Source organism: Bacillus rossius, chromosome 1, assembly GCF_032445375.1.
Source record: "Bacillus rossius redtenbacheri isolate Brsri chromosome 1, Brsri_v3, whole genome shotgun sequence".
NCBI lineage: Eukaryota > Metazoa > Arthropoda > Insecta > Phasmatodea > Bacillidae > Bacillus > Bacillus rossius.
This window is the reverse complement of record NC_086330.1, coordinates 210,720,342-210,864,520: the sequence shown is the minus strand read 5'-3', so window position 1 is coordinate 210,864,520 and position 144,179 is coordinate 210,720,342. Positions and strand designations below refer to the sequence as shown.

General features: G+C 39.4%; 4 protein-coding genes across 4 annotated transcripts in view; all 4 read left to right on the top strand.

Annotated features, from left to right (window-relative positions):
• The window catches only part of LOC134529772 (uncharacterized), a 2,461-nt gene extending 1,121 nt beyond the window's left edge, over positions 1–1,340 (top strand). Inside the window, exon 2 of the mRNA XM_063364195.1 lies at positions 1–1,340. This exon is cut by the window's left edge and continues 488 nt beyond it. Coding sequence (XP_063220265.1) covers positions 1–873 — 873 coding nt within the window. The 3' untranslated portion in view covers positions 874–1,340.
• A 56,881-nt stretch (positions 1,341–58,221) lies between these two features.
• LOC134527264 (peptide methionine sulfoxide reductase) lies at positions 58,222–143,841 on the top strand. The gene is made up of 5 exons (XM_063359787.1): positions 58,222–58,485; positions 70,189–70,352; positions 113,081–113,195; positions 117,261–117,397; positions 139,812–143,841. Exons 1-5 carry the CDS (start codon positions 58,402–58,404, stop codon positions 140,047–140,049), a joined length of 738 nt encoding a protein of 245 aa, XP_063215857.1. The 5' UTR covers positions 58,222–58,401; the 3' UTR covers positions 140,050–143,841.
• On the top strand, positions 70,367–89,150 carry LOC134527262 (uncharacterized). Its single transcript, XM_063359785.1, has 2 exons — positions 70,367–80,789; positions 81,903–89,150. Exons 1-2 carry the CDS (start codon positions 78,082–78,084, stop codon positions 82,360–82,362), a joined length of 3,168 nt encoding a protein of 1,055 aa, XP_063215855.1. The 5' UTR covers positions 70,367–78,081; the 3' UTR covers positions 82,363–89,150.
• Positions 118,726–126,484, top strand: LOC134527263 (tigger transposable element-derived protein 6-like). Its single transcript, XM_063359786.1, has one exon. It carries the CDS (start codon positions 119,822–119,824, stop codon positions 121,469–121,471), a length of 1,650 nt encoding a protein of 549 aa, XP_063215856.1. The 5' UTR covers positions 118,726–119,821; the 3' UTR covers positions 121,472–126,484.
• Positions 143,842–144,179: the final 338 nt, after the last annotated feature.

The following is a 144,179-nucleotide window of genomic DNA, read 5'->3' as shown; positions in this document are numbered from 1 at the left end:
GGACAAAATCTACCAATCCCTAAACTTAATGTTACATCCCAATTCTACAAAAGGTTATTGTGGTTGAATGTGTTCAACGTTCACTGCCATAATGATTCAGCCAGTACCTTTTATTGTTTTCCAGAGTGTGACGCAAAGAAAAATGCCAACTCAGTTTGTAGCTTTGTCTACCACTTCACCTGTGAAAAAATGAAATCTTACAAAAATATTAAGAATATAATATTTTTATCGGATGCTGCAGGAGGCCAGAATAAAAATATTACTGTTTTGAGATTTTGTTCTTGGTTGTCCCAAATAACCAAAGTGAAAGTAACTCACATGTTTCCTGTACGCGGACACTCGTATTGCCAGTGCGATCGGAATTTTGGACTTTATGGCACACTTTTAAAGAGACTGGAAAGTATTGAAACAGTAGAGGATTATCTAACGATCATAAAGTCTGCTCGAAATAGCCCGTCACCTTTTCAGGTTCTCATGGCTGCTCATCTTGTTGAAGACTGGTCGACAGCGTTAGAGCCTTTGTTTCACAAAGTTCCGAAATCAAAACGTAGCAAATTTTCAATACAGAAGTATGTGATCCTTACCTTTCCTACTACAGGGGCACTGGCAGTATCGGCTTCCTACAATGCTATTTTTGAGCCGTTCATTTTCTCAGTCGGTTTTGGTATGAAGTCAAAAGAAGAGCTTTACCTCAAAAAACCGGCACGCCCTGGTTTGAAGGAGTCCAAGAAAAATGATGTTCTTTCTCTCTTGAAATTCTTGAAACCAGAAAATGCTGAAAGCCTCAAAGGTCTACTAGAGTACACGACTGTGCCGGAAGAAGACATAGGAAGTGAAAGTGAAAAAAGTGGTGAAAGTGAGAATGATGTTTGACATTCATCACTAATATATAAGAACAGCTAGTTTATATGTTATTTAGCTACGATATATTTAATCAGTGCAAAAACCCAATCTCAAAAATTTTTTTTTTGTTTTTCATTCTAAAACCCATATATTATATCATTTGTATGTTATGGATTTATTACATAAAATATTTATGTAGATGTTACAACTATGTTTATGACCATTTAAATATTAAATGTTCTTATTTTAATTAATTATTAGCAAAATGACACACACATAATGCAAGTATTTAGTGTTATATGCAATAAAGACTTAACTTACCTGTCTTTTATTTAATTATATTAAATTATTACTTAAATTAAAAACTGCAATTATGCTGGAGGGAGATAAGATATAATACCTGGAATGCCCACAAGAATTTGGATGGTTGTAATGTTTGTTTGTTTCATTCTACAATGTTTCAAATCTTTGAGCCTATTTTACTCAAAACTATTATTTCTGACTTGAGCTGTTACTGCACCCAGCGCCTCAATTATAGTCAAAAATTGTTTCACAATTAAATGAATATTACTATGTTTCGATATGAATCATAATTGCTTATCATTTAGAATTAGCACAGATGGATTCAGTAGTCGAGGACTATAAGTTTATTTAGTGATAGTAAAGCGCAGAAAAAAATAGTTTATTATTAAACTAGACAATTTAACCAAACAGTATTTATTTAGAGGTTAAGGAATTAAGTGACACCAAAACCAATGAAAATAATCGAAAATTTCTAAATGCTGACATAACTCATAATCAGCTTTACACAGAAGAGTTTAGTTCAGCGCAATTAATCCACACAAAACAACTGGACAATATGTCGACGCGTATTTTAAGAATATAAGAAGATCCACATCGCAGTATAATTTTTTCTCGTGTCGTGTGGTGCGGGCCCCCATTTGTGGTGCGGGCCCATAGGCTACAGCCTAGATAGCCTGCGCGTAAATACGGCCCTGATAAACCCTTAAATAACATGTTCAGTACTTAACTTCAGAATTAAGAGTACATTAGAACCTCGATTTTACGGAGCCCGGACTCAACGAAGCCGCGTTTTTACGAATACATTTTTCAGGAACCAACTAAAATTCGGAAATTTTGACACCAAAATATATTTAATAAAAATTAAAAAAAAAACACTATGAAAACATATAAAAATATTAATTTTTTATGCACAGCGTAGTCATATTTTAAAGCTAATACAACAGCCATTTACCGTTAGTGAATATTGTATAAGTTATTGCGGCATCAAACTCAAAATCGAAAAGAAAAAATGGACTAGGTACACTTTATTTGTCGCAAAGTTTGAAATTTCTTCGATTGAAAATTATGTCAAGGCCGTAAAAATATATATTTTACCGCAAATGAACTATACTCAACATTACTTACTCATTCCAACATTTCCAGCTCGTGAGCATAGCAACTGAGCTTGAAACCTTGTGAAGCGTGAGAGAAAGAAACGATATTGAGTAGCTACTTCCTCTCCTTTCCGCTAATATCCAACAACCCATGCCATTAGGCATTATCTTGACATGTGTCGCATTCATTACCTTCGCTGCATCGGTTTCCCAGTAAAAAACGCTCAAAAATGGTATAAGTGACAGCAAGTAGACGTGACGAGCGGATTTTCAACTAAGTTTTTTTTAACTTACTATACAAACAAATAATTCCCTGTGGCTATCACAAATTCAAGGGCTTCTCGCACTAAAATGTACTGTGTTTTTAATGAATGTCTGTCGTTACAGAGCAGCGTTTTTCTTCTCCAAATAAGCCTATGATTAGAGACAGTAAAAATTCGCGGATTCCTTTCGAGACAGGCTGGAATCCAAACTCATTTAGCTTAATGCTGCGTCAGTGATTGGACCGCAATTTACCTGAAGGACTCTAGGCCAATGGCAAAGACTCAACTAAAGAAGTATCGAATCATAAGAATCGCAATAAACAGGTGTCCCGAGTCGGTAGCCAATGACCAGGTGATAGTTGCCCGAGTACATAGAGAATCGTGGAGTCTATCCGAGTGGTCATTGAAACCGCGAATTTTTTCAGTCCCTACCTATGATCACTTTTATGAAACAGTACAGGTGTACACTGAACTGTGTGCTTGATCTCCTCGATTATGTTACTAAAAGTGCGTTCATTCATATTTTTCAAGCCTATCTGTTAAAGATTAACTGATAAATATGATAAGGTGAAGTCCATAAAAATGCAAGGCAGGGAATTCTTCCAGCTCATCAACCCAACCCTGGAAAGTCTCGTCTGTTTTCAGTTGTCTCTGGCAAGGAGTGAACAAGTTTGCAAACTCAAATATAAATTTATTTTAGTAGCACGCGTCTTACGAAAAGGAAAGATATCCAAGAAAGGCATGTCGGACAACCTACTGTCACCACACAAAAATTAACATGATGCAATGCGTGGTGCAACTGTGTTTAGTCGCTGTGATGTCACTTTTATATCACTCGTGCAATGAGGCAAGTTGTGGAATGTTAAAAAAAAATAAGGGGAACGCAAGGGAGGGCAGAGGGCAGATGGCAGTCTTGTTTTTACTATTTAATATTATATATATTCCATTCAATAAATTATAACATGTATCTTCACGGGGTGGGGTGTTTAAAATTTTATGAAGATAACGATTTTACGAATGCAATCCAAGCGACCGTGAGCGTACGTAAAATCGAGATTCTAGTGTAAATTGCTTACGAGTCTACTGAAGGTAGCGGAATCCTTATCCCTTTAAACACTTTTGAAGGGAAAAAGTGGTTTTCCTCAAATTCAAAATTCCAACATAAATTTTACGTTGTAGACTTTTCTGGACAATAATTCTTATTTGAGTAACTTTAAAGGTGTTAGCTTACCTTAAAAATTGTGAATAATCTGAACGGATGTGACGAATGAAGTAATCTAAGAAACACTACATAATAACAAAGGTTTTTATCTTTACACTTTCACTGATTTATTTACACTTAAGTTATTTATACTGACTGAATACACTAAACTAAATCTAGACCAGATGCATAAAACTGTAGGTAGACCTAAAGACTATTGAAAAATCTCTGTTTTGAGATGTTATTTGTGAACATACACATTATTATGACGAAAAAGTAGCAAAACATTTCGCCGTCTACAAGCACATGTCAACTGTCGCGTCGTCTAACTCTGTCTGGTCTAAATCTGTTGTGTTGTGTTATCGCGTGAGCTTGGGTAGCATTACGCATTCCTACCCTAGTCTCTGACGGATGCAGACCAGTCCTGTGATCCTCAGAGCCATGCCCAGGCCTAAGCGACCTAGCTTTGAGGCTCGCTACGAGAGCGGAATCAACAAGAGCTACGAGGGCCCGGTGTTCGCTGCGGAATTGCGCAAATTGGGAGCCGTCCCAGCGGACCTAATGGTGCGGTTCGGGGAGCTAGGCGCGCTGTGCGGTGCCTGTTTCCTCTCGCCCTGCCTGGAGGACAAGTCCAGGGAGAGGTTTTGGGTGCGGACCTCGCAGCAGATGCGCAGCATCCGGAGCTTTATTCAAGATAACATGACCATGGTGCAAATCGAAGAGATGGCAGTCCGCATTTGCTCGCGTCCTGCCCAGTATGTCTCGTGGGCTATCTACGAGAAGATGCTGGCAGTTGAGGCGGACACCGGGCTGCTGTCCCCAGGGAGCCCAACACCACCGCAAGAAGCACCACGGCAAACGAGGGATGGCTAGACGCAGTCCTCGACAGCCCCACCTGCCCCAAGGCTGTGTCATAGCAGCACCCAAACAGACCAGCACGCGGGGATACGACACAACTCGTGTCAGACGCCCGCCCCAGCCAAGTGGAAACACTCTGGCACCCAAACCGCCGTTTTTACGGCAGAGAAAGGTACCAGCACTGCAACCACAGCACCAGCACCAGATCAACAACAGCTGCACACGCCTCGTGACCGCCCAGTGACGCCGGCCCCTCCAGCCAAGAAGAGGGAGGCGGCCGCCACTGCGGCGCAAGAACCAAGATCACAACCTGCTGCAGAAAATCGCCAGCAGCCTCCGCAACTGAAGAGAGTGCCCTGGCACTTTGTCGTCCTTCGGGGCGGCGGAGGGGCTGGGGTACCGACCGAAGAAGTGGAGTCTGCACTGCACGAGGCCGGCCACAAACCGACCAAGTGTTGGCGCATACGCAGCAAGGCAACAGGGCGCCCCACCGGCCTTCACCGAGTGGCTTTTGCTACACCTGAAGAAGCCACTCGACTCCTGGAGGCCGGCCTAGCCACCAAGGGCGCCCAGCTCGCAGCTGAACCAGCTCACACCAGACCGCAGCTCCCCAGGGCCTGGGGCCGCACCGAGCTGCAGTCTACTCCGCGCGGCGCAGTGCTGCAGTTGGCAGAAATGTTAACTGCGGTGCTGAGCCGCGCTAGGTACACACCGAGCCAGCCGTGGGCAGAGGGGACTCGTCCCCTCCGCCGGCCTAGCCCCTCTTCCCGTTAAAGGGAGGGGGGCAGCAGCCCACGGTCTAGGAACCTCGCCACACACACAACACACTAGCTAACACAGTAAATCAGTCCAGCCTTTGCCCACACGCAAATAAATAAATCAACACGTTTTTAATAACAACATATAAATCAAAACAAACTGAGCAGCCAAGGCCAACTGCTCAGCTTAAATTAATATTCACCCCCCTTCCCCCCCCTTGAATTTAAATTTTAAACTTAAAGGGAGGGCTGGAAAACACACGAGTTTAAAGTAGAGTCACCACACGAAATTAAAGTAGATTATTACAGGCCATTTACAAAGTAACACAGCTTCGCAGCTTATTTAGAAAGTCATTTACAAAAAGTCAAAACCGAATTCACAGTAGGCAAAACAGGAGGTTATGGGTCGGCAGGAAGCCACCTGGTACTCCTAAAGGGTCGCGGAGTTCGATGCCAAGTTGCGGCATTCGGGCCCCGCGGCCCTCACTGGCGATGATGTTATCCCCTGATCAGTCAGACGAGAGTCTGCTGAGGGGGTGCTTCATTAAGCACTGATACTGAGCTGGGTAGCATTACGAAGGGGAATGACTCGCCACGGGCGTTGCGCTTGAACAGCGTTTTCTCCCTGTACACAACACCTTATATCGCAGCGGCAGAAACTAATGCTTGAACTAACATAAAAAATGAAGCAGACATGTAAAAAACGATATACAATAATATCTTCGTGTTGAACCACTTCTACATAATACTGAATTTAAATAATTTTCTTTAAAGTAAAGCACCTGACTACACTATTTTTTTTCCTTCCCTGAAAACTAGGGGGAGGCCACGGCCCCCCCCCCTGCCCCCGGGTATGGGCGCCCTTGCATGACAGTACGTGACGCGGTGATGACACCCGAGCGAGCGCGCACGGCTGACGCGACGCCCGCCGGCTCCCCGGCCAGCCGGCCGGCAGAGAGAGCGTACAAATAATAATAAAAAAAAGAAGCAAGGCGTACGCACGAGGCATAGTAATTGTCTGTTTTTCAAAAAAAAAAAAAGGTTTCTGAAATCATTACAATTTCCGTCTCGTAATTTTTGAGCGTGTTTATTTTTTCACGACTAAGATTGGTACTGCTTAGATGATGTGTGCGAGTGGAACTGTTTAGATGTCGCGCGTTCGTTAGTTTCTGTATTAATATTTTACAGTCGTGATTATTACAGTTTTTTCTAGTCGAAATTATTAGAGTCATCAGTTGCAGTATATTTCATCTTGTAATAATATTTTTTTCCCTGCTATACATGTTAGTTATTATTCATGCAAGAACGACTTAGCTTGAAACAGGATGGATGCCGTGCACACCCGTGTCCTACCGACGGGAAGCGCGCAGAGCGTCCCCTCCCCCCTCCCTGCTTCACCACTCCACTCGGGGTGCGCGGAGCGCTCCCCTCCCTCCTCATTTCATGGAGTGACTGCCCCCCCTCATCCGCGATGCGTGCGGTCCCTAACCGACCCCCCGACAAGAGTCTAGCGGCAGCAATGCTACCTTCCTGCAACTGGCTGCAAACGCCGATCCTCTCCGAAGTTGGCCGATCGGGAGCGCCTACCCCCTGGATGTTTTTTTTTTATTTTTACGCGCGCGTTTTTTCTCTCCAGTATAAAAATGCCACATAGACTGTTTAGTGGATGGTTGGTTATATTAGGTAAGTATAGCTACATTAAAAATACTGTAAAATCATTTTATGGTTGCTTAGCAAATAACTTTTTTAAATATGTAGCTATCCAGCGCTAGGAAACCGTTTACATGATTTCCAAGTATCTTTAATGTAACTTTCCTAACCAAATCAACCGTCCACAAAGTTTTAAAGTATTTATAATGTAGCTAACCTAACCTAATTGACCATTAGTTATCATGTCCTTACCTGAAAATTACAATTTAATTAATAAATTTACTTTTATTTGCATTCATTATTCAAATATATTTATTACTTTTGAAATTATACGTGCTCGTATTTATTTTTACAAGTACAAAAAAAAATTCGCACCTGGCGGAATTCGAACCGTCAACCTAATGATTATATTATAGCGCCGCTGAGCGCTCAGCCACGAGGCCATATTTGACAATATTGGAAGTTTCAGATGACATATATGATCGTGCCGCCGGCCCCAGAACGAGCCTGAGCGGTGCGGCAGCCGGCCCCGGAACGAGCCTGTTGCCAGTTGCCAGTTGCAGGACGGTAGCATTGCTGCCGCTAGACTCTTCTGACCCCCCGCGCTACCTGGCCATTCCGTGCACGGAGCGCTGTTTCCGCCGCGCCCTGCAGCTTACGTCTGACTAGTTACCACTCACCGCCGCATGGGGCGCCCAAGTCGCCCTGCCTACCCCCTCGCCTGACCCAAAAAAATAAATAACAGATGCACGCGCACTTGCTATCATAATCAAATAGAAAAAATAAATTTGTTTCATAAAATAAATAGAAAAAATTAAAAATTATTAAAAAAAACTAAATACAAAAATATGCGAAAAAACTACGAGTAAATTATTATTGTAGTACATTTTCGTAAAATATTATGTATCTGTTACAGGTATTCAGTGCTTCTCCTTGCATCGAGCTACTCTCCAGTGTGATCCGCTTGGAGAACGTCTGTCTGCCCTCTGGAGTTCCGTGCGGTTCTGCCACGTTTCCGGTCAGTACATAAAACATAAAATTTTGACGTCAGTGTCTTTTGCGCTGTCTTGAAAAAAAATTCGAGTGCTAAGCCAGGCGGTCTCTTTTCTGTGTTACAGGTTCCAGTGTCCTGCACGACGTTCCGGTCCTCCTCGTGCGTGCGTGCAGTGCACTCAGAGTCGTTCCCGTTTTCGTCTGGTCAGTTGATTTTTTTTTTTTAAATTTCTACTTTTGTTTGTATACATGTATGTGTGCTTGTTTCTGACGTTTTGTGTGTGTGTGTGTGTGTGTGAGCACGCGAATGCCTTACGCTTGAAATTGTGTGTGTGTGTGTTGGTGTGTGTATGTGTGTATGTGTGTGCGTGTGATAATTATGTTGTTATTGTAGTACTTAATTGTTTTCGCTCGTGTTACAGACTTTACCATCATGAAGAGAACCGTGTCCGAGGTTCCTGTGGCCGGGGTGTTCGCCATCGGCCAGCCCTCGACTTCGGCGACCAACAGCCCTGCAGCTGCATCACAGGTATGTGCACCACCACCAGCGGGGAATGGGTGTGCTTTCTGTGGCAAAGGTTTTACTGCTAGCCGCAGTGCTAGACGACACGAGCTCATCTGCGAGTCTAATCCTGCTCGCAAAATTACCAACCAATGTCATACTTACGGCAAGATAGTTAGTCGTAAAGACAGTTTGGTCCGCCATATGCGAACATGTGGGGGCACCGTCGAGCAGAGTCTTGGCTCGAGGTGCAAGATTTGCGGACAGCAGTTTCAGCATAGCCATGTCGCCAGACGCCACGAGCAGAGCCAGTGCTCTTTCAATCCTCTCCGCATTACATTTACATACGCAAAGTGCCAGGGAGAATTTATGCGTAAAGATACGCTGTTTGTGAACAGCAAAACGTGCAATGGCCTGGCTCCCAAGAGACGACGCGTATACACGACCTCTGGCCTGCAACAGCCCGACTCCAGCACTCGTCCGCAATATGTGGCGAGTGTGCCCGACCAGGCTCGAGCAGACTTGGAGGCGCAGGCGCCTGACCAGGCACAAGTAGACTTGGAGGTCGGAGGTTCTGGGTTCGTTGAGGCGGAGAGCACATTCCGCAGAAATTTAAATACATTAGTGGCTGTAAACAGTGGTACGACCAAATATATTTGCACGTACCTGGATGGAATGAAAACAAATCTAATCAATCGCATCTCCCAGGAAGTACGTGACAATGGTCCTGTGAAATTCAATGTGTGGCTTGAATGCGATTATGCCAAGCCCGAACCCTTCGATGAAGGCGTCGATAAGAGGGCATTCAAGACCAAGAATATTCCAATTTATGAGGTGAGCGAAATCAAGGAAGCCATTGATGACAGTACAGAGAAAATATGTAGGGAGGAAGATGAATACGTAAGCAAGGGATCCGGGTGGACTCTGTCTGCCGTGAAGCGAATCCAGCTCCGCTTCAACAAGCTGGTCCCACTGCGCATCTCCTCATACATGGACCTGCCTGCCGCCATCAAGAACAGGAAAGCAGTAATCAATCCCATGAACCTGAGTGACAACCAGTGCTTCAAGTGGGCCATACTGGCGCGATATGTGGAGGGGGAACATGTCAACCGAGTCGACCATCGCTACCACGACCTGGAAGGTAAATTTAATTTTTCAGAATTGGAGTTCCCTACACCCCTCCACCAGATAAAGACTTTCGAGAAGAGTAATCCCGATGTTTCTGTCAATGTATACAGCATTGATGAGAACGACATGATTGCGCCAGCGCGTGTGGGGAAGGGCGAAAAACGTAATCATTTCGACCTCCTCATGCTGACGAGCGAAAACAACTCTCATTTCTGCTACATTAAGAACTTTTCACGCCTTGTCAGACCCCAGATCACAGCCCACAAAGAGAAAATATATGTCTGCAAGAGGTGCTTCACGTATTACGATGAGAGGCCTCATTTTTCAGGACTGTCAGGGCAGCAGTGTCTCGACGCGCACAGAAAATTCTGCAACACCCATGCTCCCGTGCGCGTCGAGATGCCGAAGCTTGACAAGAACGGCCAGCCCCAGTCCTGGAGTTCAAAAATCACCACCACATGTCAAAAATGCCAATTGTAGTATACGCAGACTTTGAAGCCCTGCTCGTGCCCATCCAATCATGCCAGCCGGACCCCCAACAATCAGGCACTCAAGCATATCAGAAACATGAAGCCTATAGTTACTGCATATATGTGAAAGTCGACAACGATGTAATCCCAGCAACGCTCACTTCCTCGCTGCTAAAGGAGCCGATATTATACAGGGGTACCGATGCTGAGAAAAACTCTGTGGAGACCATTGTTGACATCGGAAATCAGGTGAAAGATATATATTCGATCAGGGCAGCAACTAGAGGCTCTGGCACCCGGGGCATGAATTGATTCATGCGCCCCTCCCCCCCTCTTTTTTGCACATACCACACTAATAAAGCGGGGAGTCTGAGGACCCTCCCACTGAAAAATGGTGCTATTTAAGCATTTTCGGCACCTACATGTAACAGTTTCTGTGCTACTGTAACTTCCATGCATGAACCCACTAGTAGGAATTACAATGCAAGCGATTTCGGCGCCCCCACAGCTTTGCGACCGGGGCGTATGCCCCGCTTACCCCCCCCCCCCCCCTAGTTGCGGCCCTGTATTCGATTTCTGTGCCCATGAGGCAACTGACGTCACTAGAGTGTGTCAGCTTCCCAACAGCCTCAAAGTGCTGCTACTGCAACAAGGTCTTCACATCCGATAACATCAAGGTCAGAGACCACGACCATTTCGGTGGTAAGTACCTTGGAGCCGCCTGTAACAGCTGCAATCTTCTGCGCAGGCGGCCCAAGAAATTGGTAGTGTACTTCCACAACCTCAGCTACGACGAGAAGTTCATCATAAAACACCTGGGCTACAACAACAAGGAAATCTTCATAATCCCCCACACGCAAGAAAAGATGATCACGTTTTCGAAGAATCTGGGCGACAAATTTTCTGTACAGTTCATCGACACTTTCAGGTTCATGTCTCACAGTTTGGCGTCCCTTGCGTCGTACCTGCCAGCCGACAAGTTTATTGAAACAAAAAAGTATTTCACGACAGAAGAAATGTCCCTCGTCACAAGGAAAGGCGTCTTTCCGTACGATTATGTATCAAGCTGGGAGAGACTGGACGAGCCGCAACTCCTGCCAAAGAGGAATTTTATAATGTATTAAATGATAGTAATGTTAGTGATGCAGATTATTATCATGCAAAAGCGGTATGGGACAAGTTCGGCTGCGTGACCCTGGGCGACTACAGTGATGTGTATCTCAAGACCGATGTGCTGCTTCTTGCCGACGTGTTCGAAAACTTTCGTCGCCTCTGCCTCATCACATACGGGCTTGACTGCAGTCACTACGTCAGCTCCCCAGGGTTCATGTTCGACGCCATGTTGAAACAAACGCAGGTTCGACTAGAGCTTATAACTGACTATGACATGTATATGTTCATCGAGGCTGGGATGAGGGGCGGGGTTGCACAAGTGGTCAAGCGCCACTGCAAGGCAAACAACATCTGCCTTCCCCGCACCTACGATCCTAGCGAGCCATCAAAGCACATACTCTATCTGGACGCCAACAATTTGTATGGATGGGCCATGTCGCTGCCGCTGCCAGTCAGAAGCTTCAAGTGGGTGGGCGCTGATATCGACGTGATGTCGATACCTGACGAGGGACAGACGGGCTACATCCTAGAGGTCGATGTACAGTATCTGTCTGCCCTCCACGAGGGACATAAGGATCTGCCGTTCCTGCCCGTCAGCCAGTGCCCACCCCCACCCGGCTCGCGTCAGGCTAAACTGCTGACGACTCTCGAGCCCAAGAAAAATTACATCATTCATTACAGGAACTTGAAGCAGGCTCTCCAGCACGGGCTGCAAATAAAGAAAATTCATAAAGTACTTCAATTTGAGCAGCGTGCATGGATGAAATCATACATCGAAAAAAATACATTGATGAGACAAAATGCTACTAATGATTTCGAGAAAGAATTCTTCAACCTGGCTAATAATTCGTGCTTTGGTAAGCTCATAGAAAATAAATTCAAGCAGCAGCGTATGGAACTCGTATGAAGCGAGGCGAGGCTCCGAAAAGTGATTTGCAAAGCCAGCATTCCAGGACCGAACCATCTTGGACGAAGACTTGACACTCGTCAAACTCCAACATGAGAAAATTTATCTTGACCGCCCTATATATGCGGGGTTCACGGTCCTGGACTTGTCCAAGACGTTAATTTAAAATTTCCACTATGATGTGATGAAACAGAAATATACGGACAACATTTCGCTGGCTTACATGGACACGGACAGCTTCATCTACGAAATAAAGACGCGCGACTTTTACCAGGACCTGGCCGACGACTCTGCGCTCATGAACGTGTTTGACACGAGCGCGTATCCCATTGGTCACCCCTGCTACTCGCCCACCAATAAAAAGGTGGTGGGCAAGTTCAAGGACGAGTGCAATGGGGTGGCGATGGAGGAGTTTGTCGGCCTCAGAGCAAAGCTATATATATACAGATGCAATAATAATATTATCAAAAGAGCTAAAGGAATACAAAAGTGCGTGGTAAAAAATAAAATTACATTTGAAGATTTTCTCGAGGTCCTGGAAGAACACACAACAAAGCGCGCGCAAGTCCGGTCCATAAGGTCACACCACATGACATTATATACAGAATGCACAAATAAAATATCACTACATGGCACGACGTCAAACGAAAAATTTGTGAAGATGGTATTCACACGGTACCATATGGATATACCGAGTGATTATATACCACGATATTTATGACTGGAATTTGTAAACTTATATTTTTTAGCAAAAAAAAAACATATAACATGAAATGTTGAAACTTGCATCTGTGCTCGTACGTTTCGCACAGGATTCTCTGTCAGGGTCCCAGGCTGCTGCTGTGGTAGCCGAGAAAAAGACCTTGACGGGAATCTGAACCAGAATGTGCGAGCACAGAGCCGGTGTTTGCCACTTGCTAGCCACCCATGTCCCTGTTGATGATGTTGTATATAGCCTTAACCTTTGGATTTTTCATCGTTGGATTCCTGAATCTGCTCGTTGTGATTTTGTTGCACCCACACTGTTTCGTGGTGCTCTTTTTTTTTGTTTCATTTTTTTTTTGCACCTTCACACTGTTTCGTGGTGCGATTTGTTTTGTTCATGCACCCACACTATTTGTGGTGCTTATTTGGTTGGATGGTTGGGATGGAAGTGGTGGTTTATTGCATCCTCGTCTGCTCACTAGCCGACTGACGCCACTAGAATGTATGTCAGCTTCGCTGCGATATAGCATTTGTGGTCGGCGACGACGATTGCATTTTTTGGTTGGTTGGATGGGATGGAGGTGGTGGTTTTATGCACCTACGTTGTTTTGTGGTGCTGCGCTTTCTTGGTTTGTTGGTTGGGATGGAAGTGGTGGTGTTTTGCATACTCATTGTTTGCGATGCTGCGCTCTCTTGGTTGGTTGGTTGGTTGGTATGGAAGTGGTGGTGTTTTGCATCCTCATTGTTTGTGATGCTGCGCTTTCTTGGTTGGTTAGTTGTGATGGAAGTGGTGGTGTTTTGCATCCTCGTTGTTTGTGATGCTACATTTTTTTTGGTTGGTTGGTTGGGATGGAAGTGGTGGTGTTTTGCATCATCGTTTGCGATGCTACGTTTTTTTGGTTGGTTGGTTGGTTGGGATGGAAGTGGTGGTGTTTTGCATCCTCGTTGTTTGTGATGCTGTGCTTTCTTGGTTGGTTGGGATGGAAGTGGTGGTGTTTTGCATCCTCGTTGTTTGCGATGCTGCGCTCTCTTGGTTGGTTGGGATGGAAGTGGTGGTTTTTTGCACCTACGTTGATTTGTGGTGCAATACATATATATTTTAGATACTCATGCGTTTTACACTGATGCGTTTTTATTTTTGCGTATTATGCGTTTATATGCAGTTTTATGTGTTTATATGCGATTTTGTGCGTTTTTGTTGGGTTTTTTATGCGTCGTTGGGCTTCTTCCATCGATGGAGTCATGTCGATGGGCTCCTAACATCGATGGTTTCATGATGATGGGGTCTCTACGATGGAGTCATGATGATGGGGTCACTATGATGGGCTCCTAACATCGATGGAGTCATGACGTTGGGCTCCTTACATCGATGGTGTCATGTCGATGGTGTCAACGCTGGACTGTTACGCCGCTGGGGTCCTCAGTCGTTGGCATGCAAGATTTCGGCGTTGATACATCGTTGTTACTGGACAATTTCAGCGTCTGTATGTGACTTGTGTTAGTTTAAGCACGTGCTTTGTGTCAATGTATCATATGGTAGTTCTGTCTGGTGAGCTTGCATCGTTGTAATGGGCCACTGCTAAATAAAAGACGTTGTTTATAAGTACTTTGTCTACATATGTGGAGTATTCTGCATATTAAGGAAAGGGGCTTGTGCGTGAATAGTCTGTTTAGCGGTGTCGGTCTCCAGCCCGTTAAAAACCGCAGAGAGCAGTGATGCAAGCTTTTTGTTTAAATGACTAATATTCTGTGTAAGTATTTAACAGGTGAGCAGTTGCTGAGATGAAGAGAGATTCGGTGTGAGGCGGAGAGCCGGTGAGATGGAGAGAGAGACGGCGGGGCGAGCATGGTCTGCTGGGAGAGAGAGGAAGATAGAGAGACCTGCGAATCTACACTCTCACACATGGCATAATTGTATATGTTAACGAAAATATATAAGTAGGGAGAGCGTGCCGACTCTGGAACATAGGCGAGGGGGGAGCGGGGTAATCCGGGGATTATCCCATTTTTTATGGATATTATGCATTTTTTTATGGTTTTTTATGTGCAAATCTAGTTTTTTTATGCGCTAATCCAGTGGCTAATCCGCTAATCCGGAGATCCGAAAATCCGCAAATCCGCAAATCGCAAATCCGCAAATCCGCAAATCCGCAAATCGAAAATTCGCAAATCTGCCATTTTGTATAGGCGCCGCCATCTTGGTTCTCAAGTTGGCTGGTAGATGTCGCTAGTATCGCGCGGCAAATTCAAAAATTAGTTGCCAGAGGCGCCGCCATCTTGATTCTCAAGTTGGCTACCAGAGTGTGCCACCGTCGCCATCTTTATTTCATATTTCAGCTGCCAGGGCGCAGCACCATTCGATAGGTCGAATGCTAATCGATATATTTACTTTTATTTCATATTTCAGCTGCCAGGGCGCAGCACCATTCGATAGGTCGAATGCTAATCGATATATTTAGTAACAAGTGTAGCTACCAGAGGGCGCGATATTTAAATTTAAAAAATATTACAACCTTTAAACAATTCTCCGCCATCTTGGATTCAATAGCCCCACCATCTTGGAAGCACATGATACACCCAAGGACTCGTTCCAATACATGCACAGAGTGCACCGAAAAGATTGTTCCCTTACATGCACAGAGTGCACCATATTGAATGATCATGATATGTGTTCCTTTATATGCATCAGAAGCAGGCATAAGAAATTTTTTCTTATAGGCATACTTTAGTGTTAGCTTTCCTGTAATGCATTTAATAATAGTGTAAGCTCATTATTATTATTTAGTGATAGTGAATTTATAACTATGATGTGTAGTCTCATTCTCTTCGTCTCGACGTGGCGGAAGATTCTCTGGAGTGTAAGCTGGAAAAAAAAAAAAAAAAAAAAACTTGTGTTTGAATTTATAGTGGTATGCTGCTTTCCACATCACCTTAGAGACTATGTCTCAGGAGGTACAGCATTAGATGCGTTAACTCCTTTTTTTTATACATGGCGAGTTTCCCCGAGAGGCCTATTTTCCATGTTTAACAAGGGCGCAAGCATTATGCTTCACCGTCACTCTCTCCGAAGCCGCTGTCCACTCCATCATCTGGCTCCACTTGCTCTTGAGCCTCCATTACAGCTTCAAAGCATGCTATAATACCGTTGTACAGGTATGTTAGAAACTCGTATTCCTCTGGAAATGCAGCGAACAAATTGATCGCGGAGACCTCTAGATGGTGTACTATCGCATCTATATTCATGCCGATGCAAGCATGAAGTGCATATTCAATGCAATCGCGCATTTCCTCAAAAGCAGCCATGTTCATTATGGAATTGTCAGAGACAGAATGAAGACTATAGTTGACCTGGTCTTGACGGAAAGATGACATGCAACCCCGATGTCGCGCTACACATTCCAATGAGGCGCCCAGCGCGGGCTGACGTCACAGCTTGTTGATCCCAAGCTGCAGAGTGCTGGGTCGTGTTCAGGAAGTAGTCCACACATTATAAATACATTGCAGGAATAGAATCTCAACAACAGCCCACACAAACGATTCCATAGAATATGCTTCGATTGAGAACAAGCAATAAGGTAAAATAAAATGTGTATATGTAATCTTAAACTCCCATATCCTTTCTCTTTACCCATGTCCTCACGGTATCGGGAAACCCCTTCCAAGACACCTGGAATCTTTCACCACGCTTTCGATGAATTTTATTTACCAAGTATGTATCGGGGTATTTTGTAATTTGGATTTCTGAAGCATAAAAAACACCTTGTATTTCATTTCCATCCATATCACTCAAGTTATACACACGCGCAAAGCAAACTCACTTACATGCTCCATAAGCACAGAAACTAATGTGAAACTGAAAATTTCTGCTAGGTCCTCACTTAACAAAACAGGGATACTTTTGGAGGCGAAGTGGAAGCTATCACTGATGGGCCCCTGCACAGGATCCTCCTTAATAAATACCGCGGCCAATGTAAGATAAATTTTGAATGGGCGGAGAACGCCACCCACTACGTCCAGAAAGGGTTCCCTGCACCTGGAGAGAAATCTATTAATGTTGGGGTCGGGCTGGGGAATATCATTCGCGATTCTGGAATCAACAAGTCGACCCTGGAATGCGGAATCTAAAGTGACGGGCTTCAGGCTAGGCAAAGAGGGAGGTGTCGTGTCTTCGATCTCTAGGTTGGATGAATCATCAGCCGACGATAAAATCACTGACTCAAATGATGATGAAGATGAAATCAGTGAATCAATAGATGATTCATCGAGCTCAGACATCGAAGGCTCGCTTTCCTCAAATCTAGCACGCTTATTAGAGTATGGAGAAGACATTATTATAAAAGGAATTTAAAAAAAATAAAGAAGGATACGCTCAACAAGTTAGAACCTGAAAAATAAATAAAAGATGCTTGCTCTAATATACTGAAACCAACAGCTGTATCATCACTTATTATTTTCCATAATATGTGTAAAAATTTGTATTGAAAAAATAAGTGTAAATATGTAATAATTGTATGTCATGAGAAAACTTCTTGTAATATTTATTTGTGAAGTATTTCAAGTTGTAAATAATGTAGAAATATAAAATGTTTAAGACATGTAAACAATGTGCAAGAAATTAATTATATGTCGGTATATTCTGAGAATGTAAAGAATTATTATTTACATGGAACATACTGTATTGAAAACAAATGTATATCAACTTCATATCACGCTTAATATTGTTTAAAGTTTGACAAAATTTATTTAACTGTTTGCAAGCAAAGAACGAGCTCTGAATGGTTTTTGTTTTTATAAATCGCGCATAGCGTTCAGTAACAGAATGACAGATGTATTAAAGAAATATTAAATACACGCATCCCGTTGTAAAAATAATTATGAAAACAAGTTGATTCTCAATCATTAATAAATAAGCGAAAACAGGAATAATATTCAAAGTGATATAATCGCAACAAAAAAAATAGAGTTTAGTAATTTTTCCGTGATAATACACAATTTAAGTAATATAAATACATGGATTTAGTTATTGCTTATATCGACCGTTTTAACGTGTTTATTTATTTAAAATAGTGGACATATTGTTAAATAAGAACTGTAAACACAGTGCGCGAACATGTTTTAACGAAACGAATGTACTCCATCTCGTGTTGTCAGTCAGAACTGACAGGACACATACCTTATCTGGAGAAGAACGTCTCTCTGCGGAGGAGGTATCGAGGGCTGGCGAGGGCTGGCTGCGATCAAATGACGTTTCCGACCTCTGTGGCAGGTGTATATATATATATAAATCTGCGTCGGGCGATGACCTGAATTCTCGAGGAATCGCCTACTCTGTGTGTCGGCTTTAGATGACAGTTATAAACTGAAAATTATTAATTTAAGAAAGTTGAGTAGATTATATTTGGTAAAATCATTTAATAATATGGTGATCATGGAAAACTAGTTAAACTATATGTTTTTTTGTTTTAGAAAGTAGATTTTCTACCATTCACCTTTTTTCAGAATTAAAATTTAATTAATATTTTTTTATTATAGCTTACTGAAAACATATTTCTGCAATCGTTGTAATGCATTACAACGATTGCAGAAACTGTGAACCAAGTTTGTGACAGCATATAGACACCTCTTAGGTGCGACGACAGTTGTCTGGAAAAACAAATTCCTTTCTCTGAAAATAGAGAGCTTCATCCACGGGCTCGCGCACGTCAACCCGCTGGTCGGCCCAGGAAGGCAGGACGTTTCAATGCTAGCTTTTATTTTATATCAGAGGAATACTTAAATCATAACAATAAATCAGAGGTTACACATTAGTTTTATTGTAGTCAACATACATTTCGTGAACGTGCGGGCGCAGAGACTGATGGATAATTTGAATACATTTTTTTTTAAATTATACTAAACCAGAAAATTATATAACTGAAAAGAGCATTAATAAAAAATACAGTAACCTACACGTTCTTTACTTAAGTTACAAACAGTTTCGGTAATAAGATATGCATTATGCTTTTAACAATTTATTTTCAAACTTTATGCAAAACTGAAATATTACAAGAAAATCACACATAATGTTTGCATACAAACCTGAACATTTACATACAAAGAATATTAAAGTGACGATAAAAAAAGATTTGAATGCTAACTTGAACATTTCCTTACACACAAAGAATATTATATTTACGTATTCAGCTGAAACATTTACATACACAAAGTGACAAAAATTCAATTATACTTTGCTTAATAATTCTAGAAGTAATGAGCGCACTGCTACCCGGGCCATCTCGTCAGTTCTTTGTATGGAAGCACTAGACTCTGTTTGAACTCCGACATCTTGACTCACCGGTCCTAAATGACTGAGATCTCTGGTTCGACTCTTGCGAGAGGCAGCAGGCTTTCGCTGTCGTCTGGTGGACTTCGGTGTCGCCTCGGTGATTGGCTCAGCTACAGGTATGATGGATGTTGGCGAATCAGGGCTGATTTGAATGCATTCAGGGATAACCTGAACCGATTGGGTAGCTGTCTGGTTGAATGCGTGTGCGTAGACGTCTTCACTCGTGGCAGGCAGCACTGTATCGTGTCGAAGCATGTTAACAATACATTGTCCATAACCCGAGCAGTTAATTAATTCAAATGGTATGTCTTGAGGTCCTGGGTCGAGTATTTGTTTCGAGTGAAACATGCCGTCACAGCTTTCCGATATGTGTTTTAAATTGTCTTGACTCCACTCGCTGTAATCAACACTGCCTAGACCAGGATTTACACTCACGTATTTCTTGCTTGAATGAAAGTTAGACATCTTGCTTGGCACAGATCCTCACACCGACACAGTTTCAGCTCGACTGTCGACCCAGGAAGCGGCGATCCTATTAAAAAATATATTGCCCATCCGAATGAATAAATTGATTACGAAATTCCATAGAGTAGAGCATCTCGTAGAACAGTCCATTATCTATATCCCCATAGTTGCTTGCTTAGATGCGTCGACACCGAGAATTTGTTTTCTCGTAATGAACGACCTCTCGACAAGGAACACAAATGAATACTGCAAGGCGTGTCGTGAGGTGGGTTCCACATGCATGTAGCGGGATTATGCCGATAGTGTTTAATTCCGGTACACCATTCGGAGAAAGTACTTTCATAGTCTCTGTCACGGGATGTCTTGAACTCATCAATAGTACAGGGAAACTTTGCCATTGGATGACTAAGATTTATTACACAGTCTTTATGCTGACAGTCGAAAACAGTCAAGAGAGTCACGGACTTGTATGGTCTATCAGCGTGCCACCTCAGTCGGAAATGAGTATTTTCGCGACAAAGTTCGAAATAAACGTATCGAAGACTACTCAATCCAATATCAAATTCATAGAACTCTACATGAAATTCAACACAGTTCAGACTTGCACGTTTGTAAAGATATCTATTTTCGGTATTGTCAAACAAAGTCGAAGGCTTCATTTCTTTAGATCGTGGATCAGGAGGATAATTAAAATATCTTGTCGCTTCATCCCATGTTAAGATGCTCGGTGTCCACAATTCATCTATTACGGCATCTTCTTGGCTTTGAGTTATATCATGGAATCGCGGTGATAACATGACTGACATAGGTATTGTCTTAGCTCTCAAACTTAAGCGAATGGGGTGAATCGATAAAGTTTACACTGAAGGAAACTACATGTCTCGTAGCAAACACTGTTTTCATAAGTTGTGTAGTGAACATAACCGTCACACTGCTCCTCCCAATGCACAACTGTCTCTGGGTTCGTGCTGCGTCTCAAATCACACCTTACTGCAGAATAATCTGGTTCTGAGGTTATAGTTTCAGTAGCGGCTGCTGCCTTAAGTTCTTCTAAGGTAGTAGGAAATTTACTGTCGGGTCTCAAGTAGTGCACAACACAATCTACCTGATTGCAGGGCGTCTCAATAAAGTCCGGAGCCTCCAGATCGCAATCGGTGCTCCAGTGATGATTGAAGTTGCAGACTATGAGGTGGAACTCTCCATCTCCGGTAAGGTATGCCACACGACGAAAGCCGGGTGACACGTCTGCGTAGCGTGCCGATGGATCGAACGTCATTTTTCTTGAATATATAGTGAGTCTACGCCCGCACGACCGCGAACTGTACGCTGACTGTCGTGCCCCGGGACGATGACCTCAATTTATAGCGCCTCCAGTCCAGACATGTTTACCGTTGCTTCGCTTGTTGTTGATTCCATTTCGAGCGCGTCATCCAACATTCCAGGATCGCTGTGTTCTAGCATCCAAGCCCTAAGCAATGCAACGTTACGGCGAGACGATACAGGTCTTATGCTGTCACGATTTTGAGCATACATTATGTCTAATTTTTTGAAAGCCGGGCAGCCATATTCCTGTTGTGCATCCACTATGTGCATGTGTTTGAGACAGTGTTTACCCAACCATCTTTTCTGTTCGCTTCCAGCAACTATTACAGTTCCACTCAAGTGAGTTGTCAAGATGGTGGAAAGACTGTAGTAGGGAAACAATCCGTGTTCCCATTTTAAACTATGGAAATTTTTAGTGAGCCACGCATTACTTCTCCGGTATTTACGACTAATGTCTCTCCACTCAAACCGCGGTTTGAATGTACGCGTAATTATGTTCCCCTCAGAGTCAGCAATGCTAAGTTCCTTGGTAATAAAGCCATACTGAGAGAAAAATCCTTGCAGATTAACATACTTCATGGTGGCTGAGACACGACTGAGCCTCTACTATGCTTAACTCAGTATTTTAACAGCTTTGTCTCGTGGATTATAGGTGACAAGTCTGTCGTGCAATATTATTGCAAATGCTTGTGTTAAGATCGGTAGGTTGGCTGAGCTTGTGATCTCCAACTTGCAATCTATGATATTCGAAAGTATTTTCTCAGCTTGACGGCTTACATCAAACATGAATAACGTAGCCAGTTCCTTAAACTGATGAGGGTCAAGCAAAGGTGCATTCTGCTTTCCATAGTAAGACTCTTGAAAATTTGAATACATATCATATGCGATTAAGTAAAATCCATTGTCGAAGTTTATGTCCAAATCCGTGTACGGATAACTTTCTGAATTCAAGAATAGTTTTATATTCTTTATGTTGCAGTGGTCAAACCTCGATTTATCGGCAGCCATTACATTATGTTTAGCCGATTGAAAGCCGACTATTATGTATCGTGGTTTTTCCATCGAGAAGCTTGTCTTTACTGACCAGCTGACATTTTGTGCTTGTAGCATGCTGGGATATGTTTCAACAGACCAAGATCTAAATGCTATATCTATATTTCTGCCTTTCTCCACAAGCTTAAGCAGTCGCGTGCGTTCCGCTGGAGACACTTGGATGTGTGGTACGGCCCAATCGATAGAGTTTATGGTTAAATTAACTGCTTGAGGCTGCACACTCGCATCTACGATCGAGTTAATGTACGTATTTTCTAAAACTATAATTAACTCTTGTTTGGAGTTTAGAAGTATACGGTGATAATCCTCAGCAAAGCCGAGGAGATGGCTTAGCGGAACACAGATTTCGAAAACACCATCGGCTGTTAGAGGCAAGCTATAGTTTTCCTCGAGACACCATCCCTCCATTTTGCTGATGGCGTATTCATCACGAGTTCGTGAAAGATAATTCTTCACTGTAGATACCACTCCTAGTGATCTGGTCTGGTCTATAAGAACGCCGTTCAGTTCAAATCCTATCCGATTGATCATATGTAATACACCATTGTTTATAATCTTTGCATGGTCCGGTTTCCGTCCGTCTGCCTTTACGAGTTTTCCACGTATACGCAAAAAGGATTTTGAGATGTTTGTGTATGCATCATGATTTTGAATCACTATACGGATTTCAGAGTTGGGGGCATAGGGTCCATTTAAGTATGGTTTGTAAATATGCAGTTCAGTTTTTGAAATAGAATCCTCAAATTGTGGTGCTTGCTCGACTTCAAGAACGGTGTTCTCCATGAGGATAAACTCTAAATCCAAGTTTTTTAAGGAATCTCACGTTAACAGATGTTAGCCGCTTGATGTCTCGTCGTCTACTGGATAAGGACACACCTGAACCGCTCCATTTATGCTTAGAAAAATATTTCACTCCCATTGTTTTTTCAAATGCAGTCTTAGAGTTATTTCTTCCTTTCTTAGGTTAACTAAGCGTCCTTCCTGATCGACTATTTGAATGTCGAGCTCCGATATCGATTGAACGGTAACTGGGACATAAATGAGCGTGGTAGGTCGTTCATTTATCTTATATCCCGGAGGTACTATGGGGGAAAATTCATGAATAGTATTGTTTAATTTACCATTCAAGTATGTGTGTCCCACAGCATTGCTTGTAATTCGTATAACATTCACGGGGAATATATTTACAGGATTTGTCGATTCATGCAGCTCACCTGCTTTGTATACTTGAGAAGAAAATCCAAGCATTTCACCTAATGTATTTTTTCCACTAAAATCCACATGTATATTGTTGCTGAACATTATGCACTGTAAGGTGTTGGGGTTGCCTCGTAATAGAAATGTTGAATCTGCAGGTAGGTTCTGTTTTATGTAAGCTTCCATGTCACTTATTTCATATGCACCTGTTGGTAATTTCATTTCATGATGTTCATTGTTTGCGATGTATCGAAAAACTTGATTATTTTCATCAATGTTCGGTATCGAGTTATATGTTGTCAGATCGATCAATGCCATTGTCCACTCTCCATCCAATTGCAAGGGAGGGAAGAGGTAGGTTCTCATAATCGAGCTCTTCCCAGTTAAAATTAATGTTATTGACATTTTGTCTAGTTTACACTGCGTCTCGCGTTGTGTGTGGTCTCTCTATAAACACTCTGTCGCATATGTGGCTTATGATAACACTAATGCTTCTTATATATTGATACTAAAAATCTTAAGCATAAGTGACCGCAATTCCATGAATGCAACTTTTGTTGCCTGTCATAATTATAGGTTATGTTGCACTTGTTTAAATATCGTATCAGTTCCACTGGTGGAGGCAAGTCTCCAAAGCTATCGTAATATTCAACATTAGGACCGGTCTTGACATAAGCAGTCCAATGCGTTCCCGGTCCTTTGGATGAGTCTAGATTCAAAATAGCACTTTCATTACGCAATGGTTTCTTAGGTAGCGAATCGCGCATGTATATTTGTCTAAAGTATGGTATTTTCAATTCTTTTATCGCCTTCATTAACTCGAGGTTTGTAAGAGCTCGCTTTGGTAAGTTTTTGATTATCGCTTCCTGCTCCCGCGATTTTTCTTTCTTCTTCTTCCTCTTCGCTTTCCCCCACCACCCGACTGTGGGTAGGGGCGTAGATAAAGTCCTGAACCGTTTTTTGCTGCACGTGCTATCGCTTGCATACGTGCCTGACTCCGGACATCGGAAACAGTTTTAGCAACACCCGCAGCTCCACCAATTAAGCTGCCTAATGCAGCGAGTGCTGGAAATATAAATGGTAATAGACCACCCTTCTTCCCCAGGGCTTTCCTGACAGATTTACGGTTTCTCTTCTTTGATGATGATGAAAATCTTAAACCTGCACCAAGCTTACGTTTCACTCTCATAATCTTGTTAACGGTCCACGCGGATACTCTCTGTCCAAATTTAGTTTCGGGAGACTTTCTAATCTTCTCGGCCGTGTCAGCTAATATTTTATCCGCTTTATGTCTTTCAGCCAAGTTATTACTATTCGCATACACAATATCGTGAAGACGACACGCCTCGTCTAGTGCATTCACACCACGATCACCTCTTGCTAGTCTCTCGGCTAGTCTCGTGCCAGGTCCACAGAAATTGTAGCCCGGAAGATGTGCCTCGAATGGTAGCTTATTTATAACAGAATTAACTAAGCCTGAAACTCTCTTCCGTCTCATACAAGACATATCAAGACACTGAGTGGTTTCACTATAAGGATGACTGTTTTATAGTGTTTAGGTTTAGTATTAAGAATGGAGGTTGTTCAACAACAGCTTGCTTTACCAATTTCACTAATTGATGATGATGTGTTTAGTAAAACTGAAGAACGTCATGGATCTCTGTTACCAAATACCATACGGTGTATAGTGTCAGGTCCTTCGAATTCTGGCAAAACTTGTCTTATTCTTTCACTTCTAGAACACCCCAATGGGATACGTTTTGAGAATGTGTATTTATATAGCAAGTCCCTAGAACAACCAAAATATCAACGTTTAGCCCATGTGCTGGAAAATGTCGGGGGAGTGAAATTTTTTAAATTTCGAGAAAATGCTGATGTTTTAGACCCCAGTCAAGCCCTCCCCAACTCTGTGCTAATCTTCGATGATGTTGCTTGTGATAAACAAAGCATTGTTCAAAAGTATTATTCTATGGGGCGACACCACAAGATCGACTGTTTCTACTTGGTACAAACTTATACCCAAACCCGAAAGCAATTAGTGCGAGATAATTGTAATCTAATAATTTTGTTTAAAATGGACGATCTTAATCTAAAACATGTGTTTTCCGACCATGTCGGTACAGATATGAGCTTTGAGAGATTTAAAACTCTTTGCGGTCACTGTTGGAACAGTCCTAATGAGCATGGTTTCATTGTGATAGCTAAAGATTTTCCTCTACATAAAGGGCGTTACAGATGTGGTTTTGATCAGTTTATTGTGATAGGTTCATGAATCATGATGTCAAAGTTCGGTGGTGGTGGACTTAAACGATCGCACGACTCATGCATGACGTTTACTCGTGAAGGGGACTGCGACTTAAGCTGGAAACATTTGAAGAGAGTTGGTGATCCTAAACAAGATGGTGATGCTGCTAATAAGAAGTATGTTGACGCAGTAAGCGGGGCTTTTACACATGCTTTGCATTCGATGACTGATGGTATGACACGACAAGTTACAGATATCAACAGATCACTTACTGTAACAAGAGATGTGCAAGTGGGGATTATGGAGTTCTTGCGCAATATGGAGGCTAAAGAACAGCATTTAATTGCTCAATTAAATGAAAGTCTTTCAGCTGTGTCGACAAAGTTGGGTGATATGTGCACCTCGTTGGAGAGCAGGTTAGATTTATTCGCACAAACATTTATAGAGGAACTAAATGATGCACTAAATGCTAACATGGTTGAGATGGTATTGAAAATTAATGCTGGAATTGTACAACAGCTTTCACAAATGAATCGCACTGTTGGTGTTTTGACGATTACTCCTGATGAATATTCTCGCGGTGTGTTGTCTAAGAAACCTTCACCTCCAAAACCAGCACCTGCAAAAACAGCATCTTCAAAACCAGCACCTCCAAAACCAACACCTCCAAAACCAGCACCTCCAAAACCAGCACCTCCAAAACCAGCACCTCCAAAACCATCAAGCTCTAGACATGCCTAGATCACTCACGTATTGATGCTAGTTGTATATAAAAGGGTGATATGCTATCGCTAACTCTGCAGTCATGGCTCTTGAGGCTAGTAAGTTGGAGCGCGTCATAGAAAATGTTCGTGCAAAGTATCTACTTGACAAACGAGCTCGTTTGGAGAGGGATGCAATTAATGAAGAAATATTCAAGTCTGTTAATTCACGTTTGGATAAACTTGGACCTACTACATCGCTCGCACAGTCTATCGATACTGTGAAGCAGGATTCTGCGGAAGAAGCTACTGTGAAACAATGTTTAGAATCAAGCGACAGTGATGACTCGAACGCTATTCCTTTAAAACATCACGGTGTTCCATATGATGATTCTTTAGGTGGAGTGCAGTCTAATTTGCAGAGCTACAGCCTTCGCTCTGGTGATGGAACCTATGGTGTATCTAAACGACATAACCGCTGGTTTTTAGGGGACACGGAAGTATTTTTTCACGATAACAATATGATTCGCGTTAAAGATGAACTAATACAACCTGCTCCTGGTTTATTTGAACTTTTATTTCGCAGAGAGCCGCATACGTACTCGGAATCGGCCCTTAAAAAATATGGTAATCTACTAGAGCTTACAAATGCTTATTTTAAAAAGAATGATCCTGCAAAAAATCTCTATAAAAGCACGTCACATGCGAAATTTGATATCATTAAGCAACTGTTTCCACATATTGGTTCGCAGCAACGAGGAAGTGGATTGTTACATAAAACATTGGATTTAGGTCGTAAACGAGAGTTCATTTATTGGAATGATCCGAATGAGATAGTAGATCGACTCAGGTTGTTAATGGCCTCGCAGGCTTCTGGCCACACCGGACACAATAACGAAATCCTTTCGATACTTGAAGAGTTACAAGAATCAGGATACATTGCAAAATGAGCGACGCACAGCGTGGGATTGCATACGAGCTTCACCGAGGCAAACGTATTATATTTCCTCGCAGAAAGGTTTTAACATATGGACTCCATGATTTACTACAGATTGATTTGGTAGAAATGATACCATACAGTAAAGTGAACAGTGGTTACAAGTACATCCTGACTGCCATAGATGTGTACAGCAAACTTGCTTATGCAGTTCCAGTTAAACAAAAGACAGGTGTGATGGTTACTGCTGCCATGAGAAGTATTTTGAAAGAAGCAGGAAGTTTTAAAAGTATTCAAAGTGATGCGGGAACAGAATTTTATAACTCAACTTTCAGATCTCTTATGAAAAGAAAAAATATTAATCATTATTCCACTCACAGTGAGATTAAAGCAAGTGTGGTAGAGCGGTTTAATAGATCTCTAAAATCGCTGCTTTTTCGCGAGTTTTCAGCTCAAGGAAATTATAAGTGGCTTAAAATTTTACCACAAGTTCTACGTGTCTACAATAACAGATTCCACCGCACCATTGGCATGGCTCCGAATCAAGTGAAGGATGACTCTTTGCTACAAAGTGTTTACAAATATGTAAAGACAATTGACCCTAGAAAACCTAAGGCTCGTGTGGGGGATCATGTACGCGTGTCACGAAACCAGAAAGTTTTTGAAAAGGGGTTTACACCGAATTGGTCTCACGAAGTGTTTAAAGTAACAGCTATGAGCTCCAGCTTTCCGCGTGTGTATAACTTGAGTGATATGGATGGAAATGAAATACAAGGTGTTTTTTATGCTTCAGAAATTCAAATTACAAAATACCCCGATACTTACTTGGTAAATAAAATTCATCGAAAGTGTGGTGAAAGATTACAGGTGTCTTGGAAGGGGTTTCCCGATACCGTGAGGACATGGGTAAAGAGAAACGATATGGGAGTTTAAGATTACATATACACATTTTATTTTACCTTATTGCTTGTTCTCAATCGAAGCATATTCTATGGAATCGTTTGTATGGGCTGTTGTTGAGATTCTATTCCTGCAATGTATTTATAATGTGTGGACTACTTCCTGAACACGACCCAGCACTCTGAAGCTTGGGATCAACAAGCTGTGACGTCAGCCCGCGCTGGGCGCCTCATTGGAATGTGTAGCGCGACATCGGGGTTGCATGTCATCTTTCCGTCAAGACCCGGTCAACTATAGTCTTCATTCTGTCTCTGACAATTCCATAATGAACATGGCTGCTTTTGAGGAAATGCGCGATTGCATTGAATATGCGCTTCATGCTTGCATCGGCATGAATATAGATGCGATAGTACACCATCTAGAGGTCTCCGCGATCAATTTGTTCGCTGCATTTCCAGAGGAATACGAGTTTCTAACATACCTTTACAACGGTATTATAGCATGCTTTGAAGCTGTAATGGAGGCTCAAGAGCAAGTGGAGCCAGATGATGGAGTGGACAGCGGCTTCGGAGAGAGTGACGGTGAAGCATAATGCTTGCGCCCTTGTTAAACATGGAAAATAGGCCTCTCGGGGAAACTCGCCATGTATAAAAAAAAGGAGTTAACGCATCTAATGCTGTACCTCCTGAGACATAGTCTCTAAGGTGATGTGGAAAGCAGCATACCACTATAAATTCAAACACAAGTTTTTTTTATTTTTTTTTTCAGCTTACACTCCAGAGAATCTTCCGCCACGTCGAGACGAAGAGAATGAGACTACACATCATAGTTATAAATTCACTATCACTAAATAATAATAATGAGCTTACACTATTATTAAATGCATTACAGGAAAGCTAACACTAAAGTATGCCTATAAGAAAAAATTTCTTATGCCTGCTTCTGATGCATATAAAGGAACACATATCATGATCATTCAATATGGTGCACTCTGTGCATGTAAGGGAACAATCTTTTCGGTGCACTCTGTGCATGTATTGGAACGAGTCCTTGGGTGTATCATGTGCTTCCAAGATGGTGGGGCTATTGAATCCAAGATGGCGGAGAATTGTTTAAAGGTTGTAATATTTTTTAAATTTAAATATCGCGCCCTCTGGTAGCAACACTTGTTACTAAATATATCGATTAGCATTCGACCTATCGAATGGTGCTGCGCCCTGGCAGCTGAAATATGAAATAAAAGTAAATATATCGATTAGCATTCGACCTATCGAATGGTGCTGCGCCCTGGCAGCTGAAATATGAAATAAAGATGGCGACGGTGGCACACTCTGGTAGCCAACTTGAGAATCAAGATGGCGGCGCCTCTGGCAACTAATTTTTGAATTTGCCGCGCGATACTAGCGACATCTACCAGCCAACTTGAGAACCAAGATGGCGGCGCCTCTGGCAACTAATTTTTTGAATTTAGCGCCATCTGGTAGTCTGTGCTGGAATTAAAGATGGCGGCTGTATAATAATTTTTAATTTCAAATGTGGCGCCTTAGGTATGCATTAAGGAAGGCAAAAACACCCTCCCCCCATTTATCATAAACTTGCCGTCAGTACATAGCATATATAGATTATTTATTCCACCATATTCCAATTGGTCTCGTGGTCTAGTGGTCAAGGCGTCCGCCTCGTAACCACGACATCTTGGACGTTTTCACGTCCCATGGATCGAATCCCAGCCTCGGCACTGAAAATATTTTAGTTAAAATAAAATAATACCTGCTGCTACCTGGTGGCGACCAACAGAACTATATGACGTCACACAAGATGGCGGCCTCCAGCAGCCGAAACAAGATGGCGACCAGGAAAAATCAAGATGGCGGCCTCCAGCAGACGAAACAAGATGGCGACCAGGAAAAATCAAGATGGCGGCCTCCAGCAGACGACACAGAATCATGACGTCACGATTCGAAGTTGGTGAAAATTTCTAGAAATACAAAATGGCGGATTTGCGGATTTGCGATTTGCGGATTTGCGGATTTGTGAATTTGCGGATTTGTGAATTTGCGGATTTGCGGATCTCCGGATTAGCAGATTTGCGGATTTGCAGATTTGCAGATTTGCAGATTTGTGAATTTGCGGATTTGCGGATTTGCGGATTCGCGGATTCGCGGATTAGCCACTGGATTAGCGGATTAGCCACTGGATTAGCGCATAAAAAAACTAGATTTGCACATAAAAAACCATAAAAAATGCATAAAAAACCATAAAAAATTGGGATAATCCCCGGATTACCCCGCTCCCCCCTCGTCTATGTTCCAGAGTCGGCACGCTCTCCCTACTTATATATCTGTAAATTTTTGAACTTTGAGTTTTATTTCTATAGTACTAATACCCTTGTTTTTTTTATTTGCTGATTTTTTTATAATGTATGGTTGGAATTAAATTGCTGAAAACAGTAAATATGATTATTTAACATTATTATATTTTAATGTTTTTTCGAAAGAGTATAATTATTAGACTTTACTTCACAAAAAAATACAATGAAAAAAGGTGAAAAAAATAACAGACAAATACATTGGGTACATATATTTTATTTACAAAAAAAATTTCGTTACCCCCACATCAGTCGATGACATAGGAAACAATATTTACAATTGCAAAAAGAATAGAAATTTAAACATCACTGTAGTAATAAGGATGCTCATAGAGCCACATCTTCAGTAACTTACTATTACAATGTGCACAGTGGAAACCATTATAAAATTTATCACACTTTTCGATTTGGTTTCCGTACATCTTTAACAGTGTTTTGAAAGAAGGACAGTTTCCTTGTTTACGTAGGTCAATTACTTTGGCACTACACAAATCACTCACAATATGTTTCTGTTCATTACCAAGGACGTAGACTACGTCGTCTTCCGGCTCGATGTCACGTAGCACAGAGTTCACTTGACCATAGTCTAAATCACCTTCATTCCACGAGAGTCCGTTCACTTTATATGTCAGTTTACGATTCTCGCTTTGTGACTTTCTGTCTAGCTTAGTCCAGTCACACGGCGGTTTAAAAATGTATTCGCTAGTCTTGACTTCGTCACCTCCAATGACGGACGTCACGGACAGTTGCTTCACTACGGGACCATTTTGGGACGTAAGACACTGGACGTTGACAAGAAAGAGTGTCATATTGTCAATACTCGCAGTTACACATACGACGAGGCTGTAGTGACGTGACTAAGATGCTGGCTCTGCAAAAATGCTTGAGTGGTAACTAGATGCCGACTGCGGCACGGCGCTCAGGATCTAGGCTGTTACTGCCTGCACGCATCTCGTCGCTTCTTGCACCATGACTTCATGTGCGGTGTGTCGGGGACGCTGGAGCTTCCTCTGTCGCACTCGGTGCATGGCAAACAATCTTGAATGTCTGGATCTAGCTGCAGGTACACCGGTAGGAACTTGTACATGTATCTTATCTCGTGTGGGGCGTAGACCAGGAGAAACACCTTTGGTAGATAAGGTAACTCCGTCTCCTTATCTAGTGCCGCAAGCGTACGCACTTTACCATATGCTAATATGGTCGTCAAGATCTTTGCTCCGCTCGCACAAAACGTAAACATCGTCTTTCCTTCAGGCTGGGAGCTACTGCAAAACTGAAGTCTCCCGGGTCCGGCAGCCGGTATTTATACCCTAAAACAAATAAGGGGTGAAGGGGGTAGGGGTGGGAATGTGGGTAAAGAGAGGCAGGGGAAAAACTAGAGTAGTAGTAGTGGAGGGTGGTTATTACGAAGAAAAATAAAAAATTAATAAATTAAAAAAGGGGTGGTGGGGGAGGGGTAGATCGTAATGTGCGATAAATAATAATTTTTTAGGGGGGGGGGAGTTGTAAGTTTGTATATGCATTGGCACAAGTGGTGGGGGTCAGTCTGCCAGCACCCACTACGGGGGAAGGTTCGGTCACCATTTTTTATTTTTTTGCCTTCACCGGGTTCGAACCGAGGACTCCGAGCTCCGTGTCGAAAAAGTATGTTTTTTAAATATTTTTTATTAAATTTTTATTAATTTATTTTTTTTGTAAATTGTAATTTTTTTTTCATTAAAATCAGATAATAAATAAAAAAGTTAAAGATGGCGGCCGTAACGGTAATTGCATCTATGACATCATACTTCAAAATGGCGTAAAAAACAATGTCGGAATGTTCGAGAAAACAAAATGGCGGATCCAAAATGGCCGTCGGGGTCAAGGTCAAGGTCAAAGGTCAAGGTCACACTCATTCAAGATGGCCGCCGTGACGTCACAATCCAATATGGCGGTCGACACCACAGACACCACACCCAGAAGCTAGGCGCAGGAGCCCCCAAAACATACTACTGATGGGATTGAATAGCATTGAACCTGCAGGCCATTCGAGTCCTTCCATACAATGGCACTGGATATAATGGGCCAGTGTCCATGCACACCCCAGGGCAAATGATTCCTTGTATTGATCACAGACATCTTTACCCGATGGTTTGAAGCATCCTCTGGGTCCAATGTTCAGGCTGGTACAATGGGGGCCCTACTAGAGGGCGAAATATTTCCCTGTTATGGGTTTACCTGGATTTTACTATTGGATAATTGGTGCCAGTTTGGGGAAAGATGTTGGCATGCCGACTGCTATCGATGGAGCATCACCCATGTTACCATTCCCACTTATCACCTGCATTTAAACCCCACAGAGCAGAGAAAATAGTACATAAAAATTAAGTTCCATTTCCATTTACACTAGGACCACTCTAAATGGGTCGTCCACAACCCAAAGCAGCTTTACTGTCGAAGAAGGAACACAAACACCATCACTGGCCATTCACTGGCCATTCACTGGCCAAGTTTTTGCAGAGCCTCAACTTAGCCTTTCAGGGAGAATGCTATGTGATAGTGGCTGTTACTGAAGATGTATATGGGGGAGGAAATGCGGCCTGAACTCTAGACTAAGCGGAAGAAGGCCAGACAGCAACAGGAACAGTTCCTCCAGGCTAGAACACCTCAGACAACCAGTCAAACCAAACCCTTCGAGCCCGGCCAAAGGGTTTATATGTGGCAGCACCACCTTTTGACAAGTGCTAACAACGTTTTTACTGGGATAGCCCCTATATCGTCAGAATCCTCGTAGGTCTTGAGGAAAATGGGGTTCTCTTTTTATGACATATACACATCCATCTGCTGCCCTGTAAATGTGCACAGGGATGATCAGTGCTTGGTGGCCATACATGGGAGAAATACTGGCACTGCAGGCTATAATCTGACATAAGCTGGTACAAACTCCAGCACATCTGCTCCAAATCCTGTGGAGACCACACCCATTAGATCACTGGTAATGGCAATACCCGGGAAACTGACCAGGGCTTGGCTGCCAAGCTCTCAACTCGCCCCACTTGTGGATGCAGAGATGTATGAGTGTGTTTATTATCTCTCCAAATCGATTCTGTCGAACCCCACAGACACTTCACTCACCCCACCTGCCGACACAGAGATGGATGAGAGTAGACACATCCCACCCAAATCGGCACCACTGATCCTACCAATCACCCCAATTAGTCCCTTCCAGAAGACCCTGGAAGGAGGGTCTCTCATTTAGCAGCTAGATGACAAGACTACACCCCAGCCTCACAAGCAGAACAAGCTATGGTGGCTGCTGAACTTTAGTTTACATTTTTCCATGTTTATATGTCAGTAGAGGAACTGGACCTGAAAGGGGAAGGATCAATGACTGAGGGGCGGTACCCCTGCTGCAAGCTCAGGATGTCTACACGGACATGTTGCCAGAGCAACCAGGAGTCAGAAACGACTGGGATAGAGAGGTTGCCAGAGTGCGATAGCCTGAGAGAACCAGTAGCCAGGTCTCCAGCCTAGCCCTACATGCCACCACCCGATGACACGTATACAGAATACACAAGCACTCCTACACCAGTTCAATGGGTCGATGGCTGCCCTGGCAGCTATCGAGTGTTTATGTGTGGATCCGCCACTGGCCTATGTGTATACGTCAGCCGGATGTAGTGTGAAAACTGTACTGTATAATTCTTGAAATGTAGTTATTAATCAAAATAATATTGTCACTTGTCTAACAAATTTAATAAAGACTATTCACTGTACGATAAGGTCACAAAGCTCAAACAGAGTCGTTCCCATGCTCTGTGTACTTCTCACAGGAAACATGGTCTTCAGAGGCATGGAGCTGCCGAAGATTTGCCAGTCGTCGCTTGACCAGCACATGGGTCGGACACACACACTACTGGGTCCTCAATGCTTTGTTTCGTTTCACTGCTTGTATTGTCCATATCGTAGTCTTTCGCAATCCTTTTTCATTGGCCACTTGACTGGCCCCATCTATGGTGTATTTGTAAATAACTATCACATAACTTAAATATAGCATTCGCAGCCATACATTTGCGAGATTTTGCCTTTTTCCTTTGTAGTCGACAGGCTGCATGTGTACCCCATCGTCGGGTTAGGTCTGTGCTTGTGAACATTTTATCTTCGCTTGCAGTGTGCCGTCCAAGGACGAAATGTGGAAATGTTCCACCGAACTTTCTGAGTATTAATTCACTTCCATTGAACTCTGCTGAAACTCTGCATCTACAGACAATAGAAATATGTATATGAGAGCCTTCGCCCATGTTTACAATCAGATACTCGTTATATCCTGTGCAACATCGTCATTGTGGCGATTATTAACGTAACACATGAACTATATTCTTTGTGGGACGCATCATACGTCTAACATTCGTGCACATACTTTGAACCAAATTCATATATGTGTTTATAGTGTTTTATAGTTATGTTAATTCTCATGTGTTTTGTCATACATTGTTTCCCGTGTTCTAAGTCACAGACTTGAAATGTTAAACTGTAACCATGTACCGCCACTTGCGGACCTTCACACTGAACCGTCATTCAACAGTTAAATTTATGTACCGACCCCAGTCGTAACCTTATTGTGCTTGTTCTGTAAGTATGGAGAGCCTTGTTTCGGCACAAAAAACACAACTGGCTGAGGGCTGCGGTAGCAAAGTGGAAGAGTTATTTCTGGCATTAAATTAACATCATGCTGTATTTCATTTATTTCGTCATTGCTGTCTCCACCCAAATGGGCAGGAACCCCTTTTAGTGGGGAGGCAGATGGCCAAAATGACCAATTTGTCTCACCCTGAAACCTAACTAGCAAGCACTATGCTAGATTTTATAATACAGATGTACAGATGATATTTTGACCGGTGGTCACTGTGTACGAGTGGGACCCTCTTTTCTGGATGCCATTTTGAAAAAAGACGAATGCAAATATTTGATTGTTCGTACTTTGGCAACCACTCAACCTAAAAACTTGATGTTGGTGTCAAATTATATGTTTTTGGGGTCAAGGAATTCAAAAAAAGCTTTATTTATTAATACAAAAAACCAATTTCCAATTTTACAAAATGTGGACCAATATAGGGCATTAAATGAACTTTTATTTAATAATTTTTCAACTATTAAAATCTTCCTTTATTAAACATAGACAATGGTATTTCTTCTTTTTAAAACATGAAAAACACAACTAAACATGATATATAATCTTTTTCTCAAACATAAAAACCACAATTCAAAATAAAAATAATTTTTATGCGGGGCCTAACTTCCCTGTGTGATAGAATATAAATTCAAGTGATACACAGTTTCATCATCATCCTGGTTTTAATATAAGTTTTTACACTGCTTAAGATAACACCCACAAACTTTGAGACATGGTAGCCTGTTTACTGTACACACACAATTAGATCGAGCACAATCTGTAGTACATCCGCACTGCACGAGCTGCTTGTATGTGGATGGAAAGGGATCTTTTCCCCATCAATTTAGGTTTTAATTCACCATTATCATCGTACCATCCGCTATCAAGTAAATCAGGCAACAATGGTTTAGCCTTCAGTGCTTTTTTCCACACAAATGCTTGGTAATGTGCACGTTGGATGTGTAGCTTCAATTAATCATATGTAGGAGGAAGCATTTCTGGTGATTTTTTTCCCAAACTGTAATTCCCGAAGTTTATTGATTGATTTCGAAGTTTCTGCATTGTGTAAAGAGCGCGAGTAAATGCTGATTAAAAAAACTTCAGCCGATTGTTTTGTACTTTCCGATAATGTTCCACACCAATTTCTGCAAGCAATTTAGGTTTTTTGAGATATACTTCCCATGCAGTCTTCTTGCCAATGCCATTTGGTTGACTGGTTGTGTCACAGCCAGTTATAGAATGAAAACCAACAATTGATTCTCGCACATCATTTGGTATGCCTGAGAATATTGTATGCACATGGACGAATATTTTCTGTGATGAGATTCCTTTGACCATCCATACTTCGTCTGCTTGAATTTCTTGAAAAATTTTCACTAACATAACTAGCACATCTGTATCTTTACATTGCACAACAATCCGATTGTATCCATTATTAGTTGCATCTTTTTCATGAAGCAAAATCCTCGTATCTGGTTTTTCATGGTTTGCAAATAAGGAATCTAAAAGAAATCCAGATGTGGAAGTAGCCTCATCACGCTGTTCATAACCACCTGCTGTCACTACAACCTGGTTTGGTTTTAATTTCTCAGAGGCGACATCCATCAACTGATTCGAGAGAAAGTTATTTAGAGCTTTTTTATTTTCAAGAAGATTAATAAATCCATTCCAATTGTGTGGCAAGGGAACATTTCTATCGTGTATGTCACATCTTACAAGGGGGGTTCTCTTGATATTGCGTTTGACCCTAGTTGCTGATTTAATAGAATTATTTTTGTAGCTATCAAATACAACATCAATTCTCGTAGTATGTTCAGAAAAATTCTGCAATACTAACTTCACAAATGAGTCAGCTAGATCACCAAAAGTTTTTGCTTTACTTGGTTTTCCGAGTGCTTGCAATACTCCCATAGCATCAATGATGTAGCATGTACTCATACCAGGTTCTTCTACAGGAAGGATATCTACACCCTTGTCCCCTATCAAAATTTTACCTAGCATGGCTTTATTTGTTGGAAGACGAAGACATCAATCATGTTGATTGTGACAGTGGGTCATCATGCAATTCATACTGAAGTAACTGTTTCAAGTCAACATTTCGGCCACTATCGGCAGCAACAACAAGTCTTCGTAATAGTAAAGCATCAGACACAATGCTTTTACATTTTATTTATTTTGCAGGAACAACTTTACCTAAACGTTTGAAGGTTTTTGAATATTTTCTCGATATTGTGTCAAATACTGTTGTATTGGAATCTGGCTGCATTCGATCTTTGGTAGCAACCTTTTCTCTCTCAGATGCTGTAAGTAAATCTTTCTGGATGTCTTCTGAAGCAACTTCCTTGGTTGAAATATTTAGTAAATAAGGAGTCTCAGAAAATAAATCACAGAATTGAAACTGATTCTTAAGAGCCATCACATTACATTCATCATGAGTAATCCTTTTCTTCCCACTTTCAATGTGTGGTTGCTCATCCAAGTCTTCGAGATCTGCCAAACCTACCATACTTCTTGTTCTTCAGAAAGTTTACTATGGCTATTGTAAGTCAAACACCATTCATCATGTGCTGACTCAATTCTTGTTATTGACTAGTCCTACAGATATTTTGCCCCATTTATTAACATGTTCTAAAGCTTGGTCTACAGGTATCTGGTTGAAGTGTGCTGTGGTAGATTTAACAACAAAATCACCAGATTCGAACTCTTCGTACACATCAGGTGCAGTTGTGGAAAGCTGTTTCATATCTGATAGATAAATGGGTCCACATCTAGCATAATTGGTGTGGTCATACATTACCATCCATGGAATCATTTTGCTAAACGAACTCAAGTGTAGTTGCCATATACCTTCTCTTTCTGCTCTTACAAAGTCCAAGAGTGTTTGCACCATATTTTTGTATTCCAACCAGTACTTGGAAGTGGGACTAATTAATGTTTCTTCGAATTCAATGAACATTTTTGTAGTATCTTTGTTTTAGGAAGTAATTTATTTTTCACGGTTTATTGGATTCTGCTGAAATTATTAATTTTGAAATTGCTCTCCATTAAATCACACAATTATTCAAAGTCGCTATCAACAGTCCTATCAGTTTCCTGGACCCACTGTAAAAAATTTGTCCAATAGATTCTCCACAAAGCTAAATATGTGAGAGTGTGTGTATGAAATGATCTGTTCCAGTTCTTTCCATCCAGAATGTTCTGAGACGTAGTTTCAGTAAATACACCAGATTCAGTCCAAATATCTGTGAGTCCACTATCTGAAAATGTTGTCCTATAGCAATTAGAAAGTTCATTGCAATGTGAAAAGACCCAAGACGCAGTACCAAATCTTGACATTCTTCAGGCCGGCACCGCATCAGTTCTTTCACTTTGCTGTACAGAGATTCATCTAATGTAAGAACTGTATGTTTTAAGCCAATTCTTCTTGCAATTTTTCGACAACGGTTTATTACTGTCCATGAAGTGTCATAATCAGTAGCTGGTGCTGGTATGATATGAAGGTATCCAACAGTAGTTACCTGAGTATTCGTTTCAGATAATACTTGGTTAAACCCTCTCCTTGATGGAACATGTTGCTCATCTTCACTATTGTATGTACGGGACAGTAGCCAAGCAATGTCCAAGGCATGTACTTTTTCTTCAACAATTTCATTAGTTTGTAGTAGAACATCTGCATTTTGTGTATTTGAAAATTTTGGAACAGTACATCTGTATTTTGAAGGCAAAATTTTATTCAACTCGGAGGGAATGTCCTTAATAACTCGCTCTTTTCCAATTGTTTCTGGTAGATCGGGTGCATGATTCGGAGCAGGACCTCGCTGAAATGCAACCATTAGTGTTACATGAAATGTTCCCTTCCCATCTAACGTCTCTTCATTTATATCTAAATTATCAGCCGCAAATTGTGCAAAGCGACCAAACAAAAAATTTTCTGGAATAAATATGTTTCCATTTTTTGTAAACGTATGCAGCTGATTTTTATAAATGCTAGAATGAATACGTTGCACTCGTTCATAACTGATGATATGTCAACTAGCATGCAGGAGCTGTAGAAGTTGTTTTGACCGTGTTGCTTGATGCACAGATAATCCTATTCCAATTTGCTTCGGTGTTACATTTCTTCCTATAGATGCTAATGATACTATATCTTGAAAAATGCTTAGTAATTTTACTTCCTCTGTATCGTTTTCTTCGCTAGTTCTGTTGATTAACATCTTGAGAAGAATATACAAACTATCAGGAATGGTCTTTTTGGCATGATCAATATTGAGATTACCATACGATGTATGTCCTTCAGTTGAATTTAAATATGTACGTATCTTGGTTGTTACAAGTTGTAGAGCTTGAAGAAACACACCTTCACTTGGACAGTCAGCAATTGCTAGTTCATCTTCTACATCGATTTCATGAATTTTGTCGGTCTCAAATTTCAGTGCTCGCATTGCTATGGAAACTGGAACATGAGGGAATATTATAATTGATTGAGATCGCTGAAGTGGTTGCACAAAATCCATTCGGTCCGCATAGCATGACTGTAATCTTCCTTTCAGTTTCTGTGTACTATAAGAGCAGTCGGATCCTTGAATTTCAGACACCAATTCACGATAATGTTCAGTAACTTGATCCAAGGAATACACATGACCAGCCTTAAAACCCTTTTCTGATTCCTCTATGAGAATTGTCATCGCAATTTCAAAAGAACTGGTTTTTTGGCTGGATGTATTATTTGTATCAACAGTTTTATTCTGAAATCGATTGGCGTAGCATGATTTGTGATATTTTGCTTCATATGCTATAAGATCTAATCCTGCAGTTCGACAATGTAGCTCTTCATCGCTTGTGGCAATTTCGTAAATACTGTTCTCTCCATTCTCAGTTAATACTTGTGACATTTTGATAGAACCTTTGTTCTTCCTCAGTTGCCAAATTATACAAAAAGACCAGTTGACAGTTGGTATTCGCCCCCTTGTTGCAGGGGCAGATGTGCAGGGTTGTGTGTTATCGTGACGTCGTACCTCCGTGCCTTGGGGTTAAAGCCTAGATCACAGCCCTGTCCGCAGCGCGCCGCGGCTTTGGGAATGATGTTACTTTCGCTCCGTGCGCGCGAGAGCAGTGCACCGGCGTCCTGGTCTCCAGTCCCGTGCGAGCCACCTTCGAGGCTAGACGTGGCCGCGAGATGCTCCATAAACTCGCCACTATTATTGCTTTTGTTTTCTATTCTATAGTGTGTTATAATCTCTTTTATCGTTTTCTTTACCGTGTGTGTGAGTGTTGTTTTTGTATCTAGCCTGCACCACACATTTCTCCAGAGCGCGAGATGTCCCTCATAGCTACATGGGCCGGACGGTCCACCCCTGCCTCCCCGCAGGAGGCTGCTCTACGTGAGAGAGCTGGCGCCGGGCAATACAAGAAAACGGCCGAGAGACGTCCGCCATGTCTTCACGTATTCTACGGAGACAGGTACGCGACATTTGGCGCCCAATGTGGGGCGAACTTCAAGTCCACAAGAGAGCGCATGCAGTGCAGGAAAAGAGTGTACAGTGAGTGATCAGACAGCGTGAAAATCCACCTGGGACAATGGATGGATTCACTTATCCACATAGACAGTACTTCTGATCTCATCAACCCGAGGACGCAACCATTCCTTTCCCACATTTCCAACACATATCAGTTTCACGGTTCAGCTGATAACGCAACGCCGTCTCCCGTCCTGCAACCGGATTATATTTCCCGTCGATTCACCCCCCTCCCCCTTCAACGTGATAACACACCATGGTACCTCCTCCCTTTCCTCCCTTTCGCCGTTCTGCCATCGGTGATCTTCGTGGCGTGCCAGCGGTGTTCGGGCGGGCGCGGTGATAGCCTGCGCGGGCAGGCTGCGCAGACGGAGCGGCCACGTGGCCCCGTGTTTGTAAACAATGCTGCTGCGCCGTTTGATAGTTACGTGCACGACATGTCATCTACCGAAAGGCATGGACCTTGTGACAGGAGAGTGGCAGTGTCGGAACACGTGCACGTGCGCGCCACTGAGGTGCAGTGAGGTGAAAACAGAAACTGCTGAGGGTGTGTTGTTGTGGAACAGGGATACATCATCAGAGCAGAATCATAGGGTAGCCTCGAACACAGCGAGTGCCGTGTACCAGGAGAAAGGGGGATGTGACAAGTGTAGAGGCTGCTCGGGCAACCGCATCGGGTCGATGTTGCCGAACCAGAATCCACTGTTACCGAACATAATTGACTGTGACATGCCTACGAACTCGGCAGTGCCGCCAGTCGCATATGCTGTGCGGGTTGCCACAGGGGCCGGGCGTATAGTGTTGTCGGAGTTTAGCGGGCTCATGCACGAAGACCCATGGGATTTTGTGCGATGGTGTGAGAGGCGTATATTACAGTGCAGTGTGCCAGTAGAGGAGTGGACACAACGCACGAGCGAACAGTTGCGTGGGCGAGCTCGTGAGTGGTGGACTCTATGGGGGCGATACGATATGCAGTGGCGGGAGTTCGCCACGCATCTCATGCAGCGATTTGATGACCACCAGGCAGTCTTGAGCTGCAAGGCCCGTTTCTATGGCAAGGCGCAGAGGGACACAGAATCGGTGGAGAGATTCCTGGCGGGCAAGTTGCAGCTTTATCGTCGCAAAGCCCCAGGGGAAGCGCCGGAGCAAGCGTTGCCGCACATGACCGCGTTAGTGCGGGAAGAATTACAACCCTTCCTCAGGCCGTATTGCAACGGGTCTGTTGAAGAATATGTGCGACAGGCCGTAGCCATGGAGGGCAACCTGCAGTGCCTTCTGGGACACCGGACAATTACGACCACTCCCGGACCAGAGCCCATACACCAGTACAGAGCGCCCGCTCTCCTAGAGGGAGACACACAGCCCGAACGTCCACAGCAGATGGTAGCACCGGCAATCGAAGGCCCACCGAGTGGCAGCCGAAAGACCACAGCACCAGAGTGGCAGAACGCGGGGAATCGGCGGGACGGAGGCCGACCACCCCAGTGTCGCCTTGGATGTCCGCAGGACATGTTCCATTGGCATCTGGACTGCCCAAGACGATGACGACAACAACAACAACAACAACCGGCAGGAAATGGGCAGCGGGGGGTGTAGGACCAACAGTTCTTCCCCCCACACCACCTATCCCCATTCCCGAAGCCACGGCCAAGACACGCATAACACTGGGACAGCTCACCACCCCAGACGACCGGCTGATGCGGATACCCGTCACTCTGAACGGGAGACCGATGGCCGCTCTCGTAGATACAGGTGCGAGCCACGTGTTTGTGGCCCAACACTTGGTACCGCCAGCGGATGTCACACCGAGATGCTGCGAGCTGCGCCTGGCCACGAGCACCGGAGTCGAGACAGCCATCGGGGACACCATCATAACGGTGAGTGTGAGGGAGCTGGTTACACAGACGGCACCAATTGTAGTAGAGGGACTTAAGGAGGACCTAGTGCTCGGACAGCCTTAGTTGGTGGAGCATGACACAGTGATAGCACCGGCCTCTGGGCTAGTGAATGTCGGCAAACATGAGCGCCTGGCAGTGTATGCACTAGGTAGAGCACCACCTCCCCCGAGAGAGCCCACGAAGTTAGATGTGGACAATGATGTACCCCCAGAGTATCAGGATGCATTCAGGCGGCTCATAAGGGAAAGGCAGAACGTCTTCGCCACTGCCGACCCACTCAGGCGCACAGCGGTGACAGAACACCAAATATCCACTATGCACGACCAACCAGTGTATGAGGCCCCCAGGGGATATGGTTTCCACAAGCAACGGGTGATACGTGAGCAAGTGCACGAAATGTTGCGAGATGGTGTCATTGAACCCTCCAACAGCGCCTACAACTCACGCATCGTCCTAGCTGCCAAGAAGGATGGGACCATGTGCTTCTGTGTGGACTTCCATCCCCTGAATAGTGTCACCATCAGTTCTCCACCACTGCAGATCAGTGTGGACGAGGCCTTGGCAGGCCTGGACAATGCACGAGTGTTCACGACCCTTGACTTATGTTCGGGCTATCGGCAGGTGCCAATACACCCAGGTGACAGAGAAAAAAAATGCGTTCACAGTGCCCAATGGCAGAGATTCTTTCATTTCTGTGCCATGCCCTTCAGGCTCAAGTGCGCGCCGGCCACATTTCAAGGTATGATGGCCCGCGTACTGGAAGTGTACATTAGGCAGTTCGTGACAGCCTACCTCGACGACGTGATCGTGTACTCCAAGACCTGGGAGGACCATGTGTGGCACCTGTCCCTGGTCCTGGAGCGGCTCGAGATGCACCACTTGACCTGTGCCACACAGAAGTGTCACATTGAACGGAGAGAGGTGGAGTTTTTGGGGCATGTGGTGGATGCTGAGGGTAATCGTCCGCACCCGATGCACCTGTCGAAAATTGCAGAAGCTGAACCCCCTAGAACTCGCAAGCAGTTGCAAAAGCACTTGGGCCTCGCCAATTGGCTGCGGAACAATATCCCGCAGTTCTCCATGCTCACTGCCCCCTGACAGATCTGTTGTCACCTCTGTTACATACGCTGGGCTGCAGGTAAACACTCAAAAATGAATAATTAAATTAAGGCCTTGGGAGCGTCAGCCCAGAAAACAAAACAACAACAATAATCACAGAGGTACCCAGACGTCGTACAAAAGAATTCTATTTATAACCTCCTATAGGAACTCTAGGAGGCTATGTGGATCGAGGATGAATACTAATGAAATAACAAGACTGTTGGTTTAATTAATATAACTGCCCTTTTACTAAAATAATTTACGTAGTTTTTTTGTATCTTTTAAGTACATTTGTATTAAAATATATTAATCACCCGGGGCAACAAAATGCATATAAAAGTAAAAAAAAATCCTACCTCTTGAACTTAACACTGGTTTTAAGCAATCTCGCAGGCACAAAAAAAAGAAACAATTACATTATGTTATTTAATTTTCTTTTCAAATGAAATTTAATTATATCCTGTGTCCTGGCACCGGAGGTTTCGGTAGATTAAAGTCCAGGAGGAATCATTTTGTGTAGAAGGTTGTATCTCGACCGGAGAAGAGAGAAAACTTCTGACTGCATGAGCCCAATCACAGACTGCTAATTTGGCAGTGAAGTTCCATTCAAATTTGGGGTCTTGAATCTAATCTTGCAGCTAAACTTGCAGCTAGTCTTTGGAGCTAAACTTTGGAGTAAAACTTGGAGCTAAACTTGGAGCTAAACTTGGAGCTAAACTTGGAGATAAACTTTGTAGCTAATTTTAGAGATAAACTTGGAGATAAACTTCGAGCTAAACTTCGACCCCACCTGCAACTAAAGTCCCAAATTACTTAGACTGGTTAACAGGCGGCTAAGCCTGGGCAAGACTATGCCCAGGGAAAGGCAAAAAAAGGGGGGGAGGGGAGGTATGATGACCACTTACCCAAAACAGCGGGGTGAAGTCATGTAAGCTGGCTCCAGTAGAAGATAAGGCAGCTCCCGGCACGGAAGTTCGCGGTAGTCATGATGAGAGATAATGAAATAAATTTAGATTAGCAAAAAACTATTTCGTGCAGCAAAATTTAAAAATAAAAAAATTGAGGACTCTATGCCTTGACGTTGGCGACTACATGATGTAGTGTCGAGTCTTGGTCAAACAACAGAGATTGACTCTCGCGGATCGCGACACGGGGTCTGCACAGACCAGATGCTGCCCGCCGAATATTCGAAAATGGCGTCGGGGCGCCTAATTAAAGGAAGCAACTGCCCCCAACCAAAGAAAGGAGGGGTGATTGCCCGAAGTTGTCCGGAAATGCCCGAAGGGGCGAAGCAGACTGCAAAACGCTCGCCGCGCTCTCACACGAGTCGCAGGCGAACTAAGATCGCAATCGCACTGCGACTGCTGCCAAGGTCGATTACGACAAGCTGTCTCTTATGGGAGGGATGAGTAGTGCACTCTGGCGGCCGAGATGAGAACCTGCCTGAAGGGTCACAGAACCGTCTGCTAGAGAGCACTGAGCGCGCTCGCGACCAGCGCACAGAGCAAGGTTAGGGATTTTTCCCGCCGTTAGACTTCACTGAGGGCTCTGTTTGACAAGGGCGAATGTCCTTGGTGAGACCATGTACCCTGATGGGGTTCACGGGAGGTCGTTGCTCCGGGTTGGAGTTCTCGTGAAGCCACAGGTGGGGTGTTTAAATTTGCTAAGTCACCTGGGAAAGGCATCATGTGGACCCTCCCGAGGCATCGCCGGGGGCTATAATCTAGTCCAGTACGTGCTGGCAAAACTCTTACCTATGCTTGCCTCCAAGGAATGAAAGTTGCTAGCAGTGGGCTTGGGGTAACGTTCGCTAGCACGAAAAGTCATTCTGTTACAGGGAGAAAATGTGTTGCGAACCGCGGCCGAGATGCAGCGATAGCCAATCGTCAGCAAACAGTATCTAATTGAAGCCTGCGAACAAGCGCAGGTGCACTGGGTTGCACAAGATTACGTCGGAGTGTACAGTTATGGAAATAAAATAAAATAAAATTAAAAATGTAAATTTATTATTTGGTTTCCTTCTTTAAAAAGTAAAAATTAAATTTAAAATCGTACATTTATGCCTGAAAGTGGCACTGAAACGGCGCATACTTCCCTCCTGAAAGACGGAGTCAGGGTGGCTAACTTGAGCCACCAAAAACCTAAGTTCTTACCCTGTACCAGGATCTACTGTAGTAAACTACTTACAACCGATAAAAATTCTTACACATTTAAATGAGAGCTAAAACTTACAGATAACTTATTTATTAAATGGCGCCACTTAAAACTAGACATCTTAATATAACACTTCTTAATTTAAATATCTTATGAACTAGTACCATGTTTTTTTTTACTTATAATTAGGACCTAGGAATTTTTCTTGAAATTATCAACACTCTGTGTTGAGTATGGCATGCCGGAATATTAGCGCTGTTCCTTGTGTAAGGAAAGTAGTGAAGAGTGCCCCTACTTCATGTCAGGGTGCACCTTCTTCACTTGGGAGATGTGGGCGCCTGCGCGAAATTCGCCAGAACTCGGATTGGCTAGAGCGACAGTTACTGGCGCGAGGAATCGTTGTATCTGCCAGGGACCATTCCAACGATACGAAAGCTTGGCTGATCGCTTGTCGATAGCCTTGCTTAAGGTGTGTGCCTTGCACAGCACCTAATCACCTAGTCTGTAGGAATTGGGAGAACGTTTTCTGTTATATTTCTGTCTACTTGCCTCATGGGCTAACTGCAGGTTTCTACGAGCTCTACTCCAGACTTCCTTAATGTTCCTCGGGTCGTCTGGTAGTAACTCTTTCAAAGACCATTGATTAGAGAGTGGGGTGTTGGGCTGGTAGGTAAACATGAGTTCAAACGGTGTTGTTTTGTGACCTTCGTGTCTGGCAGAATTGAAAGCCATCTGTAACCACACGAGGTTAGAGTCCTATTTATCCTGCGAGTTCGCATGAAATTCTATGAGAGCAGATCGGAGGTTTCTGTTGAAACGCTCCGCGTGCGAAGGCTAGGGATAGTATGGTGTAGTGGTTACATGCTGTATTCTGTGTGAAAAACATGTTTTTTGAAAAGAGTCTATTTAAAGTTTGTGGCATTATCGGAAACGATGATGGAAGGAACTCCAGAAATTTTGATAATGTTGTTTTGTAGGGCTCGAATGGTAATTTCGGCCGTGGCTCTTCTGACTGGAATTAGCCACACGAATTTTGAAAAGGCGTCTACACATACCAAGAGCATTGTATTTCCGTCCTTTGATCTTGGGAAGGGTCCCACAAAATCTATGAAAAGCCTTTGCATGGGCCTTTTGGCCACGTCAGAACTTAAATAGCCGAACTGGGTCTGCTGCGCAGGTTTACTCAATGCACATAATTTGCATAGTTTTATCCTTTGTGTAATATCCTTGTGTATCCCGTCCCAGATAAAATTCCTGCGAATGTTTTCAATAGTTTTGAAAATTCCTAAATGTGCGCCTAAAGGTGACGAGTGGTAATACTGAAAAACCATGTCCCTGAGATTTTGAGGTAGGGCTATTCTGAAACTTTTTCCGTGTTGTGTCCTATGGTAAAGTATGCCTTTTGAAAGTTTGTAATATTTCGGAGGTGAGCCTGATTTTATTTGGTTCATTATGTCTGACAATTGTGGATGAGAATTTTTATTTGATTGTATGTCGGAAAATGCTAGTGGAAAATCTGTTAACAATGCGTGGCAGGCAATGAGATTTTTTTCCTGAATATCGGAGTTGGAAGGGTTCTCGAACATTCGAGAAAGAGTGTCTGCCACGATGTTTTGTGAACCACGAATATGTTGGATGTTGAATTTGAGGGAAGCAATTTTTACAATCCAGCGAACTAATTTACCTAATTGCTTCGGATGGGCCAAGCAAGGGCCTGGTTGTCTGTTTCTAGTAGAAATTCTTTATGTTCTAGATATGGCTGAAACTTATCTATGCCGTAAACTATGGCAAGGCACTCAAGTTTGTATTCCGAGGAGGCTTTTCTCTCCTGGTGTGTTAGGGTGCGGGATGCAAAAGCTGTAGGTTGCCTGCAACCATCGAACTCTTGGGATAACACTGCACCAATGGCCACACTTGATGCATCGGTTTGCAGAATAAAAGGCTTACTGAAATCAGCCATTCTGAGCACTGGAGGGCTAGCTATTGCCTGTTTTAGGAAATCAAAGGCTTTGTCCTGTTCTGTACCCCAATTGAAAATTGAATTTTTCTTATGTAGAACATTCAGTGGTGCTGCATGCTCAGCAAAATTAGGTATGAATTTAGCGTAGAAATTTGCCATGCCGATAAATCTGGAAATGCCTTTAGCATCTTTAGGGGGTTGGAAATCCTTTATCGCTTGTGTGCGACTTGGGTCTATGGTTACTCCTCTTCTTGAAATCAGGTGTCCGAGGAAAGAAATCTCCTGCACTGCAAATTTTACCTTCTTTGTATTGACAGTTAGGCCGGCTTTACGTAGTCGCTTAAGAACTTCTTGCAAATGAGCAATATGCTCTTCAAAAGTTTCTGAATTAACAACAATGTCATCAAGATAATTAAAAACGAATTTGAATATCAGGTCGCCGAAAATTTAGTCTAGAAGGCGTGTTAACACTTGCGCGCCTGTGGCTAGACCAAAAGGTACTACTTTGTATTGGTAGAGATTCCACGGAATGCAGAAACCTGTGACGGGTTTTGACTCTGGAGTTAGTGGTATTTGATGATAGGCCGAGTTTAGGTCAAACACACTGAAAAATTTGGCTTTACTGAACCAGTGACATGCCGAATTTAGATCTGGTAATGGTGTCAAATCTACTTCAATTTGAAGGTTGACACGGCGAAAATCGACCACCATGCGGTGACCTCGACCTTGATCTTAGGGTACCAAAAATGCCGGGGAGGCGAAATCGGAGGTGGAAGGTTCGACGACATCTTTGTCTAACAAATTCTGTATGTGATCCCGCATTATCTGCATTTTAGGTCCCAATAATTGATAAGGATGACACCTAACTGGGGTTTTGTCCAAAAGCTTAATTTCATGTTGTGTGAGATGAGTGCGTCCTAATTTTTCACTCAAAACGTTGGGAAAGTTTCTGCATAACTTTTCTATTTCTTGTCTATGTTCGGAGTTAAGGTGGGTTAGCGAAATGTTGCTTTCACTTTTAGCATCTGCATGAATGGCATTTACATTGCTCTGACATTTAGCGTCAGACGACGCAAAAGAAACAAAAATTTGGTTGTTAAATTTGAAGGGAAATTTTCGTGCTTTAAAATCAATTATCATACCTGTTTTAACAATGAAATCTGAAGCAAAAATTAAATCTGTGGCTAAATCATCTGCTACTAAAAATGGGAAAGTCCAAGAAAACAAGTTGATTTTTACTTTAACAAGGACAAAGCGATTTACTTTCAAAGGCTGTTCAGCAGCTGTAAAACACTGTATTTATATTGGCTCTACCTTTTGAGTCAAACGGTCCTGTTGTAATTTCCTGAACAGCTGGCCTGACACAAATGATCGCATGGATCCAGTATCAATTAGACTTGGGACTTTTTGTTTTCCAATTGTTGTGTTTGCGTAGGACAAAACTGTGGGTAGATTGGCGAAAATGTTATGACATGTTCGTTTGTCAGTCGTGCGAGGACAGTTACATTTCTTACACCTGAGCGTAACAGTGTTGCTATGATCAGTTTGTTTTCTTTTGTTCATTCTGACTTTCTTGTTTGTTTTGTGTTTTTGTTTTCTTTGTTTTTCCACCGATCTGGGGAAGCTGTGTTTTGTTGTTGTGATTTGTTGCTGTCAGATTTGTTATTTACGTTTGTGTGGGAGCAAATATTTCTTACAGTTGTTTGGTGTGCTGGCTCAGAAAGGATTGTTTCTGGCCAGCGATTTACACGTTTTTTGAATTTTTAGAATCGTGAAAATTTGGCCGATAGTTTGTTGCACGTCACTGTTCGATGTAGTGCCCAGACTTTTTACAGTATCTACAAACTGGTATGCTCTCATCTTTGTACTGGGGCTTAGCAAAGTGTTCAGAGTTGTGCCTTTGTTGGAATTGTTTATTAGAAAATTGCTGTTTATTTTCTGTTCCTGTCCGTGCGTTTTTGTGGGCGTAGGAATTAGCTTCTCGATTTCGCTGGTGGTCAGCGTATTCTACGTTTGTGTTGGAGATACACAGGCGGTCCAGCTCGGCAAAGTTTTGCGGTCGAGACTGGAAAACTGCCCGCGATCTTTCCTGCGGATTAATTCCATCAAGGATGTTTGAATCTATCTCGTTCTCAGACACTTGCAACCGAAGAATTTGCGCAGCTAGTTTGATGTCTGCTATGAAATTTGGTAAGGCTTCCCTTCTTTGTTGTAGCCTGTTGTAGCATTCCAGTCTGATGTTGGTCATCAAACGGGCTGGAATAAAAAAATTTAGTACGTCTTCGTGAAATTGGTCAAATGAATAATTTTGCTCAATGGCGAGCGTAACTCGCTCGCTCAAGGGTGGTTGTGTGAAGGGAAAAATAATTTCCAGCAGTTCCCTGTCTGGAATATTAGCCTTTTGTATGATTCTGAATAAATGCTTGAGTAACTCGATTAGGCTCCTGGGCTCCAATCCTGTGGTTTCCTTGAAATTGGCTAAGAGATTCTCCATGGGATGTGGAATCTTAGCATAGAAATTGCCTCCAGCTGCTTGATTGGAGGTAGAAAATACAGGTACTGGGTTCGGTGCTAGGGTAGAGGATGGTGGCGGGGCTGTTTGAGGTTGAGGTTGATATTGAGGTTGATATACCTGCAGGGCCAATGGCAGGTATGTGGTGGCGGGGCTGATGTATGGAAGTTGCGACTCTACCAGGCCATCGGGTGGCACAGATGCTGCTTGTGGCAGCGTAGCTGCCAGGGCGGAAGGAAAGGCTATAAGTGGCGAAGCTGACCTTTAAATGGCCGAGGAGGTGGGGTGGGCTTCTGGGAAGGTCTGAAGGGATGAAAAGGCGGACCTGAATTCACGATAGGGGTTGAACATGGTGGGTGAGGTGGGGTGTGGGGTACATGGGTTGGGGTTGATGGAATGGGTGAGCGGTGAATGATTGGGTGGGATGAGTGTAAGTGACGTTGGTACTCAGGTGAGTACCTGTCGCCATGACAGTCGCAGATGGGAAATGAAATTGGGTGAATGTCGAGGTAATGACAGGTAATGCCTGGCGGCATGATGTCACGGGTTGTGATGGAGTGGAGGGTAAAGGAGGGGGTAGGGACTGAGCTATCTCCAGTTTGCATTTGTTTTGGGGGTTGCTGTACTTGAGTGTCAGTTACTCCTCCTTCCGCTGCCTCTACAGGTTCAAGTAATCCTTGATCTATTGTGGCTAGTTTGCTCCACAATTGGAAGGTTAGACCCGGGATCTGTTGCCTACATTTGTCGATCTCATTTTAGAAGATCCCATTTAATTTGTTTGCGGCTACTATCTTGAGGTTAGTAAACCTCGTGGCGATATGATTCAAGCGAGTTAGCACGCGTAGAATTTGGCTCATATTTGTTTCGTCTGCTACTGAATTAGTATAGCTGTAGAGATCTTGAGATTGTTACAAACACAACTAAATCCATTCAATGGGTCCACGTGCGCGAGATTAGCTATTTGTGGCTGAATCTCTTCTGCGCACGCCACTCGGAGTCGCTTCCGAAGTGTGGCCACGTTGCCGAGGTCTGATAAGCCTCTAAACTGTAGTTCATACATAATCTCGTCACGGAGGAGACACTCCGGCGTGAGCATTGTGTTCATTTTGTCGTTGGACCTTGGTCCAATATTACAAAGACAAAAAATACACTAAATTTTGACATTGGTTGGTCAAAAAAATACCAACAAAGGACCTTAAACTATTGTTTAAAAGGTACCTTAAATTCTATACATAAGACACTATAAACTTAACTTAGTTTAATAATATCATCTTTACTCCGGCAGGTCGGGAAGTATGTGACCAAAATAACGAAAAATCTGTGTTTATAAACATTAACTTTATACCTAGGATGGGTCAAACACATGAGTCCTAGCCGGGAATGAAATTTAAACTAATTATTACTGCTTGGCTCGTGGAACGAAGGACATTCGTCAAGTTGCGTGCCCAGCAGGCCGCTGTGGCAGTGCAGATGTCGTGTGAAGGTCACCCAGGGCGGTGAACTGAACTCGACGCGACTACGTGCGCCGTGAGTGAAAAGGTGTGGGGGGAGGGGGTGTTGTTTGCACTGGGGGAGCACGTCCTAGAGATAAGACCAACAGCTGGGCGATTAGGCCGGGTGCCCGCCTTGCGCCGCGTGGAGAAAAATATGCGTCGGTCGGTCAAAGGGAAAACAGGATCTTAACTTAAATGAATTTAAGAATAAAGAGGGGGTGCCAGTTTTAGGACTTACAATAATATGTCATACAATCTGAATCTAAATAAACCCTAGAAACTTTTAGTTATACGTTTAAATATTTTTAAAATTTAAAATTTAAAATTCAAATTAAAAAATAATATTATTGTATGGGTATGCATATAAACCAAACCATGTAAACTACTGCCAACTTCCAAATTGAAGCGGAAAATTGCTCTATGATACCAACTTGTAGCAAAATTACAACCATGCTAACTACTACCATTTTTGTAAGAAACCACGCTCTGATTACCATTTTTGTTACGTACGCTGGGCTGCAGGTAAACACTCAAAAATGAATAATTAAATTAAGGCCTTGCAAGCGTCAGCCCAGAAAACAAAACAACAACAACAATAATCACAGAGGTGCCCAGACGTCGTACAAAATAATTTTATTTATAACCTCCTATAGGAACTCAAGGAGGCTATGTGGATCGAGGATGAATACTAATGAAATAACAAGACTGTTGGTTTGATTTATATAACTGCCCTTTTACTAAAATAATTTACTTAGTTTTTTTTGTATCTTTCAAGTAAACTTGTATTAAAATATATTAATCACAAAAAGGAGGGAGCCCCGGGGCAACAAAATACATATAAAAGTAAAACAATCATAATTCTTGAACTTAACACTGGTTTTAAGTGAGCTCGCAGGCTCAAAAGAAAGAAACAATTACATTATGTTTTTAATTTTCTTTTCAAATTGAATTTCATTTTATCCTGTGTCCTGGCACCGGAGGTTTCGGTAGATAAAAGTCCAGAAGGAATCATTTTGTGTAGAAGGGTTTATCTCGACCGGAGAAGAGAGAAAACTTCTGACTGCATGAGCCCAATCACGGACTGCTAATTTGGCAGTGAAGTTCCATTCTAATTTGGAGTCTTAAATCTAATCTTGCAGCTAAACTTGCAATCGCACTGCGACTGCTGCCAAGGTCGATTATGACAAGCTGTCTCTTATGGGAGGGATGAGTAGTGCGCTCTGGCGGCCAAGATGAGAACCTGCCTGGAGGGTCACAGAACCGTCGACTAGAGAGCACTGAGCGCGCTCGCGACCAGCGCACAGAGCAATGTTAGGGATTTTTCCCACCGCTAGACTTCACTGAGGGCTCTGTTTGACAAGGGCGAATGTCCTTGGGGAGACCATGTACCCTGATGGGGTTCAAGAGAGGTCGTTGCTCTGGGTTGGAGTTCTCGTGAAGCCACAGGTGGGTGATGAGGGGAGGGGGGTTTAAATTTGCTAAGTCACCTGGGAAAAGCATCATGTGGACCCTCCCGAGGCATCGCCGGGGGCTATAATCTAGTCCAATACGTGCTGGCAAAACCCTTACCTATGCTTGCCTCCGCGAAATGAAAGTTGCTAGCTGTGGGCTTGGGGTAGCGTTCGCTAGCACGAAAAGTCATTCTGTCACAGGGAGAAAATGTGATGCGAACCGCGGCCGAGATGCAGCGATAGCCAATCGTCAGCAAACAGTATCTAATTGAAGCCTGCGAAGAAGTGCAGGTGCACTGGGTTGCACAAGATTACATCGGAGTGTAGAGTAATGGAAACAAAATAAAATAAAATTAAAAATGAAAATTTATTATTTGGTTTCCTTCTTTAAAAAGTAAAAATTAAATTTAAAATCGTACATTTATGCCTGAAAGTGGCACTGAAACGGCACACCACGACAGCGCTACCACTCGACACCGGCTGCACAGAAGGCGCTGGACAGCTTGAAGGCGGCTTTTCTCCGATGCCACACTCTGTCACGGATAAACCTTGAGAAGATGCTGTCCGTTCAAACATATGCGAGAGCCGAGTGGGTGGGCACGGCACTATACTAACGAGACGAAAATGGGGACAGGTGCATAATCGACTACGCAAGTGCGAAGTTCGACCGTGCTGAACAGAACTACCACAGCAATGAACAGGAGTGCCTGGCAGTGGTATGGGCACTGAGGAAGTACCGTCCCCACCTCGAGGGTAGGCAATTTGTATTGTGCACGGACAACCAATGCCTCACGTGGTTGCGGACCCTCCAGGGTAAGAAAAGAAAACTCGTGAGGTGGGCGCTTTTTCTCCAGTCGTTCAACTTCCTTGTGGAGCACGTCCCAGGAGTATAAAACAAGCTGCCGGATGCCCTGTCACGGGACCCTTATGAGGGATCGTGCCTGGAGGACGAGGTCTCTTGGGACGAGATACTGCCACCTGGCCGTGAGATGGATCACCACCACCCAAGGGACCCAACCTGCCGTCTGCTTGCTCTAGATGTGGACGGTGACCCGCCTCCTGCGGACCTGGTCCAGCTGAAACGTCGGGTGCACGATGCTCATACACACCTCTCAGGATGCTGAGCGCAGATGCGCGAAGCAAATAGCGGAAACATGTGAGACCTGGACTACGAGGGATGTCGTGCTCTACACACGAGGAATGGGACCCGATCAGGAGTGGTGCACCTATATCCCACCGGAGGCACGGGAAGCGGTGTTGCGCTTTATGCATGATCACGACCTGGCCGGACACCCAGGGGCGGACCAAACACGGCGGTCGGTCGGTCAGCACTATCACTGGCCCGGCATGGCCTGGGACGTGCGGGAGTACGTGAGGACTTGTGAGATGTGTCAATTGCGGAAAGCGCGGCGGAGCGACGGAATGGAGCAACAACAGCCTTGTATTCCCACTACCCCTTTCCAGTCTATCGTGCTGGACGTCATGGGGCCATATCCCCACACAGCCCGGGGCAAGAGATTCCTGGTGGTAGTGACCGATCTCTTCACCCGTTGGGTAGAAGCTTACCCTACCAGCAACGTTCGGGTCAACACCATTGGGACCATATTGCAAACAGAATTTATTCTTCCCAAATTGGGGCTACCCGAGAGACCTGCTGATGGACAACGCCAGCCAATTCGTCGGGAGGCAGTGGCGGGATATGTACAACTCGTGGAACGTCGAACACCGGACCACACCTGCCTACCACCCCCGACCCAACCCGACATAGAGGCGAAACCAAGAGTTGAAAGTCCAGATGCGCATAAGGCTGGGTAGCGACCATACTAAGTGGGACGACCATCTCTCAGAGGCTCTGTTTTGCATCCATCGCAGAACCAATGCAGCCACAGGAATGACCACGGTGGAAATGGTCCAAGGCCACAATTTGCCCTTGCCAGGAGAATGGACAGCCCACTGGGTAGCCAATGAAGAAGAAGACCCAGAGGAGTGCCATCAACGGCGAGAGGCAGAAATGACAAGAGCGCGCGAATACCAGAGGGCCTATACTCGCCAGATAACACCGCAGATTACCCGAATGCCACCGGAACTCCAACCTGGAGAATTGGTATACGTGCACACACAGCCTCTGTCCAGCTCGACGAAGAACTACAGTGCTGGGTTGAGCCCCGGATGGTCAGAACCACACCCGATCCTTCAACGGCTAAGTAGGAGCACCTACCTAGTCCGCCTGGATGGACGGCGGGTGCGAAAAGTGCACCGAGACACCATACGGGAAACAACATTCCCAGGAGAAAATTTTGTCTCTGAAGATGTCACCCTAGTAGAAGTGGATGAAACGCCTACTTCAGACGACTCGATCACACCCCGAGGCGTGCGGGGCCTGTTCCATGCCACCCCCAGCCCAGAAACAGCGACCCTGGAAACAGCAGGAAGCTCGGCCACAAGTCCAATGGCGACGCCGTCGGAGACGCACGACGCGGACACAGATCAGTGACATCACTGGGATGCCCGAGGCGGGCGCCGATGCGGCGGACGAACAACCTTTGGTGACCGAGCCGGACGAGGAGGAGGCAGCTAAGCCACTCTCCCCCACCCGAGGTGGATGGGGATATGGTGCCTCCCTCGCCGATGCAGAGTTCCGAGTTACAGTCGAGGAGCCGGCTGAGACGACCCCGAGACAAAACCGACGATGTCGCCGAGTTCCACGTTACTTGGCAGACTATGTCACAGGCTCGGAGCAGGACTCGCTTGTGTACGACAACCCGGCGAGTACGGGGCGAGAGAGGCGGCCCTAACCCCGACGACCGCCGTGGGAGAGCACGTCCCGATCCTGCTGCCTCGGGTGGAAACATGGATGGTCTTGACCCGGGCTTATCCAGGGGGGGGGGGGGGGCGTCTGATGTCGTACCTCCGTGCCTTGGGGTTTAAGCCCGGATCACAGCCCTGTCCGCAGCATGCTGCGGCTTTGGGAATGATATCACTTTCGCTCCGTGCGCGCGAGAGCAGTGCGCCAGCATCCTGGTCTCCAGTCCCGTGCGAGCCAGCTTCGAGGCTAAACGCGACCCGAGGCGCTCCATAAACTCGCTGCTATTATCGCTTTTGTTTTCTATTCTATAGTGTGTTATAATCTCTTTTATCGTTTTCTTTACCGTGTGCGTGAGTGTTGTTTTTGTATATGGCGTGTCCGCGGGCCAAAACACGTGGACTAACATAACTAGTCTGCAATGCACATTTCTCCAGCGTGCGAGACGTCCCTCATATCTATACGGGCCGGACGGTCTACCCCTGCCTCACCGTAGTAGGCTGCTCTACGTGAGAGAGCTGGCGCCGGGCAATACAAGAAAACGGCCGAGAGACGTCCGCCACGTCTCCACATATTCTACGGTGACGGGTACGCGACAATCGATATCACTGCTGGAACAAATATTTGTGATAGGAATTTCCACAGCCTTTTAAAACCGTATTTTAAGTCTGTCAATGTTGCTCTTACTGCAAAATCTGGCATAACAACTTGCTTTATGCAATTTTGGATCTTTTAGCTCTCGTGTTTCTATGTCTAGCTCGAGACGCTTCAGTACCTCCCAGTTATTTACATAACTATAAGATATACATTTATAGTAGCATTCCTTAACACGATTTACTCCTTCTTTGCCACCATTTGTCAGATTTCCACTAGATACAACTTGACAAAATATGCATAAATTCCACTTCGTTATCTCCAAGTCTTTATGCTTCACTGGAAATCTGGCAACAGGTATCAAGGCTTCATCCATTTCAGAGGTTTCACAGATATAAAAAATTCAAAGTTCTGCCATCATTACTTCATAATCTGAAAAAAAGAAAAACAAATTGTAAGTATTATGATAATGGTTATGAATGCTAAATAGCGGTAAGGCGCATTGAGTAAAATGTGTAAAAATAAATGTAGCATGTAGCCATTTTGTTAAATTGGTAATTCGTTTTTTGTATTAATTGCTGTCGTCCTGGTAACGGAGGCTGCGTTAGCACGTGAGCCTAGTAGGGAAGTCGGCTGGTGTACTGTTCGGTCCGGATGGGCGCCAGGCTAGCTTGCAGCTAGGCCATGGTGGGTGTGTGTCGTCAGCCCCTGTGCAGCTCACTAGGCTCGCCGGCGGTGTGGAGATCGCATCCGTTAAACACTCACATATATCACTATTCACGTCTCACGTCTCGCGGTCTCACTTCTCCCGGGGTCTCACAGGGTCACACGCCCGTCCTGGATCGCGCGCGGGCGAAGACTGGCTAGCGATGGTGACTGCACGGTGGAGGGGTGTGAGGGTGCATTCCGCCATTGGGGGCTGGTGCTGGCGGGGTGGGGACCGGGCTTTACTGCCCACGGAGGTACGATGTCATAATAAATAAAGCTTTTTTTGAATTCCTTAACCCCAAAAACATATAATTTGACACCAACATCAAGTTTTTAGGTTGAGTGGTTGCCAAAGTACGAACAATCAAATATTTGCAGTCGTCTTTTTTCAAAATGGCGTCCAGAAAAGAGGGTCCCACTCGTACACAGTGACCACCGGTCAAAATATCATCTGTATTACTGTATTATAAAATCTAGCATAGTGGTTGCTAGTTAGGTTTAAGGGTGAGCCAACTTTGCAATTTTACATATTTTTATTAATACGCCTCCTCACTATTTGAGAACTCACTGGGCACAAATTTTTACAGCTACTCCTACAAGATGGCCCTAATAGTGACACAGTTCATTAAACCTAACTCAGTTTCGAATCCCTTAAACTTAAACTAAATTTTGCTATTGACAACCTTACCCTTGAAATTAAGCACAGATTCCTTTTTATAAAAAGTTAGTAAAACTATGCGCAGCTACCATTATTCATTCAACACAATTTATTTTTTGAAAGGCGTAACAATATAAACTATCCATACGGGGACATCGTAATTCCCAAACACTTTAGTCACTTTTATCAAAATTTAACATTCCAATTCATTAATCAAATCATTTATTTACAAAATAAAATGTCAACAATTTCCAGTGAATAATGCAAATTCAAAATATCTTGGACGATAAATTGCCCAGCCTAATTGATTCTCGTGGCTAATTTCAATAAACTAGCCTTTGATATATTCTGGAAGAGCGGAATGATATCCCCGTGATTAAATAAAAGACGAGTAAGCTTTCTACAACGACCTAGGTCGTTGGCTTTCTATGATAAATATTTTTGAAGGCTGGATGTGGTATCTTGTTCCTTTAGTAATCTGTGTCTGTGGTTATGTATGGTTTATTTGGATTTTAATCACATTTGAAAATTTTAGTTTCTGTTTTTCGACCAAAACATCTGATCCAAACGAAACGAAATCTCTTTGTTAAGCGTTGGGTTATGAATGTTTTGACGAGTTTAGGGAGGATTGTAACATCCTTAGGAAATATTTCTTTTGGCACTGTCAAAAGAAATCCTAACAATGTAAGTTCGATGTATGTAACGTATAAAATATTCATGTCATGAACTTTTATCATTTACCTCAAAAATGCTGTAGAAAATTATGAATACCGGTTTTTAATTTGGTGAATGGCACTATTTTCCGTATCCACTTTGACCACTTAGTTATTTTGAAGAAGAATTATTTTATGGGTAAATATGTAGTTGGGCGGTATTTGCGAAAAAAAATGTTAAAAATCCGAAAATACTTTTATTCTATGCTCTTTAACTTCCTCTTTTCATTAAAAGCGGTGGAGGTAAGAAATTCCAAATACTTTAGGAGATATTGAATTTTTAAATTTCATCACAATACCAGAGCATTGTTTCTTGTTTACGAGTATCTATTTTTTTTATTGGATAATGATGTCACGTGATTGTTCGCGATAGGCCAGAATTCAAATGAACCAATACGTGATTATTTAGTTCCTTTATTGTTTAATTACTGCCTCCAACTCCAACTTAGGTGAGTTTTTAACGTTTATAATTTTAAAGTCTTATTTGTTATTGTTGCGCAAGTAATAAGTAACAAAAAAAATTTACGTGAGTTGTTACTGTTCATCCTTTGTCCCGGTTTGTTAGGTCAGGTCAGTTACATTATAAATACAGTAAACTCCCGGTATACCGCGCCCTGATAGATCGCGGAATCGGGTATATCGCGGGTTAAACCATGTCCCCCAATCAGATATGAATAATAATAATAATAACACAGTAGAACCTCGTTAATTCGTGATGGTCGGGACCGAGATAATCACGGATTACCGAATTTCACGGACTAGCGATTAAAAGCCCGGAAGGTCTTGTCAAGCTTCTCAGACACCGGCGTGCAGCTGGGTTAAGGCCAAGGTCATGTGATGTAACATCTACCGAGGCTTACTGCGCCTTGGCAGCAGATGGATAAAAAATAGTAAAATCTCCATTATTCGTGTTAATTGGGACACGCCGATGCCCGGATAATTAAAATCCTGTAAAAAAAAAAAGTAATAAACCCGGATATCCGTTCACGGTAAGGGCCGTCTTCGAATTAGTCTCGGCTTAAAAAAATACGGCACTGCTTAGCTATTAGTTCACGGTCATTTACAACAGCCGAAGAGAGAAAGATAAGATCGTGCTGAACTTGCACACATAAATTTTGGGTAGCCCCCCCCCCCCCCTTACCCCTTCATCCCACTTCGTCCAGCCGAATGCCAGCCAGACACGTCACTCGCCAGGCGCCTGCCCTGCGTTGGCGGGTGGAAACAAACAAAGGGAGACGGGAAGCAGAAGTCAGGACATCCCCCTCAAGTTTAAAGAGTGACAAATGTGACAGCTGAAAGGGGGACGACACAAGGGGTCGGTACAAACAGCGTTGCAGAGTTTGGCGGCCCATGCGAAGGCTTGCTGTGTTTGCCGGCCGCCGGCCCGCGTGACGTGAATTTTAAGCGCTGACAATTTTTACTTCTCTTTTTTTTTCTGCACTTTTAAATCGTCCCGGATTATCCGATTCCCGAATTAGCGCGTCACGGATTAACGAGGTTCTACTGTAATAATAATGGAATAAATGGTTGACAGCCGATTAGGATAATTTTGCGTTGTAACTCACAAACTAAGCATCGGGCAGAAAAAAGCCTAGGCGTAGAAAATGTCCACAGTGAAATTCTAAATAAGATATCTCCGTACATTATTCCTCTATCTTGTAGTGTTTTCAAATTATGGTCCAATCCAGCCCAGTGTTATTTTCTGAAACACTAGTTCTTAACATTTTTTTAACCCACAAATAAAGCATCGGACAGGGGACCCGATAAAGCCCACCGTCCAGCGACATTATCCAGCGTGACTCGGCTGGGGATTGATTTTGGATAGGTTTGGTTGACGGCAAGCGCTGGGAGGGGAGAGGCGAGCCGAGAATATGCGACCAAGACACCCGGGTAGACGGGAGGAGTGGAATATAAGCGCCAGTGATGAGAGGGGTGATTAAGCCGAAAGGGGGGAAGTCTGGTGACCTTGAGTAGTTCACTCATTTCCGTCGGCACACTTCTCGTGTTCACGTGTGTTGACAAGCGGAGACATATAAATGTTTTGTTATAACTTGAACCTACAGACATAATATTATTCGTTGTATTATACACGTTCATCTTTTTACTTTGGTATAATGTTTTAACATTAAATAGTAAAGTAAATCAGCTAGCGTATTTTTAATCTTTGCCGAGGAATTCCCAGTGGTCCAATACTTACGTGAACCATACGGTACCACTTTTGCCGTGAGGTAGTAAACAAGCCCCGGAAATGTTTATGTGTAGCGGCCTCCCGACCTTTAACCAGATGCTGGGGAATATAACACTTGCCGATCCGAGCCACACACACTCAGCAACTCGACACAGCGTTTGATGGAATAAGTAAAGACAACGTTTAACAGACTTTTTAATACGGCGCCACTGATTGCGCTAAAATTATTTTGGCGCAATTTTTGTATCCCACATGTGACCATTTATAATTTACTGTAAGCATGGATAACAAAGTTTAACCACTTTACACGATAGACGATTCTTTATTTTATATTGTACGAATGCTAGAATCGTTTTTCACGTATCTGCTGCATACTTTTTATTTTGTCAATCAAACTCGGTACTTTGCGATTCATATTCGGTTTGAAGTATTATTATGGCCTTTCTATTTAGAAGACTTTGACCACAGAATCGTGTGTAACCGCACACACTGCACTTACTTTGTTACGGACACTCAGACGAAGCAGATACTGTGGCTGACACCACGAGACTGGCAGCAGCTTGTGTGCCGCACGCCCGCACGTGTGTATGGCGGCGTGTGGCGCGCTCGTAGGCCGTGCGACAAACTGTGCGCGGCATGCGGAAAAATAAAAAATAAAAAATTCAACATTTAATATTTATCTTTAAAATTTATTATTTTTATTTTTTCACCCGCGTTTAGTGAAAACTGCGGATGCAAAGTCCGCACAAAGGCGGGCCGTCTATACTGTGCGTGCTTGCCGACCTATTAGAACACAGGCGGTGTTTTATGCCTTTTGACCTTGGTCACATCGAAACATCGCGGTTATGCAACAACGCGGGTAAAAGTTATGTCCCCCGACAACCGCGTTAAATAGGGAGTGTAATGTACTTTAAAACTAAAGAACCATTGAAATTAATTCATATTATTTTTAATGTACGCTTAGTTTCAAAGTATTTATAATGTAACTGACCTGACCTAATCGACCATTTTCATTAATTAGGCATTCTCAAACACATGGCAATAAAAAAAATGGCGGTCGAATTACTACACAGGTCTTGTATAGCAAAATAAGAACGGCGATATCTCCTAAAGTATTTGGAATTTCTTATCTGCGCTGCTTTTAATGAAAAGAGGAAGTTGAAGAGCATATAATAAAGGTATTTTCGGATTTTTAACATTTTTTTTTGCAAATACCGCTCAACTACATAATTATTTACCATTTTATGAAAATGAGAGATATAAAACTACAATTTGTTGTTTTTAAAATTCTGACATGATGTTGAATAATGTTCTTAGCGTGTAGGATTATCGGACGGCTTTTAAGAACGGAATGAAAATAAACGGTAAAAATGGTAATCACACACTACACACGTCCCTAAATTTACTCCAATGGGATGGTTTCGCAATTCCTACTAATTCGTGACAAAATCAAAATTTATACCTGTGCTTTTATGCTGCCACCGCAATTCATTGTTTACCCGTACGAAATATGAATGTATATTTTCCTTGTATTAGAGACGTTCCTAAATAAATCCTGAAAGGAAAGTTTCTTAATTCTTAGGCCCGTTCCACGACATGGAAACAAAGACGGATTTCACGGAACAGAGCTTCTACAATAGCACGCAAATGGAGATGGACCCGTACGGACCTGCTCAGCAGTGTTGAAGTCTTCCGCTTACGTTACTCCGTTAGACCAATAGGAGCATGTTATTTATTTACTGCATTGTCAAGCTACAGTTGCGCGTTCATGTTAATTAAGATGTTAGTTTTGACTAATGTTGGTTTCCGTATTTCTCAACTACTTTTTGGTAAATATGTAGTTGAGCGGTATTTGCGAAAAAAAGTGTTAAAAATCCAAAAATACCTTTATTAGACGCTCTTCAACTCTCTACTCTCTACTATAATGGATCTAGATTCTTCATCCTGTACTTACAGGATGTCTTGAAAGAGATAAACAAATAGGTAGCGATTCTTAAAAATAATTAAACACTAATTCAGAATCAACTTACATTTACAGTCAGATTTCTAATGTTCAAAACCAGTATTTAGCAACAGTTAGTCTTTACAGGTTATTAAAATTTCAATTAAAAATTTACATTTAGGTTTCAATAATGACAAAAAATGACAGAGAGAGAGAGAGAGAGAGAGAGACACAGAGAGAGAGAGACAGAGAGAGAGACAGAGAGAGAGACAGAGAGAGAGACAGAGAGAGAGACAGAGAGAGAGAGAGAGACAGAGAGAGAGACAGAGAGAGAGACAGAGAGAGAGACAGAGAGAGAGAGACAGAGAGAGTACAGAGAGAGAGAGAGAGACAGAGACACACACACACACACACACGCACGCACACCCCTTTTGACGTGTTAACTTAAGAATCTCTAAAACATAATTTATTATTACAACTAAGAAAAGTTAGTTTGGTAAATGAACTCTACATGGTCTATCTCTAACTCTACCACATAGTTACTTAGATTGGCAGCATCACGAACTATAAACCTAACATGTTAGTTACATCTCTAATTAGGATACTCGTTACCGCTGACGAGAGGCATCGCCTCTGCCGCTGTAAACCTAAACACATCCTGAACTTTACTGACTCGTTGCCATAGGGAGCCTAGCCTCCCCCTGAGTGAGCCGCGACTTCTCTCGAACTTGCGCTTAAATCTCTGTTCACCACTGTGTCTACCAGCACAATTCATGTTTATTGAAATAAAATTTACAAACAACTAACCAGGACAGTTCAGCAGGCTACCCCTTCCACCCAGATGTTCATCCACACCACGCGGTCTGTTGAGATAGCGCGCCCCAGTAACCGCGACCAGTGGCGGCGCCAGCACGCAGTCGGACAAACAAACTACAAAATAATGTGCAATCTGCAAGCCGGCAGTGTGCCGTGCCAGCCCCAGGCCCTAATTACTTGGTCCTGCCACTTGCACTGATGAGTGAACAGAGCCGCCAGCCCAGAGTCCCATCAGTAAAGTCTCCAAATTTGATTTCAAAAACCCTGGAAAATTTTGAACTGCAATAATATCACAACATTTTAATTACGAAAATTTTAATTTTATATAAATGTAATAACTCTATAGCAAAACAAACTAGACATTGTAGAAATTTCTCCTTTACGATATCCACTACCTACAAATTACTAAAATAAAATATGAGAAAATTTTTACTACTCGACCTTTGTTCATTAATACTTTTGCTTTGTGATTATCACAACTATTACACTACTAACTTACAGGAAAAGAGCCATTTTTTTATTACCTCATAACTTTTATGATTCACCTAACCAAAGCAAATGAAACACACACACACACACACACCTCTCACGTTACACATCAAACAAAATTCACATAAAATTAAACATCACAAACATTTAAAAGCCATAAAAAACCACTTACCTTTCTCAGCATTATGGCAAAAATCGTATTATCACAATTTATCGTGTAGATCATAAATTTACACCAATTTCCCATTCCTCCTTTTAATTTATTTGTTATTGCGAAACACGAACCGTCACTTCTCTGGTCACTAGTACATCCACAACTACATATTCTCTTTCTATACTGTACTGTTATATAATTTCTTTTAAATAAACATGACTTTCTTCTTCTCTCATGACTACCATACTACACTCATAACTCCACATATCCAATAAATTTCGTATTACCTACTTAATGCTTATTGTGTACTTTGTTTATTTTATAATGATATTTAATTCTACTTATTAATTCACTCCTCGTATAACTGACTGCTATTATCGCTCCAAAACTCACACTAACATTAGTCTTTTTTCTTCCATGGTGCTATTATCATCGACCAACTTCTGTGACGTCATTCATTTCTCCCTTCGTGATTCTCAACTAATAGGAATCAGGTATTGAATAATAGAATTGACCTGTATATGTTAATATTACTTTAGGTATATTTTGAATACTGTATTCCTAAGGATCTCTGGAGAACCACAGGATCAAGTTGCAGATAGTATTGAGAGAAAAGGGCGGTGACTCTTAGCTACGCTATTAAAGTACTTACGACAGAATTTACGTCTTTTTTAAATGGCTTTTATATAAGAAGTTCTTGAAACATGAGAATGTGGCTTCACAGAAAAATTAAAAATAAAGCATTAAAAAAATCCATTCTAATTGACCATTGTCACAATATCACTTTGTTATGAACCTTACCTAACCAAGCCACGTATTAAAATACTTGAAGCATCACAACACCTTCTTAGGAAATCATTCAAAACCATGTTAGGAATTTAAAAAAAATTATTACTATTATTATTATTTTTCAAAATGTAACTCTCCTTCAGAATGACCACCACTTTTTCGAGATCATTAACTACTTACACTGTTGGCCTACAACTGTTGCTTTATTTTTCTTCAAAACTGGATGTTTTGAATATTATGCTGGATTCTGAAATAGTCCAATAAATTCTAGAAAAACTCATGCTGGGAACTATAAAAAATTATAATTAATTATTATGAGGTAAAAAGAAAAATTATAATAATATGACAATTTTAATAATTTAAAATCAATATTTATTTGTTTTAATGTATGAAAACCTTAATTCTTCCTTGTTTTCAAAGCCCCTCACAACTAGTTAGTTTTCAAGAATTCACTGTAAAATAAACATGGTTGTGTGAAACAGAAATAACTTTGTGAGAAATAACTTAACTTTTTTATTTAAATTCCAAATTTATGAATATAGTGCAAACCAGAAGTCTGATAAGTTAGGAGCCATTTTTCTGTACACACAAATCACATGCTCAGAACAGTCTGACGTGACCAAACAGTAGACAGAGCAGTTGATTTGGCATGGTACAGTAGTGTCGATCTAATTAAAAAGTTTTCATCATTGGCAGTTATTTAGGCATGATTTCATTGAATGCAATTGAAGTCCATCTGTTTCAACTACGTTACCATTTCATTTCCCCCATTTTTATACAAGTTCTTATGGTTCTTCATGCTTTCTCTATGTTAACTTTTGGACTTGAATCCCTATTTCATAATTCATTTGCATCAAACCCTGTTTGAAACCAACAACTATTACTGCTGCTCCTTAGCTTATATGTACAATTAATAGATGGCAATGCTGCATTTATGCAAACATATGTAATCACTGTCTCAAATATGTACCTAATATTGTTAATTGTTAATTTTATTGGTTACTAGGTCTAAAGTTAGTCAAATACTTTGTCTGTATTGTAGTATAGGGGAAGTGGGGGCACAGTGTTACATGGGGTACAGTGTTACATTTTATATTTGTTCTGCAGTTGGCAGTTAGAGCTTTGTTTGTTGCAACAGGGTATCAGCCATTATGTTTTTCACAAAAACATGAGTTTTAGAGGGAGTTGAACTGTAATTAAAATTCTCTTAATTATTTTACTGTTTTTATATGTCAAAACTATTTTTTTTTTGTTTTCACTCTTTGCCTTTTATCTGGTACAAATGAAATATTTAACAATAGATAATTTATTTATGTATTCATTGTTCTAGTGTCTTTATTTAAATGCAAGTACATAACCTTTAACCTTTGGAAACAGGAGTAGCAATTTTTTGTAATGGCTAATGTGATATGGGGTACCTACAGTGTTACAAGTTATGATGGGGAACAGTGTTACATGAAATGGAGTACGTACTCTGTTGAAACATTGTGTTAAAATTTAAATAATCTTGAAGAACAAATAAATTCATTAATTGTAACTGTATCCCTACACACTATTTACAGTATTTTTAACATTGTTGTTATATGTAAGTCTACTTCAAAATGAGAAACAGACCTAAAGGAAGAAAGATTGGAACAGTTTCTGGTGATCAAATGAATGCTGCTGTTTTAGAAGTTGTTGAGTAGAACAAATCTGTAAGAAGTGTTGCATCGCAATATGGTATTGTGCATATGACTTTGCAAAGGTATGTTAATAATTATAAGTCTACTCCTGCTGATCAAAAAGGAAATTTTCAGTTCACTCCCAATTATGAAGTTAATCAGGTATTTTCTAGAGAGCTTTAAAATTTGCTGCACGATTATCTGATAATAGCATGCAAAATGCACCATGGGTCCATGGGTTAACAAGAAAATCTGTTATGGATTTTGCATATGAGCTTGCATGTAGAAACAAGCTAAAAATCCCTAAATCTTGGAGTTTTAAACAACCAAGCAGGTGTTGTTTGGTTGTATGGGTACATGCAGAGGTTTCCAGATCTGTCTGTAAGGAAACCGGAACCTACAAGCTTAGGCCATGCAACAGGCTTCAATGAGACATCAGTCGCAGAATTCTTCGACAATGTAACATCTGTATATCAGCAGTTTTTAGGTGGGCCTTCACCACAAGACATCTATAACCTTGACGAAATTGCATTAACAACCATGCACAATCCACCAAAACTGATAAGAAAGAAAGGACAAAAACAGGTTGGGCAGATTACTTCTGGTGAGCGAAGAGTTTTGGTTACAGCTTGTTGTTTCATTAATGCCCTAGGAAACACCATTCCTCCATTGTTAGTGTTCCCTAGGGTTAATTTTAAGAGTCATATGTTGGTGGGAACACCAGAAGGTTCAGGTGGGAGTGCTACTAAATCAAGTTGGGTAAATGGGGAGGTTTTCCTAGAAATTCTGAAGCATTTTCAACATTATACCAAAAGTTATTCTGACTCCAAAGTGTTATTTTTAATGGATAACCATGAATCACATATCACAATTGGTTCTCTTGACTTTTGTAAACAACATGGCATCATTTTGTTAACATTACCTCCCCATACCAGTGGGAAACTACAACCATTGGACAAGACTGTTTATAAGGCCTTAAAGTCCAAATTTAATAATGCTTGTAATGAGTGAATGCTCACTCATCCTGGACAGATCATTTCCATTTATAATGTAGCCGAACTTTTTGGCAAAGCTTACCCTAAGGCCTTCTCACATTCTAATATGGTCAGTGGATTTCGTTCAACTGGTATATGGCCTCTTAATAGGGATATCTATGGCCCAGATGACTTTATCATCTTACATCACTGACCGACCTGATCCTAATCAGACAGCACAGATTAATGATTCTGGACAGCCATCTCCAAACAACAGAAATGCTTCGCCATCTCAATTTATCTTCTACTTCAAAAAGTGGTCATTCCCACAACCCAAGCTCAACACCTCCAGTAAATTACAGCCAACCCTGCACACCTTCTACTTCTCAGCTATCAAAGCCAAACATGGCAGTACGCCTGATCTCACCAGAAGAAATAAAACCTTTTCCCAAAGCCCCTCCCAGAAAGAATGTCACGAAACGACGCAGAGTTAGAAGTCAGATTCTCACAAACACGCCCATTAAAAATCAGATATCAGAACTCTTGAACAGAAAAAAGAAAAATCAAGGAAACAAATCCATCACTGCAAAACTAGCAAGAAGAAGCCTTTTGAAATGCTTGGAGATGTCTTCAACAGAAGATGAAGATTCGCCATCGTATGACATTTTCAAATGACGAAGAGGACCCACTGCCAGAAATTTTTTTGGATGGTGCAAGTAGGATGCCTATTAACAATGGGATTATGTGCTAGTTGAAGAAGGACAGCTTAAAGGACATAAAGTTCATTCAATTGGTGAAGTTGTTAGCATAAGTGATGATGATTTTGAAGTTTTGTATGTCAAGAGACTCTTTCCAGCTTTTAAATTCACGAGAACAGATGAAATTTTCAATTTTGAAAAATCTAAAATTATTTATAAACTTCCTTATCGAAATCCATCAGGAGGAACACAAAGAACAGCAGAAGTTCTGGTTTTCCCTGTAGATTTATCTTCTTTTCAAGGTTTAAAATAGGCAATGACATAATTGTTTCAGTAATATTTTTGATATGTAATCACTGTTGAGGTAATATTTGTTTGTAATTGCTACTAAAACGAGTCATAAAAGTGTCTACTAGACTCCTATGCAAACATAATGAAACAGCTGTCTGTAAAATGAAACTATGTTGTAAAATATTTTATACCTATTAATTTTTTTTTCACAATTATATGTTTATAATTAAAATATGTACAGTAGCACATGATAGTTTTCAATTAATCTCATGCCTGATATTATTATTATTATTATTGTTTGCTACATAATGTTAATGTAACACTGTGCCCCATGGTATACGTAACACTGTACCCCATCTGTGGGGCACAGTGTTACAAACAATTTATTTGCAAAAATATTTAATACATATTATAGATTTATATAAGCCAATATGAAAATGCAATTCATATTAAATCAATAAAAACTCTAAGATTCTGTAATTTCCACTGTTTGAACAAAATTTATTTTTAGGAGTTACGGTAAAAACTTAATTTTGTGTAACACTGTTCCCCCACTTCCCCTATACAAGATATAATAAATAATTTTCCTGAAAGGAAACAATTTTTGAAACCATTATGTACTTTTATTAATAATTTTTTCATTTATTTTTATTTCTCTTACTTCATTGCTGATAATCCATTCTCTACTTATATATATATTTTTTTGCTTTTTCTATGTTTGCGCTAGACTCCATTGTCTTTACTCACTAACACTAAGGTGAGAGTGTCACTTACCAGTAATACACCATCCTTTCTCCTATTTCTACTATCTTTCCTGTACACCCCCACACTGTTAGCTCGCAACACTTCAGTCCCACCTTATACCTAGACCTCTTAAAATTGAGCCTTTGTTAGTAACCTAGCCTTCACAGAAATATTAGAAACATATGGAAATGTAAAATAACGTATAAACTATTATAAAACACAAAAAAAATTCACATTTTTTAGTGTTATTATGACTACTTTGGCTGGGTTTTTAAATTTTTGCTAGAAAAGCAAGAGTGCAAGGATGCAACATTCAACTAAGCAAAAAAACCACAGTATGTAGTTTATAAAACATAATGTCCAAAAGAAATCACCAAACATACAACTTAAATTTGTAAACTGTAGAAAAAAAAGCTGTTATTGACTGGTTGGATAAATCATGTAATGATGCGAAAGAATTTATACTGAAGAAAAGCAGGCAAATAATAACCCTGAAAAATGATTACCCTGAGCCAAAGAAAATCAAGAGAATTTTCTTATTCTATCCATATTATCAGAGATTATTCTTATTGGAGATTGTTGCTGTCCACATTGACTCGGTTAATGGAGACTCTACCATCTGCTATATGTTTATTTTAAAAACTGTCTTGAAGTAGAATAAATCTAAAAATATTTCTTTGTAACTTGTTATTCATTCCAGTATTCGACCTGAGATCTTTGTGTGTTTGTAATCTAACTCCAAAAGTAATGTCTGAACTTTTAAAATCTGTATAGTGCCCAACATACATATTTTTTTTAGTGTTTATATGTACTGTGACATGATTGGATTTCTTATAAATGAAACAATCAGACTCATTACAAAGTTAAGGGGAAGAAAGCAAGAATATGTAATGCCAGTGAGTTGGACTCGTTATCTGCACTGTTGTAGATGTGTGCTCTTCTGCACGATGTGAGTGTGCCGACAAAGAAGGCTACCTTTGCCATGGGTTGCTTCTGGGGCCCAGACTCTCTCTTCGGGGCGATGCGCGGCGTGGTCCGGACACGCGTGGGGTACACAGGTGGCTCCAAGAAGAACCCCACCTACAAGTCCATGTAAGTTAAGCAAGTGGCTCTCACAGCCTACTCTCTGTAGCTGGCTTAACATAGTGATGCTGTATGCTGTATGCTGATGTTCATTCAATGTAGGTACACTTAATCTAAAATACGTTGCAGAAATATATGAATATTCAGTAAAAATTGCTTATGATGTTCCCGCATAATACTTTTTCCAACCTATTATGTTCACAAAATTATTCCTTTTCTAACTTCCATATGTTATACCTTTTCATTTAAAACGTTTGTGTTTATAGATGCTTCTCGCATATAATGTTCAGTGTTTTGAGGAAAAAAAAAATTACATTTATCATTTATCTTTTAAACTATATCCGTCATTAAACTTTCATGCTTTTATTTCTAAAAAATAACAATTAATTTAATAAAGACTCATAATCATCAAAACCTTTGTCACACTCCACACACTGTTACAAGTTGTAGTTTTTGACCAATCATCAGCTTGCCTTTATAATGACTTTGTGAGGTTGTTCCAGTTTGAGGGCGTACCGGTGTTGCGATCTGAATTATTGGTGGAAATAGTGGGCGCCACCACGTGAGTGGGCACGTGGACCTGGCGTGATACTCTTGCTCAGGGTGTTACGTGGCCTGTGTGCGGTGAGATATTAGCCTCCTGATATTTAATTCGGCACCTGTCCCTAACCGAGCCCGCTCTCAGCGTCGGGCACGCTTCTACTTAACCGCAGTGGGCTCTTAGGGCGTCCCACACGCCGCTGACTGGGTTAAGGACCCACGTGGCCCCCCCGAACACAAAGACACGTGACTCAATTAAGTTGGTTTTATTTACTTACACGTTACACGCCCTCGTACAATCCTTCCTTGATACTGTTAGAAAACGCCCGAGGCACGAATCGGTTTAGTTGAGGAGGCGGATCACACACGTGGTCGCCTCAAACCTTTACTTATAACACAGGTGGTTAAAAACTCCGGAGAGTATAGAAATCACTAATTAAACAGCCTCACCGACCAAGAGAGGCCCCAAGGATGAAGAGAAAACGATTTGAATTAATTAACTGAACAGAACTACTTATCGGTGAGACAACGGTGATGTCCTCGGGGTGTCTGCAGAGACGTCCGCTCTCGGCCGGCTGAAGAAGGAGACTGGGCTGAGACAAGGGCTTGCAGCAGGCAACATGGCGCCTTTCGCGCCGAACACAATTACCGTTACATCTCTGCGACTGCGTGCCCTGGGTTATTATTGAAAATAACATGAACTCTTTATAAAAATTAGCATTTACACATCCATGACCAGACCGTCTGTAATAATTTCTTATGTGGTAAAATAGTTTGAATAAATGTTATACGTTGGTTCCGTCGTCGCCCGCTAGGGAGCACCCTTGTCCGTGCTTGCACGTATTTTATTACAAAAACCTAATATATTAGTAAAACAAAAGACACTCACTTACTGGCTCGTCGGGACACTATTTTAGGGGCGAAAAGAAAAGGTTACAATATTATGAATTACATATAGGGGTGCGGCACACTGCAGCTAAGCGCCCTCTTGCTGGGCTACCAACACACGCACACACACACGCACCAGCGGGGGGTTTGAACAGAGATGGTGGTGTTTGGGCGGTGGCATATCGGGCTCAAAGGGGCTGCAGGCCCGGACGACGTCAAGTTGTACACCATTTCCCTCATTCAAAGCATAATGTATTGACGAAAACACAGCTGTGCCGCGAATTTTAAATAATTGGCAAAAATTAATGGGCCATTCTCCCATAAGTGTAAATTTTAGCTGTATAAAATTTTGATTTATAAAAGTCCTTTTTTATGCTGGTTTTGATTATATCTTAACTCGTTATATATTACAAAATAGGAACCAGCACTTGTACGCAAACTTTAAAGTTAATTAATTTTTAACAGCAGTTTGAATACAATAAAAAAATTATAAGATGTCACTACTGTCCCTTCAAGAAGCCTCATAAATATAACTGTAAATAGTTATTTGCTGCTACATATATAGTATTGTGTCTTAATATATTAATATATAATTTAATTAGAAATAGATAAGTTATACAGGATAGGTGCAGAGATTAACATTTAAAAAAATAGCCATTCAAAAGTAATAACAAAAACTTGATAAATTTATGTTACACGGTATTGCTTAATTTATCAAGGTCCAAAAACAAAGTAAAGTAGCACTTATGCTGTTCAATAAAACACAATAAGCTACTGGTTATCCCAGTATTAAAAAAATTGTGTGCAGTTAAAATGTACAATATTACGCTCCTGTACAATAAGAATCAACTTATGAATGAGCTAAAACATGTTGCAATTTTCTGTCTATTTCAACATCACTTGCGATTGTAAAATGTCTTGAAGACACAGGGCACGGTGCAGCTTCAATCAAACACAAGATTTCATCTTCAGGCACTATATGACTGTCTGGTTTGGTAGGCCAATAAAACCGCTTTCCAGCTCGGAACATGAAAGTGATTGTCACCATGTTGCCATCAACATCTTCAACTAAGCCTGTAAAACCCAATCAACTTTTGTAGAATTATTTATGTTTGACTAATAAAATTAATTGTTTCTTACTTAGCTGAACTTACCTGGATACCACTGTTCATCATAAATAACTGCAACCCATTTTCCAACAAGTGATGTTTTACTGTAATTTCTTTTAGATTTATTTACAAGTGTTGATCCATTGCAGTCATTGTCTAAATGCAGAAAATTGAGGAAAATAACTCAATGCAGATACAGTAGAACCCCTGTCATACACTTTTCAACGGAGGGCACAAAAATGGTGTATGATGGGGGAAAGTGTATGAAATGGGAATGGCAATAATGAAATTTTTTTCCAATCTAGCATACCAGCACAATGCCAGATTAAACATAAATACATATGTGTAAATAATTGCATTACATTAATGAAAGATATGAATTCATAATTATATTATACATATAATAAACCCACCAGAAATGTAAAATACAGTCCATAATCAAGTAAAGCTGACATGAGAAACAGTGGCCTTAAAAAATGTTATGAAGTCCTTTCTTGGAGGGGGGAAAAGTCACCAAGCCTAAATTAGAAATTAAAAAAATTAGGCTATTGTAAAAAAAAACAGAAATTTTTGCTTGTTTATTACATTTTACAAACAACTTTATGCAACAGAACAATTTTCAATAAAATTTTAACTTGAGAAACGTAAAATACAAAACAATCCAATCGTAAAAAAACAATAACAAACGGGTATATTCAGTTCAAAGATAAATGACTGCACAAAATATGAGATCCGTGCCTTGGTAAAGCACGTGCACCATTTTCATGATCATTTCTTGTTTGCGCCACTAGTCTCGCTTGGTGCTGGCCATAGATGCTACTAGCGAAGTGCACAGTCTTCCTGATACTATCCATATCTATGGTGCAATAAAGTTATTTTCTTACGTTTGCAAATGTAAACAATGATCGTTTTTCAAAACAAAAGCATTAAAACGGAGTTTATAAGGAGGAATATAAAAAAAGTTTGTGAATTTTAGGACTTTTCCGCTTCGTAAAAACGTATGAAACGGGAAATAAATGGTTTTATAAGTGTATGTTCCGGGAAAGTAAACCATTGTAAATATAGTACTTTCGGCGGGACCGAAATTAATCGGCGTATGACACGGGAAAATGTATGAAACGGGAACGTATCATCGAGGTTCTACTGTACATAGATTATGTGATGCAAATCAAGTAAATTGTGTACTGTGTCTCTCATTTAAACTACAGAACAACAATCTCAATAAGAGAACTTTTTAATAGTAACCAGGAAGTTGTTAAAAACAAATGTAATATGAACAGAACATAACTACTTACATGGAGAATAACATTACATATAATGCTTTGTAAAAGGATACTTGCAACCAAAGAGTGATGCTGATGAAGTAAATCTACAGATGAGGGATTTAAGCTAAAATGTTTGCATTCTTTGTTGGTAGCGCACATGAAACAACTCAAGTATCGTATCTGTAGCTTTGAAGGATCATTTTTATTCCATGTAACTTGGTGTAGTTTCATTGTATTAGGTACTGGAATACAAGAACTACTCAGTTTTATTTCATCAACATTTGTTATATCTGTTTCTTCTACTTCAAAAAGTTTGATATTAAGATTGCAATTTGATAATGTTTGTAACAATCTTTTAGCATCTATTATGTCTGTTCCATATGCTACGGCCTGATCTGCTGTGTTCTTTAAAACTCCCCCTATTCCATCTGCTGGACCCTTTCCATGTCCACTTTCAGTAAAGTTCCATGTAACATTTTCTAGTTGGAATTTGCGTGCAAATTAAGTCAGAAGAAAAAAATTAGTTCTGTTCCTATATTGAGTTGTTGGCCCATCACTTTGAAAGTGTACTGTGTTGACATCTGGGAACTCATCTTGAACAACCTGTAGTATCCTATGCACATGGGCCCATACGGCACAGGCATCATGCCTCAAACACTTGGATATTGTACAAAAAGACATCACAGAATAACCATCTTGGTTTTGTGTAACTACATTACTGGTTTCTTTAACTTCCTTGTGAAAGTAAATTACACCTGTGTGTAGTGTAACCTGATCTTTAGAGGCTCCAAAATGTGCACTCTGAACTTCTTCATTACACTTGCAAACGTAATTTTCCGAAAAATCAATGACAACAAGAATTTCATTTGCATTAAGTGATGTTTTAAGCTTCTTAAGTGTAGAAAATTGATGCCACCAATTGAATGTGTGCTTTAGAAAACTTGCTAAGTTTTCTTGAGCTTTTGCAATGAGCTGTTGGATGTCACAAACAATTTTTTCTTTCTTTGTTAATTTAACGTTGATAGTTTTCCCATTTTTGTCAATTCGTTTTTTGGTTTTTGGAGTCCATTGATAATAAAATGTCTGTTCCGACAGTTTGCTTTCTACTGTTTCTATGGGCAAAGCCTTATTTTCACAACGACTGCATTCTCGGTACATACATTCTTTGGAAAGTTTACTACAACAAACAAAGTTACTCACGTCACTGACATTTTTGACTTTCAGCAGTTTATGATAGTGTAGCTTATCTATCAAAAATTGGTAGTTTGCACGTTTTGTGCATAAACAAGTATCCCTGTCGGACACTTGAGGATGAACAACCCAAAACGGTTTCAGTTTACAGAAGGTTGCATATGATATGCTAATGTTGTTTGGTTTAGTTTCATTAAATTTCCTATGTAAATTCTTCAATGAATCTAGAAGAACTCTTTTTTTCTTTTTGGTTTTGTTCTTTGTGACAAACTCTTTTTTACCAGGTGTCATAGAGCTGTTGACATCTTCCTCATAAAATCTACAAACCATATCTTTTGTTTGTTGCGACATTGCATTTTGTTTTTGTTTTCTTTTGACAGGTTGTCTTCCTATATGAAGTCTCTATCGAACACTGAGAAATCCTGTTTCGTGTAAAAGTCTGTATTTTTTTACAATTTTACCAGAAACAATATTTGTGAGGCATCGCTTATCTTTCTCTGTAGAATGTTTTGCAGTGTTGGATAGCTCAGACATAAGTACTTCACCAAAAAGCAGTTTTTTTTAAATGTCTTTCTGGGTGCCTGATTTTAGCATTTTCTTCACTTTAGAATTTGGTGATGGAGAACCCATTGTATTATTTTGTACCTTGATTCTTAGAAGTCGTTTCTTTAGTTTCTCTGCCTTCCTCTTGTATTTATCAACATCTTTCTCACTTCTTTTAAGAGCTCGATACACTGCACTTCTATTCTTCCTTTCGTTTTTCCTGCCCGATTGCCTTCTCTTGTTGGGAATTGTTCTGTCTTGAATTGGTGGTGGTGTTGGTGACGAAGTCTCTAGAAAAGCTACCACTTCATCATGAGCTTTCTTAGTTTGTCTGCTTTTTCTTTGCCTTTCTCTCCAGTCTTTCCTCCTTTGTCGCTTCTCTCTAGGCGATAAATCTGTGATTAACTTTATTTTGCCTTTCTGCTTTCTTGTCTGGTAAATTTCTCTCTCTCTTTGTCTAAATCTTTCTCTTGCCTCAGGATCCTGTTTCATTCTTTCCCTTTGCTTTCTTTTTTTCTCCCGTTCTTTCAAACGTTTTTCTTCTGTTGTTATCTTCTTACTTTTTTAGCAGATGATATCTTGTTGCATAACACTTTTGTACTATGGCACAATGGCACATCAGAAGTAGGCCTAATGTCATTGTTTATGGTATCTGATTGCACTTTTGCTTTCCCTTTTTTTACTTGCTGATTAGATGTGATCCCCAAACTTGTTGAAGGAGCATTATAGTCAAAAAGATCCATGTCACCTTTGAAAACCAGTTTCACATGTATTTAGATTTCAAATTTCCATTTGCAATTAAACCATTTTATTTATTTCCTAAAAAAAAAAAAATAATTGTAACTACATAGTTACATAAAAATACTAATTAACATATATGCAGAAGTCTCTACTGTCCTGTTGTTGTCACCACTGTCCCCATGACAACAGTTGCTTATAAGGAACAGTAGTGACTGGGACAGTAGTGAAAATATTATTAAAATGGCCACTTTTAAATAGGTTAGAATTTACTAGGAAAGATACTAAGACCTTACTGAGGATAAGTTAGATTCGAATCTGAAAAAATACCGGATCGTACCATAATTATCGTACACACCTTAAAAACCCGGAAATTCGTTCGTGCAACAACAGCCTAAGTCAAGTCCTTAAATTGAAGTGTATAAAAAAGGAAAAAAAAAATATATATATGCATGGTCATGAACTTAGACATGTTAATAAAATGTTTGCAAGTCAAATCTTCAAAATTAAATAAAAATATAAATGTTTAATTAGGATAAAAAATATTAGAAACAGAAATAAGAATTTGAAAACAGCGTAATTTTGATATATAAATATTAAAATAGACAACAAACGTTTAAAAGGAACCTTAGGTACACCACACAAACATCAGAACTGGGGGATATAGCACCTTTTTATTTCCACGAGCCCCTTTGTGGTAAAAGTGTGATTTATTTCAGACTTGTCAATAAAAAAATTAATAACAATTAAACTAGAAAATGGTGCAACATTCGGCTTGGTGCAAACGTTTAAGGAGACCCTTGGGCAGGGGGGGACAACCATATGGGTTTTACTGTAACGCTTTTCTCGGACCTGGAGCTCGTTGTTCATGCACACAACGCTGCGAGGCGCCACCGGCGAAATGAAAACCGCCGTCAGTGCTATCTAGCGTAGGTGGAAAAAACTTTCTACTCCGCTGTGGAATTCCGAGGACTCTCTCTTCCCCCCCCCTACCCCCCCCCCCCCCCCACCCTACCCAACCACCGGCCTATCGGGAAGTAATGTTCCCCGCCTGTGAAGCTCTGTTATCAGCAGCAATGTTTCGCTCGTTAGGCTCAAGATAACATCTCTCGGTTGACTCTTTGCTTCTTTGTGTTGGTGAACTGCAGATCGTATTTTGCTCAGTTCTCAGGACAGTAGCCATTGTTTTTCTGATCAATTACGTTCTGTGAGATAGACAGCTAAACATGACTAAAGAAATAATTTGAGCGCAAGTGTAACTCTAATACTTTTTACGTGTTAAGAAATGCATTGTACTACGACTCGAGGTAAGAAACACTTTGTGCGCCTATACTAAAGGAAGCGTAGTTTAAGTGCCCATAAATATTTGTTATTGTTGAAGTGATATATCGAAATAATATACTATATATGGAATAACATATTGTGAACAAAGAATAAAGCTATTTGCTGTTTTAATGTTTAAAAATGCCGAGATACTGTACTTTCAGAAACTGTACCAATACTTCGCTAACTCACCCAAGTTTACATTTTTATTCGTTTCCTGTTTCAAGAAAGGACATTCTGGATGTGTGGATTATAAGCTGTGAAAAGCCGGACTTAATTGATCTATCTGCTAATCAGCTTAAAAATAGATCTGTATGTGAAGTTCACTTTACCGCCAATTCCTTCATGAATGAAACTAAACATCGACTCACCTCATTTGCCGTACCTACTGAAAACATCTGCAATGAAAATGTTTCAGCTACGAATATCGCATTTCCTTTATCACAATCATCGTGCCTCTCCAATTGTAACTCACATATTTCACACACAATAGTAACTCCAAAAGAGGATACAATCACCACGAACAGCCCGCCATTGACAGCATTTCCGTTCGCCCCTGCAGTAAATACGGCATTTAACTCGTCTCCAGTAATTGCACAGACAAAATCCACGATGTGTAACTTGTCGGCCATTGTTCCAGCTACATGTGCTGCCTCTCCTCCTACAAGAGTGGTGGCCTCATTAGAACATCCATTGCCGACGAACACAACCTCAGTTTGCGCATTTACTTCAACAACATTCACAGTGTTGGAGAATTCTGTAGTGACTGGTTCAGTATCTGTAACTACTGTTCCAGCGTGCATACCTTCGGTAGTTTGTGTGTCAAAGTCCATACAGTCTGCGAATATTTCCTCGTCAGTGTGCACTTTGCCTACAGCTATACCACGATATGTTCTGCCTGTGTCTGTTCCGTTAACCAGTTTGAATACAGAACAGGATAGTACTGAAAAGTTCTCGGCAGCACAAAGACAGGCGGAAAACTCTGCAAAAGAAATACGCACATACTCAAAATACGATCGCTGCGGTATTTTGCATAAAGTCAGAAGTGATGGGGTTTTTGTATTTTCCCATACTTCCCACTTGGATTCAGGTGAGAATACACAAGATTACTCGAGCAAAATACTATGCGGGTCCCAATTAACACCCAGAAAGCAGAAATTGAAAAGGAAAATAGAGAAACAAAAATCACTCTTGTCCAAGAAACGTGTAATCATTTCCAGGCTCAAATCTAGAAATCTATCAGTTGCTGAACTAATACCCAAAATGAATGAAATATTTTCCGAACCTGCCGCTGTCTTTATGTGCATGCAATTTACTCACAGGAAAAGGTCTCCATATACAGAAAATGAGAAACGCTTCAGTCTTTCATGCTTCTATAAGTCGCCTGCTTTGTACAAACATTTACGTGAGCAAGGTTTACACCTTCGAAGCCCTGGTGTAATTAGAACGTGGCTAACACGTGTTCCGATGACTGCAGGAACTAATACGGCGTTATTAAAACAGCTCCAGGCTAAAGTTTCTACAATGGATAATGACCTAGAAAAGAATGTGACCTTAATGTTCGATGAAACTGTTATTAAAACATTACTTCAGTATGACAGAAAAAACGATATCATAGAAGGCTTTGAGGATATGGGAGCTGGTAAACGCTCAAATAAATTTGCTAAACAAGCCTTGGTGTTCATGGTAAGGGGCATGTTTCATAAATGGAAACTACCGATTTCGTATTTCCTGACATCGAGTAGCGTAAAATGTGATGTACTGAAAGAGTTAATTATTGAGCATATTACTCTATTGCAAGAGGCTGGACTGATTGTAAGAGCGATTGTGTGCGATCAAGGGCCCAATAACAGAGCAGCCCTTCGACAACTTGGTGTTGCTGAAGGAAACCGGTACATAAATGTAAACGGCAAAAAAATACACATTGTATACGACGTACCACATTTAGTAAAGAGTGCCCGGAACAACTTGATGCAACATGACATTCAGTATGATGAGGAACGTCGTGCTAGTTGGAGAGATATTGAAGATATTTATGCTCTGGACAGTCAATGTAACAAAGATAAACATGCTCCTAAAGCGAGATCGTTGCCAAAAATCCAAGAAAAACACATTGCTCCAAAAAATTTTCAAAAAATGTCTGTGAAACTCGCGACGCAAGTTTTCAGTCACTCCATGGAAGCTGGTCTACTTACTGCAGTTGCTACCAAGCAAGTGGTTTCAGAAACCGCTGTAGACACAGCAGTTTTTGTTGGTAGGGTTAATAATATATTTGATGCACTGAACTGCAACTCACTTCACAGCAGAAACCCCTTCTCTTGTGCACTGAGCAACCATTATCCAGAGGTTGAAGAGTTTCTCTTGGATTCAGCTGAGTTTGTGGATACTTGGGTCGCAGTTGGTGCGAGAGCTAAAAAGCCTCCTTGTTTCAGTGGACTTAGTATGACGATCCGTAGTATTGTAGATTTGTGGCGAGAGTTAAGATTGCAAGGCATCGAATATGTTCTTACATCTCGACTGAACCAAGATGCTATTGAGAACATGTTTTCAGTTTTGCGATACAGAGGAGGTTTCAATGCTAATCCTTCGGCTCAACAGCTCAGACACAACTTAAGAGCTTTCGTCTGCACGCATCTGCTGAAGCCAGCACAGAGTGCAAACTGTGAACCCGACGAGGATGCTCTCCTGTCCGTTTTCTCCAAGGCAACGGCAGCTGTTCAGGACGACACAGCTGCGAGATTTGACCACCTCAGCGATTGCGACAGTGACGCAGATGGCAGCGAACTGGCTTCGGAACATACTACAGAGATTTCTGAATGTGATTCAACCCTGGAGTCCTGCTCTGTAAGGTAAGCTCGTACAATGTCATAAAAATATTCTAGTATTTAAATTGTACGTAAAATGTTGTTTATTTCATGAATCTTAATTTTAATACAAAATCAATTAGAAAATAGAAACATGTGTGAAATATGGCGTGAAATGTTTATTGTGAACGACCTATACAATAGCAATATACATGTAGCAACCTGTTAATGTTGTTTGGAGAAATTAAATTCTGTATGCAAGGGAACGAACGATGTCGCTTATTAATGCCTACTTAATAATACTGATTAATATTACTCGTTCCTATAATTGTTCCATGTTAGATTTATATTTGTAAAATATATAACTTCTAACAATATTGACTGATTGTGTTTCATTGTTATTTTAAAGGTTGTTTCTACTTTCATTTGTGTTTCTTTCTCATATTCTAGCTTGCAAAGTTTTCGGCTAATTGTCGTATTTACTTTCATTACTGTTTTTCGTACACATAAAAAAAATGTTGCCACAGTAGATTATTATTTTATTACTAGCTTTTGCCCGCCGCTTCGCTCGTGTTAATGTAGGTTTGATTTTGTCAATAAATTCAGATCGTCGGTCATTCACAGGAAGCATTAATGTAAAAACACTTATTTTCAATACTTAATTAATCCTTTTTTTTTTCCTTAGTAAATATCATTTGTACGTTTCTGTGCCCCTGACAAAGAGTATGCGAAATTTTATGATGATCGGTTCAGTAGTTAAGGGGTGAAAACGAAACTTACAAACTCACATTAGCATTTATAACCGTAAGGGTTAATTTTCTGTCATTAAAGTTATATTGGCTTATGTTTTTGTGTTATATATTGGAATATTTCCATCGCTTGTATACTTTGTATATTATTTTACTCCCTTTGTTCACAAAACATTTGTTAGTTTCCTTCACCTAAACAGAAGAAAACTAAAACATACTGTAACATTTATGACTGTACTATTTATACAACGAAGATGTATTCTGTCTATAAATTATTGGTCATGACATAGTTCTGATTCAGTTATATTGAACCTTAATTCGTATTATTATTTTGCTTAACTTTCCGTACCGTGAATATAATTCGTCCACGATGAACCTTGCAAACATAAAACTTTGTTTTTGTTTACAGGTACGTTGCAGGATACCTTGCGAAGAAATTAGAAAACAAGTACCACTGTGTGACATGTCGTAAGTCTTGTTCTTCTCCAAATATGCAATTAGAAAGTCATCACAATTTACTTCTTTTCAACAGAGCTTACATGGCTAAAGAAGACAGAGTAGGTAAGCTGATTGCTCCGAGCGATATGTTTTTCAAGGTAACTGACATAACCTTGTCAACATTTACGGAAGTTTACCCGAAATGCTGTTCTGACAAAGGAGTCTTGGGATTGATTTTTAAAGAAGTTAAAAAACGAGTGAAAAATGTGTACCCTTGCTGGTTTTTCGGGCCATGCAAAAAACACAGAATATATGCTCTTATCCATTTGATACGAATAAGGCTTAACAGAGAATTGTTTTGGTCATCGAAAAAAAGTTGCATTTCTGCCAAGAAGCCGCCTCAAAAACTTAGGAACTTGTTACATTGTTAACTTGTTGGTTGTCTTCTGGAGGAAAAGAAAAGTGACCTTCCAGGAAATGGTATTGTATCTACCTTGTTATGCTTTGTAGCACTAAAAGTAGATTAGTATTTCTTTCCAAAAACAAAACATCTTTATTTTGTGTGTACTTAAGCGGCCGACCTATCTCGAACATTAAATAATGGTACTCAGAACTAATGGAGATACATTGTCGGTATTTTAAACGGATACGTCTGTTTACGTCTCCTACTGTTCAAGTATGATTAAACTGTTTTCTTAATTTTCCCGTTCGTATCACAGTAATGCCCCAATGAATTTTCTGTTCGCTTGTATCTCATTATACATATACTTATTAAATAATCACTTTTCACTTTTAAACTGCTTTCTTAAGTTGAGTAACGTCTATAGTTCTAAGTAGGTGGGCCTCTTATAATTGAATAGTATTCTGTGTATTAAGTACGTTTAGAGTGTACATTGCTTATGTATATGTTGTTACGTAAATGTAGTACTTTCAAATAAGTAAATGGGTATTAAGTTAAGTTCAAGTGATATGTCAAATGTTTTATTACGTAAATAACGCAATCTAATCTGTTCTCGGAGTTCACATAAAAGCCAACAGCAATACGAAAACTGCATATTAATACCCGATAAGCTAATCTCATGATTTTAAATATTAAATACATTTATTTTTAATCACGCCAATAATGCCTATGACATGCGGAAGTTACTTGTAGATCACCAACTCTTTTACCTATTTCAGTTATTTATTTTTATTAATGCGATCAAGCTAATGCATTAATGAATAAATACATAACCATAATAGGAATAAAAGTGATTTTTTAAACATAAATATTCGCTAGGTACCGACTGAAGATTGTTGAGCGCCATCGTTAGAAAATTTCTTGACTGTAGTCTGTGCGAAAAAACCGCATTTTGAGGTTGCATAAAATGTTAGCAACACAATTAGGCCTAATGAAAAAGATAATATCACTCTGATATAGGACAATATTTGAATGATAAATTGTTTTCTATGTAAACAGAACCAGGAGAAGTAAAGCGTTTTAAATATTTTATTCGCCGTATTTGTCTCAACGCGGTCAGTATACGCGCACATATCTGTATCGTCAAAGCGCTGCGACCGCGACCCGTTGTGTGACCTTGAGCTCTTCTGTTTCACTCCTCCCCTCACACTCTCTTCATGCCATGCCATCCCGCTGATAGTCGTGCAGCGCCAGCCTTATTGGGTTCCTACTTCGCTCGTTTGGCAGCGCTGCGTACCGGACCTGTAAACCGTCGAGCTTCATACACACACCACCAGGGCGACGCGAAGTTTTGTGTTACATTAGAAGACTAGGCGTTGACAGTCTGTATATCTTAGTCGTCTGTGCCCTTGGGTACACCACACAACCTTCAGAACTGGGGGATATGGCACCATTTTTTACCACGAGCCCCCCTTTGTGGTAAAAGTGTGTTTTTATTTCAGACTTGTCAATAAAAAAATTAATAACAATTAAACTAGAAAATGGTGCAACATTCGGCTTGGTGCAAACGGTTAAGGAGACCCTTGGGTACACCACACAACCTTCAGAGTTGGGGGATATGACACCATTTTTTTTTACCACGAGCCCCCCTAAGTGGGGATTGTGTTTATTTTGATCAGACTAGTCAATAAAACAATTAATAACAATTAAACTAGACAATGGTGCAACATTCGGCTTGGTGCAAACAATTAAAAAGACCCTTAAGTACACCACACAACCTTCAGAACTGGGAGATATGGCACCATTTTTTTTACCACGAGCTCCCCTTTTTGTAGATAATGTTTATTTTGATAAGAATTGTCAATAAATTAATTAATAACAATTAAACTAGAAAATGGTGCAACATTCGGCTTGGTGCAAACGTTTAAGGAGACCCTTGGGTACACCACACAACATTCAGAACTGGGGGATATAGCACCTTTTTTTACCACGAGCCCCCCATTGTGGTAAAAGTGTGTTTTTATTTCAGACTTGTCAATAAAAAAATTAATAACAATTAAACTAGACAATGGTACAACATTCGGCTTGGTGCAAACGTATAAAGAGACCTTTAAATACACCACACAACCTTCAGAACTGGGGGATATGGCACCATTTTTTACCACGAGCCCCTCTTTGTGGTAAAAGTGTGTTTTTATTTCAGACTTGTCAATAAAAAAATTAATAACAATTAAACTAGAAAATGGTGCAACATTCGGCTTGGTGCAAACGTTTAAGGAGACCCTTGGGTACACCACACAACATTCAGAACTGGGGGATATGGCACCATTTTTTACCAGAGACCCCCTTTGTTGGGATTGTGTTTATTTTGATCAGAATTTTCAATAAAGAAATTAATAACAATTAAACTAGAAAATGGTGCAACATTCGGCTTGGTGCAAACGTTTAAGGAGACCCTTGGGTACACCACACAACCTTCAGAACTGGGGGATATGGCACCATTTTTTACCACGAGCTCCCCTTTGTGGTGAATGTGTTTATTTTGATTATAATTGTCAATAAATAAATTAATAACAATTAAACTAGACTATGGTGCAACATTCAGCTTGGTGCAAACGTTTAAGGAGACCCTTGGGTACACCACACAACATTCAGAACTTGGGGATATGGCACCATTTTTTACCAGAGACCCCCTTTGTTGTGATTGTGTTTATTTTGATCAGAATTTTCAATAAAGAAATTAATAACAATTAAACTAGAAAATGGTGCAACATTCGGCTTGTTGCAAACGTTTAAGGAAACCCTTGGGTACACCACACAACCTTCAGAACTGGGGGATATGACACTATTTTTTACCACGAGCTCCCCTTTGTGGTGAATGTGTTTATTTTGATCATAATTGTCAATAAATAAATTAATAACAATTAAACTAGACAATAGTGCAACATTAGGCTTGGTGCAAAGTTTAAGGAGACCCTTCGGTACACCACACAACCTTCAGAACTGGGGGATATAGCACCATTTTATACCACGAGCCCCCCTTTGTGGTAAGTGTGTTTTTATTTCAGACTTGTCAATAAAAAAATTTATAACAATTAAACTAGAAAATGGTGCAACATTCGGCTTAGGTGCAAACGGTTAAGGAGACCCTTGGGTACACCACACAACCTTCAGAACTGAGGGATATGGAACCATTTTTTACCACGAGCACCCCTTTGTGGTAAAAGTGTGTTTTTATTTCAGACTTGTCAATAAAAAAATTAATAACAATTAAACTAGAAAATGGTGCAACATTCGGTTTGGTGCAAACGGTTAAGGAGACACTTGGTTACACCACACAACCTTCAGAACTGGGGGATATGGCACCATTTTTTACTACGAGCCCCCCTTTGTGGTGATTGTGTTTATTTTGATCAGAATTGTCAATAAAGAAATTAATAACAATTAAACTAAACAATGGTTCAACATTCGGCTTGGTGCTAAGGTTTAAGGAGACCCTTGGGTACACCACACAACCTTCAGAACTGGGGGATATGGAACCATTTTTTACCACGAGCACCCCTTTGTGGTCAAAGTGTGTTTTTATTTCAGACTTGTCAATAAAAAAATTAATAACAATTAAACTAGAAAATGGTGCAACATTCGGTTTGGTGCAAACGGTTAAGGAGACACTTGGTTACACCACACAACCTTCAGAACTGGGGGATATGGCACCATTTTTTACTACGAGCCCCCCTTTGTGGTGATTGTGTTTATTTTGATCAGAATTGTCAATAAAGAAATTAATAACAATTAAACTAAACAATGGTTCAACATTCGGCTTGGTGCTAAGGTTTAAGGAGACACTTGGTTACAACACACAACCTTCAGAACTGGGGGATATAGCACCATTTTTTACCACGAGCTCCCCTTTGTGGTAAAAGTGAGTTTTTATTTCAGACTTGTCAATAAAAAAATTAATAACAATTAAACTAGTTAAAAGTGCAACATTCGTCTTGGTGCAAAAGTTTAAGGAGACCCTTGGGTACACCAAACAACCTTCAGAACGGGAATATGGCAAAATTTTTTACCACGAGCCCCCTTTGTGGTAAAAGTGTGTTTTTATTTCAGACTTGTCAATAAAAAAATTAATAACAATTAAACTAGAAAATGGTGCAACTTTCGGCTTGGTGCAAACGGATAAGGAGTCCCTTAGGTACACCACACTACCTTCAGAACTGGGGGATATGGCACCATTTTTTACCACGAGCCCCCCTTTGTGGTAAAAGTGTGTTTTTATTTCAGACTTGTAAATAAAAAAATTAATAACAATTAAACTAGAAAAAAGTGCAACATTCGGCTTGGTAAAAATTTAAGGAGACCCTTGGGTACAAAACACAACCTGCAGAACTGGGGGATATGGTACCATTTTTTCCATGAGCCCCCTTTGTGGAAATGTGTGTTTTTATTTCAGACTTGACAATATAAAAATTAATAACAATTAAACTAGAAAATGGTGCAACATTTGGCTTGGTGCAATCGGTAAAGAAGACCCTTGGGTACACCACACAACCTTCAGAACTGGGGGATATGGCACCATTTTTTACTACGAGCCCCCCTTTGTGGTGATTGTGTTTATTTTGATCAGAATTGTCAATAAATAAATTAATAACAATTAAACTAAACAATGGTACAACATACGGCTTGCTGCAAAAGTTTAAGGAGACCCTTGGGTACACTACACAACCTTCAGAACTGGGGGATATGGCACCATTTTTTACCAAGAGCCCCCCTTTGTGGTAAAAGTGTGTTTTTAATTCAGACTTGTCAATAAATAAATTAATTACAATTAAACTAGACAATGGTGCAACATTCGGCTTGGTGCAAACGGTTATGGAGATCCTTCGGTACACCACACAATTTTCAGAGTTAGGAGATATGACACCATTTTTTTCCAACGTGCCCCCCTTTGTGGTGATTGTGTTTAATTTTGATCAAAATTGTCAATAAAGAAATTAATAACTATTAAACTAAACAATGGTGCAACATTCGGCATAGTGCAAAAGTTTAAGGAGACCCTTGGGTACACCACACAACCTTCAGAACTGGGGGATATGGCACCATTTTTTACCACGAGACCCCCTTTGTGGTGATTGTGTTTATTTTGATCAGAATTTTCTATAAAGAAATTAATAACAATTAAACTAAACAATGGTGCAACATTCGGTATGGTGCAAAAGTTTAAGGAGCCCTTGTGTACAAAACGCAACCCTCAGAACTGGGGGATATGGCAACATTTTTTACCACGGGCCCCTTTTGTGGTAAAAGTGTGTTTTTATTTCAGATTTGCCAAAAAGAAAATTAATAACAATTAAATTAGACAATGGTGCAACATTAGGCTTTGTGCTTACGTTTAAGGAGACCCTTGGGTACACCACACAACCTTCAGAACTGGGGGATATGACACCATTTTTTCCATGAGCTCCCCTTTGTGGTGAATGTGTTTATTTTGATCATAATTGTCAATAAATAAACTAATAACAATTAAACTAGACAATGGTGCAACATTCGGCATGGTGCAAACGTTTAAGGAGACCCTTGGGTACACCACACAACCTTCAGTACTGGGGGATATTGCACCATTTTATACCAAGAGCCCCCCTTTGTGGTAAGTGTGATTTATTTCTGACTTGTCAATAAAAAAATTAATAACAATTAAACTAGAAAATGAAGCAACATTCAGGTTGTTCAAACGGTTAAGGAGACCCTTGGGTACACACACACAACCTTCAGAACGGGGGGATATGGCACCATTTTTTTACCACGAGCACCCCTTTGTGGTTAAAGTGTGTTTTTATTTCAGACTTGTAAATAAAAAAATTAATAACAATTAAACTAGAAAATGGTGCTACATTCGGCTTGGTGCAAACGGTTAAGGGGACCCTTGGGTACAACACACAACCTTCAGAACTGGGGGATATGGCACCATATTTACTACGAGCTCCCCTTTGTGGTGATTGTGTTTATTTTGATCAGAATTGTCAATAAAGGAATTAATAACAATTAAACTAAACAATGGTGCAACATTCGGCTTGGTGCTTAGGTTTAAGGAGACCTTTGGGTACACCACACAACCTTCAGAACTGGGGGATATGGCACCATTTTTTACCACGAGCCCCCCTTTGTGGTAAAAGTGTGTTTTTATTTCAGACTTGTCAATCAAAAAATTAATAACAATTAAACTAGCAAATGGTGCAACATTCGGCTTAGTGAAAAAGTTTAAGGAGACTTTTGGGTACACCACATAACCTTCAGAACTGGGGGATTTGGCACCATTTTTTACCAGAGACCCCCTTTGTTGTGATTGTGTTTTTTTTGATCAGAATTTTCAATAAAGAAATTAATAACAATAAACTAGAAAATGGTGCAACATTCAGCTTGGTGCAAACGTTTAAGGAGACCCTTGGGTACACCACACAAACTTCAGAACTGGGGGATACGGCACCATTTCTTTCCACGAGCCCCCCTTTGTGGTAAAAGTGTGTTGTTGTGTGGTGTACTCAAGGGTCTCCTTAAACTTTTGCACCAAGCCGAATGTTGCACCTTTGTTTAGTTTAATTGTTATTAATTTCTTTATTGACAATTCTGTTAAAAATAAACACAATCGCCACAAAGGGGGGTTCGTTGTAAAAAATTGTGCCATATCCCCTACTTCTGAAGGTTGTGTGGTGTACCTAAGGGTCTCCTTAACCGTTTGCACCAAGCCGAATGTTGCACCATTTTCTAGTTTAATTGTTATTAATTTTTTTATTGACAAGTCTGAAATAAAAACACACTTTTACCACAAAGGGGTGCTCGTGGTTAAAAATGGTGCCATATCCCCCAGTTCTGAAGGTTGTGTGGTGTACCCAAGGGTCTCCTTAACCGTTTCCACCAAGCCGAATGTTGCACCATTGTCTATTTTAATTGTTATTAATTTTTTTACTGACAAGTCTCAAATAAAAACACACTTACAACAAAGGGGGGCTCGTGGTATAAAATGGTGCCATATCCCCCAGTTCTGAAGGTTGTGTGGTGTATCCAAGGGTCTCCTTAAACGTTTGCACCAAGCCGAATGTTTCACCATTGTCTAGTTTAATTGTTATTAATTTATTTATTGACAATTATGATCAAAATAAACACAATCACCACAAAGGGGAGCTCGTGGTAAAAAATGGTGCCATATTCTCCAGTTCTGAAGGTTGTGTGGTGTACCCAAGGGTCTCCTTAAACGTTTGCACCAAGCCGAATTTTGTACCATTTTCTAGTTTAACTGTCATTAATTTTTTTATTTACAAGTCTGAAATAAAAACACACTTTTACCACAAAGATGGGCTCGTGGTAAAAAATGATGCCACATCCCCCTAATCTGAATGTTTTTTGGTGTACCCAAGGGTATCCTTAAACGTTTGCACCAAGCCGAATGTTGCACCATTGTCTAATTTAATTGTCATTAATTTATTTATTGATAATTATGATCAAAATAAACACAGTCACCACAATGGGGAGCTCGTGGTAAAAAATGGTGACTTATCCCCCAGTTCTGAAGGTAGTATGGTGTACCTAAGGGTCTCCTTAAACGTTTGCACCAAGCCCAATGTTGCACCATTTTCTAGTTTAATTGTTTTTAATTTTTTTATTGACAAGTCTGAAATACAAACACACTTTTACCACAAAGGGGTATCGTGGATGAAATGGTGCCATGTCTCCCAGTTCTTAAGGTGGTGTGGTGTACCCAAGGGTCTCCTTAACGTTTTAACCAAGCCGAATGTTGCACCATTGTTTAGTTTAAATGTTAATAATTTTTTTATTGATAATTCTGATCAAAATAAACACAATCATCACAAAGGGGGGCTCGTGGTAAAAAATGGTGCCATATCATACAGTTCTGAAGGTTGTGTGGTGTACCCAAGGGTCTCCTTAACCGTTTGCACCAAGCCGAATGTTGCACCATTTTCTAGTTTAATTGTTATCAATTTTTTTATTGACAAGTCTGAAAAAAAACACACTTTTACCATAAAGGGGGGCTCGTGGTAAAAAAATGGTGCCATATCCCCCAGTTCTGAAGGTTGTGTGGTGTACGAAACGGTCTCCTTAACCGTTTGCGCCAAGCCGAATGTTGCACCATTTTCTAGTTTAATTGTTATTAATTTTTTTATTGACAAGTCTGAAATAAAAACATACTTTTGCCACAAATGGGGACTCGTGGTATAAAATGGTGCCATGTCCCCCAGTTCTGAATGTTGTGTGTTGTACCCAAGTGTCTCCTTAACCGTTTGCACCAAGCAGAATGTTGCATCATTTTCTAGTTTAATTGTTATTAATTTTTTTATTGACAAGTCTGAAATAAAAACACATTTTTACCACAAAGGGGAGCTCGTGGTAAAAATTGGTTTAATATCCCCCAGTTCTGAATGTTGTGTGATGTGCCCAACGGTCTCCTTAAACGTTTGCACCAAGCGGAATGTTGCAGCATTTTCTATTTTAATTGTTATTAATTTTTTTATTTGCAAGTCTGATCAAAATAAACACAATCATCACAAAGGGGGGCTCGTGGTAAAAAATGGTGCCATATCCCCCATTTCTGAAGGTTGTGTGGTGTACCCAACGGTCTCCTTAAACGTTTGCACCAAGCCGAATGTTTCACCATTATCTATTTTAATTGTTATTTTTTTTTTATAGACAAGTCTGTTTAAAATAAACACAATCACCACAAAGGGTGGCTTGTGATAAAAAAAAATGGTATATTTAATTTTTAATACAGTCTTTCAAACAAATTTATTAACACGTATAAGTTCTTGTACGTGCATATATAACTTTTTTTCCTGCTTTATACGCATTAATTTAAGGTATTGACTTAGGCTGTTGCTGCACAAAGGAATTTCTATGTTTTTAAGGTGTATACGATAATTATGGTACGATCCGATAATTTTTCAGATTCTAATCTGAGATTCGAATCTAACTCTTCTGTAAGACCTTTGGTAAACAGAAAACAAATCTGTTTCATGCAACTTAAATATTTGTATACCAATTAACACTAATACATAAATAAACATTAGGGACAGTAGTGACAATAATAAACATACTCTTACCTTTTAATACATTTTAAAGATAATTAAATTGCTGTGAAACATAACAACCATGAATTGTGTTTCTTGCAACAAACAATATGGCTTCCTGCACTTGAAACTGCTGTGGTCAAGGCTAATGAAGCATCCCTGGTGAGTATTTGAGGAACTATTTACATAGGGACAGTAGTGACTATACAAACAAGGGACAGCAGTTCAATAAACCCAAATAAATTACAAAAAATTTTTACTAGTATGTGGACATTATTGTATTATCTTTTACAATGATTAATTTTTGAAAAAAAAATTGTTTTCTCTATTATTTTATAAATTACACTTGTAACAGGACTTAACATTCATTATTTTGGGTTGGGGACAAGGGACAGTAGTGACTTTTGGGTTCTTAAAATTTTCCTGTTGCCAAAGTTATTTACTCTGACTTTAAAAATGTCATAAAAATAAGAAAAACACACACAACAAAATAATTTAAGAACATAACCATTTATGCTTAACTAATATAAACAATATAAAATTCCAGGGACTGAAAATTTACACTTATGGGAGAATGGCCCTAACTTTCATCTAAATTCCCTTATAAACTTTGTTAGCCCATTGTTCATCCTGATCAAATATTTTCTACTAGAGTCCCGCTATGTTTTCCCAGCTCCACAACCAAAAACCTGGTGTGATTTTGCCAGCCAAGTATAAGACATAATTTTTCTTCCCGTCTCAGACCACGAACACGACAAGTAACAGTGTCTGGATTCGTGACCGAGAGTGCTTTTCTCAGCGTCCTCCCAGGGTAGCCCTCTTCTCAGAGCTCAGCTTAGGTTAGCAGCTCCAGACACATCCCTTTCTAAAGTTCCAGGGCTGTCTGACACGTATCGGCGCCCGCCCTAACACATTTCTCACGAGCTGGCAGATCCCCCCTTCCATCTTTTTCAGGAACTTCACCGAAACCACTGACCGGGCCTTGGAACCTCGGCCTCACGGCGAGCCGAAACCAGGGACATCTCTTGGCGAAGATGCCAACTACTTTACTTTAGTTCAATGAGGAGCGAGGCCTCTAGCGGCCACCACCACACCTCACTCCATTTTTATTTTACCCGTACAGAGCACAAAAAAGTTGGTTCCTTAAGGGCCAGGCTTATGTTAGTCACTCTTGCAAAACTTACGTGAACTAACCCTGAGTCTGTTTCACCTGTGCCCTGACAGAGCGCGCTGCTTTCGGAGAACAACTAGTGACCTCCGATGCATCTTAAGTTAGGCTACCAGTCACCTTTATAATTTTTTTTTGGTCGGCGGAGTGAGCATTCTACCGCTACCTCCAAACAATCAGAGGCCAGTTCCCAACTTCCTAGGCCTCTGGGCCCCTAGTGCGAGTTTTAACTACATGCAGCCCAAAGGATTGATTGATTTGTCCTTGGGTCGTCACCGTGGGTGCTTCTCACCTGCGAGCCTATTCGCGAAGCAGTCTCGCAGCGACTAACTTAAGGGAAGTGATTCCAGGGAGTCTGGGAATGATTGCTGTTTTATTTTAATTCTAGTTTGATATTCACGTGGTTCTGTTTTCTAGGTATTATTGTAGCATGAAAGGCTCATGGCTCCTGCGAGCGCTAGAGCATCACCAGAGCAGAGGGAGTAATTTTGGTCATTGTACTTTCAGAATTGTTAGTGGTGGGTCAATCCATTTCAAATCATCCAGGGGTCTACACCCCACCCCCTCAGATTTTCTTGAAATTTTTTTTACAGCACCTATGAACAAATATAACAACGCATATTTTTTATTTTGGACAAATTCACTTTAGTTTTTATTTTATAAGTTTTTTTTAGAAAATGGTGCATTTTAACTGATCTGTTGTTTGAGGTGCAAGATGAAAAAGGCACTTTTCAGGAAATATCTAATTGTGAAGTTATTATTTAATAATAACTAATGAATTTTACAATTCTTACTTGAAATTTCATCAGGGTTCCAAAAATCAGGTTAAAAATAACATTAGACTCATATTAAACCCTGTTTTCACTCTTTAAAGTTGGCGCTCTGTAATTTTTTTCATCTGTACAGCTATTTCCGTAAATGTTCATAACTTTTTTCTGGCTGATCCAATGAGGCTGAGAAATGTCTCATTTGAAAGAGAATGAAAAGTACTATAATAATATAAAATAAAATTCGTGGGTATTTGATGTTATCATTCAATAAAAAGTGAAAAACATATTATATTGCTGAAAAGATGCATATTAGCTGTAAATCGTTATCAAATCAATGGTTGGAATAATTATATTAATTTTATTATTACACATAACAAATAGCTTTTACACTCTAATAGGCTAATGAAACTAATCATATAGTTTTAATTTTGTAAAGGATACTACTTGGGATTTTTGGGTAACATTCAAGTGTCGAGTAGGTAGTTAAAGTGTGTTAAAAATTATAGGTTTTAATAAAGTTTTTTAATTTTTTGGCTTACCTTTTTTGTTGATATGAAACTTAATATTTCCTTGGCCAGGTAGCATTAATGTTTTAAACACTTTTTTTTAGAAAGACTGAACATCATTCGTCCAACTTGAGCACTTAATTGTCGAACATCTATGGAGCAAATTATGTTTGTAAAAGGGACCCAGCACTTATCCTCTCTTCCAACATTTCGGTTTTCTGGCCAAAAAAATGTCTGTGATGGCCAGTGAGGGTGCATAAAATTGATATAATCATCTTTATTGTCATCATCAAGCTCCAAAATGAGTCCAATGAAGCACTTATCTTCATACACACAGCCTATGTAGGTATTTGGTTTGAAATTTGGAAGTTCTAGTTTTTGTGATAAACTATACCTCGATGAAAAAAATTTGTCACTGCTTATCCGTTTTGCTGCTATTACAGTATTAGATAGTGGTTGGAAAAAATGGAAAGATCTTGTGCCAGGTACAGTTTTATGTTCACTAAAACGCTGAGTCAACTTTTGTTCTACATTTTCTACACTATCTATATTAATGAATTGAAATATTATTTTTGAAAAGTGTTTGCTACAAAAGTTAAACATTTCTTCTGGTGTGCAAATTTGGTCTTTATATGGTCTTTGGAGGTTGGCTCTTGTAACATGGCATGAAAAGTCCAGGAAGCTTTTAGACTAAAATCTGCTTCATGAAAACAAAGATTGACTAAACTCTTGAAATTTTTGTATAGTGCAGAACAGCCATCTGTGATGTATTCTACTGTTGTTACTTTTGGTTTTTTTGCTTTCATGTAACTGCAAATTCTGCTTTGTACTTCATAAACAAAGTTTACATCATGTTTCATGTAATCTGATAAAAAGGAAAAAGGATTGCTGTGAAACAGAGGAGCTATCATTGTCTCTGTAGTAAACTACTAATGGATGTAGTGTGCAAGATGCATGGGACCGATGATAACTTTGAATCTCATCTTGAAGGATAAATCCGTAATTTTCAGAAAAATCCATAAAGCAAAGCACTTAGTTTTGGGATACATTTTCTTTCCTCTTTTTTATCTATTCAGATTGTTGCTTTGTAATATAAGAATGAGGTATCAAGGTTTCAAGTTTTTCATTTAAAAGTGTAATATACTCGGACAATCGTAGTACCATTGTTTGAAGCTGGCTCCGGTCAGTATTTGTCCATTGCTTGAATATTATTTGGTCTTTATCATCATAGTCTTCCAGTGTTGTTTTAACTAAATCATTCAATTTGTCAGAATTAGGACATTTATCACACATTCTTAACATGCATTCTCTTTTTACATCTTCACACATTAACATTTTAGTTAATTCCTTCAATTTTATTTTATCCAGATTCATTGGACTTATAATTAGTACAGGATTTTGATGAATGCAACAAACACATACTGAATGAACTCCTCTTTGATTAACTGTTACACACCACTTGGGCCTAAGTTCACAAAACTTTGATAGGTAGTCCAATTTTGGCATTAGGGTACATTTCTTTAAAAGCTGAGTACAGTTCCTCAAGATTACAGGGGGGGTGGGGGGCCTGAAAGCTGCTTCACAGCCGCCTGTTTTGTTTCAGCCTGCCCCTGTCTGACTGGAACCCCCCCCCCCCCCCCCCTTCCCGCCAACCATTTTTTTCTATGGTCATGTGACTAACTGGCAAGGGACTGAGAAGAAATAATAACTTTCCACCAAGAAAAAAAAAATTAAATACAAGGAAGGAGGAAGAAGGGGGCCTCTCCAGCAGATGGAGAAATACATGTGTGCGGAGCAGGGGACATGCGGGCAGTGCTGAAAGGTTTACATTCCAATAGCTGAGAAAAAAATACAAAGACTTCTCTTGTGCTCAGAATTCTACTGAAGGAAAATATATGGTGCAATCCAAATTCGAGGGCTCTTAGCATGAAAAGGATTATCCAGGGTTTTTACATTGGTGGGTTCTAATTAACATGGATAATCGAGAGTTTACTGTAAATGTAAATCTCAAATAAAAGAGGGTTAACTAATTTTAAAGTGTTCACAAACTATGTGTTATGTGTAATAATAAATAAATAAAATTAATATGATTGTTCTAACTATTGATTTCATAATGATTTAGAGCTAACGTGCATATTTTCAGCAATATAATAATTTTTTTCCCTTTTTATCAAATGATAACATCTAATACCCATGAATTTTATTTTATTTTATTATAGTACTTTTTGTTATCTTTAAAATATTTGTGCAATGGGAGCGCATGACTTGATGTAAGTTTTTGGACATACGCCATTGCTAAGAACTTTTTCTGTTGAAGAAAAACTAATAAATAAAATAAATAAAAATACACAAGAAAGACAAAAAACACACAAAATTAAGCAAACAATTGCTGTTGTCAACAAGAATATAAACACCACAAAATATTCCGAAACAGAAATATGGTCAACAAACAAAGAAAAAACAAAGAAAAAAGTACTAAGTGAACAAAAAAACACACAAATGATGACAACACAAAAATATTGAAACCAAAATAATTCAGCACAACAGTTGAAACGAGACAAAAACACGACAAAACGAAAAGACAAAAAAATACAATAGTTTTACCAAAACAGAAACAAGCGACGTTTCGGGAACTGCTATCTGCTCCCGTCCTCAGGCAGAGACGCACATGGTACGGAAACACAGGTGCTCAAGACTCAAGAGTCGCACCTGTGTTTCCGTACCATGTGCGTCTCTGCCTGAGGACGGGAGCAGATAGCAGTTCCCGAAACGTCGCTTGTTTCTGTTTTGGTAAAACTATTGTATTTTTTTGTCTTTTCGTTTGGTCGTGTTTTTGTCTCGTTTCAACTGTTATGCTGAATTATTTTGGTTTCAATATTTTTGTGTTGTCATCATTTGTGTGTTTTTTTGTTCACTTAGTACTTTTTTCTTTGTTTTTTCTTTGTTTGTTGACCATATTTCTGTTTCGGAATATTTTGTGGTGTTTATATTCTTGTTGACAACAGCAATTGTTTGCTTAATTTTGTGTGTTTTTTGTCTTTCTTGTGTATTTTTATTTATTTTATTTATTAGTTTTTCTTCAACAGAAAAAGTTCTTAGCAATGGCGTATGTCCAAAAACTTACATCAAGTCATAGTACTTTTTATCCTCTTTCAAATGAGACATTTCTCAGCCTCATTGGATCAGCCAGAAAAAAATTTTTGAACATTTACAGAAATAGCTGTACAGATGAAAAAAATTACAGAGCGCCAACTTTACAGAGTGAAAACAGGGTTTAATATGAGTCTAATGTTATTTTTAACATGATTTTTGGAACCCTGATGAAATTTCAAGTAAGAATTGTAAAATTCATTAGTTATTATTAAATAATAACTTCACAATTAAATTTTTACAGAAAAGTGCCTTTTTCATCTTGCACCTCAAATAACAGATTGGTTAAAATGCACCATTTTCTAAAAAAATTATAAAATAAAAACTAAAGTGAATTTGGCCAAAATAAAAAACACGCGTTGTTATATTTGTTCATAGATGCTGTATAAAAAATTTAATAAAAATCGAAGAGGGTGGGGTGCAAAATTTTGTTTTCTCTGGATGATTTGATTTGGGCACGGGTTCTGTTTTCTAGGTATTATTGTAGCATGAAAGGCTCATGGCTCCTGCGAGCGCTAGAGCATCACCAGAGCAGAGGGAGTAATTTTGGTCATTGTACTTTCAGAATTGTTAGTGGTAAATTTTTCTCCTTTTCACTTGTAGTTGCTTTCTACTTAACATTTGTCCTGAATTCAAGATCTCTGTTTCTTTTCTCCTTTATTTCTATTCTGGAAACTGGACCTCCTTTTTCATTTGGCTTCAGTGGGGTCCAAGAGTTCGGGTTTTTCTCTGTCCAAATCCATCGCCAAATTCAGCTAAATTTACATGCTTCCTTCTTGAATGGACATGAATTCCATGCGTCTCTCCACCCGGCTAACCTTTGAGCTGCCACATCTTCTCCTCGCTTTTAGTTACTGCCAGTGAACAGTCAACGATATCAGATATTGTTAAATCTGACATAGTTACCAAAATTATACATAGTCCCACACTGTGTGCCGTAAATTTGAAATATTTGGCACAAATTTATTTTTCACCTAAATCCTCTAACATTAACTTTGTTTGACCATTGTGCATACTGATCAAATCTTTTCTATTAGAGTCCCACCACTCTTTCCCAATGCTTCAACCTACATATATCCAGATGTGATATCGCCTATGCTAGAAATTCGCCTCATTTTTCTCCCTGCTTCGAGTCACTAACCCGACCAGTAACAGTGGCCTACTTCGTGACCAGGAGAGCACCTCTCAGCTGCTGCCCACAGCAGCCCAGTTCCCAGACCTCGGCTAAGGTTGGCAGCTCGAGTCATGCCTCATTCTTATGTTACAGTACAGTACATATCGATGCCCGGCGTAAGTCTTTTCTCATAAGCTAGCATCCCCTCACCCCCCTTTTTATTCCAGGAACACCGGTCAGAGCAACAACCGGGGCCATTAACCTCACTAGGCTGCAAGGACATACCGCTGGCCGGCGAACAGCATTTTTGCGCCATCTCCAGACAGCCTAACGAACTTACCTACTTACATTAGCTCGGCATTGGAGCGAGACCTCTACCGGCCACTACCGTCAACTCTCTCTAGTTCCCTTTTAGCTGGACAGAGCACGCACCAGATGATTCCATAAGTACTAGGCTTACGCTAGTTCCCTCTCGCGGTACTTTGGCGTACTAACATCAGGTCGATGGCTCCATTTCCTTGACATAGCGCACTGCTTTCACCACCGATGCACCTTAATTCTAGGCAACCAGTCAGCTTCGTAATTTTTTGGGTGGGCGGAGCAAGCTCTCCACGAGCCTATTCCAGCCAATCAGAGGCTGTTCCCCCACTCCCTAATCCTCCGGGCCTCTGCCCCAAATTTAACCACATGTGCCTTTTTGATTGAGAGATTCTTCCGTCTGAAGTCACCGCGATCGCATCTCGTCGGTGCTTATCGCCCGCGACTTTAGCCACGAACTATCTCGCCCCATCTAAATTAAGAGATGTGATCTCTTAAGTTCGGGCGTGTTCCCTAACTTTTATTTTTTATGCTTCTAGTGGACTACTTGCCATTAGTTTAGTCAAGTAGTAATTCCGTACCATGTTCTGCGATGGACTACTGCGAGTACTCGCGCTGCCTCTTCCGAGGCAATGATCCTCTTCATTCCACCCCCAGAATGGTAAGTGGAAAATTCTACTTCCTGTTTGGCTATAGTTACCTCCCCAATTAACCTTTTGCCCTAACTTCTCAATTCATTTGCTATTCTTGACCACTTGATTTCTTTTTTGATTCCAGTGGGGTTCAAGACTCATTTGAAGACTTGTTTTAAGATGCATTTCAAGATTCATTTCAAGACTTAGTCTACAAAATTTACACCAGCCCCTCTGGAGGGAGGAATGCTAGTATTTCCCACTTCCTGTCAGCCAGTGAGCAGTCAACGATTGAACATTATAAAATCATACTGTATATAGTCCAGCACTGGTGGTACCAACATATATCTTAATTTGTTAATTAAATTTATTAATATTAAATTTTTGTTTGAAAATAGGATTTTCAAATTTATTTATTTATTTATTTATTTATTATTTATTAAATTTGTGACATGCACACCAACAGCCGAAGCTTTGGAGGTGTGCACAGAACAAGTAATAAAAACACGACACATACAAACGAATAAATACAACATAAACAGGATAATAAAAGACGACACATACAAGCGAATAAATACAACATACACAGGATAATAAAAGACGACACAATAACAAACAAAACAAAACAAAACAAAACAGCAACAGAGATAATCTTAACTAAATGATCTAGAATGAGAAGAATAAACAGGATTATAAAATTACTCAAAATATTAGGGTAATCATAAAAATTAAAATTTAAAGTTTTTAATAAAATTTTCATATTTATTGAAATTTGAGATAAGTCTGTAAATTAAATCATTATTATTGTGTAAGGAACATAATAGGGATCGAAGGCGGCTTTTGAACTGCGGGACTCGAATACCAGAGTTATCAAGTAAGTATAAGCAATTAATTTTTGAACTATAGCACTTAAACACAAACAGGGCATCCAGATGGATGCGACGATTTGAAAGAGATTCTAATTTGGGTAATTGATGGTGTCTAGAACTAATTATTTTGAAAAATTTATTTTGTATGGATTCAATTTTGTCACTATCGGTGGTGTTAATACTGTTCCAGAACTGTTTATGAACTGTATAATATATTTGTAATTGATAACTTCTAACACCCTCCCCCCTCCTTCAAAGAATATCAAAAGAAAATAATGAAAATTTTAACTAACAATAAAAAGGGAAAGATTTAACCAAACCTATTTAGTTTTTCACTTCTAATACAATCCAACTTCCTAGTTCCTATTGTGTCCTCTGAGTATACAGTTGTTACTGTTTCGCCCACTTAAAGCAGCCTCCAGAACTTTGATAAAAATATTTATATAAAGTTTTCATTAACTGCATAAGGGCAGGAACAGTGGCGTAGCGTGAGTGGGGCGGAGGGGGCGGCCCGCCCCGGGCGGTAGCCCGCGGGGGCGGGTCGCCGGTGAAGCGGGTTGAGATCTGATCTATGATTCATTCATTACATGTGTCAGACACACAATAATGTTCCATTTTTATCTAACATTTTGCGCACCAACTATTTTTTAATATTTATTTAAAAGAAAAACTGCGAAATCACTGACAGAGCTCTTTATAACAATTGTTTGTTTACATACGAACGACAACATCGCATCGCGCCGCGCCGCCCGGCGCGCGCGAGCCGAGTTGAGCGGCACTCCTTATTGTGTTCATTACTAATACAAAATCTTTTGTTTCACGCGTCGGCCCGTGTCGATGCCTCTCTTTCGCACTCATTGAATTTAGTACTACGCATTGTACTGTAAAGTTTGACCTTAACCCAGGGCAAACCAAACAACTTCCGCAAACCGGGACACAGTAAAACTCCTATATTGCCCCGTACCGCGAGCGCAGGTGAACCCAAAAAAATATTAAAACCCAAACTAATAGCAGGCTTAAAAAATACTTATAAGGTTGCGAACAGTGAGAGGAGGCAGCAAGTTAAAAAGACGCAAAATTTATATGACAACATTTAATAAATATATATATATATCATAAAATCGTTTCATCACAAATACATAACCTATTACTACTTGTAAAAAAATAGATATATAATAATACTAAAAAATAATTTAACAATTCCCCCAAAAAATTATAATTTGATCATATACTTCGGAGCTCCGAAAATTAAATATAATTACCAAAAAGGCATTAAAAATATATAAGAACATATTAATACAAATACAAATACAAATATAGATACGCACCGGGCGTATCACCGCTGTAAATACCAATTAACATAGGCGAAATCTAGCAAAAAATTGACACACCTTAACATGCAAATAAATATACCAAAAATTTAGCAAATTACAAATTATGGGTTTACAAGCCCTTCTCAGTTAAGTCATTTTCTAACGGTCGACGCCTTTTTTCTTCTAGGTCTGGCAGGGATTGGGTGAAACACGCTGAACGTAAAATCCCAGTTTCAGTTTTATTAGTCCGTTAATTTAAATCCCAAAAATCCACAAATTATAGTTTCGCACCAGGGGTCAAAGGGGTAAACGGGGCAGTGGCACGGCTGGCACTTACTTGCTTTTTGACGTCGTGATGTCCGGTCACCAAATACACTCGTTTGCTCACGAGTGTTTTTAATGGCAAACCCTTGCCATTATACATTACCGTAGCTGCAGGTAATTGTACGGATATGACGAATCCTTCGCCATACCGTCTTGGAGTTTATTTTGGCGCACATAATTCATCCTTGGAAAATCCTCGCGATATTCACACACGCCTCACCAACCACTCGCGTTCATCGTACCAAAGCGTTCTAAATTATATAAATTAACCCCGTTCATATTCAAAAAGGAACACTCGTATACAGTTACTTCGATGTGGAACCATCACCATGGCCAACCCGCGTTTTACTTCACGTGCGCGCCCGCCTGGGCCTACCAGGCGACTCCGCTCGCCCGTCTCACCTGACGTTACACAATCAGCTGTTCTGCTCGCGCGCCGTCTAGCGCAGCGATTACCAACATATTCGGTAGTGTCCTCGAACTTTCCAGACCAATTTAATAACTTAAAATCTTAAACTTAAAAATAATAAGACTAAACAAGAATTACAAATTTCTTTTTTAAAACAACATATAACAAACTTAAAACCAAAATAACTCGTATTACCAGGGCATCCGAAAGATTAATAAAATACGTTAACCATTTCTGCCAACATAAACATTATAAAGGTAGCAGCTGTAGCACACATGCTACAGTACTGATATTTGTTTGTTTTAGTGCATCGTGAAGTACCGTTACGCAATCACGCTTTACTCGTATGTTTGTTTCGCGAGATTTTCGGATACGGAACGAAAGTCATTTTGATTGTGTTTCGATCTTTTAAATACTGTTGAATCTTCTAAAACTAAACATTTAGAACTTTACCCAATCTTTGAACTAGTTTTTGAAAATGAAAAGAGTCAAAGAAAGCGGTGCGGAATTCCGCAAAAAAAGGCTAAGAAAGAAGCAGATGCGAAGAAGTCTCAAGGTGCATTACTGAAATATTTTAGTTCCAGTTATGGTTCGAAAGCCACGTTAACGTCTTCGGTGGTATCCTGCAGCAGCGGAAGTGATTCCAGTGTAAGTAGGTATATGATTCCTCCATCTAGAATCATGCATGGCCTAGAATTACTCCAGTTATTTATTATTATTATTTATTTATTTATATATTGTTTACAAAAGTTACAATATTTCTTACATTAGTCTCGCAAAACCTATTCACCTAGGTATGTCTGCGAGTACGGAGTCACATTCGTTCATTAAATCTTATTTTATAATACACTTAAAATTGCTCTAATAGCTGTTTGAACATTGATTATTGTTTAAAAAGTATGGAGTATATTAACATAAATTACTTTGAGTTAAGGTACATCTTTTTAAGTTTACGACTGAATTTTGTCCTGCTACTTGAATTTAAAACTTCAATAGGGGATGTTTTGTAAATCTAGTAGTAGTCTAGGAATATTTTATTTTTATTTTTTTGTTTTTGGATAACTTGATTATTTATGGTACCTGTCATACAAAGAAAACATAATTTTTCATTTAGCTCAAAAATGGCGCCAACAATTTTTCTCAATTTTCACGTCATTTTATCTTTTAATAACGTCTATAACATGGCTTACTCAGTCAGTTTTTACCGGGAAACTCTAAAAAAGGTAGCTGCCATACAAAATCATTTTTGTTTGTAAATTTTCCTATAAGCCCGGCAAACCGCGCCGTCACCAAAACCACTTTTGTTTTGTGATAGATAAAATACTTATTTGAAATTCGAACGTGTCCTCCGGCCAATATTCATGGGAATACATAACTTATTTTACAGGTACAAGAAGAAGACGTACCTGCCGTCGCAGTTGGAAGTAGTTCTGGTTCCACCACAGAGCAGGGTCAAGACGAAGTCGACTCATCAAAAGTACCTCAAGCATCTAGTCATAAGCCTGCAGAAAAGGTGAATGTTGCCAAAGAAGACATAATTGAAATCGTTCCTTCTGCTCCTGCCGAAATCAAAGATGTGAATCTCGACGATGTAGATTGCTGGCCTTCTCCTATGACCAACGAAGTCAGAACGCTTCTAGTACGTCGCGGATCTGACTCAGTACAGCACATCGATTCCAAATTTGCCGATGTTGTTCGCTCAGGGACTTCAACGAAAGGCGGTAAAAGTAACCAAAGAGTGGTTCTACAAACCATTATCTAACGGCGAAAAGGTTCTCCGAACATGGATGGTGTACTCGCCTTTGAAGCAATCCTTGTATTGTTTTTCTTGCAAGCTGTTTGGCAATTCCGGCTCTAACTTCGCATCTGAAGAAGGATTCAACAAATGGTGTAAGCTAAATCCAAGAATAGGAGACCATGAAAATAGCCTGGGCCATGAACAGAGCTTCTTGAAATGGAAGGAGTTGGAAGTTCACCTGAACTGTAAAGCAACCATCGATCAGAAACAACAAGAAGTTTTCGAAAGTGAGGAGAAGAAGTGGAGGGATGTACTGTACAGGTTGCTGAATATTATCCAGTTCTTAGCCAAACTGGCCTTCAGAGGACATCGAGAAGACATTCGAGGAGATGATAGTGGCAATCGCGGGAACTTTCTGGAGTTAGTGCACCTCCTAGCTAAATACGACCCTCTTCTAATGGAACACCTGACAAAGATAAAGCTGGGAGCAAGAGTCTCAGTTTCGTATCTATCTCCAGAAACCCAGAATGAATTTATAAACTTACTGGGACAGCAAGTTCGATCCACCATCATCCGTCGTATTCAAGAAGCTAAATATTATTGCGTAATCTTCGACAGTACACCAGACATCTCCCACAATGACCAAATGAGCCAAGTTCTGCGATACGTACATATCGAAGGAGAAAATGTCGCCGTGGTAGAATCTTTCATTGACTTCTTCGAACCAAAAGGAAAAAAATGCAGAAGATCTCAGCAACGATATAATCGCGAAGATAACATCAGACGGACTGGACATACAGAATCTGAGAGGACAGGCTTATTACAATGCTGCCACAATGTCAGGGATCCACAATGGAGTTCAAGCCCGGATTAAAGCACTGAATCCGAAAGCTATATTCGTTTCATGCACAAACCACTCACTAAACTTGGCTGGGGTACACGCTGCTTCTGAATCAGTGGATTCCGTGACGTTTTTTGGAACTCTGGAGAAGCTGTTTGCCTTCTTTTCCGCATCAACTGTTCAATGGAATGCTTTGGTTGCCGTCACAGGTCAAGCAGTAAAACGAGTCACTGAAACGCGCTGGAGCGCTAGACATGTAGCTGTCAAGATGCTTAAAAATAAGTTTGAGGTAGTTCTTGAGGTACTGGAACAATTAACAGATTCATCTCAAACTTCCGAAACAAGATCGGGAGCCAGTCTTCTCCTGACAGCCATGCAGTCATTTAACTTCGTAACTTTGCTTGGCTTTTGGGCTGCAGTGCTACCTGAAGTAGATGACGCACAGATTTACCTGCAGCAACGAGGACTAAGTGTGGATAAGTGTGCTCAGAAACTTTGCCCTTTGAAAACCCTCTTAGTGGAAAGTAGAGACCGTTTCGTGCAAGAAGCAATTGACTTTGCTAAGACTCTCTGCGAAAAACTCGGAATCGAACTCAAAACGAGAAGAATTCGCAGGAAAAAACGCATGCATGGCGATGAATCTTCTGAAGATGCAGCTCTGTCTCACGAACAGGAAATCCGCCGAGAGATTATCGCATCATTCGACAAAATCATTCAAGAAATGACAACTCGATTCCAGCAAATTCAAGAAATATCGGACAAGTTCTGATTTTTGATGCCAGCGAAACTTTTGGACAGCAAGTTCGAGTGTGATCTTTCCCATGTATTAGAAGACATCGACAAGGACGAGTTTCAGACGGAGCGGAAGCGTCTTCAGCAGTTTGTTGTTGTTGCCTGTTCTGAATCAGAGGAATATACAAGTGGTAAAGGACCACTGGAGCTCCTCCAGTTCATTCAAAAACTGAATCTCGGAATTTCGGTTCCAAATATAGTCATCTTGATTCGTATATATTTTACTTTGGCGATTAGTGTTGCAAGTTGTGAGAGAAGTTTTTCGAAGTTGAAGCTAATAAAAAATTACCTCAGATTTACTATGAGCTCCGCTAGACTATCAAACTTGGCTATATTGTCGATTGAACAAGAATTGGCTGCTAATATTGATTTTGACAAAGTTATTTCTGACTTCGCTGCTCATAAGGCCCGTAGAATCCGCTTGTAAAACAGCTCATCCTATTTTAACTTCAATAAAAGGTACCTCATTACATGTGAAATTTAATTTTAATGAAGCACCTATAGAATGGGGGCGGCAAAATGGGTCTCCCGCCCCAGGCGCCGAGATGGCACGCTACGCCACTGGGCAGGAACAACTGGTTGGGCTAACAAATGTTTAACCTTAAACTATACTAGTTAAATTATTTGTTAGATATTTTTGTGATTACTTCATTATGACATATATCTTGTTTGGTTGAAGGAAAATGTTTAATTTGTATTCCAGGTACAATTAATAATCTATTTGTAATCAATAAGTTTTGACGGCCGGGGCCCCAGAAACTTTGCTCAGTGGCATTTTGTAATTCTTGAAACTATCAAAAGTTAATAACAAAAACTATAATTAACAATAAAAATGGTAGGCTTTAATCAAACCTCTTCGTTTTTTAATTTCTTCAAATATGATAAATTTTCTTCCTCTTGTAAGAAGTAATTTCCTTTTTTTAATGTTTCTCCCTTGTGTACCTCTGAGTATACTGTACTGTCATTCGACCACTGACAGCTTCCAGGACTTTTATCACCAAATTATTATAAAGCTCTGTTTAACTACACAAGGGCAGTAACCAGCTGACTACCAGCCATTTTTTGACCTGATGGTGTGACACGTGACGCATCTGGCACTGAAATTTGTGGAACTATAAACACTGTTTCATTGTTTGTTGAGTGCTATAGTAAAAACTGTTATGTGATGGTCATAATGGTGAACATTTTAATTTGCATGTCTTTGTATAATTGGTTTTTTACCTGGTTTTCATCTTTTTTTAGAATAAGGTATATTAGATTTGCGATTAAGTTGGTACTAGTTAGGGGTTACCAAGCATAATAAACTTTTATTGTTGTGTAAAACTGCGTAATAGTGTTTACAAGTAGTGGTGGACCCATTAAATGTAAGGCGTTAACATTTGAAGAAAAACGGAAAATGATTGTGGAACTTGATGCAAATCCATTGGTACCAAGAGTTACTATGGCAAAAAAAATTTAGAATGTCGCTGTCTTCTTTGAATGGAATCATAACGAAGCAGGACGAACTTTTGGCTACTAGTGTTTTGTTAAAGTGTAAAAAAATTAAAATTGGTAAATACAAGGAATTTGAAAATTTACTGTTAGCATGGACAATGGGCAATTGGAATCCCCACAAACAGTCCAATTTTGGAGAGAAAACTGAACAAATAGCACATAACCTAGGTGTTGAATTTTACGCTTACAATGGCTGGTTCAACAGATTTAAGAACTGTGAGAATTGTCTATAGAACTGTATTTTGGGAATTTGAGAGTGTGTGTGATGATACTGTACAGAGTTACATAGTGTCATGACTAATAACAATGTTGAAAAGAGTCAAAACTAGAGATCACTAGAGCAACATCCATGAAACCATGCATTTCCTAGCTGCTTCATGGGAAATGTTCAAATTAACCACCATTAGTTGATTGGCAATTGTTTCAGAAAATCAGGCTTTGGTGCTCGGCAAGTTGACAGTGGTATTATTTCCCTTAACAAATCTTTTGAGGACAGTGACTCTATTGCAGGTGTGTCTACATGCAGTAAAATCATGGAAAAATCTTCAAGAGTAATTTAAATTTTCTTTCTCATTTGAAGATTGTGTTTTAGATGATGATGCAGTCCTGCCATTTGAGCCACAAACTATGTAAGATTGATGTGCACAGCACAGGATTGTTAAGCAAAGGATGAGATCGGTGGTGAAAATGACATTGATGAAGGGGACTCCACTTCCGTGCCAACATACCGTACTTACCTGTGAATGGGTCGCACATTTTGTGCCGATTTTTTGTTTAATAACACATACTGCGACCCTTATTAAAATTTTGTCTTTTTTGGAAAAAAAAAATTAACGTTGCACTGTATGGTTGAATATGGTCATAGATAACTAGCCTGTGTTGATTTTTAATAAATATGTTTTGAGTAAGTATAAATTGTTTGATTAAAATATCTCAGCAGTGCGTGTAAAGCATCATGAACAGTGCCGTTAAGCTGTGTCTTGCTGCCTGTCAGGCGGCTACCCGGCTGGTGCTGGCAAGTGACGTGACTGTCTGCCGCCGGTCTGACACTCTGCAAGAGGGGAAATATAAAAGTAAACCAGCCAGAGAGAGTGAATAAGGGGGGTGGAGGTGTTTGTGCACATGCATGTGGCCATGCAGCAGTGTTTATTGTTCTCCCTCCCGCTCATCGTTGTAAATGTCCATGAACTAGCACCGTACACAATTATTATCACGTTTATCTCGACAGGTTTTTGTGACTTATATGTTATATGTATCCAAACATTGTTTTGGCTTGTGATTTCCCCGTTTTCTACTGCAACATCCTTTACTGCTGTAAAGGGTATGCTTGTTTTCATAGAAGGAACTGAAAAAAAAATTGAGTAGCATGGCATTCTACTTTTCTCGCTTGGGTAAGGAGACAAGTATAAAAAATACAATAGCCGGGAAGGGGAACACGAGTATAAAAATAGTATTCTTGGGCCACAAAGGATGAAAAGGGTAGAGACGAAGAACTGGTGTCGTATTTCTAATGCATCAATAAGCTTAGACACAGTCCATAAAGACTTCACTTGTATTCTATTGGAGACAGATTTATGGTGCAACCTTTATTCAAAGATGACTCTTGCTGTGAAAAAGTTCGGTATTTTTGCCCAAAATTGTAAATGCTACCCATATGCAGGGTCGACACTTTTGCGGGTAAATACGGTACTCCAAAGCACTTTACCAACTGTACAAGCTGAAGTAATTGTTCATGGGACATAAAATGTTCCCGGTAGTGTGTGGAAGAGCTTAACTTGATAATTTTATGATATGTCAGTCTGAAAATTTCTTAAAACAAACAATTTTCATCCAGTATTTTACAAAAAGAAAATATTTAGTTACTGCTTTTTTTTGCTAGGTTTATATTGTTTTAATGATCATTTTTATTTGTGCTTATTAAATTGGACTCATTTTAAATAATTCAGTTTTATGGTATATTTGTGTAGTTTTTTCTAGCACACATACAATAATGTGAATAGGTAAGTGTAATTTTTGAGTTGATTTAGTATATATTCAAATGCAATTTGATTTTATGTCAACAAATTGTGAACAATTTCCCTCATAAGAAGTTTTACCAGGTAATATGTTTTTAGCATCCATTCCCTTGAAAAACATCTAATAGAGCTTCACTGTAATTTTAAAAATTGACCTACTTAATTTTGTGCATTTTTAAAACATATTTGGTGTTATATTATTTAATACGTTTTAATACATCATTTAAGTGAGAGGTTACACATTGGTAAAATACAGACCTGCATCTTGGAATATCTGAGCTTGAACTGAAGTTCATGATAATCTGTAAGTACTCCAGGCAACACTTGGTAGGCAATGGTATGTACCTTCCCTATCCCCTGTATTATGCTAATTGAATGAGTCTGTCTCTTTTGACCTTGTTGTGGAGATGCACAACCTAAACATAAAAATAAAAGTCAATGCCTTCACTAATTGCCAAATAAATGGTTTTGCTTGTTAGTTATATTGCATCCAACAGATATTTTTTGCAAGTACAAGCTACTCAGAGATATTGAACAAGTATCCCTAAGCTTCTTTTATCTGAGCCTATCACTGGCAGTGCAGTTAACATAGATATTCAGATTTCCTGGTGTAAAAAAAAAAGGAAAAGGAGAGAATAACATATGCTTACATAGCACTAACACAGTAGTAGTATTCTTTTCAGAGCATTTTTACAGTAGGTATTAAACCAGGCTGAAAAATTATAAATATGTATTTATTAATATCTGTTTCCATTGTGCCGCACTCAGCGTACTGTCCGGTACATGAATGGCGCCTAAATGGACATGAAATTAAAACCTTAGTGCGCTACTGTTCGCACCTGTAACTTCACAACGTTGGGTTTCTAAACGTTTGTTCTTGAAGAAAAACATTTTATGAATATTTTTGCCACCCATTAAATTTATGCATAGGAATTTCTGGACACTGTGTATCTAGCCATGTCATTTTTTATGGTTATAATATCTGCCATAAGTTTGAACATATTTCTTCAAGACGAATACATAAAATATTAAGATGTAAAATCGAGGTCAAATTTGTTAAAGAGAAAATTGGACCCTTGGTTAGAAATTTAAATTTTTTTTGAACATATGAAATTATTTAAAATCCCTTAGTATAAAAAATATTGCATCTTTTTGAAGTTATTATACCTCTTAAGAGTAGTACAAAAATTTTGGTTAAACAGTTTATGATAACACCAACCATAAGTTGAAGGGATTAATAATCTATGACATGAAGGACAAAATATTAATAACGCCTTTAATAGACACATTATTGAAACCAAGCGAAAATATTGTTAACCTGGTAAATATTACATAAGTTGAAACTTTTGTGTGAAACAATGTTTTATATGACCAACTCTTACAACAAATGGTGACCCAAATGCACTCATAGAATAAAAAAAAATTACTACTGCATTAGTAGACACTACAGTTAGCCTTTAGTAGCAAACAAAATCATCTAAATATTACCAAAAATTTTTTTTTTTTAAACTTTTTGGAAACTGTATCAAAAAGCACATAAATAAGTTTAATGCATAGCTGATGGGAGGAAATGGGTTTCTTATTTTCATGGAAGTTTTCACAAGCAGCACACTGCAAAATCTATTTACCTTCACTAGGCCAATCTTAAGCTGATGACCTTAGCATTATTATGAATAATTTTGCAGAAATGCTACGAAAATGCTGTATGTATCATTTAAATAGAAAATATTCGAAACATTTTGTCTGCATGGAATATGTGAAAATGTTCTATCAATATTTTTGTTTTACTCAAGAATCTAGATGTGCTGTACTTAAAATATTCCATAAGGTATGGAATTCCTCAAAATAAATTTTAACTTTTAAACCTACCTGTGCCTTTAGACCAGATCAAAGGTTTTTATTTTTAATATTTAGGCTAGGGATTTCAATATAAGTGATTAGGGAGCTAATTGTATATTTATTAAAAACCTTGCACAATTAAATAAAAATTATTTTTAGTTGTAGAGGATGAACAGTTTTTGATTTAGTCGCTCTGTTTATAAGCAGGAAAATGTAATTTTATAGCAGTCTTAACTTTTAATTGGTTTAAGTTAATTTTGACAGCATTTAATACCTGTGTGTTACATAGCTATACTAATATTATAAAGCTGAAGAGTTTGTTTGTTTGTTTGTTTGTTTGTTTGTTTGTTTGTTTGTTTGTTTGAACGTGCTAATCTCAGGAACCACTGGTCTGATTTGAAAAATTATTTCAGTGTTGGATAGTACATTTATCGAGGAAGGCTATAGGCTATATTATATTATCAATAACATTAGGGATCCTTACTAAAAGTCCAATTTAGAATCAAATGTGTTGGAGGGGGTTAGATACAACATGCAGTACACGTACGAAGTGTGTGTTGACAATGCCGCAGGCGCTAGGAGTTTATTTCCTATTGCCTATTAACATTGTTGCCATGCACTAGATGCCTTATCATTCTTAATTTTCCCATACAAGTAATAAACACCCGTGTGATATTAACAACGAAGCAATCAGTACCCTCATAAGTGTTCAATTAGTATTGAAATACTTTTTATCACTTTAAATCGCAAACCTAAACTATTGTTTTTTTCCCTCTCTCTGTGTTTAATTTGTTTTTTTATTGCCCTTTTTTTCAAGTATATATATTTTACAGACTTGAAACTTCACAGTAATGTTCCTTATGTTACGCAGGATGACATTTTCCGAAAAATTAGATCCCATGGGTGTTTTAAACCAGGCAACAGTGGGTACTTTGCATGAGAACAGGATTTTGCATTGTTCATGCCTTCTGTGTCTCCATGGCAACGGGCATCGCACGGCAGTGGCGTACCCACAAGGAGGGGCATGTATAATGAGCGGCGCGAGAGTGATCTGCCTGTAGACTGCCGTAGCGAAGTATGGGTATATCAGTTGTACGTTGCGTGCACGAGTCGGGAAACCATCGGTGCTATTCATTTTCTTTCCGGTACATTATACAGCATTGTAATAAATTTTCACTGAATTTTTTTATTTACCATTACTGTAAATGGGAGATGTGGCTTAATTTTTTTCCATTAGTATAGCTGTGCGAAGCGGGGTCGGCAGCTAGTAAAGCATAATATAGTAAGTCAGACAAACCAACAGGCTCTGAAAGTATTATGAGCCACTCTTGACTATTTAGCCACTCTTGACTATTTAGAAAATTATATATGTTTATTATTGCAAAGTAAATTCCAAATATTGGTTGCATGCCAGGGGCGGCCACCTTACCGGAAAATTGGATATTTCTGAATGAGCCACAAATTTATTTTGTTTTGGGAAATGTGAAAGACACCCGAAAATATTGAAAAGCTAGGGGATTTATCCGTTTGCTAAGCAAGTTGAAAAACTATACTCTGTGCCTTCAAACTGCATCAAATATACCACTGCGCACGAGTGCATGGTTTGCCCGAGCCTCCAGGAGAGAGACGCGCGTGCCACGTGCCGGCGGGGCGCTCCGAACACGGCTGAAGACAGCTCACGTAATCGGCCAACTGTAACTGTCATGTCTTCTGGGGACGAGGATTTTCCTCCGTTACACTCGCGTGACCGGGAAGCACCCGTGCAGACGCCAGCTGCGGAAACAGTTGAGGAGCGAGGTGTCAACTACATTTGAGCTACTTCACCCTTTGCATTAGTTGAGATGCCTGTTAGCCTTTCCCAGGTTGTTCTCATTTTTTCTGTGTTCTAGTTCCTTTCTTCAGTTCTGTCATGGTAATGACTGCAGATGAAACTTAATTTAAAAATTATGCATACAATGATGTTTTGATATTAAGGCACTGTGTAAATGCTACCGAAAAGAATTTCAGAAGTACTTTTTATTTTACTATAAATTAGCAATATTGTAATTTCATTCAATGTAAAATTTGATGCACTAAGTTTTATTGGTACTTCCGAACTTCAGTGAGACGACTTTGATAACTCTAAAAAAATTGGAATCTAATCCTGCCAGAAGAGTGGCCACTCTGTAATGCACAAACTCCTGAGTGTGTCAAGCCAGGGTGTGCATCTACACAACATTCATTCTTGGTTCAGAAAGGATTCTTCACTTCTGAAGAACTTTCGACTTCATGGTAATTGGACATGGAGTGATGAAGAGTTATTTTTGTTATAATTTTTCCCACTCTTTAGTCAGCATCTTTTCGTTAGTTGTAATAAATGCCTCCTTGTTTTTCCCCACAGAGGAGACCACACAGAGGCAATTGACATAGACTTTGATCCAGAGCAGACGAGCTTTGAAGAGCTTCTATCTGTGTTCTGGGCTAACCACGACCCCAGCAGCAGCTATTCTCAGCAGGTGTGTGACTGTTAAATTCTGCAAGTCAGTGTTAACTTTATGCTTACTGGTTTGTAATTTTACTGCTTATAATTTTTTGTAATTTTTATCCAACATCAATTATAAACCTAATTATATTATAGATTAACTGTAGTACATATTGTTTACATGTTGACAATAGTTTTTGGCTGATTGCTTTTTCTGAATGCGAATATATTGGTAGCTCTGATCATTATGTGAAACATTTGGAACCACAGCATCTGGGATGTATTGAAGCTTTGAGTTAACTGTTTTAAATCCCAAGCAGAAGAAGAAAGGTGAAACATAACAGGCCCAAATGTAAATGTTGTTGATGCAGAAGCCAAAAATGTTTAATTTATGTTTCTGGCAGGTAGATTAAGAAATACCCTACTCTGATGTTGATGAGTTTATAGTGTGCAGCTGACTAGTATTTTTGGCACAATTTTAAATTTGATTTTTTTTAAAAATCTAATAATGTCACAAGTCATTCTTTGCTGCAAGAACTTAAACTTGTTCCTCCTCCTGTACACTCCCATTCAACCTTTGTCAGACCTGTCTCCTCAGCCCTTGATCCGATTTTTGCCAAGTCTTTGCCAGTCAGTCTGGGTATCCATCTATTACCGCCTTGGTGCACGAACGTCGCCTGTAATTTGCCCCCGATCCGTGACGAGAACTGCTAGGTCCTGTATGCTCTCAGGGCAGGCCAGTTCCGAGACCTCCCCTGACGCGAGCCATTTTCACCAAAGTATAGTCACGACTCCGGATCCTGTAGAGCCTCTTTCCCGCTGTCATCAGCAGCCCCCACACACCCCACCTCCCCAAGTTTTCCGGGGAACACTGGTCCAGAGCGATGACCGGCCACTAACCCCGGCCAGGGTCGGCCTGTCCGCAAGGCCACGACTCCAGTCCCAAAAGTACATGCTTATGCCACCTAGCGGTAGTTTTGCGAATCCCTTCCCCTGGTAGTTTGAACTCCCGCTGAACGCCTGCCCTCTGGTGTCTCCTGCAGTAACCAGTACCCCGTAGTTCCTTCCCAGGTCACCAGAGTGCTGGCCTAGTCAGCTCCATAAGCCACATGCTGATAGCGGTCACCTCAAGCGAATTGACCTCTACTTAGTTCAGCCACACCTCAGTAGGTCGCGCTGACATTGGGCAGTACCACCAACTTCGAGATATCGAAGTCTGCTTTTCTCGACAAGCACCTCAGTAATCTTCGGAACATTTCAATCCGAAAGCCGAAGCCTCCCCCACTTTCTTTCTTTAACGTCGCCTTTTAATTACGAGTCTCGGCCGCCCCAAGCTTACTGTGCGCCGTGATTCGGGACTGAATACTTCGCATCTACGTCATCAGCACGCCTCTCCATTTTTCTTTTAAGATGTGATCAACTAGACTAGGGATGATTCCCACAATGGTAGTGTTTAGGCGTTAGTCAGTCTGTATAGAGTTAGCTCAAGTAGTCATGTTATAGTCATCATAAAGAATTAATTTTTTCAAAATCATGAATCGTCCGCGGCGGGTCCGTGTGCTCAACGCCCGGGCAGATCCTGGACGACTTCACCCTGTTTGGTGAATTTTTACTACCTTTACTTCCCGACCATCATTGTGATTAGAAGGCATTTTCTGCCTATTTCACCAACTGTCTGAGAATCAGTCCTGAACATATGTGTTTCGGATCTGTTCACAGACAGGGTCCAAGTACCGGACCAGTTCACAAGAACAGGACACATCCCAAGGACCAGATCAGTCTCCATGGGCCGTATGACTAAGGCCCTCTGACGCTCCGTCAGCTGTTTCACTTCATCCAGCAACCTTCAAACCGCCAGCCCTTCAGTCTTTAAAAATATTTTCGGACTAGCATTCAACCACTTTGTTGCTCAGATCAGACAGCCAGAAGTTTCCTGCGACTCCTTAACATGTTTATTGTTACAAACTTTATTTAAATTATGTTAATGATCTATATAATTGTCTAATAAGGGCTGGCCCATTCTTTTAACAATGTGATTATAAATCCATGTTTTACATATGTGTGTGTGTGTGTGTAGGTGTGTGTGTGTGCGCGTGTGTTATTCAATTTATAATATATCCAATGTGAAAATAACCAGAAGTAAAATAAAAACAGAGGTACTATTAACTAGATGAAATCATTATTTTGCCTTCTGAAACCAAAAGATCCACTGGTTTCCCCCCAGTCATCAGGAGAGTGAATTGTTACAAAGTTAAAACATAACTTGGGTTTACTCTGTTATGACTGAGGAGTGTGACAAGAGCAAGCCTCAACCAGGCCTTAATTATGCTCTATACATCTCTGACCAGAAAAGAGTGTACGATATGTATGCTGAAACTTACATTTTATTATTCATTCATTTTATTTACATTTGGCATAGACTTGAAAGACAGTGTAAGCTGCGATAACCTGTATACTCTTAGTCTATTCTCTTTGGATTACTCTTGTGATTCTAACCCAGTGTTAATATTCATTGCTATTGTGACACATTATTTCGCAACTAATCATACCAGTTTTAAGAACTATGTAAAATTCTGATTGCTAACTTTAAATTTCTTTTTATGTTTTTGTATACTGTTTTAAAGATTTTAATCTTATTCCCTTTATAGTTCATTGATAGGGTGTGTACCTTAACAGTGTGAATTTTGAATGTACTTTTAACTCCATATTTTAATTATTTGATGGAATTTGTAAATTTCATGAATAAGGAAGTAGTGATTAAGAGAGTGAGAGGCCCAGAGGTGACTGTCTAGACTGGTAATAAATAAAGCACAAAGTGTGAAAGAACTATATAGATATGGACACCCATGGGCTATACAGAGCTATAGAACAGTTAGTGGGTAACCACACAAGAGGGAGGTGTAAAGGTTGGTGGCATGTCTGTAGTTATCATTCAGCTGTCACTCACACTAACCCCCAGCTAGCGCTGATCATACGATTCAATGTGTTTTATCTTTTCTTCTTATCACTTCCATTCTACAACTACAGGGCAGTCACAGGCATACTCGTGCACTACCAATATCAAATTTTATTCTTCTTCAGCTATGAATTGTTTGATATATTTTTTTTTTTTTTAGATTTTGGTTCTACAATTTTCTTAAATTGAAGTATGAATCATTCTACACTGAGAGAAAATTAATTTTTAGAGTAATATTTCTTGTTTTTCGATAACCAAAGATTAAACCTAATGCATTTTTTCACAATTTTTCCACATTTTATTGTAAATCGGAATAGTTTTTGTATTTTCAGAATTTGATCATCCAAAATTCACTATTTTTTACCCACTTCAATATATGTATGGTTTTATCAATTGTTTACGTCCTTGGGTTAGAAACTAATTTCTAAAACCATTCATGCCTGAGGGGTAGCTTAAACCCATGATTCTAGAGTTGAGAAGCAGGTGTGCCAACCCACTATAACATATGGGTTGGCAACATACTTTAAATTTCATGTTTTGATCCTGGTTGGGAAGCCATAGGTAATATGTTGTCCATCCATTTTTTTTCCTTTCATGTTTTGGCCAACACTGGATTTAGTGCTGAGGTTGTTCCTAGATTCCATGCTATTGCATTTGGTGTTTTAATATTCTGATGTTGAAGTACAGTTAAGGACTGCAGAGTAAACAGTTAAGTTTTATTTTATTTTCGTCATGTGTCACCAATTAGAGCAACATTGTTTAGCATTGTGGTAATCCAGCTTTGCTGTATTCCACATTTTACAGCCTTTTGGCATTGAAGTTTTGGCATTATGATAATGACTTGCTCTATTGTGAATTTGTGAGCTGTGTAAGGAACTGTGCTTTTTTGTATAACCCTCTCAAGGTTTTCTTGGGAGGTAAGCTCTTGGCTTGTGAACATGAAGTAATATAAAATTTATAAAATGTGTTTATTATTGACAAAGTATTTGTACTTAAAGATACATTTTACTTACAAAAATTTTAGTTTACATGCTGTTTACCGTTAGTTCATATTTTTATACTATCAGTGCCTGCAATCTGCAGTTTATGAGGTATTTTTTCTTCTTTGATCGGTGTACATGTGTGTGTGGAATTTGCTTTTAGTACACATCTCTGATTCTCTACCACAATGCAGAACAAAAGGAGCTTGCAGAAAAGATGCTGAAAGAAGAGGAGAGGAAGAAGGGGAAGGTGTTTGTGACTAAAGTTCTGCCATTCAAGGAGTTCTACGATGGAGAAGAGTGAGTAGTCAGATTTATATTGTTGATACAGTTTTATTTTGAGTCATTTTATGCAATAGTTTCCTACAGATTACTTGATTTATTTTTGAGTATTAAATTTAATATTTAAAATCACATGAATTATCAGATGTTTCCCAATGTTCCTTAGATCTCACTAAATTTACAAAAAAAAATTATTGATGTAGTGATTCTTAAAATAATGAAACAATTTTATATGGCCATACAAATATGTGATTATGTGATTGATGCAGACACAGAATTTTTATTGAATTACTTAGTTCCCTTATTTAATGATGATGGTATTTTAACAATGGTGGCTAAATTCATATCTCAAGGTTTTTTTTTGTTTCATCAACTTAATATAATGTGTGTGCTTTTCTTACATTTTATGTAAAAATTCAGAAAACTGGGAAAAATTAGAGAATTTCAGAACATCAGGAAAAACAAGAAATGTCAGGGAATTTCTGCAAATTTCAAGGAAGAATTTTTTTTAATTTTTTTAATTTGTGTGATTTCCCATTATTATTCATTACAAAAACATCTATGTTGCTAGTCACATGCGAGCCTCGACACATTGAAAATGATTCTAGATGTAAAATTTCTCGATCTAGACTCTAAATGAATTTTTTGTCTCTGAATTTTTGGAGAGTTTATGTCTTAAAAGCATGAACATTAGGTTATTGTTAGGTATCTCAGAAATACAGAAGTGCATGTTTCCCCTCTTTTTGTTGTTCATTTACTAAAATTTTCCAAACATGAAGAATCTAGCAAAATTGGCTGTATTTGGTGTGTATCATCAAAAAAATAAACCATATATAGAGCAGTCATTTGTTTTTTGTGTTAATGTTTTCCTTAAATCACAATTTGATCATTTTTGAAATGTGGTTTATCATATTGAAAATATTTTGTATTTACGATATATATATTTGTGGATTCAAGTGTTCATTTCAGTGATTGTGTATAGTTATTTTTTTTTTAAACAATAATGAAAAAGTTTAGTGAAGTGATTACATAGATTATTTTGTGTCAGAATTGTATACAGTATAGCGTGCTGCCCCAAATTAAAATTTTTTATTGATCAATGACACTCAAGACACCACTCTGTCCTGCTGTAGCGCTTCGTGTTGTTATGCTATGGTCAAGATAGCCAACTTTTATCTTAGGGCCAGCAAGGAGAATGTTATTTGTCATTTTTTATTGTTTTAACTGGTTGATCTTGATATTTTGATTTTAATGACTGATAGTCCAAAAAATTGAAGGGAAATGAGTGTTTTTTTATTCAGTTTTTTAATGTCTTATTTATTTGATGAGTTTATTCTGTTGTACACATTGTAATACTGTCACAAATTTTTTTATATTAATATTTTAACAATATATTTGACAAACTCTTTTTTATTATAATCATAATGTTAGACAATTGGATGGTCTTAAAATGAAATATTAGTATGTTTTAGTTGCGGTCAGTTATGAATTGGGTGTAAAATTATTAAACAACCTGAAATACGATATACAGTGAAACCTCGTTAATACGATATTGGTTAATACGAAATTCTCGTTATTACAAACCTGTTTAAAGTCCCTGCAACATGAATAGGATTTTCATCGTTAAGACGTTTGTTTATTACGAAATACCGGATATTATGTAATTCGAAGTTCCATTGTGGCCAAAAGCTTGTTTTCGTGTATATTTAATATCTGATAATACAAAGTTACTTTGTATTTTAGTCTTAAAAAACGTGCGCGGTAACTCCAAAAATAGATCATATTAATGGCATTTTAAAATAAAAATACGTACTCAAACACAGTATAAACCATTATTGCACAGCGATATTTTACGAATTCCACACATGAATAATAAATAATATAGAATATAATTCCACTAGATTACTATATTTTACACAAATAACTTCCAAAATAATACGTGCTTCCTATTATCGTGGTTAGAAAAGTGTACATCGGCCATGTCAGTAAACAACAGTTTTGCCATCATTAGGCCGTTAAAAAGTTCACAAAGAAAATATCAAACGAAATTTAGATAAAATAAAGTACAGAAATTACACTGTTGAATATGGTTTAAACTCCTAGAAATCATATTATTTTCTTTCTGCCATAACCAATTAATATTTAGTATCTCAGCGAGGTCATTGAATAGAAAGAACAGAACAACGAACAAGTGACGTCGCCATATTGATTGAAGTTTGAATCGTGTACGTGTAGTCTCAGTCTCGAAAATTATAAATTTGTTTGTGCTACGTCTTATTGGTCGTGTAGATGTTCTTTTGAAATCGTGATCTCATATGATTAGCATAGCTTAATTTGTTTCGTATTATTATTTTAAAGAATATATTTTTATTTTTTGCCTCGTACCAGTGTAACATGTATCTTTAACGTACACGTTCGGCGAAGTTATAAACATAACCAAAAATGGAAAACAAACGAAAAAGAAATGATTTAACAATTGAAAAAAAGTTGCTGCTTATACGGGAAGTAAACTTAGGCGAAAAAACCAAAAGTTGTATTGCAAAGGAGTTCAATGTCCCATTGTCAACATTATCGACAATAATGAAAAATGAATCAAAGATTAAAGAGCACCATGAGAAAGGAGGGAGTTTGAAAGGACGAAAACGTATGCTCGGCGCTAAGTACGACGAACTTGAAGAGAAATTGCTGGACTGGTTTAATCATTCGCGGTCCCAAAATTTGCCTCTATCTGGGCCTATCATGAAAGAAAAAGCTGATATGTTGGCATTGAAAAGTGGAGTTGATGATTTCAAATGCAGTAATGGGTGGTTGCAGAGGTTTATGCAAAGACACAATTTGGTTTTCCGTAGTGTGTGTGGTGAATCAGCGGATGTTGATAATCAGAAAGTTGAAGAGTGGATGGAAATATCAAAAAATACTATAAACCAGTACAGTCCTAGAGACATATACAATATGGATGAAACTGGTGTATTTTATAACCTTTTACCAGACCATACCATGGCCTATCGAGGGGAGCCCTGCCATGGTGGCAAGAGAAGCAAGGAGCGTATCACAGTTGCATTGTGTTGCAATGCTGATGGCAGCGACAAAATGAAACCTTTGGTTATAGGAAAGTTTTTGAAACCACGCTGCTTTAAGGGTGTAACTAATTTCCCATGCCAATATGAAGCCAACCAAAATGCATGGATGACCTCTAAAATCTTTCGTGATTGGTTGTTGCGGTTAGACAGAAAAATGGCTATCAGGAACAGAAAGATTCTTCTTCTCCTTGATAGATGTGCAGCTCATTCTTCTGAGTCACTGAAATTGGAAAACATTCAGTTGGTGTACTTACCTGCCAACACCACCAGCATTTTGCAACCTCTCGATCAAGGAATTATTAATAATTTAAAAAAGATATACAGAAAGAGACTTGTCCAATTTCTCATCCGTCGCCTGGATGCCAAGAAACCGTTAACAAAATGGAATGTTTTGGATGCTATTCGAAACATATGTATGGCTTGGGATAACATTCAGCCTACAGTGATACAAAACTGTTTCAAGAAGTTAGTCCCAGCAGTAGCCACAAATGAAGAAACTTCAGTCCCTGAACTGCCAAATGCTACAGAGAAATGCAGTCCTTGTGGTAGTTTCAGACCCAACATGCCTGTTCCCAGTGGTAGTTGTGCCACAACTAGCCTACCTCCATGGGAAACTAGCGACAGTGCTGAGGATGGTGGTGAGGAATGGGACATTCTTCAGAATAAACTAAATTTCAGTAAACCGTTTGACAGTTTTGTGCAAGTAGATGACTGTCTTCTAACATCACCTACGCCAGATGACTTTGAGGTGATGGACTGTGACACCATTGATTGTGGTGAAGTTAACACGGAAACAATAGATTCTGAAGAGCCACCCACACTTACACTGCCCAAAAAAACTGAAGCTTTGCAAGCTCTGAACATACTGGAAACAGTAATACAGTGCAGCGATACTGACACCGAAACAATCAAAGCCTTTGATCAACTGTGTGGCTTTGTCCAAAGTGTGTTCAAAAACAATGAGAAGCAAACCAAAATCAGTTCATTTTTTTCACCTAACTCTGCTCAGTGATCCTCTAGATGTGTGTAATAAATTGAAGCAACATGCCATACATAACTGTAAATAATTTTGTGTTATTTGTGACTTTTTTGACTTTTTATTTTATTTAGGTGAAACATGTTTTTACTTAAGAGAATGCTCTTATGCAGGTATGTACTACATAACATATTTCTTGTTTTATATAATCGTATTTTCTTACAACTATGTACTATCTACATATCTTGAAATGTTTTTAAAATCGGTAATTAAATATTTTTTTTGGTTGTTTTGACATAATGTATGAATTATATGTTAAAGTATGGTTATTACAAACCTCGTTATTACAAAGTGGGTAAATTTCTGTCCCCTCAGGTTTGTATTAATGAGGTTTCACTGTATTTAGTTTGAATGTGATGAGAACAAAAATAACTTATGTAATAAAAACCTTGGTTTAAACAAAAAAACCTGGTTGTTTGGTTTTTTTTAAAAAACCTAGTTTATTTCCAACCCTGATAAGCACCATATTGATTTTTTTGGGGGGTTAAATTTGTTAAATTAAAAATTGTCAGTCTTGCAAATTTATACATTTGAATACATTTTTTCTGTGTATGTGCATATATTTATATATCCCACACAAACTTTAGGTTACAAAGCATTTTTTTTACAGCTAACTAAACAAACATTTTGACTTTGACAGTTGAATATTTATTTAAAGAAACTAATCAATAGTTAATAATTATACAATTGTTTGTTTTGTTTACTTTGTGAAAAAAAATTCAGCTCTCAATGTAAACTTGTTAGTTGAATTATTTCCATTTAAAAAAATGGTATTTTAAATAGAATACACATGTGCCTGCATTCAAATTTCCCACCGCCGCCTTTTTTTTTGTTAGTTCCACAAGTGTCAACTTGGAGCACTAGGGTAGAACTTAGAGCACTAAAAAAGTAGCATTGAGTTTCCAATCTTTCTGTGGGTGGATAATCTTTGATGTAACTGACTGTACTAAAGAAAAACTTTTGGGAAATGGAAGTGATCAAATATGTTGTGTAATGAATCTAGTGAGTATTTTTTAATGTAAATTGTTCTGACAACGTGCATAAAACGGTTAAACTAACAGTTGAGCGAGTTTCGGGTTGTCCACTGCCCGTTGATTCTATATTCGATGCATTATCGTTGGGTTGGGCCGATGTAGATGGCTGCAGTACTTGAAGCGTTGTATTTTGTAGTGTGCACTCACCACTTAAGCCAGCCACCTGAGCCGATTCCATTGCCTTTTTCTGGGCTTCTTTCTTCCTTAATCAGTAGAGTTGACATCTCTCTGCATCGGAAAGTCTAGGTGGCCGGTTAGAAATGGGTGTCACTTGTTGCTTCCTCAAATTCTTCACTTTTGGTTTGGCATTATTCCTTGCTGTTTGTATAAAAAATATTGTACACAAAATATGAAAGTATTTTTTTTTTAAATGTAGTTTACACTCTAATGTAAAGAATAAAAGTTGTTTGGAGCAAATTGACCAAGTACTTTCCATTGTTAGCTCGCTTGCCACTAAACGCTAGCCGTGCCTACTACGCATTTTAACGTTCGCTGCTGTGCAGTTACATCATTGCGGGGGGTGTGGGGCAGTGACGTAGCGTGCCATCTCGGCGCCTGGGGCGGGAGACCCATTTTGCCGCCCCCATTCTATAGGTGCTTCATTAAAATTAAATTTCACATGTAATGAGGTACCTTTTATTGAAGTTAAAATAGGATGAGCGGTTTTACAAGCGGATTCTACGGGCCTTATGAGCAGCGAAGTCAGAAATAACTTTGTCAAAATCAATATTAGCAGCCAATTCTTGTTCAATCGACAATATAGCCAAGTTTGATAGTCTAGCGGAGCTCATAGTAAATCTGAGGTAATTTTTTATTAGCTTCAACTTCGAAAAACTTCTCTCACAACTTGCAACACTAATCGCCAAAGTAAAATATATACGAATCAAGATGACTATATTTGGAACCGAAATTCCGAGATTCAGTTTTTGAATGAACTGGAGGAGCTCCAGTGGTCCTTTACCACTTGTATATTCCTCTGATTCAGAACAGGCAACAACAACAAACTGCTGAAGACGCTTCCGCTCCGTCTGAAACTCGTCCTTGTCGATGTCTTCTAATACATGGGAAAGATCACACTCGAACTTGCTGTCCAAAAGTTTCGCTGGCATCAAAAATCAGAACTTGTCCGATATTTCTTGAATTTGCTGGAATCGAGTTGTCATTTCTTGAATGATTTTGTCGAATGATGCGATAATCTCTCGGCGGATTTCCTGTTCGTGAGACAGAGCTGCATCTTCAGAAGATTCATCGCCATGCATGCGTTTTTTCCTGCGAATTCTTCTCGTTTTGAGTTCGATTCCGAGTTTTTCGCAGAGAGTCTTAGCAAAGTCAATTGCTTCTTGCACGAAACGGTCTCTACTTTCCACTAAGAGGGTTTTCAAAGGGCAAAGTTTCTGAGCACACTTATCCACACTTAGTCCTCGTTGCTGCAGGTAAATCTGTGCGTCATCTACTTCAGGTAGCACTGCAGCCCAAAAGCCAAGCAAAGTTACGAAGTTAAATGACTGCATGGCTGTCAGGAGAAGACTGGCTCCCGATCTTGTTTCGGAAGTTTGAGATGAATCTGTTAATTGTTCCAGTACCTCAAGAACTACCTCAAACTTATTTTTAAGCATCTTGACAGCTACATGTCTAGCGCTCCAGCGCGTTTCAGTGACTCGTTTTACTGCTTGACCTGTGACGGCAACCAAAGCATTCCATTGAACAGTTGATGCGGAAAAGAAGGCAAACAGCTTCTCCAGAGTTCCAAAAAACGTCACGGAATCCACTGATTCAGAAGCAGCGTGTACCCCAGCCAAGTTTAGTGAGTGGTTTGTGCATGAAACGAATATAGCTTTCGGATTCAGTGCTTTAATCCGGGCTTGAACTCCATTGTGGATCCCTGACATTGTGGCAGCATTGTAATAAGCCTGTCCTCTCAGATTCTGTATGTCCAGTCCGTCTGATGTTATCTTCGCGATTATATCGTTGCTGAGATCTTCTGCATTTTTTTCCTTTTGGTTCGAAGAAGTCAATGAAAGATTCTACCACGGCGACATTTTCTCCTTCGATATGTACGTATCGCAGAACTTGGCTCATTTGGTCATTGTGGGAGATGTCTGGTGTACTGTCGAAGATTACGCAATAATATTTAGCTTCTTGAATACGACGGATGATGGTGGATCGAACTTGCTGTCCCAGTAAGTTTATAAATTCATTCTGGGTTTCTGGAGATAGATACGAAACTGAGACTCTTGCTCCCAGCTTTATCTTTGTCAGGTGTTCCATTAGAAGAGGGTCGTATTTAGCTAGGAGGTGCACTAACTCCAGAAAGTTCCCGCGATTGCCACTATCATCTCCTCGAATGTCTTCTCGATGTCCTCTGAAGGCCAGTTTGGCTAAGAACTGGATAATATTCAGCAACCTGTACAGTACATCCCTCCACTTCTTCTCCTCACTTTCGAAAACTTCTTGTTGTTTCTGATCGATGGTTGCTTTACAGTTCAGGTGAACTTCCAACTCCTTCCATTTCAAGAAGCTCTGTTCATGGCCCAGGCTATTTTCATGGTCTCCTATTCTTGGATTTAGCTTACACCATTTGTTGAATCCTTCTTCAGATGCGAAGTTAGAGCCGGAATTGCCAAACAGCTTGCAAGAAAAACAATACAAGGATTGCTTCAAAGGCGAGTACACCATCCATGTTCGGAGAACCTTTTCGCCGTTAGATAATGGTTTGTAGAACCACTCTTTGGTTACTTTTACCGCCTTTCGTTGAAGTCCCTGAGCGAACAACATCGGCAAATTTGGAATCGATGTGCTGTACTGAGTCAGATCCGCGACGTACTAGAAGCGTTCTGACTTCGTTGGTCATAGGAGAAGGCCAGCAATCTACATCGTCGAGATTCACATCTTTGATTTCGGCAGGAGCAGAAGGAACGATTTCAATTATGTCTTCTTTGGCAACATTCACCTTTTCTGCAGGCTTATGACTAGATGCTTGAGGTACTTTTGATGAGTCGACTTCGTCTTGACCCTGCTCTGTGGTGGAACCAGAACTACTTCCAACTGCGACGGCAGGTACGTCTTCTTCTTGTACCTGTAAAATAAGTTATGTATTCCCATGAATATTGGCCGGAGGACACGTTCGAATTTCAAATAAGTATTTTATCTATCAAAAAACAAAAGTGGTTTTGGTGACGGCGCGGTTTGCCGGGCTTATAGGAAAATTTACAAACAAAAATGATTTTGTATGGCAGCTACCTTTTTTAGAGTTTCCCGGTAAAAACTGACTGAGTAAGCCATGTTATAGATGTTATTAAAAGATAAAATGACGAGAAAATCGGGAAAAATCGTTGGCGCCATTTTTGTGCTAAATGAAAAATTATGTTTTCTTTGTATGACAGGTACCATAAATAATCAAGTTATCCAAAAACAAAAAAATAAAAATAAAATATTCCTAGACTACTACTAGATTTACAAAACATCCCCTATTGAAGTTTTAAATTCAAGTAGCAGGACAAAATTCAGTCGTAAACTTAAAAAGATGTACCTTAACTCAAAGTAATTTATGTTAATATACTCCATACTTTTTAAACAATAATCAATGTTCAAACAGCTATTAGAGCAATTTTAAGTGTATTATAAAATAAGATTTAATGAACGAGTGTGACTCCATACTCGCAGACATACCTAGGTGAATAGGTTTTGCGAGACTAATGTAAGAAATATTGTAACTTTTGTAAACAATATATAAATAAATAAATAATAATAATAAATAACTGGAGTAATTCTAGGCCATGCATGATTCTAGATGGAGGAATCATATACCTACTTACACTGGAATCACTTCCGCTGCTGCAGGATACCACCGAAGACGTTAACGTGGCTTTCGAACCAGAACTGGAACTAAAATATTTCAGTAATGCACCTTGAGACTTCTTCGCATCTGCTTCTTTCTTAGCCTTTTTTTGCGGAATTCCGCACCGCTTTCTTTGACTCTTTTCATTTTCAAAAACTAGTTCAAAGATTGGGTAAAGTTCTAAATGTTTAGTTTTACAAGATTCAACAGTATTTAAAAGATCGAAACACAATCAAAATGACTTTCGTTCCGTATCCGAAAATCTCGCGAAACAAACATACGAGTAAAGCGTGATTGCGTAACGGTACTTCACGATGCACTAAAACAAACAAAGATCAGTACTGTAGCATGTGTGCTACAGCTGCTACCTTTGATAATGTTTATGTTGACAGAAATGGTTAACGTATTTTATTAATCTTTCGAATGCCCTGGTAATACGAGTTATTTTGGATTTAAGTTTGTTATATGTTGTTTTAAAAAAGAAATTTGTAATTCTTGTTTAGTCTTATTATTTTTAAGTTTAAGATTTTAAGTTATTAAATTGGTCTGGAAAGTTCGAGGACACTACCGAATATGTTGGTAATCGCTGCGCTAGACGGCGCGCGAGCAGAACAGCTGATTGTGTGACGTCAGGTGAGACGGGCGAGCGGAGTCGCCTGGTAGGCCCAGGCGGGCGCGCACGTGAAGTAAAACGCGGGTTGGCCATGGTGATGGTTCCACATCGAAGTAACTGTATACGAGTGTTCCGTTTTGAATATGAACGGGGTTCATTTATATAATTTAGAACGCTTTGGTATGATGAACGCGAGTGGTTGGTGAGGCGTGTGTGAATATCGCGAGGATTTTCCAAGGATGAATTATGTGCGCCAAAATAAACTCCAAGACGGTATGGCGAAGGATTCGTCATATCCGTACAATTACCTGCAGCTACGGTAATGTATAATGGCAAGGGTTTGCCATTAAAAACACTCGTGAGCAAACGAGTGTATTTGGTGACCGGACATCACGACGTCAAAAAGCAAGTAAGTGCCAGCCGTGCCACTGCCCCGTTGACCCCTTTGACCCCTGGTGCGAAACTATAATTTGTGGATTTTTGGGATTTAAATTAACGGACTAATAAAACTGAAACTGGGATTTTACGTTCAGCGTGTTTCACCCAATCCCTGCCAGACCTAGAAGAAAAAAGGCGTCGACCGTTAGAAAATGACTTAACTGAGAAGGGCTTGTAAACCCATAATTTGTAATTTGCTAAATTTTTGGTATATTTATTTGCATGTTAAGGTGTGTCAATTTTTTGCTAGATTTCGCCTATGTTAATTGGTATTTACAGCGGTGATACGCCCGGTGCGTATCTATATTTGTATTTGTATTTGTATTAATATGTTCTTATATATTTTTAATGCCTTTTTGGTAATTATATTTAATTTTCGGAGCTCCGAAGTATATGATCAAATTATAATTTTTTGGGGGAATTGTTAAATTATTTTTTAGTATTATTATATATCTATTTTTTTACAAGTAGTAATAGGTTATGTATTTGTGATGAAACGATTTTATGATATATATATATTTATTAAATGTTGTCATATAAATTTTGCGTCTTTTTAACTTGCTGCCTCCTCTCACTGTTCGCAACCTTATTAGTATTTTTTAAGCCTGCTATTAGTTTGGGTTTTAATATTTTTTTGGGTTCACCTGCGCTCGCGGTACGGGGCAATATAGGAGTTTTACTGTGTCCCGGTTTGCGGAAGTTGTTTGGTTTGCCCTGGGTTAAGGTCAAACTTTACAGTACAATGCGTAGTACTAAATTCAATGAGTGCGAAAGAGAGGCATCGACACGGGCCGACGCGTGAAACAAAAGATTTTGTATTAGTAATGAACACAATAAGGAGTGCCGCTCAACTCGGCTCGCGCGCGCCGGGCGGCGCGGCGCGATGCGATGTTGTCGTTCGTATGTAAACAAACAAACGTTATAAAGAGCTCTGTCAGTGATTTCGCAGTTTTTCTTTTAAATAAATATTAAAAAATAGTTGGTGCGCAAAATGTTAGATAAAAATGGAACATTATTGTGTGTCTGACACATGTAATGAATGAATCATAGATCAGATCTCAACCCGCTTCACCGGCGACCCGCCCCCGCGGGCTACCGCCCGGGGCGGGCCGCCCCCTCCGCCCCACCCACGCTACGCCACTGGTGTGGGGGGAGCGTTTCACGTTGCCGGCAGAGAGGGCTTTAAGGTGGTATAGTTATTATTAGCCTAAAGTGTATAGTTTGTCCGTAGTGGGCGTTTCAAAGTATCCTATTTTAGTGTTGCCAAGATTCTTTAACAGCCCTCAGTATGAAACATACAACAGATAGCGAATTCATGTCAAAATTTAGTTTTTAAAACTTGCTTTTATGACTGATTACTGTGAAACAACTTGGAGAGTATTATTATAAACCACCTGATTTGCACAAATAGATTTCCTGGCTGCTGGCACATGTTACTGGCAAGACTGCTGATACGACATTGCATGTAGCTTTTACTTCCCTCTCCCACCCATCCCGAATCACATCTATAGGTGCAGGGGGGAGACAGGAGACTTATGATGGGTGGAGGGAAGGTGCAACATGGTCTGAGTGTGGTAAGGGGCAAAGTGGAGGTGTTTTGGCTTGAGTAGGAATGCTGAAATTGGGAATTATTTCTTCGCGACTTTGTTTATTTTTAACTTCTGTAACACACTTTACTTTTGAACATTAAAATTCATGAATAGCAGCTGTGTCTTTGTGCTCTTCTGAAAATTTATGACATGTAACTTATTCTGCACTGTGTTCCATGTGCTATAAGCTATAACTAGCTATTGCTACACCAGATACAAAAATAGCCAAAAAATTTTGTAACATGTTTTGCAATCACCTATATTTTATTGAATCCACTTGTCCCTTTTATTTTCTGCCATTGAGGAAACTTTTAAAATAGACTCACAAGGTTTAAGCCTTCTTGACATCTACAACATATTTTGTTGTCATTATTTGAAGGCGTCACCAAAATTGCTGTTGAATAAGTAGCAATAACTTGCCGATAGTTATGAAAGTAAGCACAAATGACCTAAACACAGTTTTTGATTCCAGTATACACTGTGACTGGTTTACGAATGATTTATGTTCTGCAGTAGTTTTAAAGTTTTCTGTAAGTTGAATTGTTTTTACTTATTTCCAAATGTTATCAAGCAGATTCACACAAAAGCTCAATAGTGCAAAGTAAAATTTAACCTTAAAATTGCTGTGTGTCTCCGGCAATCAGAGTTGTGGAAGAGGCCAGCTCAGCTGTTGAGCCGGGCATGCCAATGAGGCCACATGCAAGGGTGAGCAGGTGGGCTGGGTGCTCTCTGGACACGCACTTGCTACCATGGAAGCAGTGATGTGTTTTTTTTAGAGTTTGCTTATAACATTCTTAGTAGGAAATACTTTTGAACTACATAACTAGTAAAAAAAAATTCATCAAATTTAACCCTGCTGCTGTGTTCACAATTAGCACACACTCATTGTGTTTGGGTCCAAATGTAAGAAAATATTTTTGTTAGTTAACCAGAAAATTTCTACTTACATTCTAAATCTGAATATGTGAATGTTCACAGATTGTTCAGTGATTCATGAAGCAGTTTCAACTAATTTAATCAGTGAAAATGATCACTAGAAATCAATGAATAGGGCATAGGCCTATTCACAAATTTCAAAAATGAATTACTTAATATTCACATATTTTCCAATGGTTTTCACAAATTCACTAGTGAAAAGAGAAGGCCTCAACGATAAGGGAAACCCCATTGAAAAGTTAAGCCCTGCCAATGCCCCTGTGGAAATGGAATTACCACCGAAAGGGAGAATATTTTTCAAGCCCCTTCGAAAGGAGAATGCCTGTGAATTTCAATGCGGGATAGTCCCAACAAGTAATCAGTATCACTTACTGGAACTTAGGTCTGCCTAGTATATGCTCGTACCTTCATCATTGTTATTTGTATACGTAGGATATAACAACATTGAAAATTTAGGGTAGTTTGAAAAAACAAAAAGAATATATATTTGAATACATACATCAATAAAATTTACACTTTTCTTCTTTTATAAAAAATAACATTGATGATAGTGATACTGCATTTTCAAAAATTTTTTATAGGAATGGTCTAAAAGGACCTGAACATAATATTTATAAAATATTTTCATTCCAAAAAACATTTATGTCAAAAAGTTATAATACAAATTTATATTTACAGAAAACAGCAAAAGAAACAATCCTACTAAGCTGCAAACGTATATCATCATTCGTTTTAGAGGGGGAGGGGGGGAAGAATAATTTTGGTCACAAATGTACCCAAACACAGTAGCAGTAAGTACTAAAATTTACGAAGAAAAAAAAAAATTTCTTGATGGTTGGATTGAAATATTCTTTCAATTTTTAGGAAAAAATAGCATCAATGATTCTTCTGATAATTGCATTTTTTTATAATTTTTTACTATAGGGTCCAAAAAGACCCCAACACAGTATTTATGAAATTTTTCATTCCTAACCAAATTTTTATAAAAAAAATTTATAATTACGTGAAATCGATAAAATACAACGAAAAAAACAAATAGATAAAATAAAACGAAAAATACAAAGTCACTGAGCTCAAGTGTGATCCCATCATTATTTTAACTTTAGTAAAGAAATTAAATTTGTTTTGGGTCTAAATGGACCCGAACACAGTACCAGAAAGTACATATATTTACAAAAATCAGAGTAGCTTAAAAAAAAAAAAACATTTCTTGATGGTTCGATTGAAATATTCTTTCACTTTTTAGGAAAAAATAGCATCAATGATTCTTCTGATAATTGCATTTTTTTATAATTTTTTACTATAGGGTCCAAAAAGACCCCAACACAGTATTTATGAAATTTTTCATTCCTAACCAAATTTTTATAAAAAAAATTTATAATTACGTGAAATCGATAAAATACAACGAAAAAAACAAATTCACTGAGCTCAAGTGTGATCCCATCATTATTTTAAGTTTTGTAAAGGAATTGAATTTGTTTTGGGTCTAAATGGACCCGAACACAGTAGCAGAAAGTACTAAAATTTACGAAAATCGGAGTAGTTTAAAAAAAAAAAAAAAAAACATTTCTTGATGGTTCGATTGAAATATTCTTTCACTTTGTAGGAAAAATTAGCATCGATGATTCTTCTGATAATTGCATTTTTTTTATAATTTTTTACGATAGGGTCCAAAACGACCCGAACACAGTATTTATAAAAAATTTTCATTCCTAACCAAATTTTTATAAAAAAAATTTATAATTACGTGAAATCAATAAAATACATCGAAATAAACAAAGTTACTGAGCTGCAGTGTGATCCCATCATTATTTTAACTTTTGTAAAGGAATTAAATTAGTTTTGGGTCTAAATGGACCCGAACACAGCAGCAGGGTTAAACAACCTATCTTTCTCTATCAGTCGATGGAAGTGATTTTAATACACCAAATTTGAACTTCCTCATAGTTTTAGGGTGGTTCATTTTTAAGTAGTTATCAAGCAAATTTGTAACCTCTATAGTATTTTAAGCCCAGATTGTATGCCATATTGTTTTGTGATAGGAGATGTCACAAGCACTGATCACTCACTGTACAAGGGAAATCATAGCTTTTATATACAGCAAGTAAGTTTTAAAGGAATTAGCGACATTAATATGTTTGATTTGAATTTATTTATCAGTTGGGTATTTCTTTCGTGTTAACATGGTGGGCCACTGCCCAAGCTTCGACGAGTCATGTATTCACCATTATTGTCTTAGTTGATAGTATATCGGTTGTCATAGTCCCTGTGACTAGGATTTTGCCGTTATGAGTTGGCAGATATCACTACAAATCATACTTTCATTGCACACAATGCTATTCTGCAGGGAATTAAAAATGTCAACTTCTTAGACAGGAAAGCTTTTTATTATAAAACTTTATAAAAAAAATTACCTTATTTTCATGAAAAACTGCTTGTTTTGTTTACACATTATACATACTAAGTAAGCCAATTTTTTAAAATTAAATGGGTTGGTGAAACATTTTAATACAAATATTATTCTATTGTTATAATTTTGTTTTGTTTGAAAATGCAATCCATTGAAATATCAGTTCTAAAGTTCATCCTCCATATTTTTTCCTTTCTTATAAATAATTTTTCTTCCCGTTAAAATCATGATACACACATTAAAATTGTATATTTTGGTTTACTTAATGGAAATAGTTTAAAGAACATTACAAAACCCCAAGCTGAATTTTTTTTTATCATAAGTAATCGAAAACTTCATTATTTTTATGGTGTCTGTGTCAAGGTGATCATATATTAAATTTCAGTGTAGAAATATTGTGAGACTGAGCTAGTAGCCTAGTCAAATTAAGAGAAAAAAATGGTGAACCTATAGTAATTGTAATAGATTTTTTTCAAATGACTCCTTACTGGAAAAATTCCGCTGGAAACGATGGTGAAGAGTCTACCATCGTACCAGAGCGCATAGGCCCAATATGGTGGCTTTTTCAAAATGGTGTCCACATGAGGGAATATGACAAAGATTTACGACTGTATCTTCTTTTCTGTCACAAATTACCATTTTTGACCCTGTATGTGTGTATTTCCATTTAAAATTTCCTTTCTTATGAAATAATAACCATTTTAATTGGATGTTTATTGTGATATTAATGTAAAAATTTATACGAAAAGTGTCACAAATTTATGCAAACTATGTAAGTCAACACTATCAATTTTCAATTGAATTTCCCAATGCAACATAGTTCATAACTGACAATTTACCAGTGAAGTAAGTGAATTCACTTTAGTGTAAATAGTATGTGTAAAGTAGGAACCAAAATTAAATTATAAGTAGTATTTTTATGCAATATTGCTTTACTTGGGGAACCTTATTTTTAGAGGCGTATATTGTAATAGAATAGAATAGAATTGTGTCTTAGATAAAACAATTACACGCAAGAAAGATTAAATTACAATAAACACCTAATCATCGTCCAAGTCCACATCCATGGCATTGTGGCAGCGTATGCCCCGACAAGTAGTACAAGCAATTGTGCAAACAACCCCCTGCCTTTTGCGAACACATTGTCTAGTAGAACATTGAGTTGTACTGCAACCACACTTCACAAATTTAATTAAGTGGTCGGGCGCTGGTGCTTGTCTCATCTTCGTTGGTGCCAGTCTTCCATGATGCAGTTCCTAACCCCAGCTGAGTGGATCCATGTCTGCGCCCATCCATTGTTGGACCTGGTGGTAAACTCGTAGAGAGTGAAGTGTGTTTGCATCTATTGTTGGAGGCAATACTTCAGGCTTCACTTGACTGGTTGATTTTGATGCTCTTAATGTAAAAATTCTGAGACAAATCTCATTCAACGTTTCTCCAGTACGCCCACTATACATAGCAACCATAGCTGCATGGCCTGCTGACCCAATTTCTTCTTTTGTTTTACCAACTTTTTTGAAGACGGCAGCATGTTCCTTGAAAATGTGGTTTTTCTGTAACAATTGTATAGTGTCGGTTTTTCCGAGTCCAAATGGCTTTGACGTTGTATCACATACTAGCATTGCGTGAGAGAAAAGAATGTGAGAACAGACTTCTTCACCAAGTTTTTGTCTAATCAATTTGATATCATAGACTGCAACATATTTTGAAGACTTCTTTGGCTCTGGACATAGATAAGTATCATAACAATAAGTGTTCACATAATGAATAAGTAGGATCAGGAGATCAGTGTCTTCGCCAATGACTGCAGTAGGATACTTTTGTGCTGATGCTATACTTTCTGTGACAATCATGACATCTGCGTCTGCTTTAGCTTGTTTGGTGGTACACCCAGCTGCTTCCAACTTCTTACATAGGCAAATTAAGAAGGATTGTTTATTTTCATTGTTGGAAAGGAATACGTCCTTCTTCATGGTAATGGCCATTGAAGGTAATAAATTGACCTTCGGCCCTTCAAAACCTCCTGATTGTTGCCGATGAGCTTCTGATTTTGTCGACAGCTTGTCTTCATAACCATCAAAGACAATGATTGCCTTGCCGTACTTTGAAATTACATATTTCTCATATGCAAGAAGAATCTCATGAAAGGTTTGGTTTTTACTCCAAGGTAGATGATGAAGCAACCATCCACCATCAATAACATAATGTACATTGTTAGGCATGGTAATATCAGTGGCCACTTGATCACGTACGTATTTAGCAAGTTGAGATTTTCCATATTCCCTCATGTGTCTGCATTTATCAAATAAAGAAGCAGGATATGTACAGAGCTCGTAACAGAACACTTCCTTCAAATTAAAACCAACTGTGTGAGCACAGAGCAATAGGCGCTGGAACAGTATATCAGGTTCAATGGTAAATGTTTCACCTTTGAAAGTAACTATGTTAACTGATTTCATAGGTTTTATCTGTTTGCTCTTCTTAAAAGAGAATGCATTGATGGTTTTATCAGTCATCTCACTTATTATTTTACTCCCAATTTCTTCTGCCATTTCTGGATTTACATCTTTACCATGTGTTAGTCCAGTCACTACATTACGCAGGTTTAGATCTCACTCAAAAACATTAAGCTGCTGTACATATTCATACACTTTGTGTGTATCATCATTATCATGTTCAATTCTGGAACTGGTCATGGTTACATGCTGTTCATTAGCAGCACGTTTGACACCAGAAAATACTTGCATACAACTATTCACATGGGCACAAATTGGGCATGACATTACCCAGAGGAGTTGTTGTCGTTCAGTCATGCCTCTTCCATGTGTCATCCCACCATATCCTTTGATGTTTCTCATGAGAACCTGTTCAATTACCAAGTCTGTTGAAAGGCCTCCCCAAAACCTGTCACTTCGTCTGATGACATGTAGACCATTCTTAAAGGCATCATGTATATCTGGAACCATAGATTCAAGCTCAGTCATACTCTGCAAATAAATGTGTGCAGAACTTGCACATAAATTATGGCCACATGCTGCAAAACATGGCAGCATTTCTTGAGTTGTAGAAAGATGTAGTTGCCAATTACCGGTTCGTTCTGCTTTCAAAATCTTTTTCAGAATGTCAATCATCTTCATGTATTGTAGCCAAAATGCTGGTGTTCTATATGCTTCGAGCTCTTTTTCAGTATGCTGTATCTTCATCTTGATGTCCAAAATAAAATCACAGTCAACTTCACCGAGAGATACATCTTCATTCAGTAGTTGTTCAAACAAAGATCGGGCTGTCGCTAGAACAATATTGTCCTCTTCACTACACAGGGATTTCTTTGCAATAAGTGTGTGTAGAACAGATGACACAATCAAGTGACCACGGATAGCTCTTGAAATAGCTTTCCCCGACAGCATGTGCTTTACAGAGTTACCAGCATAAATGGTCTCGAGTATCTCAGCCAATCCTGAACCTGTCATTACAAACCCAATGCATCCAAGAAAGCTCATTATAGTGTGCAGACCTCCTAGTCTTAGTACAATCTTCTTCAAATGACTATTTTCTGGTTCATTACTGATAATTCCTAAAGCTTTGTAGAAAAGGGGCTGATCAAAAGTTAAAACATGTACCTGGCCATACCTATTCGCATGATGTGCAACAAAAGATAATGTTGAGATAATACAAGTCTCGCTTGTTGGGTCCATGTCAATCATTGGGAGGAACACAACAGATGATAGTCCAGCATGTTCACCTTTGTGGAGAAGTTGACACACACCCTGCCAACCTGGAACTTTCTCCCTCAGAAGATGTGAAATGTTCCAGAGAATATTTATGTTTTCAGTTTGATCATGGTACTGTATCGTTTCAATACATAGTCTTGTACTTCAGGAACACTTCCCACTTTCTTGTGAATGTTAAGTAATTATAGGTATGTGTCCTACTTTCTTCAAATCCTCAAATAAAACATTATGTTTCTTGATTACAGTTGAAGATTTCCCTGATGGTGTCACAGTGGCGATGATTCCCATCCCATGAAATGTCTTATGGCCATCAAGTGTTATCAAATTTTGATCAATGTTGTCAGCAGCATATTGAATAAACTAGCAGGAGTTTCTGAAATCTCTGAGGTCTCAGGTAGTTGTGTTCCTCTTTCTGCTGCAGCTGAATGTTCAAACCGTTGTTCTTCATAGTAAGAACTGCAAAAACCCATATGATTCACAGATTCAACCACAAATCTTGAGCCTGTGTATTCATGTAGTTGAACTGCAAGTCCTAGTTGTAGAAGTGTAACTAAGACTCAGGGACGCACAGCTTGCATGATTGCCTGCCTTATTGCAGCAAGTTTTCTTACTGCATTTGATTTACCACTGATGAGTTTTGCCAGTAACAATCTTAAAGTCTCCGGAACATAATTTACATTACATTCAACATTACTAATATCTTCGATACGAGGATAATTATCTGCATAAATTGGCACATCTTTTATATCATTCCGAATTATCTCGGCAGCTGCCAGAATAAACTTAATTTTTTCTTCTTCAGTACTGTCACAGCAGGAACTGTGATAGTCTTGTAACACATAAGCAGCTGTACTTTTAAAAGTGACGACATCACTAATGCCAGCAACATTCCCAATAAAAACATGGTTGCTACCGGACTAGAAAACCAGGAAAACCGGGAAATGTCAGGGAAATTAAATTGGTCAGGGAATTCCGGGAAATGTCAGGGAAAATTCTACGAATTCTGGAAATTTTAAAGTTGCTTATAATTCAAACAAAGCTTTGTTTTGATCCGCTCGTACCGCTACCGAACGACTCCGCTAAAAGGCTGCTGCTTAAGGCACACGGCAACTGCAACTTTTTTTTTTACTTGGTCTACGATTGTCCGTTGCAAAAGGCTGTTACAACCACCCACCATAACTTAAGGCCAATCCAGGCACTCGTTTGTTCACTAGCGAACCCGCCCTTCATTTGTTCGTGTTTTGATCCTTTTTAATTTGCCCTTGAGACTTTGTGTTTTGTTCCGTTCCATGCAGTGATCTACAGAACGGACATGGCGTCGTTTATCTTTTGAAGGCTATTTTCACATGGAATAAGATGAGTACAAAGCTTATTACGTGAATTTAAAGGCGTTGTTTCAGGTGAAGTTAGTTTTTGATGCGATCATAAGAAAATAAAGTGCATTTTGATAAAGAAGCAATACCAATTATCATTTTGAAAACTACCAAGCTGATACGAAAACACGTGGATTTTGTGTGCGGTTATGTTTTTGCATTTTTTCTAACTATTTTTTTTAATTACTTTTTTTTTCAACCGTTATAATCCATGAGTTCTGTTGCGTGACACTTACATTGTGTATAAAAAAATATGCATAACTGAACATGTTTTTCCCCAGAATCGTTAGTTAACATTGTAAGAATGTAAGAGTATTGCATGTTGTAATGCTGCTATTGTAATTCTCTAAGTAGGCCCGTTATATTGCTAGGTGTGAATTTGTAATAGTTTTTGTATTTGTGTAGTAATATTTTTTTAAGAATTCATAAACAATAATTTTATAACCTAACCTGAAAATATTAATATGTACTATTTTTTTAGCTTAGAGATGTCGAATAAAACTACATTTAAGTAGAATTGGCTCAAGGAGTCACAGTTTCAGCATATCAAACCCTCCGCTAAAAACATAAATTCTGAGTACCGCACTTTGTTCTACAGAAGTATTAAACTCAGCATTATGGGCCGAAGAGCTCTCACCAGCCATGTCGAAGGAAAAAAAAAACACATTCGCAATTCTGCCGTCAAAATAAAACAATAAAAACTCCTTATTTTACCTCATGTTGAAATTTTTATATTACATTTAATCATATGCACGTTAATATTTATGCTATGTACTTCATAAGAAAGTCAGGGAATTTTTCTCTTAAATTTCTGGAAAACAGGGAAAAGTCAGGGAATTCTAAGATTCTATTTCTGTAGCAACCATGTAAAATTTTATCTTCAAAATGTTTTGTGAGCTTTTCCTTCATGAACTTTGAGGTATAGGGTTGCGATGTACTGTGTTCTGGGAGAAATTCATTCATTTTATCAACAAGCTGTGTCACAGTTGTCTGTTTTTCATCATTCTCCTCTATAAACCTTTCTACCTGAAGAAATGCTTCGTTGCGTACTGTGTCTTCGGGGCGACCTATGGATGTTTCAGTGAGGTCACAAAATTGTCCGGGTATAGCTTTTCAATTTCGAAAGTTTACTAGAAATTGTTTGTGATAGCAGGCATCCACAGCAGGTAAATCATGTACATTTTCAATTCGTCTCTTCACTTTCTCTGCCCATTCATCATTGCGGTCAGTACACGTTTCCAGCACTGAGGTTTTAAAGTTAAGTATACGCACTTAAAACCATTCATTTCTTTTCTTTTCTTTGAAAGATGGGCTTAAAACTCAATTGCACAAAATAAACAATTTTTCTTAAAATCAAAAAGTGTTTCACTTGAACGTAGTACACGTGAAGTACTCGATTGGTTACAGGGATTATGAAAGGGAGATTTTAGATTCACAAATCGTGCTCTACATTTCTTATGAACCTTCTGACCCACATTAACATGAAAATCACATATTTTCCTTTCTTTGCATGTTCTTCGGATTCCTTGTATTCCTTTATCTGTGAGTGTTGCCACCTCATTATTGCCCTGAATTATTTCTTCGCAAAGAAAACACCTTTCAAACTCCATTTTATTTTATAGCTGTCATCACATCAGGCATCCTGTACAGGAAATAAAAAACAATTATTAATATTTGTTATAACACATATAAGCACATGTACATAACAAATAAACCGACACTCTGGAAAAATAATTAAGATAAAATATTTTTATGAAATATATTTGTTCTTATTTCATAAATGTTATAAAGGGGTTATGGTGTGTTAATTTCATAGTACTTATATACATAGTTTAGAATATTATTTTATACAGAACAAAACATGTAGGGATATATTCATGCTATTTTTTTGAAAGACAAGAAGATACAGTCCGAAATGTGAGACATTTTGTCCCACTCCTGAATGCCATTTTGGAAAAGCCGCCATATTTGGCCTACGCGCGCCCGTAGAGTAGTAGACTCTTTTGCATCATTTTCAGCTGTTTTTTTCCAGTAGGAAACCGTTGCCACAAATTCTATTACCATTACTTCTAGGTTCAAGTACAATTTGACTAGGCTATAGATGACACATTGGTATGTTGTTGGACTCATGTTCTGAAGGACCTGGGTTTGCATCCTTTCGAGACATTCCTGAATTCATTCCAGGTCAACACTGTGATGGTTGCTTCCTTCAACTTCCCACAGTCATATCATTGTGTGTTGTCTTCTTTTATGATCTCATGGAACAAATAATAAATGAAGTAACAAGCAGCAAGGGATCCCCAACATGTATACTGCTTGTAAGTCAGTGGGCTAATGCATGTAGTTTCTCACAGCTACCATCAGAAGTACCGTCTGCAGCAGCACTCATGGCTCATGGAGGCCGTGGGGCTGAAGCCGGGGCCGCAGCTGAAGACCTCGCACCTCGCGGCCCGCCTCAACGGGCATGTGGTCGGCTTCGGGGGCGTGGCCCAGTTCGAGTCAGAGGTGGAGCGCCTGGGGTTGGATGAGAAGACGGCCGAATATGTGCGCAAGCTGGTGACCAAGTTTGAGGGCCGCGGTATGACCTGCTAACAAAACCAGGCCCCGTCCTGCGAGACAACAGGCATCGCTTGTCTTGTAGATGCTGGAATACCTGTTACTCTGTATCTCTAAACTCTTGTACACTGGTGTACAGTAAAGGCTCTATAGTCTGGCACGTTCGAGACCACAGCCATGCCATTATAGTAGAGCCAAGATTGTGTGGAGAATAGCGATAAAATCAAAATGAAAGTCAATACATCGCATAACATAAAATTATGGAAATTCATCTCAGTTACCCCATGTTGCATGTTTACTTATAGAATTCATTATATAAAATTTTATTTTAGGTTTTTATTTATAAATCTAAAATATAATGTACTAATTAAAAAAAAAGAAAGTTATTTAGTTTCTATGTATGGTTTTTTCAGAGTAAATTAAATAGAAGCAGTCTGTAGCTGATACCATACAGACATGGCTAAAGTCCTACAGAGAAACATCACAAGGAAATGTATTAGCATTATTATATTGGGCTTTTAAAAATGCATATTGATTTTTTTATTCATATTTATAGTAAACTACACAATCAAACAAATATTTTTTTTCCCACTGCTTGAAACGTGATATATGTTAAGAGTTAAGTTGTTCCAACATCACTATTTCTTGTTTTGATATTTGAGTAATTTTATGACTCTATGCCCCTTAATTCAGAAATAAAAATGATACAATGATGATCAAAATATAAAAACCATAAAATCTTGGCTTTAGACAGTGCATTAAAAAATGTTTAGTTGTACTTTATATTTTCATAATTGTAACTTTCTCTTGAAATATTGAAAAGAAAAATATTTATAGTTTTGGTTGCAGTTTTATAACTTATACTCATCAATAACTTATACTCATCAAGGGTATTTTGCCCCCCCTCTGAAACCTTGAAGTGGGGGCAAACGGGGGCAAAGAAAGTGCTGTGTAATCAATTTTTAGATAATAAAACTGCTTAAATAGCACCATTTTCCACCTTGAAATACAAATTTTCCCGGGGGAGGTCCTCCGGACCCCCCACTTCAATAGGGGGGATCGACGATTCTTTATAAAAAGGTATATTGCCCCCCCCCCCCCCCTTGGAAATTTAGTTATTGCGCCCCTGCGTATGCTGTATTGTAAAATACACAAATTTTAAGTTTCTTACCACTAATTGTTTAAGCATTTGATCAACTTTCTGTTCTTGGTATGTATGTACTTATTATTTATTAAATGTGTGTTTTAATTTTTAATAATAAAAATTAAATGCACTAATTTTTATGACAAAATTATCTTTTTTACTACACTACTTATATCATCTTGGCTATATATAATAAGTAGCTATTTTGCTGGATTATTGATCATTATAGTTTTACCCAAAATATCAAATGAAAATTAATTTACAATGCAGTGAAACTTATAAATAGTTGTAATAAGCTACTATATTGCTCTTCACTGTATGTACACACTTGTAAAATATGCATACGTAATATGTAGCCCACTAGAAAACAGGAATCCACTCAATAAAACCTGAATGCGAGTGGCTTCATCCCAGAACATAGAAGGTGTTATAAAAGAGCTTCAACTGTAATACCAAGACGTGAAGTGAGCTCTGTGAAGGGATAATGTGCTAACTCACTTGGTTGTGCATCCAAGAGCTTGTGCATTATTTGTGTTTCCCCATTATACTGTTAGTATCAAGGTGGACCCACAAGCAGAAATTGAACCTATTGGTGCATTATTGCCTTCAATGTAACCTTATTCTAGAAAACATTTGTTAGTTTGGGTGTGTCTTGGCTACCAAAATTTTCTGTCAAGAAAATATTTTCTAAAAGCATACTTTGTTATTGTTAATTTTGATGTTAACTTTTGTACAGAGCTGTCTGCGAATCTCTTATTTAAAATAATGATATAACTATGTATAATTTTATAATAGTTTTATTTTCACAGAAATATTTTATGTAGTGAATAATAGGAAGTGTTCAAAAATAACTTTTTTACAGTCAAAGTCGAATTCTGAATTCTTTAAACATTCAAAGATTAAGTCAAAGTTTAACTTTTAATTTGAATTACTTTTTTTTGTGATATATGTATATTTATATATGCACATAGAGGCATATCTGCCAACTTGTACGATTTTCCCGTAATTTGTACGGAAAATAATTCATATTACGATTGTACGGAAATCCGGAATATCTTACGATTTTTGTCTGTTCAAAAATGCAGTATAATATTTGAGTACCCATATAAATGTACCGTTTGACCAGCATTTGTTATTGTTTAACAACATGGCGTCCGCGATAATATGAGAATAATGGAGTCAGAGAAAAATCGTTCCGAAAAGAAAGTAATTTTTGTAAGTTTCCTTGGTACACAGTAGGCTGGATGGCAACTGATCTTGCTAATCTTTTGTGCGGAATAGTCATGAAAGTAATTTTTGTGAGTTTTGTTGGTACACAGCAGGTTGGCTGGAGACAAGTGAAACCGTTTATGTATGAGTGCGGTAAATATTTTATAAGTTAGCACTTGTACGAAACTTAAGATAATATGATTTCATAATGGCTACGAGTAGTGAAAAAAAATATGGATTGGTGTTTCGGTCATCTTACTCAGAATTATTTCTTTTCATTACTAAGAGTGAAGCGTTTTGTAGTGTTTGTCGTTGCGACATTGTTTCCCATGGCGGCAAGCACGATATTTCCTATCATGTCGAGAGCTTGAAACATGCAAATAACGTGAATAATGTGAACCATAACAGTGACAGTGATGTCATTAGGGCGGAATGTTATTTTACAAGCTTTTTAGTGGAACAAAACCTTCCATTCAGCGTTGCCGACCACGCCGGGCATTTCTTTCGAAAAATGTTCCCAGGGTCTGATATAGCAAAAATATACAGCTGTGGGCGCACTAAAACTGCAGCAATAGTAAAAGAAATGGCTTCCAATACTACTACTTCAGTAGTAAAGTGCTTGCAAAGTGGCCCATATACACTAGCTACTGATGGAAGCAATGACACAAGTAATAAGTTATATCCTTTCGTGGTAACTTATTACAACCCTGACTGTAGGTTAGTAACTAGTTGTGTTTTGGCCATGCCTTCATTGGAAGGTGCTTCTACTGGTAAAAATATTGGGCAGTTATTGCTATCAGAACTTGAAAGTATGAATGTGCCAATTCATAATTGTATAGGTTTTGGCTGTGATAATGCAGCAGTTATGGTTGGAGTTAAAAATGGTGTTATTTCTGTATTAAAAGAAAAACAGCCAAATTTAGTAGTCATAGGTTGTCTGTGCCACTTAATTAATTTGGCTGCAGAAAAGGCTTCTGCAAGTTTGCCAGTGAGGGTGGAAGAAATACTTGTAGACATTTATTACTTTTTGGAAAAAAGCTCCCAAAGAAAGGAAATGCTGCGTGACTTTCAAGGTCTCCATGATAATGAAGTTTTAATAAATTACAGTAACTTTTTATTTAACTTCATATTTTGGGTAGAGAGGTGGTGTTATCAATGCAAAATAAACACGTGTTTTCTGGATCACTTACTTTAAACATCGCGCCTGATTTACGGTATAGATTTGTTAATTTGGAAATCTTACTGCTTGCACTCCTAACAAGTTGGCAGGTATAAGAGGTATAAATAAACATTTCTGTATTAATGACACACTTTTTTTATTAAAAATTTATGTAACTCTATTTCTTTTGTAATAAATGTTACCAGTATTTTCAGGGTATCGAGCATCGCTGTGTGATATTGCTTACTGGAAGAGACCAATGAAACTCTTTATTTATACTGACTGTTGAGGCTGAATAAAGTAAACAAAATAGTTACAGGTTTTATTTACTTAAAAATTAATCAATGAAATGGCTTAGCGCACAAATATTGTATGTCCACTTTTTCTAGTTTTAAGATATGAGAAGTTGAATGTTTGTGAATCTTTTTAAGTAAGTACTGGGTGTTAATACATGTAAAAACAGATAGTTATATGAAATAGCATTATTGACAATCATATTTAAACTCATAGATTAGCTTACTTTTAAGGTGATTAAAAGTTTTGCTTGTTTTAAAATACCAACGTATGGACATACAATGTTTATACTCTTGCACTATGAGTTCAGAATAACTAATGTGAGGGCGCATTCATTGTATTGTAGATTGTATAATTCTA

Bases quoted from the DNA above. Each gene is read 5' to 3' on its own strand.
- LOC134527264 (XM_063359787.1), top strand. From the start codon at position 58,402: ATGAATGTTTTGACGAGTTTAGGGAGGATTGTAACATCCTTAGGAAAT. The intron at 58,486-70,188 runs GTAAGTTCGATG...GCACTGTTGTAG, and splicing joins TCAAAAGAAATCCTAACAAT to ATGTGTGCTCTTCTGCACGA. The intron at 117,398-139,811 runs GTGAGTAGTCAG...AGTTTCTCACAG, and splicing joins GAGTTCTACGATGGAGAAGA to CTACCATCAGAAGTACCGTC.
- LOC134527262 (XM_063359785.1), top strand. From the start codon at position 78,082: ATGCCGAGATACTGTACTTTCAGAAACTGTACCAATACTTCGCTAACT. The intron at 80,790-81,902 runs GTAAGCTCGTAC...TTTTGTTTACAG, and splicing joins CTGGAGTCCTGCTCTGTAAG to GTACGTTGCAGGATACCTTG.
- LOC134527263 (XM_063359786.1), top strand. From the start codon at position 119,822: ATGGAAAACAAACGAAAAAGAAATGATTTAACAATTGAAAAAAAGTTG.